Source organism: Rana temporaria, chromosome 1 (assembly GCF_905171775.1).
Source record: "Rana temporaria chromosome 1, aRanTem1.1, whole genome shotgun sequence".
NCBI lineage: Eukaryota > Metazoa > Chordata > Amphibia > Anura > Ranidae > Rana > Rana temporaria.
Window position 1 is genome coordinate 25,519,005 of NC_053489.1, and position 137,594 is coordinate 25,656,598.

General features: G+C 48.1%; 1 protein-coding gene across 1 annotated transcript; it reads right to left on the reverse strand.

The window, feature by feature from the left end:
* Nucleotides 1-37,272: 37,272 nt before the first annotated feature.
* On the reverse strand, nucleotides 37,273-105,764 carry LOC120925562 (valosin containing protein). The gene is made up of 17 exons (XM_040336031.1): nucleotides 105,591-105,764; nucleotides 83,521-83,632; nucleotides 81,111-81,283; nucleotides 71,544-71,686; nucleotides 70,496-70,626; nucleotides 69,212-69,343; nucleotides 67,201-67,303; nucleotides 66,356-66,489; nucleotides 58,622-58,757; nucleotides 51,580-51,692; nucleotides 50,792-50,956; nucleotides 48,939-49,061; nucleotides 47,636-47,848; nucleotides 47,225-47,533; nucleotides 44,080-44,235; nucleotides 39,916-40,070; nucleotides 37,273-38,085 (listed from the first exon to the last, which is right to left on the reverse strand). The coding sequence occupies exons 1-17, from the start codon at nucleotides 105,605-105,607 to the stop codon at nucleotides 37,983-37,985; spliced, it is 2,418 nt and encodes an 805-aa protein (XP_040191965.1). The 5' UTR covers nucleotides 105,608-105,764; the 3' UTR covers nucleotides 37,273-37,982.
* Between the last annotated feature and the right edge of the window lie 31,830 nt (nucleotides 105,765-137,594).

Consider the following 137,594-nt stretch of genomic DNA (forward strand, 5'->3'; position numbering starts at 1 on the left):
ATGACAAAGTGAATACAGAATTTTAGAAATGTCTGTGAATTTATCAAAAAGAAAAAATCACATGTACTTAAAGCGGAGTTCCACCCAAAAGTGGAACTTCCGCTTAATCCACTCCTCGCCCCCTTACATGCCACATTTGACATGTAATCTTTTTTGGGGGGGGGGGTGGGAGCTTCAGGAGGAGTGGGACTTCCTGTCCCACTTCCTCCTTTCGCCAAGGGGCTGCTAAGGCGAATAGTCATATCGCCTTTTGGCAGCCCCTCCCTGTAGGCGATCGCCTGGGACACGTGACAGGTCCCAAGCGATTGCCTGTCCAATCGGATAGAGCAGCGCCGCTCGCGCATGCGCAGTGGGTGCCCGGCCGTGAAGCCGAAAGCTGTCACGGCCGGGTGCCCACACTTAGAATGAAGACGCCGGCCGGAGAGGGGGGGGGAGAGGAGCGGAGCCCCGGCTGGCACCTCGCTGGAACGTGGAGCAGGTGAGTGTATGTTTATTAAAAGCCAGCAGCTACACTTTTTGTAGCTGCTGACTTTTAATAAACATTAAAAATGACTGGAACTCCCCTTTAAGTAATCAGACCCTTTACTCAGTACTTAGTTGGAGAACCTTTGGCAGCAATTACATCTTTAAGTCTATCAATATACACTTATTGCGTTTTTTTTTTTTTTTTTTACCAAAAATATGTAGAAGAATACGTATCGGCCTAAACTGAGGTAAAACATCGTTTTTTTTAGATATGGGGATATTTATTATAGCAAAAAGTAAAAAAAATATATATTTTTTCAAAATTGTCGCTCTTTTTTTGTTTATAGCGCAAAAAATAAAAATCGCAGAGGTGATCAAATACCACCGAAAGAAAGCTCTATTTGTGGGGAAAAAAGAACATCAGTTTTGTTTGGGGGCCACGTCGCATGACCGCGCAATTGTCAGTTAAAGCGACACAGTGCCCAATCCCAAAAAATGGCCCGGTCATTGGGCAGCCAAATCCTCCGGGGCTGAAGTGGTTAAGACACTACTGTGTTGTCTTTGCTGTGTTCTTAGGACCGTTGTCATGTTGGAAGGTGAACCTTTGGCCCAGTTTGAGGTCCAAGAGCGCTGTGGAACAGGTTTTTATTGAGGGTATCTCTGTATGTTGCTCCATTCAGCTTTCCATTAACCCTGACTAGTCTCCCAGTCCCTGCTGCTGCTGCTGAAAAACACCTCCACAGCATGATGCTGCCACCACCATGCTTCACTGTTGGGATGGTATTGGCCAGTTGATGAGCGGTGCCTGGTTTCCTCCAGACATAACATTTAGAAACGAGGCCAAACAATTCAATCTTGATTTCATCAGACCAGATAATCTTGTTACTCACAGTCTGATGCCCCATACACACGATTGGATTTTCCGCTCAAGTTTGGCTTGCATATACACAGTCACATAAAAGTTCTCTGACCGTCAAGAAAGTGGTGACGTACAACACTACGACGAGCCGAGAAAATCATTTTATTTTTTTAAGGTATCTGCTCGATCAGTGACGTCAGACGCCGAGCGGGGGATACAAGAGGCCGGAATCTCTAACGTGCCATCTGCTGGAGTGACCATGCGATGTGTGTACATGGCAGTGGCGGTTCGTCCATAGAGGGCGCTGGAGCGCTGCCCCCTCTGGCTCCGCACCGCCACTGACTAATAACATTGATTCATGCATTGCATGAATCTATGTTATTGTTGCCGCTGCCGCTGGTCTATTCAGATGGCCGGACATAGAGCGCCGGCCACCTGAATAACGGCAGCTGGTTGGCTGTACGGAAGTGCCTATCAGAGCCAGTGGCTCTGATAGGCTTTCCGAGTACAGCCCTCAGGCTGTAGTTGGCTTCCGAATGCTTATCCTCGGGACGTACCGGCGGTGCGTTCCTTGGATAAGACTGACAGGCGTCTCAGCCAATCAGGTTCACCAGTTCTGGCTATCGGTAACCTGATTGGCTGAAGCGAAGCGTCATCGAGGGCGGGAGAAGACATCGAGGGACGTGGATGGCTGACTCCAATAAAGGTAAGTGCCGGGCGGGGGGGGGGGGAGAATTTTTTCAGGGCACAGCAGCGACGAAGGGCACAGTGACATCAATGGGAACAGTGGCGACAATGGGGACAATTGGCACAGCGGCATGAATGGGCACAGTGGCGACAATTTGGCACAGTGGGGACAATGTGGCACAGTGGGGACAATTTGGCACAGTGGGGACAATTAAAGGACACAGTGACATCAATGGGCACAGTGGCGACAATTTAAGGGCACAGTGGTGACAATTTAAGGGCACAGTGGTGACAATTGGCACAGTGGCGACAATTGATGGCACAGTGGCTGTGTTTGATGGCATGACACAGTGGCTGCGTTTGATGGCATGGCACAGTGGTGACAATTGATGGAACAGTGGCTGCGTTTGATGGCATGGCACAGTGGCTGCGTTTGATGGCATGGCACAGTGGTGACAATTGATGGAACAGTGGCTGCGTTTGATGGCATGGCACAGTGGCTGCGTTTGATGGCATGGCACAGTGGCTGCGTTTGATGTTCGGGACTTTAAATCCTGTGGCAGAGGATCCCTGACCATCCATTCTGTGTTCTTAGACGGTCTGTGGCAGAGACTGTTTCTATGCTGTCCGTGCGTCATTCCGGCTGCTAGGCCATGTGAGAGGGGCTGATCCAGGTGAGCAATACCCACCCAGGATTGAGTGACGAATATTAGAACTTTGAATACTTTTTGTGCATTCTGTACCGCGTATATGAACCTTCCCCTCCTCTCTATTTCCTTCACAAGTTCTATGCAACAAAAATAAAGCCTACAGTTGAAGGTTTTACATCTTGTGTGGACATTGCAATTTCTACAGACTTCCTCCCCTGGACAATGAACTTAGAGGTAGTGTGCAAAACCCAAATCTAAACCAGCAGCTCCTACGGGGGTAGTGCTACAGTATATTAATTGGGGATGTGGGCATCCTCTCCTGTGCTTCAAATCAGCAGCATTTGGTGCAGAATATTTTTTTCCCTTGTTTTCCTCCTCTAAAACCTAGGTGCGTCTTATGGAGCGAAAAATGCGGTAAATACTGTAAAATAATAAACAAAATTTTACAATGCATGGTTTTCTGAGTTAGAACATTGCAACCCCATCCCTGTGCTGCATGTATGTAAATGGAACCTTGTGGCATGTTGTTGGTACTGCGGTTTAGAGCCGGTTCACACAGGTCCGACTTGGGATCCGACTTCAGGTCGCCCCAGGTCGCCTCAAGTCACGCTGCATGAAGAAATCAATATAAGTGAATGGGAGCCGTCTTAGGCCTTGTACACACGGTCGGACCAAACCGATGAGAATGGTCCGACGGACCGTTTTCATCAGTTCACCGCTAAAGTGGCCTGATGGTCTGATGTGCGTACACACCGTCATTCCAAAAACCGATCGGGTCAGAACGCGGTGACGTCAAACACACGACGTGCTGAATAAAACAAAGTTCAATGCTTCCAAGCATGCGTCGACTTGATTCTGAGCATGCGCGGGTTTTGAACCGATGCTTTCTGTACTAACCATCGGTTTGGACCGATCAGGCAGCGGTCCATCGGTTCGGTTTTGAAGCATGTTTTAAAATTTTGGACTGAAGGAAAACAGACCGATGGGCTATACACAAATTTTAAATAAAACAAATTTTAAATAAAACACCGGCATGGGTTCCCCTCCAGGAGCATACCAGGCCCTTAGGTCTGGTATGGATTTTAAGGGGAACCCCTAGGCCCCGTACACACGAGAGGATCGATCCGCTGAAATGTATCCGCGGACCGGTTTCAGCGGATAGATCCCCTGGTGTGTACAACACAGCGGATATTTATCCGCGGATTTTTTTCCCCGGGGATGGATTTCCAGCGGATCAAAATTTCTTAGCATGCTAAGAAATCTATCCGCTGGAATCCAGTCCAGCGGATTGATCCGCTGGTCTGTACAGACACAGCGGATCAATCCGTCCGATTACATCCCTCGCATGCGTCGTAATGATTCGACGCATGCGTGGAATTCCTTATATTACAGCGTCGCGCACGTCATCATCGCGGTGACGGCGCGACACGTCACTGCGGAGGGAATTCCGCGGGGATTTTGATCTCATGGTTAGTACAACCATGAGATCAAAATCCGCCAGAGGATTTATCCGCGGAAACGGTCCGGACCGTTTCCGCGGATCGATCCTCTCGTGTGTACTAGGCCCTACGCCGAAAAAACAGCGTGGCCCCCCCTCAAATCCATACCAGACCCTTATCCGAGCATGCAGACTGGCCGGTCAGAAAAGGGGGTGGGGATGAGTGAGCGCCCCCCCCCCCCTCCTGAACCGCACTAGGCGGCATGCCCTCAACATGGGGGAGTGGGTGCTTTGGGCCATGTTGATGGGGACAAGGGCCTCTTCCCGACAACCCTAGCCGTTGGTTGTCGGGGTCTGAAGACATGGGGCTTATCGGAATCTGGGAGTCCCCTTTAATAAGGGGGCCCCCAGATCCCGGCCCCCCCCACCCTATGTGAATGAGTATGGGGTACATCGTACCCCAACCCATTCACCTGGGGGAAGAAAAATGTCAATAAAAATACACTACACAGGTTTTTAAAGTAATTTATTAGGCAGCTCCCGGGGTCTTCTTCCGACTTCTCCCTTCTGCCGGGCACCACCGCTGTCTTCTTCCAGCTCTTTTACCAGCGGAGGCCCGGTCTTCTCCCTTCTTCTGACTTTGGGGGGTCGTCTTCCGACTTCGGGGGAAACAAACCTAACAATGTAGCTGAAACTCAAAGTGAAATACACACAAAAATCACAATAGATAAAGAAATAAGCTGCATTCTTAAAGTGACATGTTAACCAAATATGTGAACACAGAACAAAAAATGTATAAATAAGAAGTGATTGAAAATGTTAAGGAAGTCCCAAACAGTGAAACATGTGACTTATGTAAAGAGGAGTTCCACCCAAAAATGGAACTTCCTCTTAACCGACTCCTCGTCCCCTTACATGCCACATTTGGCATGTCATTTTTTTGGGGGGGGGAGTGGGGGCTTCAGGAGAAGGGGACTTCCTGTCCCACTTCCTCCTTCCGCCGAGGGGCTGCAAAGGCGATTAAGCTTAATCGCCTTTTGGCAGCCCCTCCCTGTAGGCGAGCGCCTAGGACACATCAGGTCCCAGGCGATCGCCTGTCCAATCAAACAGCGCAGCGCCGCTCGCGCATGCGCAGTGGGTGCCCGGCCGTGAAGCCGAAAGCTGTCACGGCCGGGTGCCCACAGTGACAATGAAGACGCCGGCCGGGGAGGGGGGGAGAGGAGCGGACCCCCGGCTGGCGCGTCGCTGGAACGCTGGAACAGGTAAGTGTCAGTTTATTAAAAGCCAGCAGCTACACTTTTTGTAGCTGCTGACTTTTAATAAACTTAAAAAATGGGTGGAAAACCCCTTAAAGTCCCCCAATAATTATTGAAGATTCTGATGGTTCCTTCAATGAAGGACGGATCAGCAGCCAAAGGTTCAGTGAAAATCTTGTGACTTTATAATGTGAACACAGTGAATCCACCGCCACGTAAAGTGCACGCTTACCAGCTGCACAAGTTTAGACATTTGTGGCTAATTCCCAGCCAGGGCTTTTTCCTCCAAAGGCTGCAGATGTTGGTCTGGTCAAATGGCGTAGTGAGATGTTTTGGTCAGGAACGTAATTGGTGGTACAGCTTTTGGACCCATACATGGTTCAAGTAGTGATGAGACCAAGGCAGCTCGGTCACGTCTAGTCAGTCAGTCGCAGAGGGGGTAAGTGTCTAAACGTGTGCAGCTGGTAAGCGTGCACTTTGCGTGGTGGTGGATTCAGCATGAAAGGAGCCAGACATGTTGCTGGGTGGAGCTCCACATTAACTACATGAACAATCTTTCTGTACAGCAAAGAAACAGTGGGAAAATACTACATACATAAAGTAACAAAGCTGTCCTGTGCATATAATATATCTGCTAGATTGATGACTCCCCAGCACTATGTCCCCTCTACGCTCTATATATATCCCCCCCCCCCAGCACTCTGACCGCTCTACACCCCAGAAATCCCCCCCCAGCACTCTGACCCCTCTACATCCCTGAAATCCCCCCCAGCACTCTGACCCCTCTACACACCAGAAATCCCTCCCAGCACTCTGACCCCTCTACACCCCAGATATCCCCCCAGCACTCTGACCCCTTCTATACCCCAGATATCCCCCCCCAGCACTCTGACCCCTCTACACCCCAGATATCCCCCCCAGCACTCTGACCCCTCTACACCCCAGATATTCCCCCCAGCACTCTGACCCCTCTACACCCCAGATATTCCCCCCAGCACTCTGACCCCCTCTACACCCCAGATATTCCCCCCAGCACTCTGACCCCCTCTACACCCCAGATCCCCAGCACTCTGACCCCTCTACACCCCAGATATCTCCCCAGCAATCTGACCCATCTACACCCCATATATCCCCCCCAGCAATCTGACCCATCTACATCCCAGATATCCCCCAGCACTCTGACCCCTCTACACCCCAGATATCCCCCCAGCAATCTGACCCCTCTACACCCCAGATATCCCCCCAGCACTCTGACCCCTCTACACCCCAGATATCCCCCCAGCACTCTGACCACTCTACACCCCAGATATCCCCCAGCACTCTGACCCATCTACACCCCAGATATCCCCCCAGCAATCTGACCCCTCTACACCCCAGATATCCCCCCCAGCACTCTGACCCCTCTACACCCCAGATATTCCCCCCAGCACTCTGACCCCTCTACACCCCAGATATTCCCCCCAGCACTCTGACCCCCTCTACACCCCAGATATCCCCCCAGCGCTCTGACCTCTCTACACCCCAGATCCCCAGCACTCTGACCCCTCTACACCCCAGATATCTCCCCAGCAATCTGACCCATCTACACCCCATATATCCCCCCCAGCAATCTGACCCATCTACATCCCAGATATCCCCCAGCACTCTGACCCCTCTACACCCCAGATATCCCCCCAGCAATCTGACCCCTCTACACCCCAGATATCCCCCCAGCACCCTGACCCCTCTACATCCCAGATTTCTCCCCAGCACTCTGACCCCTCTACATCCCAGATATCCCCCTAGCCAGTGGCGGCTGGTGCTCAAAATTTTTGGGGGGGCGCAAACGGAAAAAAAATTGCAGCCTCACTGTGCCCATCACATGCAGCCACTGTGCCATCAAACACAGCCACTGTGCCATGCCACCAAATGCAGTCACTGTGCCATCAATTGTCACCACTGTGCCATGCCATCAAACACAGCAACTGTGCCATCAATTGTCACCACTGTGCCATGCCATCAAACAGCAACTGTGCCATCAATTGTCACCACTGTGCCATGCCATCAAACGCAGCCACTGTGCCATCAATTGTCACCACTGTGCCATGCAACACAGCAACTGTGCCATCAATTGTCACCACTGTGCCATGCCACCAAATGCAGTCACTGTGCCATCAATTGTCACCACTGTGCCATGGCATCAAATAGCAACTGCGCCATGCCATCAAACGCAGTCACTGTGCCATGCCATCAAACGCAGCCACTGTTCCATCAATTGTCACCACTGTGCCATGCCATCAAACGCCGCCACTGTGCCCCTCAATTGTCGCCACTGTGCCCCATGCCACTGTGCCCATTGTCACCACTGTGCCCCATGATGCCACTGTGCCCATTGTCACCACTGTGCCCCATGATGCCACTGTGCCCATTGTCACCACTGTGCCCCATGATGCCACTGTGCCCATTGTCACCACTGTGCCCCATGATGCCACTGTGCCCATTGTCACTCACCACTGTGCCCCATGATGCCACTGTGCCAATTGTCATCTCTGTGCCCTTTGTCACCACTGTGCCCCATGATGCCACTGTGCCCATTGTCACTCACCACTGTGCCCCATGATGCCACTGTGCCAATTGTCACCTCTGTGCCCTTTGTCAACACTGTGCCCCATGATGTCACTGTGCCCCTTTCCCTGTAAAAATCACTTACCTGAGGATTCCATGTCCTCCCTCGATGTCTTCTGCCGCTGTGGTGAAGCTTCAGCCAATCAGGTTCCTGATAACCAGAATCCGGGAACCTGATTGGCTGAAACGGCTGTTTGTCTTATGCAAGGAGCGCAGATTGCCTGCGCTCCGAGTATAGACATCCGAGAGCTGGAGAAAAGCCTATCAGAGCCGCTGGCTTTGATAGGCAGTTCCCCTCAGCCACCCAGCTGCCGCTATTCGGGTAACCGGCGTCCCACGTCCGGTTATATGAATAGACCAGGCAGCTGGCAACCAACCAATAACATACATTCGTGCATTTATGCGAGAGGGGGTGGCGCTGCAGCGCCCTCTATAGACGGCCGCCAGAACTGCGGTTAAAATGTCAAAATGACATTTTAGCCGAATAAAAGTTCTTAAAGGGCCCGTTTTTTTTTTTTTGTGACTGTGGGAGGGGGGCGGCGCCCGTGCGTCCCTATGGACGGGCCGCCACTGCCCCTAGCACTCTGACCCATCTACACCCCAGATATCTCCCCAGCACTCTGACCCACCTACACCCCAGATATCCCCCTAGCACTCTGACCCCTCTACACCCCAGATATCCTCCCTGCACTGTAACCATATACTATAAGATACCCCTTGTGACCCCCCCACTACATCCCTGATACCCCCTACACTGTGGCCTCTCTACACCTGTGATACCTCTAGCACTATAGCCACTCAAGCATTGCTACCCCCCTATACACCCCATATCTGCTCTAAGCATTGTTTTCCCCCATACACCCTTGAAATCCCCAGCACCATTATTCCATCCATGTAGTACCCCCTTTTCCAGTGGAGATACAGTGCATGTAGACTTTTGGCTTTGTACCCACCTCCAGCACTGGACTCACCTATACCAATCAAGCAGGCAGAAGGAGGGGCGGAGGAGATAGCATCCCTCCGGGCATTCCAAGCCTTTCGGTGCAAAGAGTGCTGGACAGCTGGGCTCACCACGACACCATCCACAATGCTACTTCCGCAGGTGGGCTCTCAGTGCTGCCGACTCAGCAGCTTCCACTCCAGCTCCTACCCCGCAGCCTTTGAGTCCCCAAGCATTCAAGCTGCATGGGACGAGGTCAGAGCATCACTGGCGCTCCGGCCCTGCCCCTTCCTGCTGGCTGTGAAATAGGTATCGGTTCTGCACAGCACGGCGCACAGCTGCCAGCCTCCCCTGGGTATCTATCACTCTCAGTGCCATCATGGGGCCCCCTATTTCGGGGCAGCATGGGCTTAAGGACCAGCTGCTTTGGGGAAAGTGCAGGCCCCCTCCATGCAGCTGGGGCCCCTGGGCAGAGCCCAGGTGTGCCCTCATTAAGACAGCCCTGCTAGAGCCTGCAACTAAAAATAAAATAAAATGCAATGGCAGCTCCCACAATTCTATCGATATGAGTATTATATAAATATTAAGTGCGGTGCTATAAGTGTATCAAAATACAATATCAGTAATAACATCCGATATATAACATAAATAGCAAATAATGATGACTAAATAAATGTGTGAAGACCAGATATCACAAATAGTGTGATACTGGAAGAATAAAACACTGAATGTAAAAATAGTCCATAAACAAACAAATATGTGACTCTCCAAGCGCTGGCACGGACTGACGAATAACTACCGTATTTATCGGGGTGTATAACGCGCCGGCGTATAACGCGCACCGCAAGCTTAGAAAGGTAAAAAAGGAAAAAAAGAAAACTTAAATTTTTGCCCTGCGTCCATTGGCGGGCTTGTCCGGCGTCCGTCTGCGGCCTTGTGCGTGGTCCGTCCAGCCTTGTGGGTGTCCGTCTGCGGCTTCCTTGCGCAGGGTCCATCTGCGGCTTTGGAGGTGTCCATCTGCGGCCTCCATCCAGGTGTCCATCTCCGTCCAGCGTGTCCCTAAGTCCATCCGCACCTTTCCCGGGGTTGCAGCGGTGTTTGTTTTTTGGATTTGGCGCGAGCCGAGAGGAGCAGGATTTCCTGCGTGTTCGGCTCCTCTCGTGTGGCTGCGGGCGTGGCCTAGCCGAGTGCACAGTAGACTTGGCTCTAGGCTGCGGCGGGCCGAGCGTGGCCGAGAATAGCCGAGTGCGTAGTAACCTCGGCTCAGAGACAGCGGGATCGGCGTATATCGCGCACCCACGATTTTCCCCTGATTTTAAGGTATACGCCGATAAATACGGTAGTTGTCAGCAGGGATCATGAAGGCATCAAACATAAAGGTAGGGTAATCTTACCATGTGTAGTGGACCCCAGCTGCTTACAGCAGTGAGTCTAAAACGCTTAGTGGCCTCTTAGGACCTAGGTCGCAACAAGGACTCCCCAGATGTTGGTGCGTTTCTCGATCCTTCAGATGGAATGAAACCAGGAACACCAGGAACCAAACAAATGGGCCTTCAGATGCAGGAACAGAGGGAACACATAGTTCCAGCTGACTCAGAAACGAAAAAAGAGAGAGTGCTCCAATGGTGCAGGTCAAAAACAAACCATGACAGGTTTTATTTAAAAGGTCATAAAAAATGACAAAATATTTGAAGATAAAAAGTGATCACATGAATAAAAGCAGTATGGGGTGCTATAATGAGTATTATACCCTTTAAAAAAAAGCCAGTCGGATATTTTAAATGTTTTATTCAGCACAATATACAAGTAGGTAGATTCAGGTAGGGGCGCGCAAATCTAAGACGGCGTAGCCTAGCGTGTTTACACTACGCCACCTTAAGTAAGAGAGGCAAGTACTGTATTCTCAAAGTACTTGCCTCCTTACTTAGGGCGGCGTAGCGTAAATGCGGCGGGCGTAAGGGCGCCTAATTCAAATGTGTTGGAGGGGGGCATGTTTGATGGTAATGAGGCTTGACCTCACGTTTTTTACGTTTTCTTTTTAACTGCGCATGCGCCGGGCGCCTACATTTCCCAGTGTGCATTGCGGCTACGTACGCCGCACGGGCCTATTGATTTCGACGTGGACGTAAACGACGTAAATCCCGATTCGCGGGCGACTTACGCAAACGACGTAAAAAATTCGAATCTCGCGGCGGGAACGGCGGCCATACTTTAAAATTGTTATTCCACCTAATAGGTGGAATAACTTTAGGCATGCTAATGCCTTATGGCATTAAGGCTGGACGGACCCCACGCAAGGCCGCAGACGGACGCCGGACAAGGCCGCCGATGGACGCAGGGCAAAAATGTAAGTTTTCTTTTTTTCCCTTTCTAAGCTTGGGAAGCGCGTTATACACCCCGATAAATACGGTAGTTATTCGTCAGTCCGTGCCAGCGCTTGGAGAGTCACATATTTGTTTGTTTATGGGCGTACGTTCGTGAATCGGCGTATCCCCTCATTTACATATTCTACGTCGACCGCAATGGAAGCGCCACCTAGCGGCCATCGGAAATATTGCAATCTGAGATAGGACGGCGCAAGCCGTCGTATCTTAGATATGTTTAAGCGTATCTCTGTTTGGGCATACACTTAAACATAGGTCGGCGTAGATTCTGAGTCATCTACTGATAAGCCGGCCTAACTCTACCTGAATCTACCTAAAGGTATCTGCTTGCCATTACCTTTCACTTTGTTACATGGGACTTAACTTTTTTGGTAAGCCTCACCCACCATCACACACCTTGTCCAATAAGTGCTATTAATATCTAGACATGGGTATGGCAGTTGGGTATGGCAGTTGGGCAGCGCAAAGAAAACAGGGGTTCGATCTCTAGTAAAGCATACCTAAATCAGAGAGGCACACTGTTGAAGGTTAATGGAAGGCACCTTCAGTAACATGATCTCAGACGGGGCTTTTAGTTTGAAATTGTCTGACAGGTTTGCTGAAGCCTATGACGGGAAATACAAAAACGACAGTTAACGATCTCTTACGGGAAATGTTAGCTGCCGGACTATTTCTGGCATCAGCAATATATGAGCCAGTATGAAGCCTATGCTATGTTCACGGCCAGGGATGCAAAGTATCAAAGCTAACCGGATCAGCATTATAGCCTGCCAGCTACCATTTTGATGAGGTCAACATAACTAGAGCCTATAAATTAATGTGGTAATGCACACCACTGATGTATATCAGCCTGGGATGTGTCAGGGAAGATATTGATTGGGTAGGGGCCTTCAAAAGCATATTTACACCCAAATACTGTGTTAGCAATTCCCAACTTTAGCCAAGTAACCTGAACCAATAACACCTATCCAAAACATCAGGACCCTATGGGATCGGATTATGAAAATCCAACAAAAGGTGGTTTCACACCTTCCATATAGGGTGACCACGTGTCCCAGGTTGCCCGGGACAGTCCTGCATTTTGCAGGTCTGTCCCAGGTCCCGGGCACCTTCATTCCAGGACAATACAGTGTCCCGGAATGAAGCTGACACAGCCACCCCCCCCCTCTATCTGTTGCCCCCAAAAAAGGCCACCACATCGCCGCTTTACTCACTGACAGCACTTGTCCTGACCAGGAATGTCTGGAGAGGCACAATCCCCGCCCCCTGCTTGTGATTGGAGAAATCATAAATTCCACCTCTTGTGTCCAATCACAGCATGGCAGTGTAAAGCCAGCATTGGAACAAGGTAAAATGGGTCTCAGCCAGTCAGGACAAGTGCTGTCAATGAGTAAAGTGGCAATGCGGCTGCCTTTTTGGGGGCGTGATCAGTTGTTCTGGGTAGAGCGCGCATCCGCTGCCCCAGCTGTGCTGTCATTCATTACAGCAAAAGCTGATTTTTGGGAAGGGGGTCCCTGAATGGCCGTTTGGGAATGTGGTCACCCTACTTCCATACTGTTCTTGGACAATCAAACTGCTTCCTCGAAACATGCTATGGAGACTTGGAGAAGGTGGGTGAGTTATCCGTGTGGAAATAAATGTTGGGGTGTATTCCTGACAATCATTAGGACCCGAAGAAGCTGCTTGGCAGTAAAATACCTTCACCGTTACAGAACATATGCAATTGAATCCGACTCCCAGTGGCGGCTGGTGCTCAAATTTTTTTGGGGGGGGCACAAACAAAAAAAAAAAAACAATTGCAGCCTCACTGTGCCCATCAAACGCAGCCACTGTGCCATCAATTGTCGCCACTGTGCCCATCATTTGTCACCACTGTGCCATGCCATCAAACACAGCCACTGTGCCATCAATTGTCGCCACTGTGCCATCAATTGTCGCCACTGTGCCCATTAATTGTCACCACTGTGTCATCAATTGTCACCACTGCGCCCATTGTCGCCACTGTGCCCATCAATTGTCGCCACTGTGCCCATCAATTGTCGCCACTGTATCAATTGTCGCCACTGTATCATCAATTGTAGCCACTGTGTCATCAATTGTCGCCACTGTGCCCATTAATTGTCACCACTGTGTCATCAATTGTCACCACTGTGCCCATTGTCACTGTGTCATCAATTGTCACCACTGAGCCATCAATTGCCGACACTGTGCCCATCAATTGTCGCCACTATGCCCATCAATTGTCGCCACTATGCCCATCAATTGTCGCCACTGTGCCCATCAATTGTCGCCACTGTGCCCATCAATTGTCGCCACTGTGCCCATCAATTGCCGCCACTGTGTCATCAATTGTCACCACTGTGCCCATTGTCACCGTGTCATCAATTGTCACCACTGAGCCATCAATTGCCGACACTGTGCCCATCCGTTGCTAACACTATGCCCATCAATTGTCGACACTGTGCCCATCAATTGTCGCCACTGTGCCATCAAACGCAGCCACTGTGCCATCAATTGTCACCATTGTGCCATCAATTGTCACCATTGTGCCATGCCAAACGCACCCACTATGCCATCAATTGTCGCCACTGTGCCCTGTAACATGCTGCCAGATTGCCCCCCCCCCGCCACTTACCTTTCTGGGGTCAGCCATCCTCCTTCCACCGTCCCTCGATGTCTTCTCCCGCCCTTGATGACGCTTCAGCCAATCAGGTTACCGGTAACCAGAACCAGTGAACCTGATTGGCTGAGACACCCGTTAGGCCCCGTACACACGACCGGATCTGTCCGCTGGGATTTATCTGCGGATCAGTTCCAGCGGACAGATCCGGTCGTGTGTAGGCCCGAGCGGATATTTGTCCAGCCGACGGTTTTCCAGCGGATAAAAATTTCTTAGCATGCTAAGAAATCTATCCGCTGGAAACCTGTCCTTCGGACTTATCCGGTTGTCTGTACAGACTCACCGGATAAGTCCGTCCGATCCCCATCCCTCGCATGCGTCGAAATGATTTGACGCATGCGTGGAAGTATTTACCTTCCAGGGTCGTGCACGTCGCCGCGTCATCGTCGCGGCCACGTCACTGCGGATGTTTTTACGCGGGGATTTTGATCTGATGGTGTGTACAACCATCAGATCAAAATCCGCCAGCGGACATATCCGATGGAAACGGTCCGGCGGATCGTTTTCATCGGATATCCGCTCGTCTGTACAGGGCCTTAGTGTTAACCAGGGAATACACCCCCTGTGCGTCCCCTGGTTAACTATTTGGAAGCCGCTGGCTCTGATAGGCACTTCCAAAGCCAACCAGCTGCCGTTATTCAGATGGCTGGTGCTCACCAGAGGGCCTTCCATCTGAATAGTGGGTGACAATACATGGATTCATGCAATGCATGAATCTATGCATTGTATTCAGTGGCGGTGCAGGAGCAAGAGGGGGCTTCGCTCCTGCGCCCTCTATGGGCGCACCGCCACTGCCGACTACTACTAGTTATACCATTTCCCTGGATCATTTTTTTTAGGCAGGTTTCTGTGCTTAGACCTGATGTGGATGAGGAAAGAAAGGTCCTGCAGACACGTGATGACATTTTGCACAATATACTATTTGGGATACCTATTCCTTGGCATCACTAACCAGGCTAAGGATCATGGTGGTGGGTCCAACGTCACTAGAAGGTCCCACAAACTTTGGGAGCAAGCTTATTTATGGGAATTTGTTGAAGGCCACTAAGTATTGATTTACAATGCCGAGAATATATCTTTTATTTTTTTAGGGTTCCTATACAGAGCAGAAGTATACAATGCCTGAGCATCATGCAGTCTAGCACAAGTGGTATAAGGCCCTTTTTGTCTCGGCTCCTCTGCACCTTGTCTCTGCCATGGCCAAGTGAGGGGATCTCCATGGAGTACTCACAAAGTTAAAGTTTAGAGGGCAATTATCAGTCAACAGAATAAAACCACTGCAACCTAGGCGCTGACCGATGTCCTTTTGCTGCGTCTCCGGAAAAGCAGGCAGATGGGTGTTCAGTCGACATGCTTCTTGTGTGTGCAGAAGACATATTGCAACTATGTCACCACCCAAGCAGCAATCCTCTTGCGAGTGGAGTCCTCGTCTGTGTTGATGGACAACGTGGAGATCACTATCAAGACCTTGAAGGAGTTTGGTTGGCTTCTAAACTACCAGAAGTCTGTCCTGCTCCCATCCAGGAAAATGGATCATCTGACTCTGGATTGAGCCCTGACCAGAGTGTTTCTTCCTCTGGACAAACTCCAGAAGTTGCATGCTGCGATTCATCTGTTGCTGTCCCACGAGTGGTCTTCACTCTGGACTTGCATGCGTGTGCTGGGACTGATCGGGTCTACCTTCAAGGCAGTCCCATACGAAGTCCCTCCAGAAGGAGATCCTTGTAAAATGTGACAAGTGTCAACAGTCTTTGGACAATCAGATTCGGCTGAGCCGGGAAACCAGGGGCTCCCTGGTCTGGTGGCTTTGCTCTCCAACTCTTCGACATGGCAAGTCTTTTCTTCCCTTGTATTGGGCTGAGCTTCACGCAGGGTTGTTGGCTCTCTCCGCCGTACACATTTCAGATGTGGAAAATTGGCAGGCGGCCTCTCTCAGGCGTTGGACCAAGTGGAGTGGTCCTTTCATCTCGATGCGTTTCATCAGATATGTCTGTGGTGGAGCTCCCCCAATGTAAACCTGTTGGCATCTCGGTATAACCTTGCCAGACCTGGTACGCCATCCTAGTGCGATTGATTGCCAGTCTTTTGGCAGGTGCCTTTCAGGGAGGACCTGCTGTCCCAAGGGCGGATGTTCTATCCTGCTTTACAAATCGCTGGCTTTGAGGGCCTGGCTGTTAAAAGCCAGGTGCTGAAGAATAGAGGTTTGCCTGGGTCGGTGATTCAAACTATGCTGAAGGTTAGGAAGTCTACCTCTAGAAAATATACGATTGTATGCGGAAAGCGTACATTTTGTGGCGCAAGTCGATTGTGTCCACCCTCGTTCCTTTACGGTAACTCGGATTTAGATCTTCCTTCAACAGGGTGTGGAGCAGAAGTTGGCCTCGAGTACCATCAAGGGCCAGGTGTCTGCTTTGGCGGTACACCAGTAGAGCAGACAGCCCCAAGATAATTCATTTGATAATTAACTGTATTGTCGTCATATAAAAGAACAATGGCTCACCGCAGAGCATTCATTTTGAACTCAGTCTCAAAAAAATAGGCCTTGTCCTTAAAGGGGTTGTAAAGACAAAAATATTTTCCTCTTAAATTAAAGTCTGACAGTAGCGGATAAAGTAAAAAGTAATGTTTTGCATTATAACTAGTTTGATACCTGTTGAAATTGAGCTGTTTTATTCACCTCCATCACTCCTGAATCGTTCTCACTGACTTCCTGGTTTGCGGTGTGTATTCATTCTTGCTACATCACAGCCTAATGGGAACTACAGTTCCCATTAGGCTTACCCTCCATACCTGTGAGGGATAAGAGAGCATACTCACGCAGGGCTGTAGTCATAGGGAGGGGGTGAGCACATTTTGCTTTCCACCATGCAAAACAGCTCAGATGTTGGTGGAAAGCAAGAAGAGGAGAGACAGGAAATGGCATTTTCAAACCTGGATTACTGTATTTTGGAGGTCAAAAGGAAAAACGAGGCAAGTGATATTTAAATGCTCTAGCTTACAGCAATCAATTGATCTAATAAAAAACGAACCGTTAGTGTTCCTTTAAGTGGTTAAACACATTCAATTTTAGTCAACAAAAATGTACTGGAGATTTAGTTGACTAAAACAAATAGCAGAAGTCTGAAATGCCATTTTAAGACTAAAACTAAATCCAAATTTGCTGCCAAAATTAAACACTGTTCATCAGTGTGGTCTCCCCAATTAAGTTGCCTTTATACAGAAGCTACGTGTCATCTTGAGTAACCATCGGCCTTCTTTGTGTGTTTTTTCATTTCTGCCGATTTCATTGGTCTACACAAATTCTCTGTTATGTAACCCAACAGATCAATCTATTTAGCATAGATGTGGCACATACCGCGTTTCCCAAAAAGTAAGACCTACCCTGAAAATAAGACCTACCTTGGTTTTCCAGGAGGGCTGCAATATAAGCCCTACCCCAAAAAAAAGGATTTTTGTACTCACCGTAAAATCCATTTCTCTGAGTTCATAGACGGACACAGCCTTCATTGACCTTAGGGTTATGCTTCTTCCTACCAGGAGATTTAGGCAGAATTCTACAGCACTTAAGGTGTTAAAAACTTTCCTTCATGCTGCTCCTCCCAGGGGGCGTGGCTCCCCCAGGCATAACCCACACCCTGCTTTAGCAGCCTCAGTTCGTAACAAGCAGTACAAACAAAGGAGGGGTGGGTGCTGTGTCCGTCTATGAACTCAGAGAAATGGATTTTACGGTGAGTACAAAAATCCTTTTTTCTCTTTCGTTCATAGACGGACACAGCCTTCATTGACCTTAGGGACGTCCCCAAGCAGTGTCAAAAAAATTCGAGGGGTGGGAAAAATAACACAGCAAAAACAGGTTACACCCCAAACAAAAACCGGAGTTACTCAACGGAGGAACTCCAACCTTAAACTGCCGCCTGTAACACCCTGCGGCCAATGGAGGCATCCGAAGATGCACTCACATCCACCTTATAAAACTTGAAAAAGCGTGGACCGACGACCAGGTCGCAGCCTTACACACCAGTAACACAGAGGCTTGGTGTCGGAAAGCCCAAGAGGCCCCGATCGCCCTGGTCGAATGCGCCATGACCCGAAAGGGGGGCGCCCGCCCTTCAGGGCATAGGCCTGAAGCACAATCCGTCGGATCCACCTGGAAATGGTGGCCGACGAAACTGCCAGGCCCTTACTGGGACCGGACACAGACACGAACAGCGAGTCCGACATCCGGAACGGAGCTGTCGCCGACAAGTAAACTCGAAGGGCCCGAACCACATCCAAAGAATGTAAAGTGGCCTCCTTCGGGTTCTTCGGCTGAGGACACAAGGATGGAAGAACAATGTCCACATCCAAGTGAAAAGCCGAAACGACCTTAGGGAGAAAAACGGCTGCGGCCGCAGCACCACCTCATCCTTACGGATGACCAAGCAGGGAGCCTTGCAAGACAAGGCCACCAGAACAGACAGACACCCGTCTGATCGAGGTAATTGCTACCAGAAATAAAATCACCTTTTGTGACAATAAAACAAAAAACCTCCCGAATGTCCTCAAAGGGAGCATCCCGAAGCACTGAAAGGACTAAATTCAAGTCCCATGGGGGTAATGGAGGGCGCACCGGAGGGGCCACCTGCCAGACCCCCTGACCCAACGCACGCACCCAGGAGTGCTATGCCAAGGGTCGCTGCAAGTAAAAAACAGCCAGAGCAGAAATCTGGCTCCTAACCGTACGTAAGGCGAGAGCCTGAACCACTCCCTGCTGCAAAGACAGCAGAATCCTGTACACAACGCATGTACGAGAGTGCCAGTTCATCTCCCCACACACAGAGAAGTAGGCCTTCCATGTATGAGGAAAAAACCTACGTGAGGTAGACCTCCGTGCAGGCAGCACGGTAGAGACCACCGAGCCCAATAGGCCTCGGTCCTTAAGCCCCTGGCTCTCAACAGCCACGCCGCTAAGGCCGGTGGCTGTGAAACAGGGTGGAAGATTGGACCCTGTAACAGAAAATCAATTCCCAGGGGAAGACGCTAGGGGGCGTCTGCCAGCAGACGCACCTGGTCCGCGTACCAGAAGCGACGCGGCCAATCTGGGGCAATCAGGACCGATAGAATCCCTACAGCTTCTACTCTGCGCAGCAGGCGAGGAAGAAGCTTCCGAGGAGGGAAGGTGTAAAGTAGGCGACAGCGACCCCAAGGAGCCACCAACGCGCCTGACGGGTCCTTAAACCTGGCCACGAACCGTGGCACCTACCGATATAGAGACGGGACGCTAGAAGGTCCACGTCCGGAGTGCCCCACTTTCGGCACAGACCCCGAAACACCTGCGGGTGGAGAGACCACTCTCCTTGGCCCAGTGCAGTGCGACTTAGGTAGTCGGCTAGCCAATTCCGTATTCCCGGAATGTACCCGGCCGATAGAGCCGGAACGGACCCTTCGGCCCACCGAAGGGATGCGCGCGACCCCCGTCGCTGCAACAGAACTCCGTGTGCCTCCCTGATGATCAACCTACGCCACGGACGTGGTGTTATCGGACAGGATCCTGACCGGTCGGCCCTGTAGATCCAGAGACCACCTGGTAAGGCAAAGCTTGATTGCTCGGAGCTCCAGAACGTTGATCAGTAGGCAGGACTCCACCTGAGTCCAGTGCCCCTGGGCTGACTGGGTGCCCCAAGCGCCCCTCCCCAACCGGAGAGGCTGGCATCCGTCGTGACCACTGTCCAGTGGCCTGCAGAAAAATGACTTTCCGGCCCGAAGCACCGGAAACGCCAGCCACCATACCAGGGGAGACATGATCAGATGACTCAACTGAATCTGGTAATCCAGAGATGACGGAAGCTAGTCCCATCGTGACAGCAGTTCCCTCCGTAGTACCCTGGCGTGGAATTGGGCATACGGAACCGCCTCGAAAGAGGCTACCAACTGACCCAGAACCTTCCTGCAGAATCGCAGAGATGACCGCTTCTGGGTCGGCAACTGCTGCACAGCAGATAGCAGAGTCTGAAGTTTTTCCGCTAGGAGAAAAACACTCCCGCCCCGGAGGAATCCAGGACCAGTCTCAGGTATCCCTGAGACGGAATCAACCCTGATTTCAGGACAATCCAGAAACCAGCCGAACACTCGGAGAGCCTGACACGTGATAGACACGGCTCCACCAATGCAGAGCTCGAAGAAGCTCGTAGGAGAATGTCGTCCAGACATCCCATGATAACAAACCCCCGCTGTCACAGCCGGGCCAGTATCGGTACGAGCACCTTGGCGAAAACCCGCCGAATGGGAAGGACACCATTGAAAATGGTCCCCCCCGACCGCAAAGCACAGAATCTCTGGTGGTTTGAGGATATGCAGGTACACGTTCATGACATCCAAGGATGCCAGAAAAACCTGACAAAACAAAACGAGGGACTTGAGGCCCAGGATCGACCGGGCCCCATCCTCCATGGGGACACAAACAGAATGGAGTAAAACCCCGAGACCGTTCCAACGAGGGAACTGGCACAATCACTCCCCTGACCAGAAGATCCTGGACAGCCCCTGACGGAGTCAACCGGCGAACCGGAGGAGGCCAGAAGCCGGAGGGAAAAAACCTGTTTGGCAGACAAGAGAGAAACTCAATCTTGTACCCCAAGGAAAACACTTCGCAATGCGAAGCCAGTCTCCCACCCGAGACACGGGCGGGAGCAGACCTTCAGGCGGAAGCAGGTATGTCCGCAGACTTGTTAGGCATGCGGTATCCGGTGCGCTGCTACCCCGCAGCGGGGATTCAAGCACCATGTAGACCTACCCCCACCGCACAGGGCGAGCGAAAAAAACGCTCGGAGGTAGGCAAGGAGGGTCCTTGCACAGGGCGAGGTCCCTAGCCCTTCCCAAACCGTGGGAACAGCATGCGCTTACCACCTGTGGCATCCTCAATGATGCCAGTCAGGGAAGACCCAAAAGGACCGTTCACCCTTAACGGTGATCACCAAGGCCACCTTAGAGGTCCTTCTTCCAGCTCCTGCAGCAGGAGCTTCGCCCTTTTAGTCGGGGCCTGCCAGGGCCCCGGCCAGAGCCGGCCTCACCGCCGAACCCACCACCGTGAATAGGGAGCGGGCCACGGCCTCCACTCTCCTATCAGCGGGATCCTGAAATGCAGGAGCCCCTTCCACAGGCAATGTGGTGGCCTTGCGCAGTCTGGACACAGGGGGGTCCACTGGCGGAGGAGAGACCTACTTTTTTTTTTTTTTTAAAAGCCCCCCTCAAGGGGGTAACGGGTTGCAAAGTTTTTTGACAAACTTTTTGCGGTGCATCCCATTCCTTGTATAACATATAGTCCAAATAAGGAACACAAGGAAACACTTCAGCGATGCGTGGTAGTCTGCTGGTACTGACACGGAGGTGTCTCCGCCACATCCTCAATTTTTAGAGCCTCACGCACCGCAGAAACAAGAGCTCCAACAAATTCTTGCCAGCAACTGACTGCAGCAGAGTCATCCTCACTATCCATAAGGGTTAAAACCCGCAGCCTCTGACATAACAGAACCAGAAAAAAACAGCGATTCTGTGTCATCCCCAGAAGCAGGCTTCAGGGAGGGGGCGCTTTTTTACCCCCCATCCGGGCACTAGCTGCTTCAAACCTGGCAAGAAACCCAGGACAGCCAACATAACAGATGTGGCAGGGGGAGGGGCGTTAAGGGTTAACTCAGGCATAGCTTGAGTTCCATAGTGTCAGCGCTGAGTCACCCACCCTGCAAGGCAGGACAAAAAAAAACCCCACTGGTCACCTCCTTGCTGCTATTGCAGAGCATGGGGGCCCCCGGTATTCACCACCCCACCCAGCTGCAGAGGGAGCTGAAAAAACCTCAGGTGTGCTCTGATGTGCTGACTGTGATGTGTATTCACCTCATGGAAGATTCACAGCACTAAAACTGTAACAGCACTAAAACTGACCAGAGGCTGTGCCGAGTCATCTCAGGGAAGAATCACATCGTTACCAAGGAGATTTCCAAGATGGCCGCTGTCTGAGGTAAAAATTACCTCATAGAACACAGCAGCACTGACTGCTTTGTTACCTCAGAAAAGAATCACAGCGTTACCAAGGAGATTTCCAAGACGGCCGCTGTCTGAGGTAAAAATTACCTCATAGAACACAGCAGCACTGACTGCTTTGTCTGTTACCTCAGAAAAGAATCACAGCGTTACCAAGGAGATTTCCAAGACGGCCGCTGTCTGAGGTAAAAATTACCTCATAGAACACAGCAGCCCTGACTGCTTTGTCTGTTACCTCAGAAAAGAATCACAGCGTTACCAAGGAGATTTCCAAGACGGCCGCTGTCTGAGGTAAAAATTACCTCATAGAACACAGCAGCACACAGCAGCACCCCCCAGAGTAACAACACAGTCCCCCTAACAACACACGGGCCCCGGTGGTAACAAAGAAAACCCAGGAGGCCCCCCTTCACAGCCACTACCCAGTCAGGGGAAGGAGGGAGAGGAAGGGGAGAGAGGAAAGCAGGGCGGACCCTCAGTCGACCTCCCCAGGGAAACCACCAGCCAGACCACTTACCTGAGTAAGGGGCCACTACTTACCTGTCCTGCGACTACCCGGCTGGAGGTATCCCAGACAGAACCAACGTCCGTAAACGGCATGGCTGTCGGCCAGACACACTGTGACAAAGCCATAGAGACCGGTCATATGTGTGCCCTAGAACCAAAGTTCCCCGGCTGCCCCTGGAGCAATGGGGCCTGTCGTGGACGTCCCAAAGCTGAGCTGAGGGCCGGCACACGCTCGAAGGCCGAACATGGGGGGACTACAAGAGTCGAGGACCCAGCCTGTCACCCAGTCGGCTGTTGATAGAAGAATCGCAGGATTCAAAAATGCAGGAACAAAATAATAAAAAAAAGCGAGAAAAATCGCCAGAAAAAAACTCCAGAGTCCAGGAACTCCAGAGATAGCCTTGACCTCCTGTCGTTAGGCAGAAAACAAACTGAGGCTGCTAAAGCAGGGTGTGGGTTATGCCTGGGGGAGCCACGCCCCCTGGGAGGAGCAGCATGAAGGAAAGTTTTTAACACCTTAAGTGCTGTAGAATTCTGCCTAAATCTCCTGGTAGGAAGAAGCATAACCCTAAGGTCAATGAAGGCTGTGTCCGTCTATGAACGAAAGAGAAATAAGACCTAGATTCAAGTGGTTGTCTCCTGCTCTCTGTCAGCAGGGGTTCTCGACCCCCCCTCCCTCTGCAATGCTCGGCTTGTGGAAGACAGCTCAGGCAGGCTATGGAAGCCCAGAGCGGCACTCAGATCTCCTCCTCCTGCCTGTCAGTGGTGCATATCCGCCCCCCTTCCTCTGCAATGCTTGGCGAAGAGAGCTCAAACGGGCTACGGAAGCCCAGAGCGGCACTCAGATCTCCTTCTCCTGTCAGTGGGGGATGTCAGCCCCCCTCCATCTGTAAAGTTTGGCTTGTGGAAGAGAGCTCAGGCAGGCTATGGAAGCCAGGAGCAGCACTATAAGGTACCTGACACAATACATTTTACTTTACACAGGGGATACCTGTCAGGCAGAGAGGGGTAGAGAAGACCACAAAATAGTAAGCCCTACCCTGAAAATAAGCCCTACTGTGTTTTTGGTTGCCAAAATTAATAAGACCCGGGTTTATTTTTTGGAAAACACGGTATCAATCCTTGTATTTCATTCTGTAACGCATTGCTACGGAGTGGTTTCCACACTTTTTCTCATTACATTGACAAAACTTTTAATAGGAACAAATGAACAAGAAAGGAAATTGTTTCTTTCTGTTGATGTAAGACAACAGTTGACTGTTTATCATTTGAAATAATCTGCTTCTCTCGGTAAGAAAGGGACTAACAAATCCTCTGGAGAATCCTCAAAGGATCAGAAACATTGGGCACCTCGGCATCAAGATTCTGCTGTGGAAGGTGGCAGAGGATATTTCAAGTCCTTGGGATCAATGGGAGGAACAATTTGCTCCATCAGAGTCACACCTCTGCTTTTAGAAAGGAAGAAGGAATGAGCACTCAAAAGACAAAACTGGGAAGTCAATAGGTGCCGATGTCGCAGGCAAAGGAAACTTGGATGTGCAGAAGAGGCACAAAACATTTACTTGCAAGCTTAGTATTTTTGTTTTCCAAAAATATGTAGAAGAATACATATCGACCTAAACGGAAAATAATCGTTTTTTTTTAGATTTTTGGGGGATATAGCAAAAAGTAAAAAATAGCTTTTTTTTCAAAATGTTCTCTTTTTTGTTTTTAGCGCAAAAAAAAAAAAAACACAGGAGGTGATCAAATACCACAAAAGAAAGCTCTATTTGTGGAAAAAAAAAAACACATCAATTTTGTTTGGGTACAACGTCGCACAATCCTCAGTAATGCGGTGCCAAATCGCAAAAAGTGCTTTGGTCAGGAGGGGGGTAAATACTTCCGGGGCTGAAGTGGTTAAGGAACAAGAGCTACCCCACTGCTCCCGATATAGCCGAATTGCCTGGTGTACCTTATTCCCTTCACTTGCCGTATGGACTGTCGTTTAGTATGCTTTTTTGGATTCAAATAAAGGCAATTTTATTGGAGTGCGGGGATTCAGACATCACTTCTTTACTCCACAATGCTTCTGATGTACGTATGACCAGCTGAGCTTGAAATGCACCAGAGGGAATACAGAAGATAGCCAAGTGACCACGGTCACCATAGCCCTGTGACAGTGTCTGCTGCGGCACTCTGGAGTCGATTTACTAAAGGCAAATCCACTTTGCACTGCAAGTGCAGTCGCTTTAGATCCGAGGGGGAGGGCTCTGAAATGAGAGGGGAGGGCTCTGAAATGAGAGGGGGGGGAGGGCTCTGAAATGAGGGGGGGAGGGCTCTGAAATGAGGGGGGGAGGGCTCTGAAATGAGGGGGGAAGCTCTGCTGGTTTTACCATCCAATATCATGTACAAGCAAAAAATAGGATTTTTGTACTCACCGTAAAATCCATTTCTCTGAGTTCATAGACGGACACAGCCTTCATTGACATTAGCGTTATGCTTCTTCCTACCAGGAGAGTTAAGGCAGAATTTAACAGCACTTAAAGTGCTAAAACCTTTCCTTCGCGCCGCTCCTCCCAGGGGGCGTGGCTCCCCCAGGCATAACCCACACCCTGCTCTAGGAGCCTCAGTCCGTAACAAGCAGTACAAACAAAGGAGGGGTGGGTGCTGTGTCCGTCTATGAACTCAGAGAAATGGATTTTACGGTGAGTACAAAAATCCTATTTTCTCTTCCGTTCATAGACGGACACAGCCTTCATTGACATTAGGGACGTCCCCAAGCAGTGTCAAAAAATTTGAGGGGTGGGAAAGTAACACAGCAAACCAGGTTACACCCCAAACAAAAACCGGAGTTGCTCAACAGAGAAACTCCAAACATAAACTGCCGCCTGTAACACCTGCGGCTGAGGAAGGCATCAAAAAACAGCGTGGATTGACGACCAGGATGCATCCTAACACCGCTGTAACACAGAGGCATGATGCCGGAAAGCCCAAGAGGCCCCGATCGTCCTGGTCAAATGCGCCATTAACCCGAAAGGGGGCGCACGCCCCTTCAGGGCATAGGCCTGAAGCACAATCCGTCGGAACCACCTAGGAACGGTGGTCGACGAGACTGCCAGGCCCTCTTGTAGGGCCAGCCACCGACACGAACAGTGAGCCCGACTTCCGGAACGGAACCGTAACATATAAGTACACTCGTAGGGCCCGAACCACATCCAGAGGATGAAAAGTGGCCTCCTCTTGGCATTTCGGCCGAGGACGCAAGGATGGAAGAACAATGTCCACATCCAAGTGAAATGGAGGGTGCACCGGAGGGGCCACCTGCCAGACCCCCTGACCCAACGTACGCACCCAGGAGTGCGATGCCAAGGGTCGCTGCAAGTAAAAACAGCCAGAGCAGAAATCTGGCTCCTAACCGTACGTAAGGCGAGAGCCTGAACCACTCCCTGCTGCAAAGACAGCAGAATCCTGAACACAACGCATGTACGAGAGTGCCACACACAGAGAAGTAGGCCTTCCATGTATGAGGGAAAAAAAAACCTACGTGAGGTAGACTTGTGCAGGCAGCACGGTAGAGACCACCGAGCCCAATAGGCCTTGGTCCTTAAGCCCCTGGCTCTCAACAGCCACGCCGCTAAGGCCGGTGGCTGTGAAACAGGGTGGAAGATCGGACCCTGTAACAGAAAATCAATTTCCAGGGGAAGACGCTAGGAGGCGTCTGCCACAAGACGCATCAGTTCCGCGTACCAGAAGCGACGCGGCCAATCAGGACTGATGGAATCCCTACAGCTTCCACTCTGCGCAGCAGACGAGGAAGAAGCTTCCGAGGAGGGAAGGTGTAAAGTAGGCGACAGTGACCCCAAGGAGCCACCAAAGCGCCTGACGCGTCCGCCCACGGGTCCTTAAACCTGGCCACGAACCGTGGCACCTACCGATAGAGACGGGACGCTAGAAGGTCCACGTCCGGAGTGCCCCACTTTCGGCACAGACCCCGAAACACCTGCGGGTGGAGAGACCACTCTCCTTGGCCCAGTGCAGTGCGACTTAGGTAGTCGGCTAGCCAATTGCGTATTCCCGGAATGTACCCGGCCGATAGAGCCGAAACAGACCCTTCGGCCCACTGAAAGGATGTGCGCGACCCCCGTCGCTGCAACAGAACTCAGTGTGCCTCCCTGATGATCAACCTATGCCACGGCCGTGGTGTTATCGGACAGGATCCTGACCGGTCGGCCCTGTAGATCCAGGGACCACCTGGCAAGGCAAAGCTTGATTGCTCGGAGCTCCAGAACGTTGATCAGTAGGCAGGACTCCACATGAGTCCAGTGCCCCTGGGCTGACTGGGTGCCCCAAGCGCCCCTCCCCAACCGGAGAGGCTGGCATCCGTCATGACCACTGTCCAGTGGCCTGCAGAAAATGACTTTCCGGCCCGAAGCACCGAAAACGCCAGCCACCACACCAGGGGAGACATGATCAGATGACTCAATTGAATCTGGTAATCCAGAGATGACGGAAGCTAGTCCCATCGTGACAGCAGTTCCCTCCGTAGTACCCTGGCGTGGAATTGGGCATACGGAACCGCCTCGAAAGAGGCTACCAACTGACCCAGAACCTTCCTGCAGAATCGCAGAGATGACCGCTTCTGGGTCGGCAACTGCTGCACAGCAGATAGGAGAAAAACACTCCCGCCCCGGCGGAATCCAGGACTAGTCCCAGGTATTCCAGTCCCCGAGACGGAATCAACCCTGATTTCAGGACAATCCAGAAACCAGCCGAACACTCGGAAAGCCTGACACGTGATAGACACGGCTCCACCAATGCAGAGCTCGAAGAAGCTTGTAGGAGAATGTCGTCCAGACATCCCATGATAACAAACCCCCGCTGTTACAGCCGGGCCAGTATCGGGACGAGCACCTTGGCAAAAACCCGCCGAATGGGAAGGACACCAATTGAAAATGGTCCCCCCCGACCTCAAAGCACAGAATCTCCGGTGGTTTGAGGATATGCAGGTACACGTTCATGACATCCAAGGATGCCAGAAAATCCCCCTGATGGAGTGCCGCTATTACCAAGCGAAGCGACACCACCTAAACGTTTGCACCTTGACAAAACAAACGAGGGACTTGAGGCCCAGGATTGACCGGGCCCCATTCTCCGTGGGGACACAAACAGAATGGAGTAAAACCCAGAGACCGTTCCAACGAGGGAACTGGCACAATCACTCTCCTGACCAGAAGATCCTGGACAGCCCCTGACAGAGCCAACCGGCGAACCAAAGGAGGCCAGAGGCAAAAAACCTGTTTGGCAGACAAGAGAAACTCAATCTTATACCCCAAGGAAAACACTTCGCAATGCGAAGCCAGTCTCCCACCCGAGACACGGGCGGGAGCAGACCTTCAGGCGGAAGCAGGTATGTCCCCAGACTTGTTAGGCATGCGGTATCAGGTGCGCTGCTACCCCGCAGCGGGGATTCAAGCACCATGTAGACCTACCCCCACCGCACAGGGCGGGCGAAAAAACGCTCGGAGGTAGGAAAGGAGGGTCCTTGCACAGGGCGAGGTCCCTAGCCCTTCCCAGACTGTGGGAACAGCATGCGCTTACCACCCGTGGCATCCTCAATGATGCCATTCAGGGAAGTCCCAAAAGGACCGTTCCCCCCTGAACGGCCATCACCAAGGCCACCTTAGAGGACTCGTCCGCAGACCAGCTCTTCAGCCACACAAGGCGGCGCAGAACCACTGCATAGACGGAAGCCCCGGATCGTATCCATGGCCGCCTCGCAGAGAAATTTCTGACCCTGAACCAATTGTTCAGCCAGGTCCCTAGAGGATTCGGAAGCCCCTTCTTCCAGCTTCTGCAGCAGGAGCTTCGCCCTTTTAGTCGGGGCCTGACCAGGGCCCCGGCCAGAGCCGGCCTCACCGCCGAACCAACCACCGTGAATAGGGAGCGGGCCACGGCCTCCACTCTCCTATCAGCGGGATCCTGAAATGGAGCCCCTTCCACAGGCAACGTGGTGGCCTTGCGCAGTCTGGACACAGGGGGGTCCACTGGCGGAGGAGAGACCTACTTTTTTTTTTTAAAGCCCCCCTCAAGGGGGTAATGGGTTGCAAAGTTTTTTTGACAAACTTTTTGCGGTGCATCCCATTCCTTGTATAACATATAGTCCAAATAAGGAACACAAGGAAACACTTCAGCGATGCGTGGTAGTCTGCTGGTACTGACACGGAGGTGTCTCCTCCACATCCTCAACTTTTAGAGTCTCACGCACCGCAGAAACAAGAGCTCCAACAAATTCTTACCAGCAACTGACTGCAGCAGAGTCATCCTCACTATCCATAAGGGTTAAACCCGCAGCCACTGACATAACAGAACCAGAAAAAACAGCGATTCTGTGTCAGACATCCCCAGAAGCAGGCGCTTTTTACCCCCCATCCGGGCACTAGCGGCTTCAAACCTGGCAAGAAACCCAGGACAGCCAACATAACAGACGTGACAGGGGCGTTAAGGCATAGCTTGAAACTCAGGCATAGCTTGAGAGGGAGACCTGGCTCATGTTCCATAGTGTCAGAGCTGAGTCACCCACCCTGCAAGACAGGACAAAAAAAAAAAAAACACTGGTCACCTCCTTGCTGCTATTGCAGAGCATGGGGGCCCCTGGTATTCACCACCCCACCCAGCTGCAGAGAGAGCTGAAAACCTGAGGTGTGCTCTGATGTGCCTGTCACCTCAAGGAAGAATCACAGCGTTTCACAGCACTAAAACTGTTACAAGAGACCAGAGGCTGTGCTGTGTCTGACACCTCAGGGAAGAATCACAGCGTTACCAAGGAGATTTCCAACATGGCCGCCGTCTGAGGTAAAAATTACCTCATAGAACACAGCAGCACCCCCCAGAGTAACAACACAGTCCCCCAACAACACACGGGCCCCGGTGGTAACAAATAAAACCCAGGAGGCCCCCCTTCACAGCCACTACCCAGTCAAGGGAAGGAGGAAGGGGAGAGGAAAGCAGGGCGGACCCTCAGTCGACCTCCCCAGGGAAAACACCAGCCAGACCACTTACCTGAGTACCCGTCCTGCGACTACCTGGCTGGAGGTATCCCAGACAGAACCAATGTCCGTAAACGGCATGGCTGTAGGCCAGACACACTGTGACAAAGCCATAGAGACCGGTCATATGTGTGCCCTAGAACCGAAGTTCCCCGGCTGCCCCTGGAGCAACGGGGCCTGTCGTGGACGTCCCAAAGCTGAGCTAAGGGCCGGCACACGCTCGATGGCCGAACATGGGGGGACTACAAGAGTCGAGGACCCAGCCTGTCACCCAGTCGGCTGTTGATAGAAGAATCACAGGATTAAATAATGCAGGAAAATAATAAAAGCGAGAAAAATCGCAAGAAAAAAAACTCCAGGGTACAGGGACTCCAGAAGCGCCTGACTCCTCTCTTGTCGTTAGGCAGAAAAAGACTGAGGCTCCTAGAGCAGGGTGTGGGTTATGCCTGGGGGAGCCACGCCCCCTGGGAGGAGCGGCACGAAGGAAGGGTTTTAATACTTTAAGTGCTGTTAAATTCTGCCTAAACTCTCCTGGTAGGAAGAAGCATAACCCTAATGTCAATGAAGGCTGTGTCCGTCTATGAACGGAAGAGAAAAAAGGATTTTTGTACTCACCGTAAAATCCATTTCTCTGAGTTCATAGACGGACACAGCCTTCATTGACCTTAGGGTTATGCTTCTTCCTACCAGGAGATTTAGGCAGAATTCTACAGCACTTAAGGTGTTAAAAACTTTCCTTCATGCTGCTCCTCCCAGGGGGCGTGGCTCCCCCAGGCATAACCCACACCCTGCTTTAGCAGCCTCAGTTCGTAACAAGCAGTACAAACAAAGGAGGGGTGGGTGCTGTGTCCGTCTATGAACTCAGAGAAATGGATTTTACGGTGAGTACAAAAATCCTTTTTTCTCTTTCGTTCATAGACGGACACAGCCTTCATTGACCTTAGGGACGTCCCCAAGCAGTGTCAAAAAAATTCGAGGGGTGGGAAAAATAACACAGCAAAAACAGGTTACACCCCAAACAAAAACCGGAGTTACTCAACGGAGGAACTCCAACCTTAAACTGCCGCCTGTAACACCCTGCGGCCAATGGAGGCATCCGAAGATGCAATCACATCCACCATATAAAACTTTGAAAAAGCGTGGACCGACGACCAGGTCGCAGCCTTACACACCAGTAACACAGAGGCTTGGTGTCGGAAAGCCCAAGAGGCCCCGATCGCCCTGGTCGAATGCGCCATGACCCGAAAGGGGGGCGCCCGCCCTTCAGGGCATAGGCCTGAAGCACAATCAGTCGGATCCACCTGGAAATGGTGGCCGACGAAACTGCCAGGCCCTTACTGGGACCGGACACAGACACGAACAGCGAGTCCGACATCCGGAACGGAGCTGTCGCCGACAAGTAAACTCGAAGGGCCCGAACCACATCCAAAGAATGTAAAGTGGCCTCCTTCGGGTTCTTCGGCTGAGGACACAAGGATGGAAGAACAATGTCCACATCCAAGTGAAAAGCCGAAACGACCTTAGGGAGAAAAACGGCTGCGGCCGCAGCACCACCTCATCCTTACGGATGACCAAGCAGGGAGCCTTGCAAGACAAGGCCACCAGAACAGACAGACACCCGTCTGATCGAGGTAATTGCTACCAGAAATAAAATCACCTTTTGTGACAATAAACAAAAAACCTCCCGAATGTCCTCAAAGGGAGCATCCTGAAGCACTGAAAGGACTAAATTCAAGTCCCATGGGGGTAATGGAGGGCGCACCGGAGGGGCCACCTGCCAGACCCCCTGACCCAACGCACGCACCCAGGAGTGCTATGCCAAGGGTCGCTGCAAGTAAAAAACAGCCAGAACAGAAAACTGGCTCCTAACCGTACGTAAGGCGAGAGCCTGAACCACTCCCTGCTGCAAAGACAGCAGAATCCTGTACACAATGCATGTACGAGAGTGCCAGTTCATCTCCCCACACACAGAGAAGTAGGCCTTCCATGTATGAGGAAAAAACCTACGTGAGGTAGACCTCCGTGCAGGCAGCACGGTAGAGACCACCGAGCCCAATAGGCCTCGGTCCTTAAGCCCCTGGCTCTCAACAGCCACGCCGCTAAGGCCGGTGGCTGTGAAACAGGGTGGAAGATTGGACCCTGTAACAGAAAATCAATTCCCAGGGGAAGACGCTAGGGGGCGTCTGCCAGCAGACGCACCTGGTCCGCGTACCAGAAGCGACGCGGCCAATCTGGGGCAATCAGGACCGATAGAATCCCTACAGCTTCTACTCTGCGCAGCAGGCGAGGAAGAAGCTTCCGAGGAGGGAAGGTGTAAAGTAGGCGACAGCGACCCCAAGGAGCCACCAACGCGCCTGACGCGTCCGCCCACGGGTCCTTAAACCTGGCCACGAACCGTGGCACCTACCGATATAGAGACGGGACGCTAGAAGGTCCACGTCCGGAGTGCCCCACTTTCGGCACAGACCCCGAAACACCTGCGGGTGGAGAGACCACTCTCCTTGGCCCAGTGCAGTGCGACTTAGGTAGTCGGCTAGCCAATTCCGTATTCCCGGAATGTACCCGGCCGATAGAGCCGGAACGGACCCTTCGGCCCACCGAAAGGATGCGCGCGACCTCCGTCGCTGCAACAGAACTCCGTGTGCCTCCCTGATGATCAACCTACGCCACGGACGTGGTGTTATCGGACAGGATCCTGACCGGTCGGCCCTGTAGATCCAGGGACCACCTGGTAAGGCAAAGCTTGATTGCTCGGAGCTCCAGAACGTTGATCAGTAGGCAGGACTCCACCTGAGTCCAGTGCCCCTGGGCTGACTGGGTGCCCCAAGCGCCCCTCCCCAACCGGAGAGGCTGGCATCCGTCGTGACCACTGTCCAGTGGCCTGCAGAAAAATGACTTTCCGGCCCGAAGCACCGGAAACGCCAGCCACCATACCAGGGGAGACATAATCAGATGACTCAACTGAATCTGGTAATCCAGAGATGACGGAAGCTAGTCCCATCGTGACAGCAGTTCCCTCCGTAGTACCCTGGCGTGGAATTGGGCATACGGAACCGCCTCGAAAGAGGCTACCAACTGACCCAGAACCTTCCTGCAGAATCGCAGAGATGACCGCTTCTGGGTCGGCAACTGCTGCACAGCAGATAGCAGAGTCTGAAGTTTTTCCGCTAGGAGAAAAACACTCCCGCCCCGGAGGAATCCAGGACCAGTCTCAGGTATCCCTGAGACGGAATCAACCCTGATTTCAGGACAATCCAGAAACCAGCCGAACACTCGGAGAGCCTGACACGTGATAGACACGGCTCCACCAATGCAGAGCTCGAAGAAGCTCGTAGGAGAATGTCGTCCAGACATCCCATGATAACAAACCCCCGCTGTCACAGCCGGGCCAGTATCGGTACGAGCACCTTGGCGAAAACCCACCGAATGGGAAGGACACCATTGAAAATGGTCCCCCCCGACCGCAAAGCACAGAATCTCTGGTGGTTTGAGGATATGCAGGTACACGTTCATGACATCCAAGGATGCCAGAAAAACCTGACAAAACAAAACGAGGGACTTGAGGCCCAGGATCGACCGGGCCCCATCCTCCATGGGGACACAAACAGAATGGAGTAAAACCCCGAGACCGTTCCAACGAGGGAACTGGCACAATCACTCCCCTGACCAGAAGATCCTGGACAGCCCCTGACGGAGTCAACCGGCGAACCGGAGGAGGCCAGAAGCCGGAGGGAAAAAACCTGTTTGGCAGACAAGAGAGAAACTCAATCTTGTACCCCAAGGAAAACACTTCGCAATGCGAAGCCAGTCTCCCACCCGAGACACGGGCGGGAGCAGACCTTCAGGCGGAAGCAGGTATGTCCGCAGACTTGTTAGGCATGCGGTATCCGGTGCGCTGCTACCCCGCAGCGGGGATTCAAGCACCATGTAGACCTACCCCCACCGCACAGGGCGAGCGAAAAAACGCTCGGAGGTAGGCAAGGAGGGTCCTTGCACAGGGCGAGGTCCCTAGCCCTTCCCAAACCGTGGGAACAGCATGCGCTTACCACCTGTGGCATCCTCAATGATGCCAGTCAGGGAAGACCCAAAAGGACCGTTCACCCTTAACGGTGATCACCAAGGCCACCTTAGAGGTCCTTCTTCCAGCTCCTGCAGCAGGAGCTTCGCCCTTTTAGTCGGGGCCTGCCAGGGCCCCGGCCAGAGCCGGCCTCACCGCCGAACCCACCACCGTGAATAGGGAGCGGGCCACGGCCTCCACTCTCCTATCAGCGGGATCCTGAAATGCAGGAGCCCCTTCCACAGGCAATGTGGTGGCCTTGCGCAGTCTGGACACAGGGGGGTCCACTGGCGGAGGAGAGACCTACTTTTTTTTTTTTTTTTTTTTAAAGCCCCCCTCAAGGGGGTAACGGGTTGCAAAGTTTTTTGACAAACTTTTTGCGGTGCATCCCATTCCTTGTATAACATATAGTCCAAATAAGGAACACAAGGAAACACTTCAGCGATGCGTGGTAGTCTGCTGGTACTGACACGGAGGTGTTTCCGCCACATCCTCAATTTTTAGAGCCTCACGCACCGCAGAAACAAGAGCTCCAACAAATTCTTGCCAGCAACTGACTGCAGCAGAGTCATCCTCACTATCCATAAGGGTTAAAACCCGCAGCCTCTGACATAACAGAACCAGAAAAAAACAGCGATTCTGTGTCATCCCCAGAAGCAGGCTTCAGGGAGGGGGCGCTTTTTTACCCCCCATCCGGGCACTAGCTGCTTCAAACCTGGCAAGAAACCCAGGACAGCCAACATAACAGATGTGGCAGGGGGAGGGGCGTTAAGGGTTAACTCAGGCATAGCTTGAGTTCCATAGTGTCAGCGCTGAGTCACCCACCCTGCAAGGCAGGACAAAAAAACCCCACTGGTCACCTCCTTGCTGCTATTGCAGAGCATGGGGGCCCCCGGTATTCACCACCCCACCCAGCTGCAGAGGGAGCTGAAAAACCTCAGGTGTGCTCTGATGTGCTGAGTATTCACCTCATGGAAGATTCACAGCACTAAAACTGTAACAGCACTAAAACTGACCAGAGGCTGTGCCGAGTCATCTCAGGGAAGAATCACATCGTTACCAAGGAGATTTCCAAGACGGCCGCTGTCTGAGGTAAAAATTACCTCATAGAACACAGCAGCCCTGACTGCTTTGTCTGTTACCTCAGAAAAGAATCACAGCGTTACCAAGGAGATTTCCAAGACGGCCGCTGTCTGAGGTAAAAATTACCTCATAGAACACAGCAGCACACAGCAGCACCCCCCAGAGTAACAACACAGTCCCCCTAACAACACACGGGCCCCGGTGGTAACAAAGAAAACCCAGGAGGCCCCCCTTCACAGCCACTACCCAGTCAGGGGAAGGAGGGAGAGGAAGGGGAGAGAGGAAAGCAGGGCGGACCCTCAGTCGACCTCCCCAGGGAAACCACCAGCCAGACCACTTACCTGAGTAAGGGGCCACTACTTACCTGTCCTGCGACTACCTGACTGGAGGTATCCCAGACAGAACCAACGTCCGTAAACGGCATGGCTGTCGGCCAGACACACTGTGACAAGGCCATAGAGACCGGTCATATGTGTGCCCTAGAACCGAAGTTCCCCGGCCGCCCCTGGAGCAATGGGGCCTGTCGTGGACGTCCCAAAGCTGAGCTGAGGGCCGGCACACGCTCGAAGGCCGAACATGGGGGGACTACAAGAGTCGAGGACCCAGCCTGTCACCCAGTCGGCTGTTGATAGAAGAATCGCAGGATTCAAAAATGCAGGAACAAAATAAAAAAAAAAGCGAGAAAAATCGCCAGAAAAAAACTCCAGAGTCCAGGAACTCCAGAGATAGCCTTGACCTCCTGTCGTTAGGCAGAAAACAAACTGAGGCTGCTAAAGCAGGGTGTGGGTTATGCCTGGGGGAGCCACGCCCCCTGGGAGGAGCAGCATGAAGGAAAGTTTTTAACACCTTAAGTGCTGTAGAATTCTGCCTAAATCTCCTGGTAGGAAGAAGCATAACCCTAAGGTCAATGAAGGCTGTGTCCGTCTATGAACGAAAGAGAAATACTGTTTTTAATTTTCCTTGCATGTCCCCCTCTACTACAGCGACTGCACTTCCAAGTGCACTTGCAGTGCAAAGTGGATTTGCCTTTAGAAAATAAACCCCTCTATGTCACAAAGGAAGAAAGAGAAGTCTTGCAACTACCCTAAAAAGAGAAATCATGGTAAGAAGAAAGCTTGATGCACTCCTTTTTGTGCTGCATCATCAAGGTCCCGGCTGAAGAAGGCAATGGGAATAATTAAATAGCAGTACAGTTATAAAAAGTGCCCAGCAACCAGAACACAATACATCCCCAGAAGTAATAAAAAGGTGGGACCCCCACATATGCCGAAAAACACAACCCCAAAAAATAAAATCCCCAAAACAGCCAAAGACCTTCATTATCACTTAACGTGGGTCATCATTCTGCTAAGGACACCAAGCAAAAATTGTGTGCAAGGTGGGAAAGATCCCACTGGCCCCGACTCCTGATAGGGCAGGCATGTCCAAAGTCCGGCCCGCAACGAATTCCCAAGCGCCGGGGGCCACAAAAGAAATACATGCTGGCTGCCTTGGAGGCGGGACGAGCGCTGTGCATACAGGAGTACTTCCTGTTTACATGGTGACCTGTGTAAAAGGAAGTCCCGTCTTCTGTGCTGCCATTGGACGACTGTTCTGTCCATCACAGGAGGCGGGACTTTCGATTAAAGAGGCTGCCGATAAAACAGGAAATTCTCCTGTATGTCTGTCGGCGCTCGTCCTGCCCCCTCCAATGCTGCAGATGAATGAATCAGGCGGCAACGGTGGTGCTCCCATTCAGGGCAACGGTGGTGCTCCCATTCAGGGCAACGGTGGTGCTCCCATTCAGGGCAACGGTGGTGCTCCCATTCAGGGCAACGGTGGTGCTCCCATTCAGGGCAACGGGGGTGCTCCCATTCAGGGCAACGGGGGTGCTCCCATTCAGGGCAACGGGGGTGCTCCCATTCAGGGCAACGGGGGTGCTCCCATTCAGGGCAACGGGGGTGCTCCCATTCAGGGCAACGGGGGTGCTCCCATTCAGGGCAACGGGGGTGCTCCCATTCAGGGCAACGGGGGTGCTCCCATTCAGGGCAACGGGGGTGCTCCCATTCAGGGCAACGGGGGTGCTCCCATTCTGGCACTTGTGATGCTGTATTGATGGGCAGTGACCCTTATTTTGATTCACAGTTCTTTATTTAAAATCGAAGTTTTTAAAGTGAAGGTGAGTGTTATACGCCAATAAATACGGTATATCCAAATAACACGTCTGAGCTCATCTCTTCACCACACACAGCCACAAAGGCAAGAGAATTCTTGTTGTGCCGTGTATTAGTTGCTCGAACAAACACACTTTTAATGGTTCATAGAATGTCAGGCAAAATGGTTGTCCCTCACGCATGTTCGCTTCATCAAATCTGGCCCTCTTTGAAAAAAGTTTGGACACCCCTGCCATAGAGCAAAGGTCCCAGATTCCTTACAGCATCAGTTTGAGATGCTTCTGAGATCACTCAAAATTCACTGATGGTTGCATTAAACCTGCAGCTGACCTCCTGACCTGTTTCCGGCCGGTTTTGTATTCCCTTAAAAACTTGTATGAAAATGCAAAACCTTTTTCGAAGCAAACAATCTCCAGGATATAGGGCCCAACATTGACTACCCCCAAAGTCACAAACTATGCTGGTTCCTTACAAAAAATGTCCCTTTAATGTTTTCTTAGATCAAAAGAAAAGGTATTACACAGTAGATACCTGCACAGTTGGTGAACACCATGTTTGTCACTTTTAAAGCTAGAGTACAGAAATAAAAAGGAGAGCCATCAGAATCAGTGAACAGTCAGTTTATTCACGTTAGACGTCAACCTGCGTTTTTTTTTTTTTAATTCAATAACATCAATATTTAAAGTGAATCTTTCATCAGATTCACACCATGGATTGTTTGCTATAAAACACAGTGATGCAGTATATATAAAGGAAAGAAGGATATTCTATAACCCAGACAGCCTAGTAAGCAGCTTTCTGCCTGCAGTGTTGTGCGTCCTGGTTGGGAGCCTATCCTGCGGCCCTGTCCACTCACAGGCCGGAAGAGGCAAACCTGGAGACAGCTTAGTGTATACACAGCTCTGGGGGAAGAAAGCCACCTGCATTGCCATTATTTAATTAGGGTTTTATGTGTTACAGCAAATAATTCACTGTGTGAATCTAATGAAAGGTTCCCTTCAGAGCAGTGACAGAAGTTGAGCCTTTATCCAGAGACCTGGCACCCCTCTTCTCAAAAACAAAAAAAGCAGGAGTGGGGTGCGCAGCTATTCCGTTCTGAGTAATGAAAAACAGAGTGTCCATTCAACTAGGAATTTCTTTGCTGTACAGTTGGGACGGCATTGGGGGGAGGGGTCCATCTAGCCATACAGATCGTCCTCTTCTTCAGCAAAGTGGTTTCCCCCAGCGCTGCCTCCAGCTCCTTGGCTTGGACCGGTTCCTCCCTGATTTCCGGAGGGGAATCTGGAAGAGAAAGAACATTGCGCTGCATTTAGAAAACATCAACATACTAGCAGAGTATTGGCAAATTAAACCTAGATCACAATGATAGTCTTACAACAAACTTGACCTAAAGTCCAACTACAACTTACTAAATCGTTTAAAATTTGAGTCAGGCATAAAAAAAAAAAAAAGCATGAGCCGCTAGACTACCTCCAGAGCCGTCCCTCAGCGATCCAGTCTAGTGCCTGTTCTCTTCTGGGATGAATAATTCCCAGGAGTCATTCAACTTACCAGTATCAGTGCATCCACAAGGGCGCACGGACGTCGCTCCCTCTGTGCAGCAACCCCCTCTATCACCAATAAATAGATTCAGGTGTATAGCATGAATCAATGGCTGCCACTGCCACCCCCTCATCAGACGCCCAGACCCTTTTTGGGCACCTGAATTACAGCAGCGTGGTGTTTTTGAAGCACCCGATTAGAGCCATAGGCTCCAACAGGCGTCAAAAAAGTTCACCCAGATGTGATAGAGAAGCGAATGACTATTTGCTTTCCTAACACTGAACAGTCTCTCTGACAATCTGTTACTCGTCACCTGATGATGGGAGGTGCAGACATGGAGGAGCATGGAGGACGGGCACAGTGAGGCTGCAATTGATGTTTAAGCACCAGCCGCCACTGCTCATTACACCGACCTGAAAGTGGTTGTAAAGCCATTGTGAGATATTGCTACAATCTCCCGTTACATTAAATTATGTGCCCAGTGTATGCGTTTAAAAAAATAAATAAATAAGCTGCTGTATATCTTATTTCAGAGCGCCCCTCCTGTGACCACCCCCTGTTCCCTCTTCCAATCAGACAGCTACAGCAGGAGGGGCATAAAATGCACCGCTGACGTCACCCAGGAGAAGATCGGCGGGCGGTCACGTGAGCAGCGCTCTGAGTCTTTTAAATACACATACACTGGGGTACATCATTTAATGTAACATAGGGGACTGTAGCAATAAGACCAAGTTATGATGGCAGCAGGAGGGTCGAGGAGCAGATCGGGGCCGACAGGCAGGGAGGGGGGAGGACGACAGAGGAGAGACTGCGGATGAGGGAGGCACCTAAAACTGACCACAGTGGTCTGTTTACAGGGTGAGGGCAGCACCTGGCAGGATCAGCAAAGTATTTTATTATACAATGGTCCAAATTACACAGCACAAGCAATGTGCGGTTATTCTTGCTTTAAAGGAACGGGACCATTTTTTTTTTATAGGGCTACAATCACTTTAAAGCGGTAGTAAACCGCTGGGTGATTACTTTTTTCTGACCTGCAAGGTAAAGCCATAAGGTGTTAGTATGCATCGTGATGCGCCGTCACCGCCTGGAGGCTGCTTCCATGTTCACGCGTCTTCCTTCTGGGTCAGTGGACTCTGGCTGTGTGACTGGCTGGAGCCGCGATAATGTCACTCCTGTGCATGCAAGGGGGAGCAGCCATTTACGACACAGGATTCTGAAGGAACGGCCCGGATGGCGGCTTCTTCACAGAGCATGCGCCGAGTATATCCTAAATCATGCACGTTAAGGAGATATTTACAGTACCTATAGATGAGCCTTATTATAGGCTGACCTATAGGTACAAGTCAGAGAATCAGGCCATAGATTATGCAATTTTCTTTCCTTCCACCATGGAATTGCTTGAATCCCCCATGCATGCTGCATAGCACTTTTATAACAGTGTTAGGCAAAGTCTATACACCCCACCAGGCTGTTATTGGTACGCCAACAACCCTCCACGTATCATTGGAAAATTGGCATTGAAAAAAAAAAAAAAAAAAACTCCAACTCTTAAAACCATTAGCATACCTGAAACTTCCAAAGCCGCGGCTTTGCTGCAAAGTCTGTGCAAACATTTCATATTTTCTGATGTCGTTATCGCTGACGGAACGGCGAGCAAAGCGCATAGCTTCCTCAAAGTGATCCCGGCGGATTTCAGGTACAGGGTCATCCTCTTCCACCTCCTGCATTAGAGAAATATAATTGTCAGAACAAAACAAAAAACACTACAGAAGAGCTGCACGATTAACCGTAAAAATAAATATCATCTTCTAGATTCAACCCCCCTCATGATCTTAATTCTGCATTTCCACGATTCTAAGGAAACAGTGCAGAGTAGTTCTCTGTTCAGAGGAGTCCAAAAAAAAAAAGGCAAATGTTTATCAACATTGGTCAGTGCTAAGAGATCCAATGTAAAAAATAGGGTAATCTGCATTTTGAAGAAGAAGAAGAAGAAGAAGAAAAAAAAAAGTGCAGATAAATACCAAAAATAAAATTCATGCAATTAAGTATGAAAAATAGTACTACAGCGCTAATTAAATATTTAAAAAAATGCCATTAACAAAATAACCAAATAATAAACGCAGCAATAAAATGATGTAAGTCAAATAAATAGTGCAGAAAATTATGTATAATATATTGCGCTGAGTATTAACTAAGATAATGTGAAAACCCCAAAGTATACGTGATTCAATATATACAAGACCCACAAACAAAAGGAAAAAAGACAATTAGTCCAGTGGATACACCAGAGTTTCTTCCGTGCACAACACCCTGTGTAATGATTGAGAGATGTTTGATCTAATCACACTATGCAGACTTCTGTTTCATATGTGCAGCACTTCCTCCACACTGATACAGCTCATAGAAGAAACAAGAGAAAAATCTTCATAGCGCAAATGGCATGAACAAATATAAGTAGAAAATTTCAGACTAGGTCTCACTCACGAATCCGCCGAGTTAAAACAGCATTTAGGATAACCTAGCACCAATCCTTCAAATTTAGCCGCTCAGCGTCTCTGATGAGCTCTCCTCATTCGGGTCTGCGATCCGTCCCGCTCGTAACTTCTCCCCCACGCGTTACGTCACTAGACACGTGACTTAATCATGGGTAACTGCTAGCCAGGTCTCGGCTGATGTTATTTATAGTCAGCGAGATACACAGGCACCAACGGGATATGCAGTAATGGAGTGTTTCATCTTACATCATCGCAGGCTCATAAGGATTGGTAATATATTCATATGTATAATTTTAATACAAGTACAATTAAAATGAGTACAATTATTTAAAATTATTATTATTTAAATAATTTTATAATTATTTATAATTATGTGTATGTTTGAGTCGACTTCCTCTCTGATTTTAAATTTTGAATTTTAAATTTTAAATTTTAAATTTAAATCAATTTATTTTAACATGTTTTAAATATATATTCTATGTTTATATATATATATTTATATAATTTTATTATATATGGTAAATATGGTACTGATAAGTTACTGGAGTTCCCCTTTACCATTTTCTATTACAAGTGTTGTATTACTAATGTCCTGTGGGGGTTGTTTCATACCCACAGTTGTCCATATAAATGGATAATGGGTTGGAGGTTATAGTGCTGTACCATTTGTAACCACTGGAGGCTGCTATGTTGAGACATATCCCCAGTGGTTGAATAATAATGATTGTTTTCAAATAATAATAATTTTAAATAATTGTACTCATTTTAATTGTACTTGTATTAAAATTATACATATGAATATATTACCAATCCTTATGAGCCTGCGATGATGTAAGATGAAACACTCCATTACTGCATATCCCGTTGGTGCCTGTGTATCTCGCTGACTATAAATAACATCAGCCGAGACCTGGCTAGCAGTTACCCATGATTAAGTCACGTGTCTAGTGACGTAACGCGTGGGGGAGAAGTTACGAGCGGGACGGATCGCAGACCCGAATGAGGAGAGCTCATCAGAGACGCTGAGCGGCTAAATTTGAAGGATTGGTGCTAGGTTATCCTAAATGCTGTTTTAACTCGGCGGATTCGTGAGTGAGACCTAGTCTGAAATTTTCTACTTATATTTGTTCATGCCATTTGCGCTATGAAGATTTTTCTCTTGTTTCTTCTATGAGCTGTATCAGTGTGGAGGAAGTGCTGCACATATGAAACAGAAGTCTGCATAGTGTGATTAGATCAAACATCTCTCAATCATTACACAGGGTGTTGTGCACGGAAGAAACTCTGGTGTATCCACTGGACTAATTGTCTTTTTTCCCTTTTGTTTGTGGGTCTTGTATATATTGAATCACGTATACTTTGGGGTTTTCACATTATCTTAGTTAATACTCAGCGCAATATATTATACATAATTTTCATGCAATTAAGTAACCACTTCCCGCCGGGAGGGTGTACATGGACGTCTGCCCGTTTCAGTGGTTATAACTGGGTAATGCCAGCATAAGACTCGGTTTACACCTATGCAGTTTGCTTTTGATCCATTTCTGCAGTGCCTTTTGCATTTTTTATGGCCAATTAGTTGTTGGGCAAAATAAAAAAACTGAAATCGTGTCAAAAACGCACTACATGCTTTTCTGCACCTTCTCCATTGAACCAAAAAAAAGCACTGTTGTGTGTTGAAAAAAGTAACTGACCCTTTCCAAATATGCAGTGGCTGAAAGGATAGATGCGACGGTGTACCAGAGGAAACCATGTTAAAGGGGTTTGTAAAGGTTCATGTTTTTTCACCTTAATGCATTCTATGCATTAAGGTGAAAAAACATCCGACGCTTACAAGCGGCCAACCCCCCCCATTTACTTACCTGATCCCTCGAAAGTCCCGCGCCGTGAACGTTGGCTTCTTTGCTCATTCATTGGTTGATAGCAGCGTAGCCATTGGCTCCCGCTGCCGTCAATCAAATTAATGGCGCGGGGCCAAGTGTGACAGTTGGCGGCTATATCCGCCGGCTGCATCACGGGAGCGTGTCGGCAAGAACTAACCCTCATGGGAGAGCACTCCCATGAAGGGGGTTAGTTTTTGCGGCGAGGAGCCAAGACAGCTGCCGAGGGACCCCAGAAGATGAGGATCGGGGCCACTCTGTGCAAAACGAGCTGCACAGTGGGGGCAATTGTGATATGTTTGTTATTTTTTTTTAAACGGGAACTTTAGTGACACCCTTTAAATCAGTGGTTCTCAACCTGGGGGGTCGAATGACGATTTGCCAGGGGTCACTGAATCCTGGACTGTTGCTGAAGCCCGCACCGGTCTCCCAGACTTTCTGCAGCCGCCCAGCAGGGCTGTCTTTGAAGCTTGTGACCGCTCACTCAGCCTCTTTCCAGTTGCCCATTCAGTTCACGGCATGGCTGGAGTGCAGAAACTAGAGGTCAGCTGACTGGTAAGGAATGTGAAGTGGGAGGGGCTGGAGGAGACCCCATCTCCTGATTTTGGCATAGGTGTCACTGCTGCAAGACTGATTAGAGTTGCCGTTAAAAGTCCCCACTACAATTCTCAGATCAGCAGATGACCTTGATCAAGAGCACCCAAGTTGGCCGATCAAAACTCCCCCCAGCACTGCCACTAATCCATCCCACCCCCCCCCCCCAGCACTGACACTCATCCCATACCACCACCCCCCACCAAGGAGTAAGAAGGAATAAAGATGCAGAATACATGGAAGGGAGGGGAAAAGAGGGGAAGGAACAAAGAAAAAGGGAGAGAAAGAATAAGAGAACAAGAAAGATGGCTAGATAGCGGGACAGGGGAGAAAAAAAAAAAAAAAAAAAATAAAAGGATAGAGAGAGATAAAAGGGAAATAAAAGAACAAAGTGGTACATTCTAAAATGTACCATAAAGGGGTTTTAATACTGTACGAGTGGAAGGGACTCGGGGAGCGCAGTGCACATTTTGGAAAGACTCAGACTGTCTGCAGGTTTAAACACCCTTACCAGCTAACTTTAAACCCACCACCTGCAGGACAAACAAAACCAAGGCTTGCAAAGACTTTTCATTAGATGCCATGTACTGTAATAGGTGGGGTGCGAGTTTAAATCTCAACTCAAAGTACACCCCATGCCACTTTGTTTGTATAGGTAGTAGAAATCTCAGTAATTGGCAGTCAAAAGCTCAGCTTGCTATACATAGGGGCCCCCCAACTAGAGTCATGTTCTTCTGCACTGTAAGGCAACTACTGCATACCATGGCTGAAGGGTTTGTCTGTCTCTCCCGCTCTCTCCTGATCTCATTCTCAATGGATTCACGGATTGCCAGTTTGCAGGCCCGCTGACAGATCTCAGTCAGATCAGCACCAGAAAAACCATTGGTCATCTTGGCCAGGAAATCCACGTCCACATCCTACAAAATAAACACAGAAAAGAGGATTTCAATAATCAATGTGATCAAGATCAAAAGTAAGATCCAGAGCATAAATATGTTTTATCATAATTTTTTTTAGGGCCAACGTCGACAGGCTTTTCTCTCTTTACAAGTCCAACAATGCCGAAACAGCTTGAAGCATTCAAAATAAAAAAGGTCAGGAGGTGGTCATCTACAGGTCAAACGCACCAATCAATGAATTCTGAATGACCTCAGACGATTCAAGCGGATGTCAAAAGCATGCTACATTTGCCCATTGACAGAAGCACTTAGTACTGCAGGAATGCAGGAGAAAGCTAAGCAGGTCATGATTCTTTCCCATGCAATGACTGCATATGCAATTCTCCAAATACTTACATTCTTTTAGAGCCGCTTGGATCCTACAACCAGGCTGCACATCCAGCCTCTCCGGTCAAAAATTTGATTAATGTCCCCTCAAAATCCTAAGCCTCATCGAACAGTTATTTAATAACCATCAAATGTCAGAACTTAAAAGCGGAGCGCCAGCCTCTAAAGTGAAAATTAAAGTCAGCATCTACAAAAACTGTGGCTGCTGACTTTTAATAAACAGCCACTCACCTGTTAGTGCTCACCCCAGCCATGTTCTCCACGTGTCCTCCCTTGCCGGCATTTTCACTATGGGCACCTAGCTGTGACAGCTTGCGGGTGCCCACTGCGTTCTTTGGTCCCAAAATCATCTGGGACTGTCATGGGTCCCCAAAGACTTCGGCGGAGCTGGGAAGGATGCCTTAAACCTTCCCCCTTTTGGGCGGAGCGCGGGCTTTAAGTGGTAAAGGCTCAGGCATTTGACAGCTGACTGTTGGAGGGACGCGTTATGGTTTTAATGCTAATAATTTTTAGGTTTGTGTGCCATTTGCAGTACCCAAACCTGCCATCTGTGCCACCAGCCTAGACCAGTGTCTAACCAGTCCATGAGCTAATCAACCATTCCTATAATGATCATATTCACAAACAAAACTGTACTACATATTTAATAAGGCAGACATCAGGTGAGTAATCCCGATTCTGGTAGCTCATCAGCAACAGGACCATTGGTAGGGTTGCCACCTGTCCAGGATTCACCCAGACAGTTCGGGTTTTGAATCGTGTCAGGGTTTCAGTCCGCCTTAAACCAGGACACAGGACCAGGCTGTGGCTCCCCAAGTAACAAAGATAGTCCTACACAAATCTTTTGCCGTCCGGGAGGCTGCAGGAAGCTGTTTGGAGGCAGGTTTAACTGAAGGATGGGGTAACGTCAGCAAGAGAAATTCGGCCACACCCACTGTGTGCCAAGGTGCGCTCTGTGTGCTACATTATTACTCTCCTTTTTTCGATCAGCTCCGACCTGATCAGACCCTTCATTTAGGCCCCCTGCACACGAGGGCATCGGCGGTAAAGCGCCGCTATTTTTAGCGGCGCTTTAACGCCAATTTCACGGCGCTATTTGGCCGCTTTACCCCACGGGGGGAAGGATAACGGTGCCACCATTTTTAGCGGCGCTTTACCGTCAATATCGTGGCGCTATTTGGCCGCTATCAGTGCGTTTTACCCCACACTAGCGGCCGCTTTGCAGGCAGTATAGCCTCGGTGTCCCATGGGCAGGAGCGGTATTACACACTGCTCCAAATATGAGGCTAAGCAGGACTTTTTTTCACCATCCTGCTAGCACACCTCTCTAGTGTGATAGCCCTTGGCTGTTTAGGATTGGTTTGCAATGGCGCTCCAGTGTGAAAGGGGTTTTACCTCTATGGAGCGGCGGATGTCAGCGATGACATGTCCGCTGACATCCACCGATATCCGATCCTTGAAATCCAGATGGATGGAGACCCCATTTTCCATCTGTCTGGAGGATTGGATTGAATAAAAATAGACAGGCTGTCCATTATCATCCGATCTCCCCATAGAAGAGAGCAGGACTCTGACAGGTCAGTCTCTGCACAGTGAGCGGAGACGGACCTGTCATCTGCCTGCTCAGCAGGGATCAACATAGCGATCCCCCGATGATCAAAGAGGAGTCCGTCAGGCGGACCGCCCGTGTGAAAAGGCCCTCAAGAGATCAATTTTGTTTTCCCTAAAGAGGCTCTCCCATGACGGTCAGGCATATCATCACTGATCCTTGTCAGCAAGAAACATTGTGTAGCTTTCAAGGTTGGTGGGGAAGCGACACCAATTGTGATAACCGATTACATCCCTTTGCTGAATGTGATGCTGGCGATCTGTCATCAGTCATGGAATTAACTATTTCACATAAAAATGTGCTAAGCAGCTCCTACAGCAAAGTAACTAGTACTCTTTGGGAAACAATACACAAACTCAAATACTGCTTCAAAAAGTGACATAATTTAGCACAGCGCCTTTCATGCACTATACAAATAAAACAGTAACTGGACTCTTAACGGATGCACTTCTGTTCCAATCCTCTAAAAATACTACATTAATGGCAGATCTCAATACTTTAGGTCACTGACCCAAAGTTGGATCAGGAAAAACTCCTGATATACACACACACACTTGTTTCAGGTCAGTGAGCCAAAGCATTGAAGCCACTGGATAAATATAAAATCCAGAGCCCTAGCATGTTTCAAAAGAAAAATTCAGCAAAAGGGACTATATATTTTCTCAGTATTGGTTTACTTTAAAGCGGAATTAAGAACCTAATGAAAAAATACTGAACAGGCAGGTTCTGATTGCAAAAGAGACATGCAAGGTCTCTGCTTCAAAAAAATAAAACTTAGCTGCCTGTTCACAGCAACCTGTATAATGTACACTGAGCTTCTCATGTGTGAAATCACCCCAAGCTGGCCAATTAAGGTGGTCACTGATCGGCGCCCAGGAGGTGCCAAGACCAGCCGGGGACCTTAGAACTTTAAAGCAGAAGCAAGATCGGCGTTAAAGTTCTATGCATCATTCACACACATACATACATAATATATGAATTTATTTTTAGGGGTTTGGAGGGGTGACCTGCCTTGGCAACAGGAGACTTCCTTAGGTTGGCCTTTAGGATGGAAATGCGGGACTTCTCATCAGGTAGTGGAATGTAGATGAGCTGATCCAGACGGCCAGGACGCAGGATGGCGGGGTCAATGATGTCAGGTCTGTTTGTGGCTCCAATGATGAAGACGTTCTTTTTGGTGGACATTCCATCCATCTCAGTCAAGATCTGGTTGATGACTCTGTCAGCAGCTCCACCACCATCACCGACATTCCCACCACGGGCCTTGGCGATGGAGTCCAGTTCATCAAAGAAGAGGACACATGGAGCGGCCTGTCTAGCCTGCAGAAGGAAAAAGCAAAAATGTACTCCTTATAAACAAACTGATGCAGTGCTCAGCAGCCCAGAAACTTCAAGTAATTCCGTTCAAACAAAGGCTCTTACCTTATCAAAGATCTCTCTGACGTTGGCTTCAGATTCTCCAAACCACATGGTGAGCAGCTCAGGGCCCTTGATGGAGATAAAATTGGCCTGGCACTCATTGGCAATGGCCTTGGCTAACAAAGTCTTACCACACCCAGGTGGCCCATAGAAAAGAACACCTTTAGATGGCGTCATGCCGAACTTCAAAAATTTGTCTGGATGCTCCACAGGATACTGAAATCATACAGAACAAAACAAAGGTTATTTTATTTCTATAAATACCCAGCATTTTAAGGGAGGGTATGTAGTACAGTAAAACATATGCTGTCATCGCTTTTTACATTCTTGTCTGCGGTGGGCAAGCAAGGCAGTGGAAGAGTGAAGAGAAAATCAAAAACAAGTCCTGTGTGAGTTTCAGGTCTGCTTTGAGTGAAAACAGACTCCGGACTAAAGACACTCACTCTTCCTTGTTTACACAAAAATAGCTCAGACCCGACAAATGCTGAATCAGGCACTCAGCGCTGCAACATGGGAAAAACAGGAGGAAATCACATGCTCCCCTATACCCAGAAGCACCAGATTGAATTTTTCTCTGCCAGCCAAACAAGGAGGCAAGACAGTAAAACAAAGAACAAATATAAGCAACAAATGAAGGGGGGGGGGTGGCTTTGAAGTGAACCTGCGCTACTTTACACTAAACAGGTAAGTTCACATGATCAACAAATCAAGTTGAGCAAAACAAGACACCCCAGAAAAATGTTTGCCGTCTGATGGGCATGCTTTACAATTCTGGGTTGCACGCACATCTGATTGCAAGGGTATGCTTGGGCATGGATGGGGGTTGCATATCTCCTGTATTCAGCACTATGGGTACAATATCAGAATCACAGGAACCCCATTAACAGTATTTAACAGAAGAGATTTTGTTGGGATTTCTTTAACCAAGCTTAGTCCCATTAGGGCAGCGGTCATCAACCCTGTCCTCAGGGCCCACTAACAGGCCAGGTTTGCAAGATAACAAATACTTCACAGGTGATAATCATTTGCTGCTCAATGATATTGAGTATTCTAGTCTGCATCTCTCCAAGGCAATACATAAAATCTGGCCTGTTAGTGGGCCCTGAGGACAGGGTTGATGACCACTGCGTTAGGGTATAATCTTGATTTAAAAAAAAAAAAATGTTGGAGCATCAAACAGAGAATGCTAAAAGATACAAGAAGATTGATGTTCATCAAATCCAACCTTTCCTAGTTCCCCAACAGGTAAGAAACTTGCGGAGCTTGCTCCATCATAGATACGAGATATGTGTTCTGATAGACTCACCTGTACCAATTCCTGCAGCTCCCTCTTAACATCTTCTAAGCCACCAATATCCTCCCAGGTAACCTGTGGCACCTCCACCACTGTCTCACGCAGTGCTGATGGGTTACTCTGACTAAGTGCCCACTGTAAGGAAGGAACAAAAAAGACGTGTTATCCAGGAGATAATATTGTAAACAGACTGTTCATATGTACACAAGATAAAGGGATACTAAAAAGGCATTTTTTTTTTTTTTTAAATAACAAACAAGTCATACTTACCTGCTCTGTGCAGTGGGTTTGCATAGAGTAGCCCTAATCCTCCTTTTCTCGGATCCCCCGCTGGCACTCCTGGCCCCTCTCTTGCCTAGAACCCCCATAGCAAGCAGCTTGCTATTGGGGCTGACGAGCTGCTGCTGTGTCCATTTACATGCGAGGCGTGGCTCGACTTCGCCTCCACTCTCTCCTCATAGGCTCATTGGCTGCGATTGATACTCGCAGGAGCCAAGGGTTACTACTGCTGCTGCCTCAGCAAATGAGAAGGACCCCCGGGAAAGCAGAGGCTCTTATGCACATCGCTGGATTGGGATCGGGCAAGTTTTGGGGGGGGGGGGGGGTTTACCATGAAGGTAAAAAGCATTGGGCCTTTACAAACACTTTAATCTTGTAACACGAGAGATACCTTTCTGAATTTCAAATGAAAAATATTGTCCGAATCGATAGACAGGTTAGGCAATTTTGTGGACCTTCAAGGACAAATTTTTAAAGGTGTTAATTTTATAAGAGGGGTGTATGCCCCTAGCTAGTCAACGACCAGGAGACAACATTAACCACTTCGTTACCGGGCCTATTTTGGCACTTTTCTCCTTTATGTAAAAATCACAATTTTTTTGCTAGAAAATTAATCAGAACCCCCAAACATTATATATTTTTTAGCAGACACCCTAGGGAATAAAATGGCGGTCATTGCAACTTTTTTTCTCGCATGGTATTTGCGCAATAATTTTTCAAACGCCTTTTTTTTAGGGAAAAAAAACAGTTTCATGAATTAAAAAACAAAACAGTAAAGTTAGCCCAATTTTTTTGTATAATGTGAAAGACGATGTTACGCCGAGTAAATAGATACCTAACATGTCATGCTTTAAAATTGCGCGCACACATGGAATGGCGCCAAATTTCGGTACTTAAAAATCTCCATAGGCAACGCTTTAAATTATTTTACAGGTTACTATTTTTGAGTTACAGAGGAGGTCTAGTGCTAGAATTGTTGCACACGATCTAACGCACGCGATGATACCTCACATGTGGGGGTTTGAACGGTGTTTACATATGTGGGCGGGACTTGCATGCGCGTTCGCTTCTGCACGCGAGCGACTGGGACAGGGGCGTTTTAAATTTTTTTTTTTTTTTTTTACTTCATTTTTTTAATTTTCACACTTTTTTTGCCATTTTTTTTTTTTGATCACTTTTATTCCTATTACAAGGAATGTAAACATCCCTTGTAATAGGAATCAGTGCGACAGGTCCTCTTTATGGAGAGATGTGGGGTCAATAAGACCCCACATCTCTCCTACAGGCTTACAAGCATGAAAATCGGTGAAAAAAAACCCGATGGCACGGGAGAGCCCGGAGAAGCACCGGATGGCGGCGGGAGGGGGACGTCCCCTCCCGCTGCCTAGAAGAACGATCGAGCGGCAGAACCGCCGCTTTGATCATTCTTCTGGTGCACAGAATCGCCAGCTGAAGACGGCGATATCTGAATGATGCCTGCAGCTGCAGGCATCATTCAGATATCACCGCTCGAAGTGGAGGACGTCCTACGGATCTGAAGTGGTTAAAAGACCAATATTGAAAGAAATTAAAGGCATCAAACTTACCCTGAAGTCATCCATAGTGACAGCCAATGAATTCATCACTTCAGCATCTATGGTTTCATCTTCTAAGTCTATGAGGTCCATCTTCTTACGGATGGCCTGGAGAGCGGCTTCAGAGCACAGCGCAGCAAGATCAGCACCGACATGACCATGGGTCTCATTTGCTACCTGAAGAGAGAGGAACAGTGATTACAAAAGTGCACACTCCACACGATCAACAGCAAAATTACGTTTCAGTCAATAGTTAAATCCTCATGCCTTGCAGGTTCCACGCAATCGATTCTGCCCTTTTGTTTCTAAAAATCGCCATATGGACAGCAAAAAACGCAACCCAATAAAAGGCCTGTCCGCAGAAGACGTTTTACGTGCCCTTCTGCTTTGATGTGCATTAAAAAAATCTCTGAACACATGAATGTATTCATACACCTTTAAAAAGGTAACTAAACCCAACATTTTCCAAAAAAAAAAAAAAAAACCTCAAATGTTTAATGAATATAATAAATAGATATATTCTCTATCTATATACCTATCTATCCATCTATCTCAAAATATCCCCATATTTATGTTCCTGCTAGAGAGATGAAGGTGGTGCAATAGCAGCTACCTCAGTATGCATTTGATTTCCCATAGCACAGTAACACAATTATCCACAAATCTGTATAAATGTTTCAAAATCTACTATTGTGTGGACAGCTAAAGAGGGCACAATCCTCAGCAGATAGGAATGTTTAGTTCCCTTTTAAAACGTCTGTGGCCAAAACAGTAAAGAACTATTATATACTAAATCAAACCTGTTCTAGATCCACGTCTTCAGACAGCTTCATGTTTTTGGTGTGTATTTGAAGAATTTCCAGCCTTCCAGTAGCATCAGGAATTCCGATATCAACCTCTCTGTCAAAGCGCCCTAAAGCAGGAAACAAGAACCAATTGTTAATCTTTAAGGTTCCCAAGCAAAGATGGAACATAATAAAGGTGTAGATCGGTTCTGAAGTGAGCTGGATACCCGTGGTTACTCGCAATGTTAGAGTAAATGTCAAGAGGGATAAGGAGTCAGAATTCAACATATAAAGCAAAAAAAAGGATTTTTGTACTCACCGTAAAATCCATTTCTCTGAGTTCATAGACGGACACAGCATCCTTTGACCTTCGGGTTATGTTCTTCCTACCAGGAGATTTTAGGCAGAATTTCCACAGCACTCAAGGTGTTAAAACTTTCCCTCATGCCGCTCCTCCCAGGGGGCGTGGCTCCCCCAGGCATAACCCACACCCTGCTCCAGCAGCTTCAGTTCGTAACAAGCAGTACAAACCAAGGAGGGGTGGGTGCTGTGTCCGTCTATGAACTCAGAGAAATGGATTTTACGGTGAGTACAAAAATCCTTTTTTCTCTTTCGTTCATAGACGGACACAGCATCCTTTGACCTTCGGGACGTCCCCAAGCAGTGTCAAAAAAACGAGGGGTGGGAAAAATAACACAGCAAACAACAGGTTACACCCCAAACAAAACCGGAGTTACTCAACGGAGGAACTCCAACCTTAAACTGCCGCCTGTAACACCCTGCGGCCGAATGAGGCATCAGAAGATGCACTCACATCCACCTTATAAAACTTTGAGAAAGTGTGGACCGACGACCAGGTCGCAGCCTTACACACCTGTAACACAGAGGCTTGGTGTCGGAAAGCCCAGGAGGCTCCAATCGCCCTGGTCGAATGTGCCGTGACCCGAAAGGGAGGCGCCCGCCCCTTCAGGGCGTAGGCCTGAAGCACAACCTGTCGGATCCACCTAGAAATGGTGGCCGACGAGACTGCCAGGCCCTTACTGGGACCGGACACAGACACGAACAGCGAGTCCGACTTCCGGAACGGAGCTGTCGCCGACAAGTAAACTCGAAGGGCCCGAACCACATCTAGAGAATGTAAAACGGCTTCCTTCGGGTTCTTCGGCTGAGGACATAATGATGGAACAACAATGTCCTCGTTAATGTGAAAGGCCGAAACGACCTTCGGAAGAAAAGAAGGTCGCGGGCGCAGCACCGCCTTATCCTGATGGATGACCAAGTAGGGGGCCTTGCAAGACAAGGCCGCCAGTTCAGACACTCGTCTGATAGAGGTAATAGCTACCAGAAAGACCACCTTCTGCGACAAAGTCAGCAAGGGGATCTCCCGAATGTCCTCAAAGGGGGCACGCTGAAGCGCCGAGAGGACCAAGTTCAAGTCCCAAGAAGGTAGCGGAGGGCGCACCGGGGGGGCCACATGCCGGACCCCCTGCACAAACGTGCGAACCAAAGAGTGCGCTGCCACGGGACGCTGAAAATAAACAGCCAGAGCAGAAATCTGACTCTTGATCGTGCTCAAGGCAAGAGCCTGGTCCACTCCCCGCTGTAGGAACAGCAGGATCCGGGACACCACGTAAGTACGGGGGTGCCACTTCATCTCCTCACACATAGAGATGTATGCTTTCCATGTACGATGATAAATTTTTCGAGAAGTGGACTTCCGTGCACGCATCATGGTAGAGATTACCGGACCCGACAGGCCCCGGTCCTTCAGTACCTGGTTCTCAACAGCCACGCCGTTAAAGCCAGTGACCGTAAAGCAGGATGGAAGATCGGGCCCTGAGACAGGAGATCTTCCCTCAGAGGCAGGCGCCAGGGGGCGTCTGCCACCAGACGTACCAGGTCCGCGTACCAAGAGCGACGCGGCCAATCTGGGGCGATCAGGATCGTTGGAATCCCTTCGGCTTCCACCCTGCGCAGCAGGCGGGGTAGGAGCCTTAGAGGAGGGAAGGCGTAAATCAGGTGATATTGACCCCAGGGAGCCACTAACGCGTCTGACGCGTCAGCCCAGGGGTCCCTTGACCTGGCCACAAACCGTGGTACCTTCCGATTGAGACGGGACGCCAGAAGGTCCACGTCTGGAGTGCGACTTAGGAAGTCGGCTTGCCAATTCAGAACTCCCGGAATGTATACCGCTGACAGGGCCGGAACGGACCTTTCGGCCCACCGAAGTATGTGAGCGACCTCCGTCGCCGCTGCCGAGCTCCTTGTGCCGCCCTGATGATTGACGTACGCCACGGCCGTGGCGTTGTCGGACTGGATCCTGACAGGACGGCCCTGCAGCTCCAGGGACCACCTGACAAGGCACAGCTTGATCGCTCGGAGCTCCTGGATATTGATCGGCAGGCGGGACTCCTCCTGAGTCCAGCGCCCCTGGGCTGACTGGGTGCCCCAGACGCCCCCCCAGCCGAAGAGGCTGGCATCCGTCATGACCACTGTCCAGCGGCACGGAAGAAAAGACTTCCCGGACCGAAGCACCGGAGACGTCAGCCACCATGCCAGGGAAGACTTGGCCAGATGGCTCAACCGAATCTGACGATCCAGAGAAGATGGGACCCTGTCCCATCGTGACAGAACCTCCTTCTGTAGTACCCTGGTGTGGAATTGGGCATATGGAACCGCCTCGAAGGAGGCCACCATCAGACCCAGAACCCGCATGCAGAAGCGAAGAGACGACCACTTCTGGGTCGACAACTGTCTCACTGCAGATTGCAGGGTCCGCAGTTTTTCCGATGGGAGGAACACTTTTGCCTCCCCCGAATCCAAAACCAGCCCCAGGTGTTCCAGCCTCTGGGACGGAACCAACACTGATTTTTTGAGATTCAGAAGCCAACCGAACTCCTGCAGAGTCCGACACGTGATGGACACGTCCTCCTCTAACTCTGAGCTTGAAGAAGCTCTCAGGAGAAGGTCGTCCAGGTATCCCACGATAGCGATCCGTCGCTGCCTTAGCAAGGCCAGGATCGGGGCGAGCACCTTGGTGAACACCCGTGGTGCCGACGCCAGCCCGAACGGGAGGGCCACAAATTGATAGTGGTCCTCCCCGATCGCAAAACGCAGATATCTTTGGTGGCTTGTGCAAACGGGGACATGCAGGTATGCGTCCATGATGTCCAAGGACGCCATGAAGTCCCCCTGGTGGAGGGCCGCTATGATAGAACGGACCGACTCCATCCTGAATCGCTGCACCTTGACAAAGGAGTTGAGGGCCTTTAGGTCCAGGACAGGGCGAACCCCTCCCTTCTTGGGAACCACGAACAGATTGGAGTAGAACCCCCGAAACCGTTCCAGCGAGGGAACCGGCACAACCACCCCTCTGTCCAGAAGATCCTGGACAGCCCCGGATAGGGCTAGCCGCCGATCCTGAGGAAGCTGGAGGTTGGATGGAAAAAATCTGTTTGGGGGACAAGAGAGGAACTCTATCTTGTACCCCGAGGCGACCACCTCGCAAACCCAACGGTCGGTCAGAAGAGAGTTCCACCGATCCGCGAAGTCGTGAAGCCGTCCCCCCACCCGAGACCCGGGCGGGGGCAGACCTTCATGCGGAAGCAGGCTTGTCCGCAGGCTTGTTTGGTTTGTTAAACCAGGGGCGCTTACGCCCGGCAGCAGGGGCTTTTGCCCCTTGCGGACCTTTTCCAGCCGCGCTGGGCGCACGAAAAAACCGCTTAGGGGTAGTAAAAGTAGGACCTTGCTTGCGGCGAGGTTCCTTACCCTTCCCCGACTGAGGGAGCAAGGTGCTCTTACCTCCAGTGGCATCCTTAATGATGTCATCTAGGGATGCCCCAAAGAGCCGTCCGCCCTTAAAGGGCAAATCCACCAAGGCCTTTTTCGAGGACTGGTCAGCCGACCAGCACTTCAGCCATATAAGGCGGCGCAGAATCACTGCGTAGACAGAAGCCCTGGAAAGCAAAGGAATCGAATCCATAGCCGCCTCACAGAGAAACTTCTGACCCTGAATCAACTGCTCAGCCAGGTCCCTAGAGGACTCGGAAGCACCCTGGACCTCCAGATCCTGCAGCAGGAGCTTCGCCCTTTCAGTTAGCGTCTGAGCAACCAGGGCGCCGGCCAGAGCCGGCCTTACCGCCGAACCCACCACCGAGAACAGGGAGCGGGCCACGGCCTCCACTCTCCTATCAGCGGGGTCCTTGAAAGCAGGAGCCCCCTCCACAGGCAACGTAGTAGCCTTACTCAGTCTGGACACAGGAGGGTCCACCGACGGAGGAGTGACCCACTTTTTTAAAAAGTCCTCCTCCAGGGGGTAACGGGTAGCAAAGCTTTTAGGAACAGTAAAAGCCTTTTGCGGTGTATCCCATTCCTTATACAACAAATTGTCCAAATAAGGAACACAGGGGAATACCTTAGCGGTACGCGGTGGTTTGCGGAATCCAAAAGGGACTGACACCGCTGGTGTCTCCGCCACATCCTCTAAATGAAGAGTCTCACGTACCGCAGTAATAAGAGCTCCAACAAATTCCTTGTCAGCAGACTCCGCAGCAGAGTCATCCTCGCTGTCCATGTGGGTTAAGCCCGCATCCTCTGACATGACAGAACCAGAAGCAGCAACAGCGTTATCAGATTCTGCGTCAGAGATATCCCCAGAAACAGCCTCTGGGGGGGGGCGCTTTTTACCCCCCAACCGAGCACTGGCAGCTTCAAACCTGGTGAGAAAAGACTCCAGGACAGCCGACACCGATTCAACAGATGTGGCAGGGGGAGGGGCGCTAAGGGTTAATTCCGGCATTGTGAGGAATGAGGGGCCTGATTCAGGCTCCATATTGCAGCTGCCGTGTCACCCCCACTGCCAATGGCAGGAAAAAAGTCCCCCACAGGTCACCTCCCGGCCGCTAGAGCACAGTCTGGGGCCCCCCGAGACTCACCACCCCCCTGGTACAGCGCGGTCTGTGAAGGACAAGTGTGTGCTGAGGAGAAGCTGCAGCGCTGCGTCTGTCCCCTCAGATGATTCGCGGTCTTTTTTCCCCGCCGAAACGGCCACTAGAGGCCGAACTAGTGCTGAAAACGGCGCCGGCCACAAGAAAATGGCCGCCGAATAATACAAGCGCGGCTCCGGCAAAATGGCCGCCGTTGCGCAGTTTTAAAAAGACAGTGTACCCAAAAATGACAGTACACCAAAACAGCACACAGCACACATAAAAATGCCCAGAATGTCCACCACAGTCCCCTGCAGTGACACAGAACAGCCCCAGCCATACCCGAGTGAAAAAAATATGAGCCCCAGGAAAAAAAACCCCTGCACAGCCGTCACCCAAAGGGGGAAGGAGGGAGAGGAATAAGGGAGAGAGGAAAGCAGGGGAAAACCCTCAGTCGACCTCCCAAGGGAAAACATTCCAGCCAGACCACTTACCTGAGTAAGGGGCCACTACTTACCTGTCCTGCGACTACCCGGCTGGAGGTATCCCAGACAGAACCAACGTCCGCGAACGGCATGGCTGTCAGCCAGACACACTGTGACAAGGCCATAGAGACCGGTCATATGTGTGCCCTAGAACCGAAGTTCCCCGGCCGCCCCTGGAGCAAAGGGGCCTATCGTGGACGTCCCAAAGCGGAGCTGAGGGCCGGCACACGCTCGAAGGCCGAACCTGGGGGGACTACAAGGGTCGAGGACCCAGCCTGTCACCCAGTCGGCTGTTGATAGAAGAATCGCAGGATTCAAAAATAAAAATAGAATAAAAAAGCGAGGAAAAAACTCGCAAAATGCAAAAAAATTTGCAAGAAAAAACTCCAGAGTCCAGGACTCCAGAGAGAGCCTGACTCTCCTGACGGTTAGGCAGAAACAAACTGAAGCTGCTGGAGCAGGGTGTGGGTTATGCCTGGGGGAGCCACGCCCCCTGGGAGGAGCGGCATGAGGGAAAGTTTTAACACCTTGAGTGCTGTGGAAATTCTGCCTAAAATCTCCTGGTAGGAAGAACATAACCCGAAGGTCAAAGGATGCTGTGTCCGTCTATGAACGAAAGAGAAAGGGGCCCTAGCCTTGTTATGTTAGGTTCTAGGATGACAGATGTCCCACATAATATCAAATTCATCTTTATAGACTCTCATCGCATGCCGACCAGCTCACGTACATTTACTACGGCAGGTTGGCTCTCCTGCGCGAACCGACGTACCTGTACGTTGGTCTGTGCAAGGAGAATAGTGGGCACAAGCACGTGCCGATGCGGGTCCCACGGATTGTGTCTGCTGGCAACCTGAGATTGCGGTATACAGAGGCAGAATGGGGCACTGCCTATGTAAACTAGGCAATTCCCCATTCTGCCTAATGACATGTCAGAGATCTTCTGTTCCTAGTGATCGGGAACATCGATCTGTCATGCCCCAGTGAGCCCATTCCCCCTACAGTTGGAACACACCCAGGGAACACACTAAAACCCCTTGTTCATCCCCTAGTGTTAACCCCCTTCCATGCCAGTGCCATTTTTACAGCGCTGATCAATTAATGTTACTGTTCCCCAAAAAGTGTAATTTGATGTCAGATTTGTCCACAATGTTGCAGTCCCGCCAAAAATCCCAAAGCGCCTAGTAAAAAAAAAAAAAAAAAAAAAGTCCCTAAATCCCATAGTTTATAGCTGTGATAACTTTTGCGCAAACCAATATATTACGCCTATTGTAATTTTTTTTTTTTTTTACAAAAAAATACATATTAGCAAAATTAAAAATAAAAAAATAAGTTTTTCTTAAAAATTGTGATCACAGAGGTGATCAAACACCAAAAGAAATCCATTTGTAGGGAGAAAAAGAAAAAAAGTCAATTTTGTTTGGGTACAGAGCCGCACGCCCATGCAATCATCAGTTAAAGCAAATTAGTGCCGTATCGCAAAGAAATGGTCCAGTCATTAAGGGGGCAAATCCTTCCGGGCGGAATTGGTTAAAACAACACAGTCTGAGTGTCAAAGCTCTTGAACCATTACTTAAGTATATATAACCTTCCTAGTGAAGGGGTAAGATGTTCTCTTTTGACCAATTATCACTAGATAAATGAACTCACCGAAACGTCGAAGTGCTGGATCAATGCTGTTGGGTCGGTTGGTGGCAGCCATGACAATGACATGTGCTCTTTGTTTTAAACCATCCATAAGGGTTAGCAGCTGAGACACAATACGACGCTCCACCTCTCCATGGGTCTGCAAAGTGAGAAAAATTCATTATAGTGCATGTTTCATGTAAATACATATGAAGATAAAAACAAAATGTTAATTATGGAAATTAATTATTTTTTGAAATATGGTATTAGGCCCCTTTCACACAGGCGGACAAGTACGTCCGCTTTTTCATCCATCCGTGTGTGGATGAAAAAGGGACATACATTGGTCCCTATGAGATTGCGGGTGTCAGCAGATGAACTTCCTCTGACACCCGATCTCGCCTGCTTCTGCATTCCTCCAATTCTGCAGACGGAGGAAAACCCTATTTTTCCTTCCGTCTGCAAATCGGATGAACACGGACAGACAGTCCGTGTTGATCCGATCCCCCCATAGGGGAGAGCGGAGAAAAAAAGGATTTTTGTACTCACCGTAAAATCCATTTCTCTGAGTTCATAGACGGACACAGCCTTCATTGACCTTAGGGTTATGCTTCTTCCTACCAGGAGATTTAGGCAGAATTCTACAGCACTTAAGGTGTTAAAAACTTTCCTTCATGCTGCTCCTCCCAGGGGGCGTGGCTCCCCCAGGCATAACCCACACCCTGCTTTAGCAGCCTCAGTTCGTAACAAGCAGTACAAACAAAGGAGGGGTGGGTGCTGTGTCCGTCTATGAACTCAGAGAAATGGATTTTACGGTGAGTACAAAAATCCTTTTTTCTCTTTCGTTCATAGACGGACACAGCCTTCATTGACCTTAGGGACGTCCCCAAGCAGTGTCAAAAAAATTCGAGGGGTGGGAAAAATAACACAGCAAAAACAGGTTACACCCCAAACAAAAACCGGAGTTACTCAACGGAGGAACTCCAACCTTAAACTGCCTGTAACACCCTGCGGCCAATGGAGGCATCCGAAGATGCACTCACATCCACCATATAAAACTTTGAAAAAGCGTGGACCGACGACCAGGTCGCAGCCTTACACACCAGTAACACAGAGGCTTGGTGTCGGAAAGCCCAAGAGGCCCCGATCGCCCTGGTCGAATGCGCCATGACCCGAAAGGGGGGCGCCCGCCCTTCAGGGCATAGGCCTGAAGCACAATCCGTCGGATCCACCTGGAAATGGTGGCCGACGAAACTGCCAGGCCCTTACTGGGACCGGACACAGACACGAACAGCGAGTCCGACATCCGGAACGGAGCTGTCGCCGACAAGTAAACTCGAAGGGCCCGAACCACATCCAAAGAATGTAAAGTGGCCTCCTTCGGGTTCTTCGGCTGAGGACACAAGGATGGAAGAACAATGTCCACATCCAAGTGAAAAGCCGAAATGACCTTAGGGAGAAAAACGGCTGCGGCCGCAGCACCACCTCATCCTTACGGATGACCAAGCAGGGAGCCTTGCAAGACAAGGCCACCAGAACAGACAGACACCCGTCTGATCGAGGCAATTGCTACCAGAAATAAAATCACCTTTTGTGACAATAAAACAAAAAACCTCCCGAATGTCCTCAAAGGGAGCATCCCGAAGCACTGAAAGGACTAAATTCAAGTCCCATGGGGGTAATGGAGGGCGCACCGGAGGGGCCACCTGCCAGACCCCCTGACCCAACGCACGCACCCAGGAGTGCTATGCCAAGGGTCGCTGCAAGTAAAAAACAGCCAGAGCAGAAATCTGGCTCCTAACCGTACGTAAGGCGAGAGCCTGAACCACTCCCTGCTGCAAAGACAGCAGAATCCTGTACACAACGCATGTACGAGAGTGCCAGTTCATCTCCCCACACACAGAGAAGTAGGCCTTCCATGTATGAGGAAAAAACCTACGTGAGGTAGACCTCCGTGCAGGCAGCACGGTAGAGACCACCGAGCCCAATAGGCCTCGGTCCTTAAGCCCCTGGCTCTCAACAGCCACGCCGCTAAGGCCGGTGGCTGTGAAACAGGGTGGAAGATTGGACCCTGTAACAGAAAATCAATTCCCAGGGGAAGACGCTAGGGGGCGTCTGCCAGCAGACGCACCTGGTCCGCGTACCAGAAGCGACGCGGCCAATCTGGGGCAATCAGGACCGATAGAATCCCTACAGCTTCTACTCTGCGCAGCAGGCGAGGAAGAAGCTTCCGAGGAGGGAAGGTGTAAAGTAGGCGACAGCGACCCCAAGGAGCCACCAACGCGCCTGACGCGTCCGCCCACGGTCCTTAAACCTGGCCACGAACCGTGGCACCTACCGATATAGAGACGGGACGCTAGAAGGTCCACGTCCGGAGTGCCCCACTTTCGGCACAGACCCCGAAACACCTGCGGGTGGAGAGACCACTCTCCTTGGCCCAGTGCAGTGCGACTTAGGTAGTCGGCTAGCCAATTCCGTATTCCCGGAATCTACCCGGCCGATAGAGCCGGAACGGACCCTTCGGCCCACCGAAAGGATGCGCGCGACCCCCGTCGCTGCAACAGAACTCCGTGTGCCTCCCTGATGATCAACCTACGCCACGGACGTGGTGTTATCGGACAGGATCCTGACCGGTCGGCCCTGTAGATCCAGGGACCACCTGGTAAGGCAAAGCTTGATTGCTCGGAGCTCCAGAACGTTGATCAGTAGGCAGGACTCCACCTGAGTCCAGTGCCCCTGGGCTGACTGGGTGCCCCAAGCGCCCCTCCCCAACCGGAGAGGCTGGCATCCGTCGTGACCACTGTCCAGTGGCCTGCAGAAAAATTACTTTCCGGCCCGAAGCACCGGAAACGCCAGCCACCATACCAGGGGAGACATGATCAGATGACTCAACTGAATCTGGTAATCCAGAGATGACGGAAGCTAGTCCCATCGTGACAGCAGTTCCCTCCGTAGTACCCTGGCGTGGAATTGGGCATACGGAACCGCCTCGAAAGAGGCTACCAACTGACCCAGAACCTTCCTGCAGAATCGCAGAGATGACCGCTTCTGGGTCGGCAACTGCTGCACAGCAGATAGCAGAGTCTGAAGTTTTTCCGCTAGGAGAAAAACACTCCCGCCCCGGAGGAATCCAGGACCAGTCTCAGGTATCCCTGAGACGGAATCAACCCTGATTTCAGGACAATCCAGAAACCAGCCGAACACTCTGAGAGCCTGACACGTGATAGACACGGCTCCACCAATGCAGAGCTCGAAGAAGCTCATAGGAGAATGTCGTCCAGACATCCCATGATAACAAACCCCCGCTGTCACAGCCGGGCCAGTATCGGTACGAGCACCTTGGCGAAAACCCGCCGAATGGGAAGGACACCATTGAAAATGGTCCCCCCCGACCGCAAAGCACAGAATCTCTGGTGGTTTGAGGATATGCAGGTACACGTTCATGACATCCAAGGATGCCAGAAAAACCTGACAAAACAAAACGAGGGACTTGAGGCCCAGGATCGACCGGGCCCCATCCTCCATGGGGACACAAACAGAATGGAGTAAAACCCCGAGACCGTTCCAACGAGGGAACTGGCACAATCACTCCCCTGACCAGAAGATCCTGGACAGCCCCTGACGGAGTCAACCGGCGAACCGGAGGAGGCCAGAAGCCGGAGGGAAAAAACCTGTTTGGCAGACAAGAGAGAAACTCAATCTTGTACCCCAAGGAAAACACTTCGCAATGCGAAGCCAGTCTCCCACCCGAGACACGGGCGGGAGCAGACCTTCAGGCGGAAGCAGGTATGTCCGCAGACTTGTTAGGCATGCGGTATCCGGTGCGCTGCTACCCCGCAGCGGGGATTCAAGCACCATGTAGACCTACCCCCACCGCACAGGGCGAGCGAAAAAACGCTCGGAGGTAGGCAAGGAGGGTCCTTGCACAGGGCGAGGTCCCTAGCCCTTCCCAAACCGTGGGAACAGCATGCGCTTACCACCTGTGGCATCCTCAATGATGCCAGTCAGGGAAGACCCAAAAGGACCGTTCACCCTTAACGGTGATCACCAAGGCCACCTTAGAGGTCCTTCTTCCAGCTCCTGCAGCAGGAGCTTCGCCCTTTTAGTCGGGGCCTGCCAGGGCCCCGGCCAGAGCCGGCCTCACCGCCAAACCCACCACCGTGAATAGGGAGCGGGCCACGGCCTCCACTCTCCTATCAGCGGGATCCTGAAATGCAGGAGCCCCTTCCACAGGCAATGTGGTGGCCTTGCGCAGTCTGGACACAGGGGGGTCCACTGGCGGAGGAGAGACCTACTTTTTTTTTTTTTTTTTTTTTAAAGCCCCCCTCAAGGGGGTAACGGGTTGCAAAGTTTTTTGTCAAACTTTTTGCGGTGCATCCCATTCCTTGTATAACATAGTCCAAATAAGGAACACAAGGAAACACTTCAGCGATGCGTGGTAGTGTGCTGGTACTGACACGGAGGTGTCTCCGCCACATCCTCAATTTTTAGAGCCTCACGCACCGCAGAAACAAGAGCTCCAACAAATTCTTGCCAGCAACTGACTGCAGCAGAGTCATCCTCACTGTCCATAAGGGTTAAAACCCGCAGCCTCTGACATAACAGAACCAGAAAAAAACAGCGATTCTGTGTCATCCCCAGAAGCAGGCTTCAGGGAGGGGGCGCTTTTTTACCCCCCATCCGGGCACTAGCTGCTTCAAACCTGGCAAGAAACCCAGGACAGCCAACATAACAGATGTGGCAGGGGGAGGGGCATTAAGGGTTAACTCAGGCATAGCTTGAGTTCCATAGTGTCAGCGCTGAGTCACCCACCCTGCAAGGCAGGACAAAAAAACCCCACTGGTCACCTCCTTGCTGCTATTGCAGAGCATGGGGGGCCCCCGGTATTCACCACCCCACCCAGCTGCAGAGGGAGCTGAAAAACCTCAGGTGTGCTCTGATGTGCTGACTGTGATGTGTATTCACCTCATGGAAGATTCACAGCACTAAAACTGTAACAGCACTAAAACTGACCAGAGGCTGTGCCGAGTCATCTCAGGGAAGAATCACATCGTTACCAAGGAGATTTCCAAGACGGCCGCTGTCTGAGGTAAAAATTACCTCATAGAACACAGCAGCACTGACTGCTTTGTTACCTCAGAAAAGAATCACAGCGTTACCAAGGAGATTTCCAAGACGGCCGCTGTCTGAGGTAAAAATTACCTCATAGAACACAGCAGCACTGACTGCTTTGTCTGTTACCTCAGAAAAGAATCACAGCGTTACCAAGGAGATTTCCAAGACGGCCGCTGTCTGAGGTAAAAATTACCTCATAGAACACAGCAGCACTGACTGCTTTGTTACCTCAGAAAAGAATCACAGCGTTACCAAGGAGATTTCCAAGACGGCCGCTGTCTGAGGTAAAAATTACCTCATAGAACACAGCAGCACACAGCAGCACCCCCCAGAGTAACAACACAGTCCCCCTAACAACACACGGGCCCCGGTGGTAACAAAGAAAACCCAGGAGGCCCCCCTTCACAGCCACTACCCAGTCAGGGGAAGGAGGGAGAGGAAGGGGAGAGAGGAAAGCAGGGCGGACCCTCAGTCGACCTCCCCAGGGAAACCACCAGCCAGACCACTTACCTGAGTAAGGGGCCACTACTTACCTGTCCTGCGACTACCCGGCTGGAGGTATCCCAGACAGAACCAACGTCCGTAAACGGCATGGCTGTCGGCCAGACACACTGTGACAAGGCCATAGAGACCGGTCATATGTGCGCCCTAGAACCAAAGTCCCCCGGCCGCCCCTGGAGCAATGGGGCCTGTCGTGGACGTCCCAAAGCTGAGCTGAGGGCCGGCACACGCTCGAAGGCCGAACATGGGGGGACTACAAGGGTCGAGGACCCAGCCTGTCACCCAGTCGGCTGTTGATAGAAGAATCGCAGGATTCAAAAATGCAGGAACAAAATAATAAAAAAAAAGCGAGAAAAATCGCCAGAAAAAAACTCCAGAGTCCAGGAACTCCAGAGATAGCCTTGACCTCCTGTCGTTAGGCAGAAAACAAACTGAGGCTGCTAAAGCAGGGTGTGGGTTATGCCTGGGGGAGCCACGCCCCCTGGGAGGAGCAGCATGAAGGAAAGTTTTTAACACCTTAAGTGCTGTAGAATTCTGCCTAAATCTCCTGGTAGGAAGAAGCATAACCCTAAGGTCAATGAAGGCTGTGTCCGTCTATGAACGAAAGAGAAAGACAGGGCGGTCCCTGCACAGTGTGTGGGGACCGCCCTGTCGTCCCCTGGCTCAGCGGAGATCAACGGAGCAAAACCCCGCTGAGCAAGCGAGGTTCACGGGGCGGATCATTACTGATCTGCCCCGTGTGAAAGGACCCTAAAGCAACCTCCTGAAACATGATAAACACAGGACTCTATTCCTTCATGACCAGAGTTCTTGTAGGCTACAAAACTGTGCATATATGGAGAACACAGACTACAGCAAGGGAAGAGAATAGGAGATGCAGGCTATTGAAGAGGTAAATATAATTACTATTACAGGACACTGCATCTTTTATGTTAAACTGATAAGGACCATACCTGGCTAATGTCCCTGAAAGCCGGAAATCACTGAGGGAAGACACCACTACTTCAGCAATCTCCACTTGCTTCTGGGTATTGTGCTGAGCGGCCAGCCTGACACAGGGAACGCAGGAGGTCGACATCTTAGCAAGATTGTGACTGCTTTATATTTTCTGAATGGATGAAAAGGGTTCTCCGATTGGACAGGGTGGAGAGGTGGGGTGGTGACATCACAGCACAGCGTCTACTTCAGTGAACCAGCTTCCAGGTGCATTGGCCAGGATAGGATATATACATAGTTACATTGGTCCAAGCTGAGAGGCTGAGCCGGGTGCTGGTCCAGGGACCAGACTTCCATTATGGTGACACGGACCCTGGACCGACTTCTGTGGAGTCAGAGTGGACTTCAGCCGGCTCTCTGCTGAAAACGGGTCACAGAAGTGCAAAAACGAATTGCACTCCCGTGATCCATAGAAGTACAGCCAAACAAGCTTAGGCTATACTTATTTATCCCTTTGATCATCCCTGGTGTTAACCCCTTCCCTGCTAGTGTCATTAGTACAGTAACACTGCACATGTATAGCACTGATCACTGCATTAGTGTCACTGGTTCCCCAAATAAAAAAAGAGATGTCAAAAAGGTGTCAATTTGTCTACCACAATCCTGAAAAAAAAATCTGATCGCCGCCATTACTAGTATATAAAAACAGATTTTTGGGGGTTTACCAAAAATATGTAGCAGAATACATATTGGCCTAAATTGATGAAGACATTTTATTTGTTTTACATTTTTTTTATTGGATATGTTTTATAGCAGAAAAGAAATTTTTTTTTCCCGTTTTTTGTTTATGGAGCAAAAAATAAAAACCGCAGAAGTGGATCAAATACCACCAAAAAGCGGCATAAGGGGGGGGGGGGGGGGAGGGAGGAGACAATTTTAATGGTGTATAGCGGCGCACGACCATACAATTGTCAGTTCAAGTAACAAACGCAGTGCCGATTGCAAAAATGGCCTGGTCATTAAGGGGGCTGAAGTGGTTAAACATAAATCATGCAATAAAAATAAAAAAAACACACACCCCATTAAAAAGCTGTCTTAGAAGACATGCTATCATGCAAATTCAATACGGGGGATTAGAACTGAAGGAGTTCAAAAATAACGTGAGCCAGGTATACCCATAACAGAGGACTACTCCCAGAAACCCACCTTCTCTCTTTTGGGAGCAATGGCATCCAGTTCATCAATAAAGATAATGGCGGGGGCATTCTTCTCTGCTTCCTCGAAGGCTTTGCGCAGGTTGCTTTCAGACTCACCAGCCAATTTACTCATAATCTCAGGACCTAGGATGACCAAGCATGCACAAAATCATCATTAAATATATTCATCTGCTAAGGATAGAGCATTTTTCCCCATTTTCTCACCAGATCAGTAAAGAAAATTGGGCAAAAACAGAAAATATATATATAAAAAAAAGAAGTACTAGGCCTAAAATGCACCCCCCCTGTCTGATCAAATTTCACAGAATGCACAGCTTAAAGTCGAATCTGTGTGTGTGAGATATAGAAAATTATACACATACATACATACATACACACACAGCTTCTAATGCACACTGTGAAAGGCTCAGATTTTCCTATTCTAGGATTAGGTGCAGCTGGCTACCCAGCATGCACCTCCCGATTTCACGTATGTGTAGTGAAAACTAATCACGGCCCACTGTGTTAACAGGTTGCCATAGCGATGCAGGAGGAAGTTCCCACCCTGTTGCTATGGCAACCTGTCAATCAAACAATCCGGAATGAAGCATTGCACCATTTCCGGTTGTGAAATACCGCAATGCTAGCAGTGGGGGACGCCCATTGACTCCCGAGATTGACGACACTGCTATTCCAGGAACCAATGGGCAAGCGGAAAAATGATGTGCCTCGGCTAGGATGGACGGAAGTGCAACCTTTAGCCTCTCCAAATATTGGCAATAATTGTAAATTAGGCTTAATACTTGCTTTAAGCACTGCACAATAAACTTGTATGAAAAGGAAAACATTTCTCACCATTGATGAGGAAGAAGAAGGCGCCAGTTTCATTAGCTACAGCTCGAGCAATCAGGGTTTTTCCAGTTCCTGGGGGTCCGTACAGCAGGATACCACGTGGAGGCTGTATTGTACAAGAAAGAAATGGTAATGAAATAAGGCATTTCTCTTTGTAAATAGAAAATCACAGATCGATTCTTTGATGGTTCAGAGAGCACCAATAACTACACTGTGAGCGACAGCCATCTATATGCATGACAGTGTATGTCCGAATAAAAAAAGAAAAAAAAAGGAAAGAAAAACCACATTCAGTACATCATTGAAAGTGAACGTACATTTACCCATGTTATCTCTTTACCTCTTGCCACCCAGGCCAATTATGACACTTCTCTCCTACATGTAAAAATCTTTTTTTTGCTAGAAAAGTGTTCAGAAACCCCAAACATTTTTTTAAGCATAGACCCTATGGAATAAAATTGTGGTCGTTGCAACTTTTTAGGTCACGCAGTATTTTGTGAATTAAACAAAAACCACTACTAAAATTGTCCCGATTCTTTTGCATAACGTTAAAGATTATGTTTTTACGCTGCGTAAATAGATACCCAACAGGTCACACCTTAAAATTGTGCACACTCATGGAACGGCACCAAAACGTTGGTACTTAAATCCCCAAAGGTGACGCATTAAAAAATGTTTTTACAGGTTATCTGTTTAGAGTTACAGAGGAAGTCTTTGGCTAGAATTATTGCTCTTGTTTAAACATTCGTGATGATACCTCACGTGTGGTTTGAATGGCATTTACATATGCGGGTGCAACCTATGTATGCTCGGATGCTTTTTAAAAGATTTTTTTTATTTTTGTATTACTTTTATTTTTATATTTTGACACTTTCACTTTACTTTTTTTTTGTTATCACTTTTATTCCTGTTACAAGAAATGTAAACATCCCTTGGAATAGGGCGCGACAGGTCCTCTTTACAGCGAGATCTGGGGTCCATAAGTCTCCAGACCTCGCCTCTAGACGAGAAAGCCCAAAATAAAAAAATAAAAGAGAGAAGGATCTCTGCTTCCCACCTGAGGCAACGGCAGCCTTTAAAACTACGAGGCCAGACATGACGTCAAAAGTCACACCCGGCCTCCAAAGGTCAAAGATGACCGGGGACCATCTGGTCCTTGGTCAGCTCTATGGTAAGCGGCCAACGCCAGCCAATTTATTCTCAGGCTCGCTAAATCGCACAGGCGAGCCAGTAGACGCACTGGAGGATGGCGGGAAGGCAGGCTGTCCCCTCCCGCCGCCTGTAAATACAATCAAGTGTTTAAACAGCCACTATTATTGTTTTTATGGTGCAGGGAATCACCGGCAGAAAAAGATAATGATATCTGGATTATGCCTGTAGCTGCATCCATCATTCAGATATCGCCACTCAAAGTCTGTAACGTCATGACGTTGTTGAGCGGAAAGTGGTTAAGAAAAGATAACTTGAGCCTGCCAGAAATCCAGTAAGCTCTTACAGTTTCCTGTAGTGAGAGGACAATGTTGATGCACTAAAATCCCAAGGAATATTGTCAGTCCTGCCGGAACTAGAAAACCTTCCAAATCTCATCTTTATAACGGAAAGGTGTTCTGTAATTCAGCAGGCGAGAACTCAGGCAGGGCCGACAACCCTGCTTAGGATTTCAGTGACGCATAGCCAGTGTTGTTTCCTTACTAATGACATCGGGTGCTCAATGGATTTCCGGTAGTAAAGAGAACACACGTGGAAATGGACATGTACTGCAGAGATCTCTTATTTTGCCTATATATATATATATATATATATATATTCTATGTTTTTGTATTCTCTCAGCTCAATATAGCCATTCAGCAAGTGTTCCAGAGAACCCAAACAGGACACAACTAGAAAGAAATTTCAAATACATCACTGAATGTAGGAAACTCAAAATCTGCATGCTGGAAATGTCTATATTAAAAGTATACGGCAATACCTAAACTCGTAAAATCAACATTAATTGCACAACTTCGTGTATTACCTTCACGCCAATGGCCTTAAAGAGGGCAGGGTGCCTCAGCGGGAGCTCCACCATCTCCTTGATTTGTGCCAACTGTTTTCTGCAGCCTCCGATATCGTCATAACCCACTTCATTCAGAGACTCTTCCTCATCCTGTCAGAGCAAGCATTACCAAAATTACTGCACAGTGAGGATTAAAGGAGACTGCCATAAAAAAGGTTAAAATTATTGAGCGGAGTGTTTTTATTTTTTTGCTTAAAGTGGATGTAAACCATCACATACCCAAGTGAAGTGAACAGCCTAGAGCTGGGTGATTTTCTCAAAAAAAAAAAAAAAAAAAAAAAACACACACACTATTCAAATTTTATTTTTTTATGGACACCGTGCCGGTCCCGAGGAGCTGCGGGCAAGAGTTTTTAGGCGAGAGACCGCGGCTTCGGCCTAGTCCGCGGCCTCGCCTAAAAACTCTTGCCCACAGCTCCTCAGTGTCAGACCTGGTGAAAATAAATAAATAGGTTTGCTGAAAATCTGAAATCGATTTGACCTCTCAACTCGATTTTAGATTTAAATACATTTTTTCCCCAGCCCTAGAACAGCCTCAGATGATACACAGAGATAAATCCTCCTACATAAGTTTTACATGTATATCTGCTGCCTTCAGCTTTCTACACCCTTTCAGATGTGCAGATCTTGTTAAGAATCTTTCTTCAACTGCCAGTATAACAGAGGGGTAGGTGGGGAGACTGGACTTACACTGTGTAAGAGCTGATTGGAGGAAATGACACAGATACTTATATATATCTGCCGCTGTGTAATCCAGTCTGTTCGGCCATCCATTGTAAGACAGCCCTGCCTCCTCCTCGTCTGATAGGCGGAACACCGATACAGTTTCCCAGCATCATATCAGTGTTCCTCTACCACGGACGAGGAGGCGGTGGGTCTTTCCTACAACGGACGGCTGAACAGACTGGATTATACAGACGGACGGCTGAACAGACTGGATTATACAGAGGCAGACACACGCTGTTTTACTAATAAAAGGCACGACTGCATATGGGCATTGTTTACCCAGTAGCTGCTGCATTTTTCCACCCTAGGCTTACTCGAGTCAATGTTTTCCCATTTTTTTGTGGTAAAATTAGGTGTCTCGGCTTATATTTGGGTCGGCTTATACTCGAGTATATACGATATAGATATATAAAATATCTTCCATTGACAGCACTTGTCCTACCCTCTGCAGCATGGAGCACCTCTTAAAGTACACTTTGACTTGGCATCTTACAGAGGGTGGATAAGAACACTTACCTCACGTTTAATGGGTTCTCCTTCACAGTGGATCACAGTATCTGGAGCGACTATACAGTACGGACTGGGATCTGTCTCCACCACCTTAAACTCCACGGCACGCATCCCACCTCTGACCAGAAATATGTCACCTGCCATGCAAACAAACATACTTTAATGTGAATACGGTCAACTGTACACCTAGGCAATTTTATATAGTCACGTTTGCAGCCTACACATACAATTACTAGAATATATGTGTGTGTGTGTTTTCACATTTAAAATTTACTGCCATCATATTCACCCCCTACCTATGTGAGGTATGTGATGTAGCGCATTGGGCAGACGACAGGTCCTCTTCATACAAATGGGGGTTTGTTATCTAGTAGGGTTGTAGGTACATGGGGTGGCAGTACATTTCCAGTATCATTAAAGCTGATCACGTGAAAGTCGATCACCAGCTCAAAAAAAAATTCAATACCATTGAGCTTGTAATAATCCCTTGAATACCAGGACATTTATAAACATACCTTGGTAGACATGGATTTGAACTAGGGTTGTCCCGATACCACTAAGATTGAGTACAAGTACCGATACTTTTTCCAAGTACTCGCCGATGCCAATATTTTTTTTTATGTCATGTGACAGTTGCACTAATCAGCATGAACTGGGTCATGGACTCGACTCCCCTCCACTTTATTTCTATGTCAATAAGATTTATTGACCGCCTGAATTTTATACAATATCACGTTACAGCCGTTGATTCACCTGCTGCAAATGTATGGTGAATGTCACATTTATTGCTTTATGAATGTACCCCTCTAGTTTCACAAGCTCTCTAGAAAAGCAGTCTACACCAGTTGTCATCAACCCTGTCCTCAGAGCCCACTAACAGGCCAGGTTTTGTGTAATACCTTGGGGAGATGCAGACTCGAATACTGCAATCACTGAGCAGCAAATGATATCACCTGTGATGTATTTCAGTTATCTTGCAAACCTGGCCTGTTAGTGGGCCCTGAGGACAGGAGTTGATGACCACGGTCTACAGTGTTCTCCGGACAGAACATACCTTTTCTGATGGGCCTGTAGGCCTCAAGGAAGTAAGGCTTCAGATAGACCTCAAAGAGATTTCCTGTGATTCCTTCCACTGTGTCATCGAGAGGCAAGACATGGATCCGTTTACCATACTTCACATCTGGGCATGGCTGAATGCTGACAGGAAAAAATAAATAAAAAATCATTGAGCCATAACCAACACTGCAATATATAAAGTACAACACAAGAAATAGGACATAACGTGATGGCTGCTCAAAGATTTTCCCAAACCTATTAACCTGGAGACTAAGAATTTCACACATTTTATTCTAATCTCAACATGCATTTCACTGTAACCAACTATATTTCACTATCACTGCCAACGCCGTTTTCATTCGATCATTTTTGCCTTCCATAGTTACTCCCTTCAGTGTCACCTTTATATTTAGATCCAGTGATTACAGCCTAAGACCAGCACACTCCTCTGCCACAAACTAAAGTGTAATTCAATGCAAAACTAGTTTGTTTAGTTATAGTGTGGGGGGGAAATGTTAAAACAGCCGTAAAAAAAAAAAAAAAAAAAAAAAAGGATTTTTGTACTCACCGTAAAATCCATTTCTCTGAGTTCATAGACGGACACAGCATCCTTTGACCTTCGGGTTATGTTCTTCCTACCAGGAGATTTTAGGCAGAATTCTTACAGCACTTAAGGTGTTAAAACTTTCCTTCATGCCGCTCCTCCCAGGGGGCGTGGCTCCCCCAGGCATAACCCACACCCTGCTCCAGCAGCTTCAGTTCGTAACAAGCAGTACAAACCAAGGAGGGGTGGGTGCTGTGTCCGTCTATGAACTCAGAGAAATGGATTTTACGGTGAGTACAAAAATCCTTTTTTCTCTTTCGTTCATAGACGGACACAGCATCCTTTGACCTTCGGGACGTCCCCAAGCAGTGTCAAAAAACGAGGGGTGGGAAAAATAACACAGCAAACAGGTTACACCCCAAACAAAACCGGAGTTACTCAACGGAGGAACTCCAACCTTAAACTGCCGCCTGTAACACCCTGCGGCCGAATGAGGCATCAGAAGATGCACTCACATCCACCTTATAAAACTTTGAGAAAGTGTGGACCGACGACCAGGTCGCAGCCTTACACACCTGTAACACAGAGGCTTGGTGTCAGAAAGCCCAGGAGGCTCCAATCGCCCTGGTCGAATGCGCCGTGACCCGAAAGGGAGGCGCCCGCCCCTTCAGGGCGTAGGCCTGAAGCACAACCTGTCGGATCCACCTGGAAATGGTGGCCGACGAGACTGCCAGGCCCTTACTGGGACCGGACACAGACACGAACAGCGAGTCCGACTTCCGGAACGGAGCTGTCGCCGACAAGTAAACTCGAAGGGCCCGAACCACATCTAGAGAATGTAAAACGGCTTCCTTCGGGTTCTTCGGCTGAGGACATAATGATGCAACAACAATGTCCTCGTTAATGTGAAAGGCCGAAACGACCTTCGGAAGAAAAGAAGGTCGCGGGCGCAGCACCGCCTTATCCTGATGGATGACCAAGTAGGGGGCCTTGCAAGACAAGGCCGCCAGTTCAGACACTCGTCTGATAGAGGTAATAGCTACCAGAAAGACCACCTTCTGCGACAAAGTCAGCAAGGGGATCTCCCGAATGTCCTCAAAGGGGGCACGCTGAAGCGCCGAGAGGACCAAGTTCAAGTCCCAAGAAGGTAGCGGAGGGCGCACCGGGGGGGCCACATGCCGGACCCCCTGCACAAACGTGCGAACCAAAGAGTGCGCTGCCACGGGACGCTGAAAATAAACAGCCAGAGCAGAAATCTGACTCTTGATCGTGCTCAAGGCAAGAGCCTGGTCCACTCCCCGCTGTAGGAACAGCAGGATCCGGGACACCACGTAAGTACGGGGGTGCCACTTCATCTCCTCACACATAGAGATGTATGCTTTCCATGTACGATGATAAATTTTTCGAGAAGTGGACTTCCGTGCACGCATCATGGTAGAGATTACCGGGCCCGACAGGCCCCGGTCCTTCAGTACCTGGTTCTCAACAGCCACGCCGTTAAAGCCAGTGACCGTAAAGCAGGATGGAAGATCGGACCCTGAGACAGGAGATCTTCCCTCAGAGGCAGGCGCCAGGGGGCGTCTGCCACCAGACGTACCAGGTCCGCGTACCAAGAGCGACGCGGCCAATCTGGGGCGATCAGGATCGTTGGAATCCCTTCGGCTTCCACCCTGCGCAGCAGGCGGGGTAGGAGCCTTAGAGGAGGGAAGGCGTAAATCAGGTGATATTGACCCCAGGGAGCCACTAACGTGTCTGACGCGTCTGCCCACGGGTCCCTTGACCTGGCCACAAACCGTGGTACCTTCCGATTGAGACGGGACGCCAGAAGGTCCACGTCTGGAGTGCCCCATTTTTGGCACAGGATCTGAAAAACCTCCGGGTGGAGAGACCACTCCCCTTGATCCAGAGTCGTGCGACTTAGGAAGTCGGCTTGCCAATTCAGAACTCCCGGAATGTATACCGCTGACAGGGCCGGAACGGACCTTTCGGCCCACCGAAGTATGTGAGCGACCTCCGTCGCCGCGGCCGAGCTCCTTGTGCCGCCCTGATGATTGACGTACGCCACGGCCGTGGCGTTGTCGGACTGGATCCTGACAGGACGGCCCTGCAGCTCCAGGGACCACCTGACAAGGCACAGCTTGATCGCTCGGAGCTCCAGGATATTGATCGGCAGGCGGGACTCCTCCTGAGTCCAGCGCCCCTGGGCTGACTGGGTGCCCCAGACGCCCCCCCAGCCGAAGAGGCTGGCATCCGTCGTGACCACTGTCCAGCGGCACGGAAGAAAAGACTTCCCTGACCGAAGCACCGGAGACGTCAGCCACCATGCCAGGGAAGACTTGGCCAGATGGCTCAACCGAATCTGGCGATCCAGAGAAGATGGGACCCTGTCCCATCGTGACAGAACCTCCTTCTGTAGTACCCTGGTGTGGAATTGGGCATACGGAACCGCCTCGAAGGAGGCCACCATCAGACCCAGAACCCGCATGCAGAAGCGAAGAGACGACCACTTCTGGGTCGACAACTGTCTCACTGCAGATTGCAGTTTTTCCGATGGGAGGAACACTTTTGCCTCCCCCGAATCCAAAACCAGCCCCAGGTGTTCCAGCCTCTGGGACGGAACCAACACTGATTTTTTGAGATTCAGAAGCCAGCCGAACTCCTGCAGAGTCCGACACGTGATGGACACGTCCTCCTCTAACTCTGAGCTTGAAGAAGCTCTCAGGAGAAGGTCGTCCAGGTATCCCACGATAGCGATCCCTCGCTGCCTTAGCAAGGCCAGGATCGGGGCGAGCACCTTGGTGAACACCCGTGGTGCCGACGCCAGCCCGAACGGGAGGGCCACGAATTGATAGTGGTCCTCCCCGATCGCAAAACGCAGATATCTTTGGTGGCTTGTGCAAACGGGGACATGCAGGTATGCGTCCATGATGTCCAAGGACGCCATGAAGTCCCCCTGGTGGAGGGCCGCTATGATAGAACGGACCGACTCCATCCTGAATCGCTGCACCTTGACAAAGGAGTTGAGGGCCTTTAGGTCCAGGACAGGGCGAACCCCTCCCTTCTTGGGAACCACGAACAGATTGGAGTAGAACCCCTGAAACCGTTCCAGCGAGGGAACCGGCACAACCACCCCTCTGTCCAGAAGATCCTGGACAGCCCCGGATAGGGCTAGCCGCCGATCCTGAGGAAGCTGGAGGTTGGATGGAAAAAATCTGTTTGGGGGACAAGAGAGGAACTCTATCTTGTACCCCGAGGCGACCACCTCGCAAACCCAACGGTCGGTCAGAAGAGAGTTCCACCGATCCGCGAAGTCGTGAAGCCGTCCCCCCCACCCGAGACCCGGGCGGGGGCAGACCTTCATGCGGAAGCAGGCTTGTCCGCAGGCTTGTTTGGTTTGTTAAACCAGGGGCGCTTACGCCCGGCAGCAGGGGCTTTTGCCCCTTGCGGACCTTTTCCAGCCGCGCTAGGCGCACGAAAAAAACCGCTTAGGGGTAGTAAAAGTAGGACCTTGCTTGCGGCGAGGTTCCTTACCCTTCCCCGACTGAGGGAGCAAGGTGCTCTTACCTCCAGTGGCATCCTTAATGATGTCATCCAGGGATGCCCCAAAGAGCCGTCCGCCCTTAAAGGGCAAATCCACCAAGGCCTTTTTCGAGGACTGGTCAGCCGACCAGCACTTCAGCCATATAAGGCGGCGCAGAACCACTGCGTAGACAGAAGCCCTGGAAAGCAAAGGAATCGAATCCATAGCCGCCTCACAGAGAAACTTCTGACCCTGAATCAACTGCTCAGCCAGGTCCCTAGAGGACTCGGAAGCACCCTGGACCTCCAGATCCTGCAGCAGGAGCTTCGCCCTTTCAGTTAGCGTCTGAGCAACCAGGGCGCCGGCCAGAGCCGGCCTTACCGCCGAACCCACCACCGAGAACAGGGAGCGGGCCACGGCCTCCACTCTCCTATCGGCGGGGTCCTTGAAAGCAGGAGCCCCCTCCACAGGCAACGTAGTAGCCTTACTCAGTCTGGACACAGGAGGGTCCACCGACGGAGGAGTGACCCACTTTTTTAAAAAGTCCTCCTCCAGGGGGTAACGGGTAGCAAAGCTTTTAGGAACAGTAAAAGCCTTTTGCGGTGTATCCCATTCCTTATACAACAAATTGTCCAAATAAGGAACACAAGGGAATACCTTAGCGGTACGCGGTGGTTTGCGGAATCCAAAAGGACTGACACCGCTGGTGTCTCCGCCAAATCCTCTAAATGAAGAGCCTCACGTACCGCAGTTATAAGAGCTCCAACAAATTCCTTGTCAGCAGACTCCGCAGCAGAGTCATCCTCGCTGTCCATGTGGGTTAAGCCCGCATCCTCTGACATGACAGAACCAGAAGCAGCAACAGCGTTATCCGATTCTGCGTCAGAGATATCCCCAGAAACAGCCTCTGGGGGGGGGCGCTTTTTACCCCCCAACCGAGCACTGGCAGCTTCAAACCTGGTGAGAAAAGACTCCAGGACAGCCGACACCGATTCAACAGATGTGGCAGGGGGAGGGGCGCTAAGGGTTAATTCCGGCATTGTGAGGAATGAGGGGCCTGATTCAGGCTCCATATTGCAGCTGCTGTGTCACCCCCACTGCCAATGGCAGGAAAAAAGTCCCCCACAGGTCACCTCCCGGCCGCTAGAGCACAGTCTGGGGCCCCCTGAGACTCACCACCCCCCTGGTACAGCGCGGTCTGTGAAGGACAAGTGTGTGCTGAGGAGAAGCTGCAGCGCTGCGTCTGTCCCCTCAGATGATTCGCGGTCTTTTTTCCCCGCCGAAACGGCCACTAGAGGCCGAACTAGTGCTGAAAACGGCGCCGGCCACAAGAAAATGGCCGCCGAATAATACAAGCGCGGCTCCGGCAAAATGGCCGCCGTTGCGCAGTTTTAAAAAGACAGTGTACCCAAAAATGACAGTACACCAAAACAGCACACAGCACACACAAAAATGCCCAGAATGTCCACCACAGTCCCCTGCAGTGACACAGAACAGCCCCAGCCATACCCGAGTGAAAAAAATATGAGCCCCAGGGAAAAAACCCCCTGCACAGCCGTCACCCAAAGGGGGAAGGAGGGAGAGGAATAAGGGAGAGAGGAAAGCAGGGGAAAACCCTCAGTCGACCTCCCAAGGGAAAACATTCCAGCCAGACCACTTACCTGAGTAAGGGGCCACTACTTACCTGTCCTGCGACTACCCGGCTGGAGGTATCCCAGACAGAACCAACGTCCGCGAACGGCATGGCTGTCAGCCAGACACACTGTGACAAGGCCATAGAGACCGGTCATATGTGTGCCCTAGAACCGAAGTTCCCCGGCCGCCCCTGGAGCAATGGGGCCTGTCGTGGACGTCCCAAAGCGGAGCTGAGGGCCGGCACACGCTCGAAGGCCGAACCTGGGGGGACTACAAGGGTCGAGGACCCAGCCTGTCACCCAGTCGGCTGTTGATAGAAGAATCGCAGGATTCAAAAATAAAAATAGAATAAAAAAGCGAGAAAAAAACTCGCAAAATGCAAAAAAATTTGCAAGAAAAAACTCCAGAGTCCAGGACTCCAGAGAGAGCCTGACTCTCCTGACGGTTAGGCAGAAACAAACTGAAGCTGCTAGAGCAGAGTGGGGGTTATGCCTGGGGGAGCCACGCCCCCTGGGAGGAGCGGCATGAAGGAAAGTTTTAACACCTTAAGTGCTGTAAGAATTCTGCCTAAAATCTCCTGGTAGGAAGAACATAACCCGAAGGTCAAAGGATGCTGTGTCCGTCTATGAACGAAAGAGAAAAGGGATTTTTTCTTCACTTTTTGTCCTATGGGCAACGCAGGAAGTGAGGGAAATCGCAGGATGTTTTTATTGCCATCTTTGCCCTGTTAGGAAGATTTAATTTTACTTTCTGTCCCAAAATGCACCAAATAGTGAAAATTTCCCTCTTTTACAACCAGAGGTGTCCCCGTGAGAAGATTTGACCTTGTGTTCTGGTGAAGAAGCCAAAATGTTAGAGTTCTCCTTACATTCTCTTTTAGGGCCCCATTCACACCAGAACGCAGTGCGAGAAAGGAGTGTGCCATGTGATTTTTCCACACCGCATTCGAATCCCCTGCCCTTGCAACCTGCATGTTATGTTAATGGCACCCCAAACGCAGTTTGTGGGCACCAGATTACATAGTACCTCAGTATCGTGCAATATGGTGCAGTGTGTTTTAAAAGTTATGAATGCATAACCTTTTCCGTGTTCTGGTGCACAAATGACTGGGCTGCGAAATCGCACTGTGTGTGAATCGCATGGGAAGTATGTAGTCCAGTGCAATTACAATGTGAACCGGACACACACACAGAGAGAAGGAACCCCCTTAACAACTTCCTGCACGTTTATTGTAAAACAAACATGGTATAAATTAAAACCCACAATATAACAAACACTACAATCATGATCAATGATTGTGTTTTTCAAAAAAAATAAATAAAAATAAAAAATTTGCAAACATGTTATACTTACCTGTTCTGTGCAGTGGTATTGCACAGAGCAGCCCAGATCCTCTTCTTGGGTCCCCCCACTGGTGCGCTGGGCCCCTACCCCCTTGCCAAGTGCCCCCATAGCATGCTGCTTGCTATGGGGGCACTTGTGGGTGCTTGCTCCCAAGCCCCGCTCTATTCATCCATAAGACATAAGACACAGAGCACGGCTCAGCCCCACCTCACTGGCGCTGATTGACAGCAGTGGGAGCCAATGGCGCCTCCTGCTGCATCTCATCAACCATCAGGCTCATGTATTGGGGGAGGGAGTTGGAGCGGGGTTCAGTGTTGCGCCAATCACGTATGTTCTCTTGTCCGAGGATCAAAGTACGTTCGTGATTGGCGGAACACTGAACACAGTGTTTGCTGGGAAACTGAGCCAGAGGATGAGAGAACATCCGTGATCGGCAGAACTGTGTCAGCTGGGAAACGCCCATCACGGGACCAGGAGGAGACCGCGACTTTTAAAAACAATGAATGGACAACCGCAACATGTCAAGAATTTCAGGTACACCAACTCGGGCACAGTGAGGCGTGCAATTGGGTATTGTTGACCCTCTTTTCCGCTTACAGTAGCTGCTGCATTCTCACCCTAAGCTTATACTCAAGTCAATAAGTCTACCCTTTTTTTGTGGGGAAATTAAGTACCTCAGCTTATACTCAATTAGAGAATGTATGTAATTGGCACCCCAGATGTTTTGGAACTACATTTCCCATGATGCTCATGCACTCTGCAGTGTAGTTGAGCATCATGGGAAATATAGTTCCAAAACATCTGGGGTGCCAAGGTTCGCCATCACTGATCTAGATAGATCTCTATCCACACACCTTAAAACAGAGGACCCTGTCTTATGGACTTCTATGGACCAATTAGGGCTGCAACTAACGATTATTTTCATAATCAATTAGTTGTCCGATTAATCAGTTAAGATCATTTAACGAAAATAAATAAATAAAAGGAGGCAAGGAAAGGCTGCGGCTTCAGCCTAGCTTCAGAGTGGAGGCCATCTTGGTACACCCGACAACGGCGGCCTAGGTGAGATGTGGGGAGACGGAACGTGGACATTACAGTGGAGACTATATAGGATTATGATCCGAAAAATGATCCGATCCGTGACTCTGATCCGAGGAACGATCCGAACCGTGAATTTTTTGATCCATTGCACCCCTAATGTTTAGTAACGCAATGGAGTTAAAAAGACTAAAATTAGTACAAAAAGAGCAAATAATCGCTACTGTAAGGGGTTCATTTTTTACTGTGGGACAGTGAAAGTAATATTTACAGTATTTATTTGCTCTTTTTGTACTATACAAAGGGATCATTTTAGTTTTTTGCCGACATCTTACTGGCCGATTAATCAATTATGAAAATGATCATCGATTAATTTCATAATCGATTAGTTGTCGATCGATTAGTTGTTTTGGCCCTACAATCAATGAATTTCCACAGATACGAGCATCAAATCCTATAACCAAAAAATATAACTGGTGCCCATTCCTATAAAAGGTCTATTTATGCACAGCATTAAAACCAAATACATAGTACTTTTTTTTTTTTTTTTAGGATTACAGAATTTGATGACAGAATCTGGAGCAATTTATAAGTCTGTAAGGCGTGGCTCTTTTTTTGAAGTATAACTTTATATCAAACCAAAAAACATTTTACCTTTATGTACATTATATTCCAAGGGTAATGTAGACACAGAACAATCACACACACCTAGCAAACAAAAAAAAAAAGGGACCTGTATGCAGGTAGGTAATTCTAATCAGCAGACATATGCTGCCATGACCCCATATTGTATGCAGGTAGGTAATTCTAATCAGCAGACATAACTGCTCTTAATGCTGGAGCAGCGCCTGCACTGTGGAATGCAGAACACGGCATGGTCTCCACCCCATGCACATTGCCAAGCACAGACTGATCTTACATACCAATAAACCATCAGCTTTGACCTTTTAATCCTGTCTTGTCAAGCGAGGATGACAGATCAGACAAGGCAATGTAAGATCACTTCTAATATGAATAAACATTTATGGACAGTAAGCGCTTCCATTGGCGATATAGGACAGCTGGAGTTTTGAAGATAAAATATTAATGGATTATAGCACACTCGTTTTATATGCAAGACAGCAAACACCACAAACATCAATGTCAGACTGAGTCTAGAAGAAAGCGGCTCTGGTATTTTTTTTGCGCTACAAAAAAAAAAAAAAAAAAACTGTAAAGATTTAAAGCTGTGCATTTGATTTAGTTAGTTATGAGGCCGGACTTTTCCCGGCTTCAGAGCCGCGCTCCAGCAGCTGAAATCCCAACAGCCAGTGAGAGTTTCCTTATGAAGTCTAATCTCTCTGCACAGTAGAATGGCAGTTGGAAGGAACTTGCAAAGCTGCCGGAGAAAAGTTGGGTTTCCATTGTAAAGGGAAACTAAATATGAGATTCAGGTTCACCTAAACTTATTTCAAAAGTATAAAAAAAAAAAAAAAAAAAGTTACCTGATGACATCCCCAAGCCTGACGCGCAGATTATTACGGACCACCCTGTTCATCCGGATCTTCTCATCAGAGCAAGTGTCATCAGACAGGACGATGCACACAGCTTCTCGCCTTTTCTTTCCTTTCAGAAGGACCGTGTCGCCACGGAAAAGCTGCAGCTCATCCATCTTACCCTGCAACAAAAAAGACCATCCTTTAGCTCCTGAACACTTTTGGTGTGACAAGTAGCAGGCAAATGTGTGAATGGACACCATAGAATATGGCAATTCTTTTGTTGAACATACCGTGTTTCCCCGAAAATAAGACCGGGTCTTATATTAATTTTGACTACAAAAATCACACTAGGGCTTATTTTCAGGGGATGTCTTATTTCTTTACGGTATGTACAATAATCTACATTTATTCAAATACAGTTATGTCTTCATGACGATCTTAGAGTGGTTGTAACCCCCCCCCCCCCCAAAAAAAATCCTGATCCTTTAAAGCATGATAGCCAGCACAGTGACCCGCCGTAGCTCTTCTCCACTCTGAGCACTGCAGAGGAAGGGACCACTGACGTTGAAGAGGAGAAGATCTCCAGCCGGTCACGTGAGCGCCCAGCGGCACTGTAAGTAAGGTATTTTCCAAAACAAAGTTACAAAAAGGAGACACACTGCACATTATATAATCTTTTTACAAAACGGATTATGTTTTTACGATGACTTTAACTAGGGTTTATTTTCGGGGTAGGGCTTATATTGCAGCCATCCCCAAAAATAACGCTAGGTCTTATTTTCGGGGTAGGGCTTATTTTCGGGGAAACAGGCTTCAAATCATTCAGGTTTGAACCAAGGCATGTTGCTTGGTTTCTGCACCGAAAAAAATTATTTGTAGGGAGATCCCGCTTCCTGACATGGGACCCCCATATACCACTAGAGCAGTAGTTCTCAACTCCTGTCCTCAGGGCCCACTAACAGGCCAGGTTTGCAAAATAACTGAAATACATCACATGTGATATAATTTGCTGCTCAGCGATTGCAGTATTCTAGTCTTCATCTCCTCAAGGTAATACTTAAAATCTGGCCTTCGATGAAATAATGAATCAGGCTGGGCACCCCAGAAACATAGGAACATAAAAAGGGTCATCATACAGGCCATTCCAATGACTGAATTGTCACTCGGAGGGACTAGGGGTGTGTGTGTGTGGGGGTGTGTGTGTGTGTGTGTGTGTGTGTGTGTGTGTGTGTGTTGCAGCTCTTAAAAGGGGTTGTAAAGGTAGAATTTTTATTCCTAAATAGCTTCCTTTACCTTAGTGCAGTCCTCCTTCACTTACCTCATCCTTCCATTTTGCTTTTAAATGTCCTTATTTCTTCTGAGAAATCCTCACTTCCTGTTCTTCTGTCTGTAACTCCACACAGTAATGCAAGACTTTCTCTCTGGTGTGGAGAAAGCCTCTTGAGGGGGCAAGCAGGAGGGTCAGGACGCCAACTAACACACAGCTCCTTTCTCTATCTGCAAAGTAGAGAGTGTCCCGACACTCCTGGTCACCCCCTCCCCCCTCAAGAGGCTTTCTCCGCACCAGGGAGAAAGCCTCGCATTACTGTGTGGAGTTACAGACAGAAGAACAGGAAGTGAGAATTTCTCAGAAGAAATAAGGACATTTAAAAGCAAAATGGAAGGAAGAGGTAAGTGAAGGAAAACTGCACTAAGGTAAAGGAAGCTATTTAGGGAATTTTTTTTTTTTTTTTTTTACCTTTACCTTTACAACACCTTAAAGGGGTTGTAAAGGTTTGTGTTTTTTCACCTTAATGCATCCTATGCATTAAGGTGAAACACCTGGCAATCACCAGTCACACCCCCCCCCTTTTTACTTGCCCGAGCCAGTTCACCTGCTCTGCAAGTCCCCGGCGTCCTCTTCTTCACCGAGTCTCAGCATTGATTGGATAGATTGATAGCAGCGCAGCTCTATGAGCTCCCGTTGCTGTCAATCAAATCCAATGTTGCGGCCGCCGGTGCCGAGTCATACAGCCTGCGGTTATGGACGGCGAGTTTACGACACAGGAGCACGCCCGCAAGATAACCCCCTCGGGAGAGCGCTTCCCAGCAGGGGAGGAGTCACGAGAGGAGTCGCCGTGGGACCCCAGAACAGGAGGGGTCACTCTGTGCAAGACTAATTACACAGTGGGGTCAAGTATGACATGAGAGAGGAGATCCAAGTGTGTGTATAATATATACACACACACACATATATATATATATACACACACACACACACACACACACACACACACATACATACATACATACATACATACATACATACATATATATATATATATACACACACACACACACACACACACACACTATAAAACCACTTTAAAAGTACACCAGAAAAAAAAAAACACATTACAGAATAATCTACACTTACCTGGGACAGAGAGACTACACTGTTGTCTTCATTGATCGCTTCATCTACAATTAACCGATTGGGTCGGCTCTTCTGCTTCAGAATAGCTGTGGATAAATCATCCGCTTTGGGGCTGTGAAGACAAAACATGAAGGAATCGTTAGAAGTCCCATATGACATATTACTCTGATATAGAGTCAATCAATAGATACAACATAAAATGATCTAAAAATAAATTAAATGGAAAAAAAGCAAAACACGAATTAAAAAATAAAGTTTGTGGTTTTCATCTGACCGATTCCCCATCTCTGTTCCCCTTAGTATATATGACATTTTCCTTCTGTTACTACAAGTTGCATCAGTGTCACGTTCTCCCTTTGGCTTGTGTCCCTAACCAGCATTGTATAAAATGTATTTCTACCGCTTACTAAAAACCAGAACATTTTATTAGCATGTTTCCTACTGGGGATAATCTGCTTCTATGTTTTGCAGAGTGCTGCAGGGGTATAATGTGCCATCTGAGAAAGAGAAGGTCCATTAAAAAAAAAAATGAATAGGACGTATCCTATAGCCATATTGCAAATGGATGGTGGTATAAATAAAAACATCAATAGACAAAAAAATGTGATGGTGCGGAGAAGAGTCAAACAAACACTGCAATGGGAGGAGTCACAGATTTCTGTGCACACAGCAGGGTGGATATAAATCAAATGATTTTTTAATTTTTTTAAATAGCTTTAATTTTTATCAAATTTATTTGAATAAAATGCTTTTCGACCAAAAAATGAATCAAAAGATGGTTTTCTATTTAAGACATTAAGATTTTATTTTTTTCCAGCATGACATGGAGCTTAGTTATGTAGAATGACGCTGTATATTCTGCAATATTTACATTTTTGGTAAACTCAATTAACGCAGTGTTTCTCAATTCCAGTCCTCAGGCCCCCCCAACAGGTCAGGTTTTCAGGATTTCCATTATTTTGCACAGGTGATTTGATCAGTTTCACTGCCTAAGGCTGGGTTCACACTACTACACTACTTTCATCCTACTTTGCTCTGCTACATTGGTCCTACATTTATCCTACATTGGTCCTACATCCATCCTACTTTCATGAACAGGATACTACTTTGGTCCGACTTCAATGATATTCAATGGGCCTGAAGTAGGATCAATGTAGGAGCAAAAGTAGTACAGGGAGCATTTTCAAAGTTGGACCGACTTGTGTAGGACGCTACAAGACGCTCTCATAGGGAAACATTGAACACAGAGCAAAGTAGGATGAAAGTAGTGTAGTAGTGTGAACCCAGCCTTAGTAATCACCACAGCCGTTTCATCTGAGGGAAATCCTGAAAACCTGACCTGTTGGGGGGGCCTGAGGACTGGAATTGAGAAACACTGAATTAACCCAAGCTCTGCAAGCCTTCTTAAAGTGGAACTCCGGGAAATAAAGTGCATTTTAAATATGGCTGGTCCTTAGAATCTCTCGAATGCCTTTACGCCATGTCCAGATGGCAGGCGACGATACTAAAGATACTAAAAATGCTTATTTTATTATGCTGGATATTACTGTCAGCGCTCTTGGCCAGCAAAGAAACTGACAGTTTCAGTTCAGCGAGAGATCAAGTTCCATCTCTCTCCCCCTTAAGTCTACAGACGTAATCATTTACCAATGTTTACACTCCGGATCTTGTTGACAGAAAGATCCTGAGTAAGGCTCCTTTCACACTTGTGTGACTTGCCCTGCAAAGTCGAGTGAGAAGTCGTACCCCATCATTTCAAATGAGTATCGTTTTTCCACCTGTGCATCTTCAAGACACAGCGACTTCAAAGTAGTCCCTGCTTTGGAACGACCCGAGGATCATAGACCTCAAGATTGCACAGGCATTGCTTCAAGTCAGTCAAAACTGTGGTAAAAATCACATGACTTTCAAGTTGCACACGTGTGAAAGGAGCCTAAAACATTCTGTAAAGACCTTGTACAGGTGTGTTACATTCTTCATCCCTCTCTAGTTGCCAGTGTTGCAATACACACACACACACACACAGGTATACACATAAATTACTGCACTCAAAATACAAATTATTCTCATTTTACGTCTCTGTATTGATCTTTATGCAGTTGTGTGCATTGCTCCATAGAAAACAATGCACTGCGTCCAGGTCAGTAACATTTCAGCTTTTTTTTCTCCCATGTGAAGAGGTTTATCCTTGTACCCCAATACATTTATAAACAGCCTGGTATTCTTTCCATTGAATACAAGACATTTTATGATTGGATGAGCAGAGATTAGGGGCAGGTAAACCATGGGATGAGAAAGAGTGAGCATTCTATACATAAAGGTGAAAACCCTTCTGTGCTTCAGCTGCTTGAGAAATCTGGGCTAGGCACCACAAACGAGGGGCTGAAGTTTCATAGAAAAATACACTAAGGAGGCGGCTTATGGGCAGCGACCTCATCATAGCATTGTGCATAGACAAATGCATGCCCCTTACAGGCTGCCTGGCTAATCGCAGGAATCAACAAAGCACAGCGGCCAGTGCAGAGAGATAAAAGTGCAGTGCGTTACTTATAATTCTACTTCCTCCTCTCCTCTTCCTTTCTCTGTTGGGGTCCCCCAAGGTTCTGTTCTTGGACCTCTCCTATTTTCAATCTACACCTCCTCCCTGGGTCAGCTGATAGCCTCCCACGGCTTCCAATACCATCTCTACGCTGACGACACTCAAATTTATTTCTCTACCCCTCAACTCACTCCTTCATTTTCCTCACGTATCACTAATTTACTATCAGATATTTCACTTTGGATGTCGCACCACTTCCTCAAACTCAATCTATCTAAAACGGAACTTATAATTTTCCCTCCCCCACGTGCCTCTTCCCCCGATCTCTCTGTCAAAATTAATGGCACAACTATCAGCCCATCCCCACATGTCAAGGTCCTAGGAGTAGTCCTGGACTCTGAACTGTCCTTTAAACCTCACGTTCAATCACTGTCCAAATCTTGCCGCCTCAACCTTCGCAACATCTCCAAAATACGCCCCTTTCTAACCAATGACACCACAAAGCTCTTAATTCACTCCCTGATCATCTCTCGCCTTGATTACTGCAATTCCCTTCTCATTGGCTTACCTCTGCATACTCTATCCCCCTTTAGTCCATCATGAATGCTGCGGCCAGACTCATCCACCTTACCAAACGCTCTGTCTCTGCTACTCCCCTCTGTCAATCCCTCCACTGGCTTCCGCTCATCCAACGAATTAAATTCAAAATACTAACTACTACCTACAAAACCATCCACAACTCTGCCCCCATCTACATCACTGACCTAGTCTCTAAATACCAACCTAATCGTTCTCTTCGCTCTTCTCAAGACCTCCTACTCTCTAGCTCTCTCATCACCTGCTCCCATGCTCGTCTCCAGGACTTCTCCAGAGCCTCTCCAAGCCTATGGAACTCCTTACCCCAATCTATCCGCCTATCTCCTTCTCTACTAGCTTTTAGAGGATCCCTAAAAACCCTCCTCTTCAGAGAAGCCTATCCTACCCACACCTAACAACTGTATTTGCATTTGAGTCCATCTGATCATCCCCCACAGCTACTACACTTTGTCCCACCTGACCCTCCCTTCTAGATTGTAAGCTCTAACGAGCAGGGCCCTCTGATCCCTCCTGTATTGAATTGTATTGTGACTGTACTGTCTTCCCTGATGTAAAGCGCTGCGCAAACTGTTGGCGCTATATAAATCCTGTATAATAATAATAATAATAATAATAATAATAAAAGTGTTAGGGCTCTTTCACACAGGCGGCCCATTCAGGTCCGCCTGCCAGTTTTTTTTAGGTGGACCTGAACGGGCGCTCTGTGCTCCTCTATGGAGCCACGGATGTCAGCGGTGACATGCCCGCTGACATCCGACCCACCAAAGTGTGACGGAGGAAAAACCTACTTTTCCACCCATCTGGTGGATCGGATGAACATGGACAGACGGTCCGTGTTCATCCGATCCCCCCCCATAGGGGAGTGGAGAAAAGACAGGGTGGTCATCCGCCGGCTCAGCGGAGCGATCCCCGCTGAGCAAGCGGAGGATCACAGGGTGGATCATTACTGACCCGCCCCGTGTGAAAGGGGCCTTAGTGTACAATTTGTTGTGTACACAATCAAGAAGTGGGGACTGAATTATACAAATAGGTAGCCGAAGCAAGCTGTAGTAGAGTTGGCCGCTCACAAAGCCAGGGGCGAGCGTTAAACACACTCAGGAATGTGGGCACAGTGGGCGTGGAACAGTAAATGGGCGGGCAAAAGCCTAGGCGTAATTGCGACCTCACGCCTGGGATTTGCCGAGCCCCGTTTAAGTAAGATAGGATTGATCTATGTGGGCCTGTGTATGTAGTGATTTGGTGGGGAAAAATCTCTGAAGAAATGTTTTGTGTCTTCCCTTCACCATTCACAGACTTGGAATCCTTTGATTGGAGACACGATTCAACACCACTACTGCTTTCCCAAAACCTTTCTGGGCTGATGTACAAAAAAAAGCATAACCACAGAAAACGGTCCTGACTAATAAGACTCCAGCTGTCTTGTCTAGAGCAGGACAGGAAACAGATGTCCAACTAATCGGTATCAGCAACACAGCCGCTCTACCGAAATCAAAGCTTCCAACTCAGAGGTTTTGGTGATCTTTGCTTAATACAAGGCAGCTTTTAAATGTGCCCATGCATTGCATATTTGCTAAGGTATGTGTGTGTGTTGGGGGGGGGGGGGGGGGGGGGAGTGGGGTCCCTCTTCACACAACCGATTCCTTAAAGCCACTTCACTGCCTGAGCAGTCACAGCTCTCCAGTACAAAGCAGGGCGAGTAGTCCTGCATTGTACGGGAACATGGCGAGGGACAACCCACTAGAAGAGCCAGACAAATATGAACACTTTTTTTTTTTAAACAGCCCACAGTGAAAAATACCAATATAAATGAATCCTTACAGCCCCCCCTCCCCACTACAGAGCGAAGATCAGATCAGTGGGTGAACGGTATTGCATCCGGCTTTTATCCACAGGCCCTAATAGAGAAGTCATCTCCCTACAAGCTTGTCCATTAGGGTCCGAGGTAAAAGGGCGCTCCCAACAGTATTAAACCTAAAACCAAGAACCTCATATAGCAACCTATCGATCATTGGATATGATCGCAGCATTAGTTTTCTTCAGGTCTCCTATATTAGAGAGAGTCCCCACTCTGGATGAAGGTGCAATTTTGGATAGCAGCATTGTCAATCTGGAGGGCAGGGATGTACCGGAAGATTTAAATACACTAACAAATTAAAGCTGAACTTTCGCTAATACCTTTTAATCAGTTACAGCAATTTTTTTTTCCTTTTGGGATACAGGTTTTACATAAAACTGAGAACTGTAAGCACCTGTCAGTGGTAAATGGTTTGTCTAACCACAACTTTTACATTTGCAGGACAGCTTGTTCTGTTAAAAAACAGATCAGAGAAAAATAAAGGAAAGAAAACGTAGCAAACACCCCCCCCCCCCAAAAAAAAAAAACACAATAGCAGCCATCACATCTAAGAATTGGTAAGCTGCAATATAATAAAATATGTTAGCTTTTGGGTTTAAGCACTTGCTGTCCTCCCAGAACCCCACCCCCCTGCTTGCCCCCGGGGCACGCTTTGATCAATGCGTCTTTCCAGGGTTTGACAAAATCCGGGCGCCAGGTTGCAATTGCGAAATTAAATTGTGACCTGGCGCCCGCCGGTAATTGAGGCCGCAGCTTTGCGGCCTACAAGGCCGCGGCCTCAATTACCGGCCATCGCGGGCCCGCTGCGATCGCGTGGCGGAGGAGGGGGCGCACTGAGGCACAGGATCCTGTGTCTGTGCGCTCCGGACACGCGATTGCGGCTGGCCGGTAATTGAGGCCGCGGCCTTGTGAAGTCCCAGGTTTCCTTCTGTGACCCGGCACCATCTGGTGGTGGCCGTTGGCATTACAAGTAAAACAGCAGTTCTTAATGTGTGATTTTTCAGTTTTCACTGCCATCTCCTTCCCTCTAATTAGAACCCCCAAACATTATATATATTTATTCTAACACCCTAGAGAATAAAATGGCGATCGTTGCAATACTTTGTCACGCCGTATTTGCGTAGCGCTCTTACAAGCGCACTTTTTTTGGGGGAAAAATACACTTTATTAAATAAAAAAATAAGACAACCGTAAAGTTATCCCAATTTTTTTTAATATTGTGAAAGATAATGTTACGCCGAGTAAATTGATACCCAACATGTCACGCTTCAAAATTGCCGCTCGTGGAATGCCGACAAACTTTTACCTTAATATCTCCATAGGCGACATTTAAAAAATTCTACAGGTTGCATGTTTTGAGTTACAGAGGAGGTCTAGGGCTAGAATTATTGCTCTCGCTCTAACGATCACGGCTATACCTCACTTGTGTGGTTTGAACACCGTTTACATATGCGGGTGCTACTCACGTATGTGTTCACTTCTGCGCGCGAGCTCGTCGGGACGGGGTGCGTTCCTGGCTCCTAACTTTTAGCTGGCTCCTAGATTCCAAGCAAATTTGTCAAACCCTGTATCAGAATACCTACAAATTCCTTGTATTTGGAGCTTACATGACCAGCTTTAGGGGGCTCTCTGCGTAGACAGGACATGTAAAAAAAAAAAAAAAAATATATATATATATATATGATGAATGTATATTTTAGAACCTTCTGAGGGCTGCTACTGACCAGTGATGTTACTATAAAAATCCACTTTCTCAGTAAAGTCCAATAAAGGAAAGTGAAAGAGGAGAGCAAAACAAAAAATACAACTTCCAGATCAGCGATTATAAAGGGACTTTTTTCTTTCAGAAAATAACTTTGGGAATTTCCATCCCTTCAACATTGGCGAGGCCAAAGCGTGATACTCAGTGCCGTCCTGTAGCGTACTTGTCACTTTCTGCACCTATTTAACCCTTTATGGACCTTCTAAACTGCTTATCCTCACATAACAAGTAATTTATTCACATATGCTCTATTTTCTGTTTCTTGAACACTGGTTTAAGTATATACTGCCAGAGTCACAGAAAGGCACCAACATCTCTGCAACTTTAAAGCGGAGTTCTGGACGAAATAGGACTTAAAGCGGAGCTCCGCTGAAAAAAAAAAAAAAAAAAAAAAAAAAAATTATATATATATATATATATATATATATATATATATATATATATATATATATATATATATATATATATATATATATATATATATATATATATATATATATATATATATATATATATATATTGCAGCTGCTGACTTTTAATATTAGGACACTTACCTGTCCTGGAGTCCAGCGCTGTCCGCAGCAGAGGACAAGTGATCGCTCATCTCTCTGCTGCCCACCCCCCCAGCCATCCTCGGTGAGGGAACCAGGAAATGAAGCGCTCAGGCTTCACTGCCCAGTTCCCTACGGCACATGCGCGAGTCGCGCTACGCCTGCCGATTGGCTCCCGCTGTGTACTGGGAGCCGAGTGTTCCCAGAACACAACGGGGGGTGACGTCATGCCCGCAGTCTGCCCGAGACTGGGTGCAAATACCCGTCTTTAGACCGGTATCTGCACCCCCCTCCCCCTGATCAAATGCGACACCGGAGGGGGGAGGGTTCCGATCAGCGGGAGTTCCACTTTAGGGTGGAGCTCCGCTTTAAGATAAGAATACTCATGCCTCGTGCAATGTAACAGTATGCTGTAAACCAGGGGGTCTCAAACTGGCGGCCCTCCAGCGGTTGCGAAACTACACGTCCCACGAGGCATTGCAAGGCTGACCGTTACATGCATGACTCCCAAAGGCAGAGGAATGATGGGACTAGTAGTTCTGAAACAGCTGGAGGGCCACAGGTCGATCACCCATGCCCTAGGTGACACATGCTGAGCCTCCATGATTGAACTGAAATCCTATGAGAAAAAAAACAGACGGGACGGTCAGTCTGGGGAAGAAAGGGCGAGATGATGCTAGATGTCCTCCAGCCAGGATATGAGGATCTGACTTGCTGCAGCTTCTAATGCAGATTGTGAGAAGCTCTCACTCAGTCTGCAGTGAAATCAGAGCAGTTTCAGCACAGGAGAGGATCTGGTACAAGACTGAGCTAAAAAGTTAAACCAGCTGTATTGGATTCATCAGTAATAAAGATCCAATGGCCATTGTTATCACCGACAAGATTTATGCTCAGTTCTGATTTTTCCCTTTCAGGTATTGTGTATACAGAACTATTATCCATTGTTTTCTATAACAATTCTGGGACCAATACTATCATTTCTTATGGATTTGAAGCACTGCAGCCTCCAACAGCTCATAAAATGAAGACAATACAAAAATGGAGCCGGCCTATCAGAAGTGATCACACGCTGCACGGCCAGCACTGAAGAACTTGTGTCAGAAGAGCACTGCTACAATTCACTATGAATAAAAAGTGTCCAGAAAATGAAAAGCAACAGAAGCCGTCTTTCCAGCTGGGCCACCTGAAGAAACTCCACCCACATCATATCCATCCCACAGCCCCACCACATACATAAACACCAAACCAGGAGATGAAGAAAGAGAGAGAGTGGACACTACTAATAACAAATGTAAAAGTGATCACACATGTGAAATGAGCTCACTATCCTAACAATAGAATGATAAACACCAGCAATCTGTCCTGGTTCACACTGGTGTGATTTCAGATGCATGTCGAGTCGCACAGAACAGCATGACAAGGGGAAATCATTGTTTGATGGCGCCCAATCACATCAATGCAACACAACAGCATGGAGTGATTTGAAAAGGGGCCCTGTACTAATATGGTGCGATTTCAGTGCAATTTTGGATCTATTGAATGTGGAAAACCGCAACCAACTCGCACTGCATAATCAGATGGCAGTAGTGTAAACCCAGCCTCATACAAAACCCACAAAAAAAAAAAAACAATGTATCTAATGATTGGTAATACAAAATAAATGTCTTACCAAATATTAAAGTGATTCTAAAGGCAGGTGTTTTTTGTTTTTATCTTAAAAAGTGATTGCAAAGTCATGCCCCCCCCCTTCTTTTTTTTTTTTAAAGGGGTTTGTAAACCCTCAGCTCTTGAGTGGATTGATAGCAGTGCAGACATTGGCTCCCGCGGCGGTCAATCAAGTCCAATGATGTGGGCACCAGGGGGGCGGTGTCAAGTCCTGCTGTCTATGGATGCAGCAACAGGACACCGAAGCACGACCGCACAGGTGCTCTGAAGGAAAGCACTTCTGACGTGTCACTTGATGCGGGGGAGGAGCCAGGGGCGTGGCAGAGGTACCCCTCCGTGCTCGCCCCCTCCCTTGGACTACAGGAGAGTCAGGATGCTCTACATTGCAGATAGAGAAAGGAGCTGTGTGTTAGTGAGCATCCTGACTCTCCTGTAGTCCAAGGGAGGGGGCGAGCACGACACTCCACACCAGGAAGAAAGCCTCGCATTACTGTGTGGAGTTACAGACAGAAGAACAGGAAGTGAGGATTTCCCAGAAGAAATAAGGACATTGAAAAGCAAAATGGAAGGATGAGGTAAGGGAAGGAGGACTGCACTAAGGGAAAGGAAGCTATTTAGGGAAAACATTCAAAATAAAAGATTGTAACTTTACAACCCCATTAGGCCTCATTCACACAAGGCGGACTCCGTTGCTACGCCCGCTGAGCTGACGAATGACAAGCTCCTCTCTGCTCACTGAGTGGGGAGGGGCTTGTTGGGCACCGCCGTCTCCTATGGAGCGATCTGATGAAAACGGACAGCATGTCCATTTTCATCAGATCTTACCTGATCCGCCATGGACGGGTGGGGACGTGGCCCCCATACATCTGTTTTTAGCGGATCAGATGTCAGCGGCCATGTCTCCGCTGACATCCGACGCTCCATAGGGATGCGTGGAGCGGCCGTTCAGGTCTGCTGTCAAAACTGACAGGCGGACCTGAACGATCCGTCCCTGTGAATGGGGCCTTAATGCATACAAGCACATGACAAACTGCCCAGTGCTTTTTTCTTTTTTTATGCAGAATACTGTGTAACACACATAGGAAACACTGGATACATTGTATCTTTTCAGCAAGCACAGGGGTTGTTTTCTTTTACTGGTTTGCACACAGGGGTCTTTGCTTGGAACTCCAACAGCCGTAAACAATAGCAAAATTGTGTAAAGCCAGCAGGTGGATCCAGCCTGATTTTTTTCTTACACAAAGCCACAGGTTCTCATTGTGTAACATTACAACCTTGGGATCTGCATCCAAACAACCGCTGTCATCATTGCTTGATAAGGAGGACATTGGGGACCTGCACAGCATCTTTGTTTGACCCCCCCCCCCCGCCCAGTTAGCAAATGAGGAAGAAGAAAAGCTGGAATACTATTTGGTATCAGTGTGTAAACATTTACTTTGAAAGAATAAATCATCTCTAATGTATACCTGTGTGGCCTTCGCTAAAACTATTCGTTTAGTCCTTTAACATTTTAGAATGGGGTGTCTTTGAGTTCTGAAGAATTGTAAAGGTGCCGTGACTGGAAAGGGTTGAACAATGAAGACCCCATATGTGATCTCTGAGCAACACACACACCAATTATTGCTACACAGTACCCTGTGTGTGTGTGTGGTCTATGATTCAATTATATGAAGATAAATCAGATGGGGAACTGGAGGAGGGGCGGTGTACAACAGCTGGCAACCTATCACTAGACACCCCTTAAAGACTGTTGCCATTTTCAACTCATAGCGGCTCTTCAGTCATTTTTTCATCTTTACATCTATTAACCACTTAAAGCGGAGGTCCACACGTTTTTTTTTTTTTTTAAAGCCAAAAATGACAAAGTAAAGCTGGGTACACACAATTAGTTTAAAAAGCCGACCGCTATACTAACTATGCAAAGATCCCCCCACTGAGCTATTGTGTTCTGACAAAGGTACAGCCCCCACCGACCTCAGGTAAGAATTCTCTGATCAGCACTATCCACCATTGGCTGAGAGAGCTGATCAGGAGTCGGTCAGCTGCTGGTTTTCCAGATGCTCGTCTGACAGACCAATGGACACGGGTCAAATTTTTATCTTTTTTAAACCGGCAGAGGTCTCCCGACATTTGACCGGTCTGTACCAGGCTTAAAAAGCATACACTTGAAGGGTGGAAACCCCGATTTCATCAGGACTTGAACAATGTATGTCTGCACGGCAATATGAAGTAGAATTTATTACCAAAACTGGCACAACCACTCACTGACTGATTTGCCATAACATTGTATTTTTGTCCATGAAACTCTGGGATACATTGCCCAAGGCTCTGAAGAACAGAGTACTTTTTAGCCCATTAAAAGCATTGGCTGCCACTTGCTTTCTTGTGCCTTTTGCTTAAAAAATGAAAAACAATGATATGAAATTGTCTGTGGGGACAGACCTATACAGCGTACTTCCAAAAACACTCGACCTAGCAGTGTGCACTACCACCACACATTACAGGCAGTCCACACACAGCACAGGGATAACATTACAGGCAGTCAGTCCACACACAGCACAGGGATAACATTCCAGTCAGTCAGTCCACACACAGCACAGGGATAACATTACAGGCAGTCAGTCCACACACAGCACAGGGACAACATCACAGGCAGTCTCAGTCCACACACACAGCACAGGGATAACATTACAGGCAGTCAGTCCACACACAGCACAGGGATAACATTGCAGGCAGTCAGTCCACACACAGCACAGGGATAACATTGCAGGCAGTCAGTCCACACACAGCACAGGGATAACGTTACAGGCAGTCCACACACACAGCACAGGGATAACGTTCCAGGCAGTCAGTCCACACACAGCACAGGGATAACATTGCAGGCAGTCAGTCCACACACAGCACAGGGATAACATTGCAGGCAGTCAGTCCACACACAGCACAGGGATAACATTGCAGGCAGTCAGTCCACACACAGCACAGGGATAACATTCCAGGCAGTCCACACACAGCACAGGGATAACATTGCGGGCAGTCAGTCCACACACAGCACAGGGATAACATTACAGGCAGTCCACACACAGCACAGGGATAACATTGCAGGCAGTCAGTCCACACACAGCACAGGGATAACATTCCAGGCAGTCCACACACAGCACAGGGATAACATTGCGGGCAGTCAGTCCACACACAGCACAGGGATAACATTACAGGCAGTCCACACACAGCACAGGGATAACGTTACAGGCAGTCAGTCCACACACAGCACAGGGATAACATTCCAGGCAGTCCACACACACAGCACAGGGATAACGTTACAGGCAGTCAGTCCACACACAGCACAGGGATAACATTGCGGGCAGTCAGTCCACACACAGCACAGGGATAACATTACAGGCAGTCAGTCCACACACAGCACAGGGATAACATTACAGGCAGTCAGTCCACACACAGCACAGGGATAACATTACAGTCAGTCCACACACAGCACAGGGATAACATTACAGTCAGTCCACACACAGCACAGGGATAACATTATAGGCAGTCCACACACAGCACAGGGATAACATTACAGTCAGTCCACACACAGCACAGGGATAACATTACAGTCAGTCCACACACAGCACAGGGATAACATTACAGGCAGTCAGTCCACACACATCACAGGGATAACATTACAGACAGTCAGTCCACACACAGCACAGGGATAATGGCAGCTGGTGACAGTCAGCAGGTTTCTAGCTCCGGCTGACCCCTATGCTTTGTTCCTGCTCTTTCAGAGAGATTTGCAAGCCTCTGATGACCCCTCTATGCTGTCACACGAGGATATCATGGCAATGATGGGCTGTTCAACTTCAACTCTGACATGCTTTCTGAAAAAACGAAACTGAGTGCCGAGCAAACTCCCAGCCCAGAGGAGCGACAACATGACACCTTGCTCTGCAACATGAAGGGTGGGGCAGCTTTACAGTCAGTGACACCAAGGAAACAGACAATGGCTTTCGTGTACCCGACAACAGAACAGGTGTGCCGACACTGACCACACCCCCTGCGTCTGCGTTACTGCATTGTAAACTGATCTAACAGGCCCATCCCTATTGTAACTACCCTTCTATCAGGCCCCTTTCACACGGACGGCTGTTTTGCGGCAGTTAAAAGCATGTAAAATGTTTTCAAGGCTCCAGGCACTGCGATTAGCTGCATTCGTACATTGCGATTACATGCGGTTACATTCTGCTGCGCTAGTCATTCCCATAGCAACCCTTTTTATTTATTTTTTATTATGATGTGCTTTCTGGGGTTTCCTCACGCTGTTATCCGCAGTTGACAAAAAAAAAAAAAAAAAAAAGACTGCGATTACCTGCGGTTATGTGCATATAGCTGCGCTACATCGCACCTGGACGCATTCAATTCTATTTGCACCAAACCGCCTGTAACGAAATCGCAGGTAAACGATGTGTGTGAATGGGGCCATAGGAAAGCATTATGCTCTTTTAGCTGTGGTAGAAAAATAGAAAATCCGCAGCTAAAAGCACCATTCTAGTCGTCCGTGTGAAAGGGGCCTAAGAATATACAAGCAGATGAGCCCTCCCACCCCCTTTACTGAATTACACAATGTGAGCTTATATAGGGAAATTATGTAGCATAGAATACAGACTGCATTGAAGTCTAATAATAGCCACACAGTAGACTTTTGATCTCCATTTTCAAATGTTTTCTTTTATTTTCTCTTTATTGAACTTTTCTCCACTCATTTTGTTTATGTTTGAGAAATGTCTCTCTCAGGGACAAACTTTTTTTCAGTACAAGATTCTTTACATTTAAAATATTTGTGGTTAGATGGTTCTTTGTAATTCTCTACAACACTAATGTATTGTTTTTGACCATCTTAATGCTTGTATGATGGAAAAATTGTATTTTCCTTTCCATTTGAAAAACAAAAAACTATGGAAAAAAAGATTCACATGAAAATTCTTACTTTCGACAATTGACTTTGTAATGAATAGAATTTCCAGAATGAAAACCAGATTGGTGTTGTAAAATTAGTAGCAACAATTCTCTATCCTGCTATTGTCTTGTCATCGCGGCCTCAACTTTGCAGTTTGTTTTGCACTGAGTGGCCCTGATCCTCCTCTTCTGGGGTCCCATGGCGGCTCTTGCGGTTCCTCCCCGCATTAGATAAAAGCTCTCTCCTGAGGGTGTTACCTTGCTTTTGTCAGTGTCAAATTACACACAGGTGGACTCCATTTACTAATTAGTTAGGGGTATCTGAGTAAAGGGGGCTGAATACAAATGCACGCCACACTTTTTTAGATTTGTAAAAAAAAAAAAACATTTAACATTTTCCTTCCGCGTCACAATTATGACACTTTGTGTTGGTCTATCACATAAAATCCCAATAAAAATACATTTACCTTTTTGGTTGTAACATGAAAAAAATGTGGAAAATTTCAAGGGGGTATGAATACTTTAAAAAGGAGTTGTAAAGGAAAACATTTTTTTTGCCTAAAATGTCGTCTGCAATGAATACAGACAGAATAGTTTAATCATTCCTTTTAAAACCGCTTAAATTCTATCATCTAATCTACCTGTGGTTTCGAGTTTGGTTTTTCTTTTCATTTCCTGTATCTCAGCGCTTGGCGTCGCCGTAGTGCATTGAACTACATTTCCCAGTATCCTTTGCGCATGCGCAGTTTTAAAAAAACGGGCACAAGAGCTTGTTACAGTTTTTGAATAAACCGCCCACTATACCACCCAACAATTAATATTCATGCTTTGAAACCCACCCACCCAGCCATACAGAGCCATACAAGCCAGCAGCAACAAAGGGAGGAGGTGCTGTGGGGTTTTAGACACAAACTGCTCACACCTCCTTGAAGTCTCTGGATCACGTACAGAGCAAGCCTGACGCACTGCTGTAGTCCATAGGACGGGGGGCGAGCACGGTAGTGACCACAGAGAGAAAGCTCCCATGACTTTTTTCATCAGGAAACAGACAACCAGGAAGTGTCCAGAACAGAGAAGCATTACAGCAACATCAGAGCAAAAACGAACAATGGAGGACATGAAACCAGGACTGCAGTAAGGTAAAGGAAGCTATTTAGCTAAAAAAAAAAAAAAAAAAAAAATCCTTTAGTGACCCTTTAACCACTTCCCCACCGAGCCATAGTAAAATGACGTCGGTGGGGAACCTTTCGTCCTTCAGACTGGACGTCATATGACGTCCTGTCTTTTCCGGCCGCCGCATTCCTCGGGACCCGGTGCGCGTGCCCGCGATGTCCGCCGGGCACCCGCGATTCCCCGCAATCACGGCAGGACCATGGATCTGTGTGTGTAATGATGGGGAGTAAACACACAGATCCATGTCCTGTCAGCGGTGAGGAGACCGATGCGTGTTCCCAGTACAGAGGAACACACAATCGGTCTCCTCCCCTTGTGAGTCCCCCTAAGGCTGCTTTCACACTGAGGCGTGCAGCCACGGTGACGGGATAGCCGCGCTATTTGTAGCGCGGCTATACCGTCGTATTTACCGCGATATTCGGGTGCTAGCGGTGAGGTTTTAACCCCCGCTAGCGGCCGAAAAAGGGTTAATACCGCCGGTATTACCGCGCTTTCCCATTGATTTCAATGGGAAGGCGCGGTGAACACACCGCTCCTATACCGCAGTAAAGATGCGGCTAGCAGGACTTTTGGAGCGCTCCTGCTAGCGCACCGCTTCAATGTGAAAGCCTTCGGGCTTTCACATTGAACACTACGGGACAGGTTTTTTCATGCGGTATAGCAGCGCTATTTTTAGCGCTGTACCGCATGAAAAACGCCCCAGTGTGCAAGGGGCCTAACAGTTAGAACACACTTTAGGGAACATATTTAACCCCTTCAGCGCCCCCTAGTGTTAACCCCTTCTCTGCCAGTCACATTTACACAGTAATCAGTGCATTTTATAGCACTAATCGCTGTGTAAATGTGAAGGGCCCCAAAAATGTGTCAAAAGTGTCCGATATGTCCACCGCAATGTTGCAAAAAAAAAAACACACGCAGATCGCCGCCATTACTAGTAGTAAAAAAAAAAAAAAATTATTAAAATGCCATAATTCTATTTCCTATTTTGTAGACTCTGGAACTTTTGCGCAAACCCTTCAAATATTTAGAATACGTATCGTCTAAACTGAGGGGAAAAAACTTTTTTTTTCAAAATTATGATATTTATTAAATAAAAAAAAGTTAAAGATAGTGTTTTTTTTCAAAATTGCCGCTCTTTTGTTTATAGCGCAAAAAATTAAAAAAAGCCGAGGTGATCAAATACCACCAAAAGAAAGCTCTATTTGTGGGGAAAAAAAGGGTGACAATTTTGTTTGGGAGCCACGTCGCACGACCGCGCAATTGTCATTCAAATTGCGACAGCGCTGAAAACTAAAAATTGGTCTGGGCAGGAAGGGGGTGAAAATGCCCGGTATGGAAGTGGTTAAGGCACTGTATACCGATCATGGCGAGACCCCAGATACCACGTTCCTTGTATACAAGATAATCAATAAAGGGCTGCGATATTCAAAGTACAATTATGAACCAGGAAACACTCCATGGACAACAGTAGCCTGGTTGCTCAATATTTGCCCACGCTCTGGATTATACAAAAGGATTCCTGAAGATACAAAAGACACTGAGAAATATATATATATATATATATATATATATATATATATATATATATATATATATATATATATATATATATATATATATATATATATATATATATATATATATATATATATATATATATATATATATATATATATCCAACCACATACCAAGGACAAAGGATCACGTCATACTAAATAAAATATGAGCATCCCAACACCTTACCAAATGAAGACACATGTGTGATACAAGGAATACAAGCGAGTGTGAACTGGAAAGTACACCAAATAATATGGACACAAGGAGGAAATGTTAGAGGTGTATGGATGGGAAATTATAATAAAAAAACTAAAATAAGCACAAAGTGATAGCAATGTATGCAATGTGGATCCAGGTAGACAATGAACTGGAGTATTACATAATATACATGATCTAGGGGCCCCGTGATGCCAGTTACTATTGATGGGCATATGTGGAAACAATGTTACAAATGGGATTTAAATGTAGCGAATTACTTTATACAAGGGCACATGGAACCAGAGACGGACGTGTACAGTAACAGGAATCATGTTTTTTTTTTGCAGGGGGGAGACCGGCTTTTAATCGCAAAACCACACCAAAAACAAAACTAAAAGAAGCTTCTGCACCCCTCCGTGACCTGCATTCATGTGAATGGCCACGGCTGCGATTTCCATTGTCCTCCTTTGCTGTGAAATGACAGATGTAGGGGGGGAATCTGCACTGGTGTGAAAGGGTCTAAAGGTAAAACACTAAAAGCAAATTTTTTTTTATTTTTAATAAACAACAAAAAGCAATTCCAAAGGCACCAAATTACACACAGATGGAACGGCAGTAAAGAGCGGCCAAAGAAATCCAAAATTCTATGAATGGGACTCAGGAGTACAAAGGTGACAAATTATGTGTAACAGGATACTAAACTCTGAATGACAAGTATAGGGGAGGGGGGGGGGGGGGCAGGGGGAATCATGTGACCGGGATACAAGGACGAACGCTACCTGGCAGAAACAAGAGGTAGCCCAAAAGGAAGGATTGGGGGGGGGGGGACAAATGGAGTGGCCAATTCTACCCAATGGGGGTGGTATGTTGGGTGCCCAACTTTACCCAAAAGATGTGGTGGGCAACATGTAAGGGTGCCCAAGTCTACAAGGGTGGGATGGGACATGTGGGGTGCCCAATTCTACCCAAGGGGAACAGGGCAACAGGTAGGGTGCTCAATTCTACCGGGGGGGGGGGGGCGTGGGACACGCAGGGTGCCCAATTCCTTCTAAACCTGGGGACACGTAGGGTGCCCAATTCTACCCAAAGGGGGCACACATATGTAGGTGCCCAAATCTAACCAAAGAAGGGGGGGGGGGGGGAGTTGAAGCACGCATATAGGGTGCTCAATTCCATCCAAAGTGGGGGGCATGTGGGATCCCATTTCTACACAAACATAGGGACATGTAGGATGGCTAAACCTACCCCAAAAGGGACACAACCTGAGGGGCGGAGCCATGCGACATCACGCCTGAAAGCTGTGTAGAAGCCATTATAACACATCCTCTCCAGATGTCCATGCTTAAAGCGGAGTTCCACCCACAAATGGAACTTCTACTTTTCGGAATCCTCCGGTGTCACATTTGGCACCTTTCAGGGGGGAGCAGATACCCTAGGCCAGTGATGGCGAACCTTGGCACCCCAGATGTTTTGGAACTACATTTCCCATGATGCTCAACTACTCTGAAGAGTGCATGAGCATCATGGGAAATGTAGTTCCAAAACATCTGGGGTGCCAAGGTTGGCCATCACTGCTCTATGCAAAACACGTATTTTCTCCCACTTTCGGGCATAGATATCCACGGATATCTACACCACGTTTGGCGCCTCCTCCGCCCCCCCCCCACTGTCTTCTGGGAGACACAGAAGACAGCATGGACCATTCAGATTGTGCAGCCCGACCCGCGAATGCACAGTAGGGAACCAGAAAGTGAAGCCGTAAGGCTTCACTTCCCAATTCCCTTAACGAGGCTGGCGACGGCAGCACCCCAGAGCCAAGGGACAGATCGGCTTCGGGTGCCAAAATCGCGGGCACCCTGGACATTTGTAGCTGCTGACTTAATTAAAACAAATAAGGCAGAACTCCGGTTTAAGGCTGCAATGTACACGCAATCATTTCTGGCACAGGACTTGCAGTGCAACTTTGTGAAAAATATTACTTCATCTTTTACTGAATAAATGTTTATCAGAATGCATTACACTATGGAGGTGTGATTCTTATCCTGAGGCATTGTTTGGGGATCCCGTCTCACCTGCCCTTCGGAAGATTTGCTGCAATAATACAACACCCAGGTGTCTGGACCAGCTCTGGTTGACATTACCACTGTGGAGGCTGGAGGTGGCAAAGACTGGGGCTGGATACACAGAGGTGGGGCACATGAGATCTGGGGCACATTTGTCACATACAGTATCTATCCAATAGTAATGCAGGATATTTGTTTTATTGATGTGGACTTTTTGTTTTGTTTGATTTGCACGCCACATATGCATTTTATTTCTTTACATTATGATTCACAATTAAATGTTCATGCATTTATATGTGGATTATAAGAATAGGAAGTGCTACCAATGGGGATTCTGAAATAATTAATTGTGTAAAATCGTATCAGTGGTGCTGCACTTTACTTTTTGTTTAATAAGGAGGAAACAGAAGATCATCAGTAGAGAACAGAATGAATAATAAGTGGAACTTCACTCTCTCAATCAACATTGATTATTTGTAATCATTATGCTGCTAGCAGAAATGGATAGGAAAATAGATCATATATACTTTTCTTTTTTTGTATGTATTTTTTAGTTACTTCCCAATTTCCATGCCCAGACAAATGATGTCATACATCCCAGGGGTCTTCAGGAGAGGAGGGGGGAGTTCTCAGGTCAGCCCATACATGAGCCAAGGGCAGATGGATTCCAGGAAGTAAATGCTACATGAATCATCTGCCCTTTCTCAAGATGGCCACAGCCAGAAATGCTAGAAGGGTATTTTTCATGGAAAAATGGATGGATTTTGAATATTAAAAATAAATTCAGGCATGCGGTGCTCAGATGCAGAGTGGTTTCACTTTTAAGAGGAGAGCCTGTAGGATAAGGAAGATGAGACAACCTGTAAACAGAGAATGTGGCCAATAACAGCAGGAGGGAAGCCTTGATGAGACCACCAACATAAAAGGAGGACAAGGCCTGTAGTATAAGGAGCGGCTTGGAGGATGAGCCTGTAGAATAAGGGGGTCTGTAAAATGAGGAGGGGAGGGCCTGTAGTATGATGGGGAGGAGGGGGGAGGGCCTGTAGTATGATGGGGAGGCCTGTCGTACGAGAGGGAGGATGATGGGGGGGGGGGGCCCCTGTAGTATGAGGGGGTGGGCCTGTCGTATGAGGGGGGGGGGATGAGGGGGGAGGGCCTGTCGTATGAGAGGGGGAAGGATGATGAGGTGGGGGCCTGTCTCATGATGAGGGAGCCTGTCTCATGATGGGGAGGGAGGGGGCCTGTCTCATGATGGGGAGGGAGGATGAGGGAGGGGGCCTGTCGCGCGCGCATGATCAATGAGGGAGGGGGCCGTCGCATGATGAGGGAGGGAGGGGGCCGTCGCATGATGAGGGAGGGAGGGGGCCGTCGCATGATGAGGGAGGGAGGGGGCCGTCGCATGATGAGGGAGGGCGGGGGCCGTCGCATGATGAGGGAGGGAGGGGGCCGTCGCATGATGAGGGAGGGAGGGGGCCGTCGCATGATGAGGGAGGGAGGGGGCCGTCGCATGATGAGGGAGGGAGGGGGCCGTCGCATGATGAGGGAGGGAGGGGGCCGTCGCATGATGAGGGAGGGAGGGGGCCGTCGCATGATGAGGGAGGGAGGGGGCCGTCGCATGATGAGGGAGGGGGCCGTCGCATGATGAGGGAGGGGGCCGTCGCATGATGAGGGAGGGGGCCGTCGCATGATGAGGGAGGGGGCCGTCGCAGGATGAGGGAGGGGGCTGTCGCATGATGAGGGAGGGGGCCGTCGCATGATGAGGGAGGGGGCCGTCGCATGATGAGGGAGGGGGCCGTCGCATGATGAGGGAGGGGGCCGTCGCATGATGAGGGAGGGGGCCGTCGCATGATGAGGGAGGGGGCCGTCGCATGATGAGGGAGGGGGCCGTCGCATGATGAGGGAGGAGGATGAGGGAGGGGGCTGTCGCATGATGAGGGAGGGGGCTGTCGCATGATGAGGGAGGGGGCTGTCGCATGATGAGGGAGGGGGCTGTCGCATGATGAGGGAGGGGGCTGTCGCATGATGGGGAGGAGGATGAGGGAGGGGGCTGTCGCATGATGGGGAGGAGGATGAGGGAGGGGGCTGTCGCATGATGGGGAGGAGGCTGTCGCATGATGAGGAGGACGAGGGGGGGCTGTAGTATGATGAGGAGGACGAGGGAGGGGGCTGTAGTATGATGATCAGGGGGGGGCTGTAGTATGATGATCAGGGGGGGGGCTGTAGTATGATGATCAGGGGGGGGCTGTAGTATGATGATCAGGGGGGGGCTGTAGTATGATGATCAGGGGGGGGCTGTAGTATAAGGATGAGGGGGGGGCTGTAGTATAAGGATGAGGGGGGGCTGTAGTATAAGGATGAGGGGGGGGCTGTAGTACAATGAGGATGAAGGGGGGGGGCTGTAGTACAATGAGGGTGGGGCCTGCAGTATGACAGGGGAGGAGCCTGATGACAAGACCACCAACATAATAAGGATGATGAGGACTGTAGTATGATAGGACCACCGATAGTGGAATAAGGATGAGGAGGACTGTAGGATGGTGACGGGTCCTCAGTCATGACGGGTGACAGGGATTGAAGGATGATGAGACTAGAAACAAAAGGAAGAGGATGAGGCCTGTAGTGGGGGTGGGAGGAGGATGTAGTATGATGAGGCATGTAGTATGGATTGAGGGGGAGGAGAATGATGATGAGGCATGTAGTAGTAGGAGGATGATGCGGCCTGTAGTAAAAGGGGGGGGGGATAAGCATGTAGAATGGATATGGGGGGGGGGGGGTGATGAGGTCTGTAGTATTGATGGGGGGAGGAGGTAATAATGAGGATGAGGCCTGTAGTATGGATGGAGGGGGGGGGTAATAAGATGAGGCCCGTTGTATAGATATGGGGCATGTAGTATTGATTGGGGGGGTAATAATGAGGCCTTTAGTATGGATATTGGGGGGTAATAACGACGATGAGGCCTGTAGTATGGGGGAGGGGGGTGAGGCCTGCATGACACAGCAGGATGCGGCCGGCTCCCTCTATATCCGGGCCGCTCTCCTCCTCCTCCTCTCCCGGACATACGGCCCCCGTCACCCCGGCCTCCTCCTCTACCCATCTCCACCTCCCCGCTCTCTCAGGTACCCGCACCCCCGGCACTGCGGCCTACCGGCACCCCGCACTCACTCTGATCCGGAAGCCATGTTCAGTGTCCGGCCCAAGCCGCTGACCAGTCCCGGGAATGCCGCTCTTGCTGTATGCTCCGCCCCCTGTCTCCGGTACAAAAGCTCTCACTGCCCGCTCGGCGCCCGGTGTTTCCTCAACTGTGTGTGACTGACTGCGGCGAAAGGGGAGGAGCCTGCGCCACCAGCAAAGAGCTGCGTCATTCCGCGACACCGCGCCTGCGCAACTCGCGCCGTGGCCAATCGGCGTGCGCCAGGGAGGACCACGGGACCAGGAGCGGCCCCTCCCACTCCCCCCCCTCCCGGTGAACGTCTCCTATTGGTCCGGTTCCCGAGAGCTGCCTGGCAACTGACACAACGCGCCCGCTGACTGGCTGCCAATACGGAGTGGGCGGGGGCTAGGTCTAGACAGTGTCAGGGCGGAGAGGAGGGGAGAGCGGTGGTTGGCGAGAGTTATTATCTGGCCGCTTCTGATTGGACGGGAGGGCTGTCCGTCAGCGCAGCAGCCATAACTCAAAGTGATTAGTCATAGACATGTGTCATTGTGGTGTAATGAGCAGGCCTGTGTGGGGCCTAGTGTGTGACTACTACTACGGGGCCTGCACATGTCATACAGGGCCACACCAGAGGCAACGGGAGAGCGCAACCTTCCAGGGAAAGCACCGAAAATGTCCATGTGACCGCCTCGTACCATAGAAATATGCACTCCAGGAAGTGGAGAGAGAGAGAGAAATGCGAAAAGTGGACTAGAGCGCCACCTGCTGGCGATTTACGAGACTGCATCAAATAATATAATATAATATGCAATGATTTGATATCATAATAGTATGTTATAATACAAAATAACAGAAGATAATATAATATGATACACAATAATCTAACATGATAGAACATATTATAGGATGATACATAATAAGATATAAGGTATAACATTGTGTAAAGTATTATATCATTGTATTTTATAACATATCATATATATATTATTTGATAATAGTCATATTGACCTGACGTGACTTTTACATTTTTTTTCAGAGGGACCCTTCAACCACTTCGCATCCCGGCCAATTCTGACACTTCGCTCCTAAAAACATCATTTTCTTTTTTACTAGAAAATTACATAGGACCCCAAACATGATATATATTTTTTTATTTTTAGCAGAGACCCTGGAGCACAGGTGTCAAACACAAGGCCCGTGGGCCAAATCCGGCCCTCCAGGCCATTTCATGTGACCCTCACACCTCTTCTGCAGCTGCAGGAGCGAGAGAGAGAGAGAGAGAGACTTGTAAAGCGCAACACATGCGAACTGAATCGCCTCTGGGAGCTCCAGCCCTCCTCTGGTCCTAGGGTTGCCACCTGTCCAGGATTCACCCGGACAGTTCGGGTTTTGAATCATGTGTCCGGGTTTCAGTCCACCGGAAACCCGGACACATTATTCAGACCAGGCCAGGGGGGGGGGGGACTGACAACTCATGGGGCCCCCGGGCAAAATCAGATTATGGGGCCCCCGGGCAATAGGAGATTATGGGACCCCCAGGCAATAGATTATGGGGCCACACAGTATACACATACAGTATATACACATTATACATACACATACAGACACTGAAAAAGTACAGGAGAGGCAGGGCAGCTATAATCTTGGGATTTTTTTAAAAACACAGATTTTGACATACTGTCCCTGGTTTTACTGAGGCTGGCAACCCTGATGGGGCCCCCTAGTGGCATAGGGCCTTTGGGCAGTGCCCGAAGGGTCAGTCCGCCCCTGGACCAGGCTGTGGCTCCCCAGGTAACTGAGATAGTCATGCACAAATCTGTTTGGGGGCCATAATGAAAGGTCACAGCAATAGGCTGAACCAACATGGGCCGGGTCAAAGGGAGAGCTTGCTGTTCTTCCTGCTTTGTTTTATTCCACAGGTTGCTAGTGGTAGCTGCGCTATCCCTGGGCAGCAACAGCCATGGGATTGGTGGTCACAGCCAAGCAGCTGATTGGTCGTTTTGGGTGGTCGGATAGCCCGCGCAGAAGAAGCCAATAAAAGGACCGCGTGCGGCGGTCCCTCAGACCGTTCCTGACAGACAGCGACGAAGAGCTCCTGCACCATGAAGCGCCATTCTTTCAGTAGCCGTGAGGCCCTCTTATGTCAGCTGCTGGAGAAGGCGGAGTGCAGAGGCGTAGAGGAATGGCTGATGCGGTGCCTGAAGGAGGAGGGTGGCTCGGCCCCACCCGCATTCACTCCCCCTGTTTTGAAGAAAGGCTCGGCTGCGGTCGGGGGCGGTACAAGGCAGCAGCCAGGAAGAAAGAGGAAAGGTCAGAGTGCAGCTTCTGCTCCTCAGCTGGCAAGTCAGGAGAGAGCAGACAGTGCCTTATCACAGAGGGCATCTCGTCCGCGGGAGAGCAGCGCTACTCACCCTCCACCTGAGGAGGTGAGCGGGCAGACAGAGGTTTTTCCTGATGGTAAGGAATGTGGTGTTTCTTCTGTTACATAATTTTCAGTGCTAATTCATTCATTGTCTAATGTGTTACAACAATTTAAAGGGGCACATGTTAACCACTTAAAGGGGTTGTAAAGGTTCGTTTTTTTTATTTCTAAATGGGTTACGTTAAGCTAGTGCATTTTTGGTTCACTTACCTTTCCCTTTGATTTCCCTTCTAAATGTTTTTTTTCTTTGTCTAAAATTCTCACTTCCTGTTCCTTCTCAGTAAGGTGTTCTAAATGACTTTCCACCGCTCGGATGATGGTGGAAAGCTTACTGAGGAGAAACAGGACGTGAGAATTTTAGACAAAGAAAAAAAACATTTAGAAGGGAAATGGAAGGAAAAGGTAAGTGAACCAACAATCCACTAGCTTAAAGGAACCAATTTAGAAAATAAAAGACAAACCTTTACAACCCCTTTAAAGCGGAGCTCCACCCTAAAGTGGAACTCCCACTGATCGGAACCCTCCCCCCCTCCGGTGTCACATTTGACACCTTTCAGGGGGGAGGGGGGTGCAGATACCGGTCTAAAGACAGGTATTTGCACCCACTTCCAGGCACACAGTTTTGGGTTTACTGTGGGCAGAACGTCACCTCCTCCCCCCCCCCCCCCGTTGTGCTCTGGGAACACTCGGCTCCCAGAGCACAGTGGGAGCCAATCAGCGGCGCAGCGCAACTCACGCATGCGCCGTAGGGAACCGGGTAGTGAAGCCCGAGCGCTTCACTTCCCGGTTTCCTTACTGAGGATGGCGGGGGGAGCAGCAGAGTGACGAGCGATCTCTCATCCTCTGCTGTGGACGGCGCTGGACTCCAGGACAGGTAAGTGTCCTAATATTAAAAGTCCGCAGCTGCAGTATTTGTAGCTGCTGGCTTTTAATATTTTTTTTTTAGTGGCACATCAGCTTTAAGGACCTTGGCAGTTTTTCAGATTTGGCGTTTACAAGACTAAAACAGTTTTTTTTTGCTAGAAAATTACTTAAAACCCCCAAACATTATATATTTTTTTTCTAACACCCTAGAGAATAAAATGGCGGTCATTGCAATACTTTTTATCACACCGTATTTGCGCAGCGGTCTTACAAGCGCACTTTTTTTGGAAAAAATTCACTTTTTTTAATTAAAAAATAAGACAACAGTAAAGTTAGCCCTATTTTTTATATATTGTGAAAGATAATGTTACGCCGAGTAAAATGATACCCAACATGTCACGCTTCAAAATTGCGCCCGCTCGTGGAATGGCGTCAAACTTTTACCCTTAAAAATCTCCATAGGCGACGTTTAAAAAATTCTACAGGTTGCATCTTTTGAGTTACAGAGGAGGTCTAGTGCTAGAATTATTGCTCTCGCTCTAACGATCGCGGCGATACCTCACTTGTGTGGTTTGAACACCGTTTTCATATGCGGGCGCGACTCACGTATGTGTTCGCTTCTGCGCGCGGTGCTCGTCAGGACGGGGGCACTTTAAAAATATTTTTTTTTGTTTTTCTTATTTATTTTTATTTATTTTATAAATTTTTACACTAAAAAAAAAAAAAAAAAAAATGGATCACTTTTATTCCTATTACAAGGAATGTAAACATCCCTTGTAATAGAAACAAGCATGACAGGTCCTCTTAAATATGAGATCTGGGGTCAAAAAGACCTCACATCTTATATTTAGACTTAAATGCAAAAAAATAAAGAATTTTGGGCCAGATTCACATAGAATCGCGGCGGCGTAACGTATCCTAGATAAGTTACACCGCCGCAATTTTTCATCGCAAGTGCCTGATTCACCAAGCACTTGCGATGAAAACTACGCCCGTGGCCTCCGGCGCAAGGCGGGCCAATTCAAATGGGCGTGTGCCATTTAAATTACGCGCGCTCCCGCGCCGGACCTACTGCGCATGCTCCGTTTCCTAACTCCCGCCGTGCTTTGCGCGCCGTGACGTAATTTTTTTGAACGGCGACGCGCGTAGCGTACTTCCGTATTCCCGGACGGCTTACGCAAACGACGTTAAATTTTGAATTTCGACGCGGGAACGACGGCCATACTTTAGACAGCAATACACTTGCTGACTAAAGTTAGGGCACCAAAAAAAACGACTAACTTTACGACGGGAAACTTGACTACGGACGACGTAGCGAACGCAAAAAAAACTTCGTGGATTGGCCGTAACTACTAATTTGCATACCCGACGCTGGTTTACGACGCAAACTCCCCCCAGCGGCGGCCGCGGTACTGCATCCTAAGATCCGACAGTGTAAAACTATTACACCTGTCGGATCTTAGGGCTATCTATGGGGAACTGATTCTATGAATCAGTCGCATAGATAGAAACAGAGATTCGACGGCGTATCAGGAGAAACGCCGTCGTATCTCATTTGTGAATCTGGCCCTCAGTCATTTGAAAAAAATGACAACTAGAAAATATTGCTTTAAGATGCATGGGCGGAAGTGACGTTTTGACGTCACTTCTGCCCTGCTATGCTATGGGGAAGGGTTGGTGCCATCTTGCCCTCACTCGTATCCCAGCCGAGCAGGGGACAGGGTGCGGGAGAGCGGCGGAAGAGCGGTGGGTGGGGCCTCTCCCGGCGCCGAAAATGGTGATCTCGCGGCGAATCCGCCGCGGAGAACACCGTTATTGTTTACAGGACCGCTCACAGTAAAGATGGATATCTCGGTTGTGGCAGCAGCTGCTGCCGTTACCGAGATATCCATCTTTAAAGTACTGACGTATATGTACATGAGCGGGTCCTTAAGTGTTTAATGGTGTTGATAAGGTTACTGATATACAAGGTGCACGGGTGTCTGGTGCTAAACATACTTTACAATCCAGGAACGTTGATTGTGGTGAGTTTTTAGGGGCACAAGTTATTGGTGCAGAACAAAGCATTCAGCTGCAAGGTAACGCAGTGGGGGAATGTCAGAGGGCATAGATGACTGGTGCTGATTATATGTTTTATAATGCCACTGATGATATGAACGCATATGATATCAAAGATATGCATTATATGAATGATGTTGGTGCCATTTGGCAGGATTATAGTGCCCCTGCGTTGCAGGACACGGAGAAAGTGTTTACCCGCTCTAAAGGTATTGATCCTCCACAGGGCCGTTGCGACAGAACAGGCAAACCAAGCAATTGCTTGGGGCCCCAGAGCTGGCATGCTGGGCCCCCCTCCCTCGCAACTCGCTCGCTGCACGGGAGGAGGAAGGAGGATGAGGGAGGAGGGAGAACTAAGAAGCCATTTTCGGTAGCGGCCGAAACCCCCCACCCCCGCTTCTGAACTTGAAAAGACTCGGATGTCATTTCCGACAGCAGCACATCCCCAAGCTTCTCAACCCCGCCCTGTCGTTGTCCATTTTGCTTGGGGCCCCCAAAATCCTTCAAATGGCCCTGGTCCTCCAATATCTATTAACCCCACATTGCCCCTCAGACCTTCAGCTGTAACAGTCGGGGAATCTTCTTTTAAAGAACCCCTTCCTTGTGTTTTGTCTCCACTGGGCTTTCATTTGCCCAGGGCGGTTCAAGAGAAGATTTGGAGGGGTGAACTCTTTGATATGCTGTCATTATTGCTAGCTTCTAAAAAGTTCTTATCCAAAACTGATAGGCAATCGGGTGATAGGTCTGAGGAGGATAGGAGACAGGCTATTCCCAAGACTTTCCAGAACTCGCTGCAAGCGTTTTGCATCTATGCCGCAGTCATGGGTGAACGCTTCCCTGGGAAATGCTCTGGTTTGTTCCAGCACTTGGATATAATTGCAGAAGCATTTCGCTATTTTGGAGGATCTGCTTGGTTCACATATGACGAGAATTTTCGCCATAAATTGTCAGTCCACCCTGCACTACATTGGGGGTCTAAGGACGTGGGTCTGTGGCTTAATCTCATGTTACCAACAAAGCCTCAGTTTACTTCTCGGCCACAAGCCAATACTCAGAACACATTTCGCAAAGGCTTTTTCTTTGCTTTCAATGAAGGTCAGTGCAAATTTCTCACAAATTGCAGGTATAGGCACGAATGCTCCTACTGTAATGGTGCACATGCAGTCAGTAGGTGTTTTCGTAAATCAGCCGCAACCTCCTTTTCAGTCATTACCCAGGGACAATCATGGGAAAAGCACCGACTCCGGTGAGCCTAGCAAGAATGCGCCCATGGCTAGAGCGCTATCCAGATCGCAGGATGGCGGCTCTGTTAATTGAAGGGTTCAGAGATGGGTTTTTGGTTCCCTCTTTTCAAGGTCAGGGTTGCGCTATGGTTCAGAATAGGGTTGTCCCGATACCGATACTAGTATCGGTATCGGGACCGATTCCGAGTTTTTTCGGCGGTACTCAGACGCCGATACCCCCGCCCCGATACACAAATAGAATACTTGCCGCCGACCACCGCCACCGAAGCCGCGATTCGCCGCATCCCCGCTGCCGCCGACTGTGTAATACGGGCGGGAACATTACAGCTTTGAATAGCTGTAATGATTCGCACCACGCATAGACACTCCCCCTCGCTCGGGTGAACTGTCCAATCCCGAGCGAGGGGGAGTGTCTATACGCAGCGCGGCGCCAATCATTACAGCGATTCAAAGTTGTAATGTTCCCGGCGTATTACACAGTCGGCGGCAGCGGGGATGCAGGTAAGCGTGACATGGCTGGATGGGGGGTGACGCTGGCTGGATGGGGGGTGACGCTGGCTGGATGGGGTGTGACGCTGGCTGGATGGGGTGTGACGCTGGCTGGATGGGGGGGTGACGCTGGCTGGATGGGGGGTGACGCTGGCTGGATGGGGGGTGACGCTGGCTGCATGGGGGGTGACAATGGCTGGGGGAATAAATTGCTGGATGGGGGGTGACAATGGCTGCATGGGGGGAGACAATGGCTGGTTGGGGGGTGATGCTGGCTGGATGGGGGGTGATGCTGGCTGGATGGGGGGTGACAATGCTGGATGGGGGGTGACAATGGCTGGATGGGGGGGTGACAATGGCTGCATGGGGGGTGACAATGGCTGGGGGGAATACATTGCTGGATGGGGGGTGACAATGGCTGCATGGGGGGAGACAATGGCTGGTTGGGGGGTGATGCTGGCTGGATGGGGGGTGATGCTGGCTGGATGGGGGGTGACAATGGCTGGATGGGGGGTGACAATGGCTGCATGGGGGGGTGACAATGGCTGGGGGAATACATTGCTGGATGGGGGGGTGACAATGGCTGCATGGGGGGAGACATTGCTGCATGGGGGGAGACAATGGCTGGATGGGAGGATACATGGCTGCATGGGGGGAGACAATGGCTGCATGGGGGGTGACAATGGCTGGGGGAATACATTGCTGGATGGGGGGTGACAATGGCTGGATGGGGGGATACATTGCTGCATGGGGGAGACAATGGCTGGTTGGGGGGAGACACTGGCTGGATGGGGGGGTGACGCTGGCTGGATGGGGGGGTGACGCTGGCTGGATGGGGGGGTGACGCTGGCTGGATGGGGGGGGTGACGCTGGCTGGATGGGGGGTGACGCTGGCTGGATGGGGGGTGACGCTGGCTGGATGGGGGGTGACGCTGGCTGGATGGGGGGTGACAATGGCTGCATGGGGGGTGACAATGGCTGGGGGAATACATTGCTGGATGGGGGGTGACAATGGCTGGATGGGGGATACATGGCTGCATGGGGGGTGACAATGGCTGCATGGGGGGTGACAATGGCTGCATGGGGGAGACAATGGCTGCATGGGGGGGAGACAATGGCTGGATGGGGGGATACATGGCTGCATCTGTGGGGGGACATCGCTGCATTTGGGGACACATTTTAAAAAAAGTATCGGTATTCGGTATCGGCGACTACTTGAAAAAAAGTATCGGTACTTGTACTCAGTCCTAAAAAAGTGGTATCGGGACAACCCTAGTTCAGAATTTATCGGCCTATAGCCATGTTGTCACGATCCTTACCGTGCCAAGCAGACGGCGAGGCGTGGTCGTGCCCCAAGTGGCTCTGGGTGGTATTGAACCTGGGACCTCTCTGTTGCTGCTTCGGTTCTTTACCTCTGAGCCACTCCTCAGTTTGGGTTTCTGCTTGCTTTCCAGCTAAGGTGGTTCTGAATGATGTGCTGATCTCCTTGCAATCTGCACCTGTCTCTCCTGGTCCAGCTGAGGCAGGTTACCCAATCAACTAGGGTATAAAACACTGCCTCACTCTGAGGGAATTGTCAGTTCATTGTGATTGTCCTGTCATTGCCAAAGGTTCCTGTGTACCTGTATTCCTGTGCTTTGTTTCAGCTACAAGACTGACTCCGGCTTCTGACCCTGGCTATGTTTATCGTGTCTTCTGAATTCTGGAATCCCTGACCACGGCTTAACTTTGACCATCCTTTGGCAAATCCCTGTCAAGCCCCCGTGCACAGACTCACAGCCCAGGTAGCTTCTTACTTTGTTACTGTAGGCTGTGTGTATTTGTAAGGGTGAGCATACAAATCAACAATATGGACTCCAGCCAAGGTAAGCCCTTACATAATGAACTGACAATTCCCTCAGAGTGAGGCAGTGTTTTATACCCTAGTTGATTGGGTAACCTGCCTCAGCTGAACCAGGAGAGACAGGTGCAGATTGCAAGGAGCTCAGCATATCATTCAGAACCACCTTAGCTGGAAAGCAAGCAGAAACCCAAACTGAGGAGTGGCTCAGAGGTAAAGAACCGAAGCAGCAACAGAGAGGTCCCAGGTTTAATACCACCCAGAGCCACTTGGGGCACGACCACGCCTCGCCGTCTGCTTGGCACGGTAGGGACCGTGACACATGTGGATGTGGTTCATGAAAAAATATCTAAAGAACTGGCTGACGGTAGGATTGCGCGCCCCTTCCCTGTCCCTCCGTTTCCAAATTTTCGCCTGTCCCCACTAGGGATAGTTCCTAAAAAAGAAAGTGGTTGTTACAGGATGATGCACCATCTTTCCTATGCCCTGAACTCTTCGCTAAATGATGAAGTCTCTAATGTCATAGCCCCAGTGTGCTATGCTTCTTTTGACAAAGCTCTAATCATGTTAAGGCGGGTGGGTCAAGGTTCCTTGCTGGCTAAGGCCGACATCAAGTCAGCTTTTCACCTGCTACCGGTACACCCACAAGGTTTCAATTCTTTGAGTTTTCATTTTCTGGGGCAATTCTACTTCGGCAAATGTATGCCCATGGGGTTCTCTTTGTCATGTTTTTATTTCAAAGCCTTCTCCACTTTTCTGCATTGGGTTCTGTCCGAGAATGTTCCCCATGGGGCTGCTCTCCATTATCTGGACGATTTTTTATTTGCTGGTACAAAAGGGTCCTCTGAGTGTTTGGAGGCCTTACAGACATTCTTCAGTATTTGCGAAGTATTTGGTGTGCCTCTTGCACCTGAAAAAAACGTTCTTTCGTTCCACTTCTATCGAGTTTTTAGGAATAGTCATCGATTCTGAGCGCATGGAATTTAGATTACCGGAGCAGAAGTTACAGAAGATGAGATCTATGATCTCGTCATTCTTGTCTAGGAAGAAGGTTCTTTTGAGGGAAGCCCAGTCTCTCCTGGGGCTGTTTGCATTCGCAGCCAGAATCATTCCTATGACCAACCAGGGTGTTCTCACGCAGGTTCTCCCTTTCCATCAAGGTTATTAAGAACCCGCATGCTCCATGTCCTTATATCTAAAGGGATTCGAGAAGACATTAAGATCTGGGATGCTTTTTTTTGAGTAATTTTAATGATTCCACAGTTTGGCAACAAGACTTTATGGATAGCAGTCAGCTGGAACTTTTTACAGATGCTGCTGGTTCTTCAGGTTTCGGGGTCTTTCTGAACGGACAAAGGTGTGCTAGCAAATGGCCTAATGAATGGTTGCAGGAGGACATTTTACAGAATTTGGTCCTTCTGGAATTATTCCCAGTCATGGTTTCTGTGGTAGTTTGGAAAGAGGCCTTTATGAATAGGAGGATCCTGGTTCACAGTGATAACAAAGGCGTCTTTTTTACCGTTAATACATTATCTTCTAGATCTAAACCGGTGATAAAATTATTGCGCTTTCTGGTTTTACACTGCATGCGTTTTAACATTTGGTTGAAAGCTGAGCACATAGCTGGTCAGGGCCGCCATCAGGGGGGTACAGGCATTACACCTGTAAGGGGCCCGGAGGTCCCCAGGGGCCCGGATGGCAACCCCCTTTAAAAAAAAAAAAATAATAATTATTTTTTTTTTTTTTTTTTTTTATGGCAAATTTTTTTTTTTAGAGGTCCCCAGGGGCCCGGAGGCCCCGGATGGCAACCCCCCTTTTTTTATTTATTTTTTATAAAAAAAATATTTTTTATATATATTTTTATTTTATTTTTTAATAAAGAGCCATTTTTTTTAGAGGTCCGGAGGTCCCCATATATATATAATAATAATATTATTATTATTATTATTATTATTAAAGGGCCCAGAGGTCCCCAGGGCCCCGGATGGCAACCCCCTTTTTTTATAAAAAAAATATATTTTTTTTATATATATATTTTTTTGTCTTTATATATATATATATATATATATATATATATATATATATATATATATATATATATATATATATATATATATATATATATATATATATATATATATATATATATATTATTATTAAAGGGCTCAGAGGTCCCCATATATATATATATTTTTTTTATCATTTAAGGGGCCAGAGGTTTATTTTTTTCATTTTTATTAAAGGGCCCAGAGGTCCTGGATGGCAACCCCCCTTTTTTGCAATTTCTTTATATATATATATATATATATATATATATACACACACACACACACACACACATTTATATATATATATATATATATATATATATATATATATAATTAAAGGGCCCAGAGGTCCCCAGGGCCCCAGATGGCAACCCCCTTTTTAAAAAAAAATATATATATTTTTTTATATATATTTTTTATTTTTATTAAAGGGCCCAGAGGTCCCCGGATGGCTACCCCCCTATTTTTATATATTTTTTTTCTTTATTTCTTCGTTTTTGTGTAAAGCCCCCCCCCCCCGCTTCTCAATTTATGGCGGCAGCCCCCCCCCCCCCCCCGGTTCTCTGCTCCAGGGGGCCCATGCCTGAAGCTGTGTAAGGGGCCCCATAATTCCTGATGGCGGCCCTGTAGCTGGTATTCATAATAATATTGCTGACGCTTTGTCTCGTTCGCAGTTCAGGACGTTTTGGGACTTGGCTCCAGCAGCAGACCAACATGGGACCCCTTGCCCAGACTTCCTGTGGGGCTTAATATGGGACTGATACTTGATACAGAGTTCTTGAAATTACAGAGTAAGACTTTGTTGGATTATAGATTCTCCAGATGGTGTTCTTTCTGTCAGAATGTTGGTTCGGATCCTTTGAATGGCACTTCCTATGTATCATTAGCTTTCCTGTCTTCTCTTATTCAGTTACACCTTTAGTCCAGCTTCAGTGAGCAAGATTCTAGCTGGGGTTTCATTTTTTCTCAAGTTTGCAGGTCTTCCAGCTCTAACTTCCTTTTTTTCAAGTTACCAGGTTCTCAAAGGTTTTAGGAGGTCCAGACCTTCTAATGACAACAGGAGTCCCATCTCAGTCGCCTTGTTGGTGGATCTCCTTGGGTCTCTACATGAGGTATGTTCATCAGAGTTTGAGTCCCTTCTTTTTAGAGCTACCTTTTTAGTCGCTTTCTTTGGAGCCCTTAGGATTGGGGAATTTATGGCAGCAAATAAGCGTTCTTCATCTTTTCTTCTGTAGGTCTAAGTCCTTTCTGGTTGGTAAGGGTCAATGGTTCTCTTTGTTCAGTTCGTTGAATATGTCAATATGTCCTGTCTTTCAAGTCAAGAACTATATGTTGGTCAGGCCTGCATCTGTTGATTCCTTTTTTGTTCACAGGGATTTATCACCGCTAACTAGGTATCAATTTTTGGCTGTGTTGGCTGCTTGCTTGAAACGCTTGTACCTATCGGGTTTTCGCTTTTCTTGCAATTTGTTTATGATTGGGTCGGCCACCACAGCTGACTCTTTGGGTTTCTCAGAAGATAAGTTAAAAAATATTGGACGTTGGGGTAGTGCTAGATATAAGTTGTATGTTCGCCCTGAGCTTCTAATCTTGTAATTTTCTTTTTCAGATCACATCAGGACGGTTGTTTGGATAGTAGATCACTCATATGTGTTTTGGGCTGCCAAACATTCTGGATCAGATCCTACTCCACCAATTTAGGTCTGGATACATAGGCCCGGATTCACATACAGTGGCGCATATTTATGCCAACGTAGCGTATAGGGGTGCAACGGATCGGATCGATCCTCGGATCAGGAGTCACGGATCGGGTCATTTTCGGATCAGCAAAAAAAAAAAAAAATAAGACTAATCTTGTTACACCCAACGGAGTTTTAGATTCAGTTATTTTCAACACAAAATGGGGGTTATGTGCTTAAAGCGGAGTTCCGGCCACAATTTCACTTTTTAAATATAAATACCCCTGTAATACACAAGCTTAATGTATTCTAGTAAAGTTAGTCTGTAAACTAAGGTCCGTTTTGTTAGGTTGTTACAGCATTTAGACACTTTATAAAATAGAAATTGACTGGGGCCATCTTAAGTGTGAGCATCATGAAGCCAGACTGTATGACTTCCTGGATTTCAGCCTTGCAGATCTCGCACATGCTCAGTGCTGCACAAGCAGTGTAATAGGTTTCAGATCAGGTTTCAGCACCTGTACTGTCCAAGTCACATGATTCTTTGAGACTGGGGAGTGCACAGACTCCTGGAAAGTTACACCCACTACATTCCCAGGAGTCTGTGCGCTGTAGGTTAGGAAGCTTAAGCACCTAGGTGCAGGAAGTGGGAAGATTAACTATTCTGCCTAGCAACAACACTTTGAAGGCATCTAAAAAATAAAAAATAAATTCTTAAAGAACTAATGACATTTTTTTAAAACTACTGATGTAATGTTATATTTATGGGTGGAACTCCACTTTAAATACAGTATATGTAAATCTGACAGACTGTTTACATGTTAAATTTTAAAAGCCGCAGCAAACCTTACATGTTTGAAAATCAGAGGTGTTCTGTCACATTAGCAAACATGTAAGGTTTGCTGCGGCTTTTAAAATGTAACATGTAAACAGTATATACGTATATGAGATTTTATATAAATATACAGTTTTTTGTTTTTTTTTGCAAATTTGTAAACTTTTACATTTTTTTAATAAATTGCCCAAAACCTTTTATGGCTTCATTTCAAGCTCTATAACTGCTGGTACCCTCCTGGGCTACATCACTGACCTGTGCCATCCTTCCTATCCATCTGGTCTGTTTGCAGGAGAAGTTCAATCAGTGTGCAGGCAGATTGCATGGAGTGTGCGTCATCCCAGAAATTGGAATGTGCACAGCGGTGGTAGAGAGGCATGTACTATTGAAATATGCATTACCGGTTTGTGGCAGCATTTTGCTCCCTTGCACAGTCTATGAATCAGCCGGAGCTGTGGGTTCGGAATACATTTTTGGAGCTTATTTACTTAAATGGTAAACACATCAAAGACTTTATTCTAATCGTGTCTTAGAGAAGATCTAGAATGTCTTTTCAGCAAGAATGTATTTTACAGTGGAAGCCAAGGCACCGGAATGAAGACACAGGTCAGCAGAGATGGGACATGGCATTAAAAACCTTCCATGACAAAATAAATGATGAAGGTACCATAAAATCTTTTTCTAAAATCAGGTCACGTTACACACCGGCCTTCTTCATATTTCAGAAGATGCAGCCTAGGAGGAGGAATCCAGCTCAGTGGTGGTCAACTTATCTTATATTAGGGGCCTTAAGTGTTCTCCCTCCAGCTCCACACATTCATCCTGATTATTTTTCCCAGAGCGCCGCCAAGACAGCCAGCCAGCCAATCCGGGCAGCCTTCCAATCAGAGAGGGCGCTCATCACGCGGGCCAATCGGGTGCAGAGACGGGACATCCCATCCAACCAATCACAGTCGATCTGTGATTGGTTGGGGTGGAGCAAGATGGCCGCCGCTCCGGAGCTAGGCCGAAGCCGGGGACTTTCCTACGGCCGAGGCTCCGGAGCGCTCCGTGGATCGCGTGGTGTGCCGATCCGAACGGGGTGACCCGTTCGGATCACGGATCGGTGACGATCCGTTGCCCCCCTAGTAGCGTATCTCCTTTACGCTACGCCGACACAGCGCAGAGAGGCAAGCACTGTTTTCACAAAGCCAGTGCTGCCAAAACTGCACTGGGTTTCCTAGGCGTAAGCCGGCGTATGTGGAAGTGGGCGTGAGCCATGCAAATGAGGCGGGACCCCATGCAAATGATGGGCCGAGCGCCAGACAGATATGTATAACGAACGGCGCATGCGCCGTCCCGTGGACACATCCCAGTGCGCATGCTCAGAATCACGTCAGAACTACTCCCTAAGATACGACGGATCACTGCCTACGGCGTGAACGTAACCTACGCCCAGCCATATCCACGTCCAACGTAAACAACGTAAAATACGACGGCTTGAGTTCCCTGGTGCAGCCCTTTGCATGGATGCTGCTGAGTTACACCTCCTTTATGAGGCATAACTTTACGCCGGACGTACGTCTTACGCAAACCGCGTGTAGCATGCGCTGGGCTCACGTACGTTCGTGAATCGGCGTATCTCCCTCATTTCCATATTTAAATAGAAAATCAATGGGAGCGCCAAATACGTCCAGCGTAAATATGCGCCCACTCTACCCCGGTGTAGGCAAGTTACGTCGGTCGGATGAAGCCTATTTTCAGTCGTATCTAGTTTTGTGGGCACGGCGCACAGATACGACGGCGCATATTTGCACTTACGCGGCGTATCTCGAGATACGTCGGCGCAAGTGCTTTGTGAATCCGGGCCTAAGTCTTTTATAGTTGTATGGTCTGGTGTCAGGGGTTTGCGTTGGCGGAATTTTAAGGAGCACTTAATGTATTTGGCTGGCATATGGCCTCCCCCTCTAATTTTTAGTTTTTCATGCTGGTGCGAATGATCTGGGAAAATTGGGTACTTGGGAATTATTGTGCGAAATGAAGAGGGATTTGCATGCAATAAAGATGATGTTTCCAGCCTCGTTCTTGGCGTTTTCTGAGATGATCCCAAGGTTTTTGTGGTCTCCTCAGTGTGGCCTGTTCTATTTTGACAGGATTCGAAGGAGGCTTAACAGGACTATTCACAGATTTTTTTATTTCGTCTGGCGGTTTGTCATTTCGCCACTCGGAATTAGAAGGGTTTGTGCCAGGTTTGTTTCGTAAAGATAAGGTTAATTTATCGCCAATAGGCCTTGACATTTTCAATATGGGTCTACAGAACCTGATTGAATTAGCCACGGTGGTGGTGTGGGGGGGGGGGGGGGGCTCAGTGGCTCCGGCCAGTGGGGAGTAGTCGTCCCCACCATTTAATTCTTTGTTAAATATATTTTAGCCAAGATGGCTTATTTATTTTATTTAAATAATTCATGTTAACCCCTTATGGATAACACCGTGGCCATATAAATTCCAAGTTAAATAAATATGTGTTGTATTATGTTATTGTGTTGTCTCTTTATTTGGAGTACCTTTGTGCTAGCCCATGTGAAAGATGAAGTTACGCAGAGTAAATAGATGCACACGCTCGTGGAATGGCGCCAATCTTCGGTACCTAAAAATCCCCATAGGCGACACTTTAATTTTTTTTAATGGTTACATGTTTTGAGTTACAGAGGAGGTCTAGAACTAGAATTATTGCTCTCACTCTAACGTTCGCAGCGACACCTCACATATGTGGTTTGAACACTGTTTTCATATGTGGGCGGGACTTACGTATGCGTTCGCTTCTGCGTGCGAGCACACGAGGACAGGGGCATTTTATTTTTTATTGTTAATTTTACTTACAAATTTTTATTTTGACACTTAAAAAAAAAAAAAAGTTTGATCACTTTTATTCCTATTATAAGAAAAAGGAATGTAAACATCACTTGTAATAGAAATATGGCATGACAGGTCCTCTTTACAGTGAGTCCCGCATTTTGCAGGTCTGTCCTGGGCACCTTAATTCCAGGACAATAGTGTCCCAGAATGCAACTGACACAGCCAACCCCCCCCCCCCCCCCCCGGGCCAATCTGATGCCCCCAAAAAAGGCCGCCACATCACCGCTTTACTCACTGACAGTACTTGTCCTGGCCGGGAATGCCTAAAGGAGCACAGTCCTTGTCCCCTGCTTGTGATTGGAGAAATCATAAATCCCGTCTCTTGTGTCCAATCACTGTGCTGTGATTCGTTACAGGACGGGGCTGGACTGGGACAAAAATTTGGCCCTGGACTTCATCCAGACTGGCCCACTTTGACAGGTCTCTCCCATGGTGGCCGGACAACTCCCGCACCCCACCCCCCGGCCACCCAAGCCCCCTCTTTCCCCCTTCACTAGCCATTCTACTTTATTAGAGTAGAACGGCTGGTACTGGTACTTTTATAGGCAGTACCAGTGGGGAAGCTAGATATTATTTCACCCGGGGGAAAGAATCAGTTCGGTGCCCCCCCCCTTATGGGACAAGATTAGGTAGAAGTGAGAAACTCCCAGGCCATAACTGTTGAGTCAGCTTTCTGCCCCCTCCCCCATGCTCCTCTGTTGTCCCCCCTGCTTCTCTGCTCCACCCAGTTGAGCGCTGTGGGGAGGGAGAGGAGGTGAGCGCTGCGGGAAGGGAGAGACAAAGGAGCGGAGTGGGACGGCGGTCCACTGTCACTTAAGCCAGCCCACTGAGCCATCGGCCAACCGGGAAACTCCCTGTAGTCCCAATAGCCAGTCCATCCCTGTTACAGGACAAGCTGATTGTTGGGAAGGGGGGTGTCCCTGAATGGTAGTTTGGAAAAAAAATAAAAAAACAATCACGGCTTCCCAGCCGCAGCAGCGCTGTTTTTTTGAATGCAGAGGCCGGGCTTGACTTCATAACATCGCACCCGGCCTTCGACGATCATAGAGACTCTGGTGACCATCTGGCGGATCCGTTCTCCGACTCACCGATTGCAGCGGTGAGTCGGTAGAAGCACCGGAGGGCGGCGGGAGGTTAAATAATGGCCAGGTCTCGTGGAACCCAGCCAATAACTGTTGTAGATAATGCTCATGGTACTTTAGTGTGATCAGAAGAAAGTCTGAAATAAAATAATTAGAATGTGGCATGCTTGGAGTGTTTGACATGCACATTTTATAACACCTCAGTCTCTAACTCAAAATGCATGTAAAAAAAATGGTCATAAAATGGAAAAAATAAATAAAAATAACGGACAGATGAAAACCACCTTACATTGGTGGTCAGTAGAAGAAGGCATATAAAGGGCAGATCATGCAGAGGATATTATAAACAGGAGGGGGGGGGGGGGCAACCCTGCCTCGTACTATTATTTATATGTACCGCATCAGAGAGGGTGCCGTTTATTTTAAGTCGGGCCTGTGGTTTATGGTATAAAGCCAAATAGGGTGATTCAGTATTAGTAGATACGCCGACCTAACTCGGAATTTGCGCTGTCCTTAGTTTAAGTGTATTCTCAAACCGAGATACACTTAAACCTATCTAAGATACGACGGCTTGCGCCGTCCTATCTTAGGGTGCAATATTTAGGCTGACCACTAGGTGGCGTAGAATATGTAAATCACTAGATACGCCTATTCACGAACGTACGCCCGGCCGATGCAGTACAGATACACCGTTTACGTAACGCATTATCAGGCCTAAAGTTATTCCATCAAATAGCTGGAATAGTAATGTTAAGTATGGCCGCCGTTCCCGCGTCGAAATTTGAAAAATGTACGTATTTTGCGTAAGTCGTCCGTGAATAGGGTTTTACGTCCACGTCGAAATCAATAGGACCGTGCGGCGTACTTTGCCGCAATGCACACTGGGATATGTAGGCGGACGGCGCATGCGCCGTTCGTAAAATACGTCAATCACGTCAGGTCAAGCCCTATTTACATAAAACACGCCCCCTCAGCCGAATTTGAATTAGCCGCCCTTACGCCCGCCTGATTTACGCTACGCCGCCGTAACTTAGCAGGCAAGTACTTTGTTAGCTGGATTCAGAAAGGGCGTCCTAACTTTGCGGCGGCGTAGCGTATCGTGTTTACACTACGCCGCCGTAAGTTAGCGAGGCAAGTACATGATTCACAAAGTACTTGCCTGCTAAGTTACGGCGGCGTAGTGTAAATCGGGTGGGCGTAATGGCGCCTAATTCTAATTTAGCTGAGGGGGCGTGTTTTATGTTAATGGAGCTTGACCTGACGTGATTGACGTATTTTACGAACGGCGCATGCGCCGTCCGCCTACATATCCCAGTGTGCATTGCGGCAAAGTACGCCATACGGTCCTATTGATTTAGACGTGGACGTAAATGACGTAAAACCCTATTCACGGACGACGACGCTCGTATCTGAGCCTAATTTAAGCGTATCTGACTTCAGACTTAGGCTGGCGTATCTACTCATACGCCAGCCTAAGTCTCTCTGAATCTAGCTATGTGAATCATGTACTTGCCTCGCTAACTTACGGCGGCGTAGTGTAAATGCCATACGCTACGCCGCCGCAACTATGCGCTCGCCATCCTGAATCTAGCTAAAAATCCACAACATCATTGTGGGATCTCAGGCCTATGTGTCTACAGGTGGTAAACAGGTAGTCCCATGACACATGATCAAAGGCCTTCTCCACATCAGAAGACGAGCTTCCCGCCCCGGCATAAATCCCACCTGCTCGAGTCCAATAAGTGTGGGTAGAAAAGCCGTCATTGGGTAAAATTTTGGCCAGGATTTTTAGATCCAAATTCAATAGTGAAATTGTCCTGTAGCTAGCGCAGTCTGTGGGATCTTTAGCTGGTTTGGGAATTAAAGCTATGTGAGCCATCGTAAAGGCCTCCGGTATAGGACGAGGGTTTTTTTGGATGTTGAGGGCACGGAGAAAGGGCGTTTTTAGGATATCAGTATAGGTTTTGTAATAATGTTGCCATGTACCCATCAGGACCTGGGCTTTTACCGGGCTTGAGAGACTAAATTGCCAAAAGATGCTCATCTTCTGAAATAGGTGCCTATATTGACTCAACTTCAGAAGATGGTAGGGTGGGCATACCACTCTCATTAACCACTTCCCGCCCAAGGCGTCATATGATGTCCTGGACTTTCAGTAGGGAAATCTGAAAGATGCCTGCAGCTACTGTCTTCTTTCCCCGCTTCTTCTTCACCCATCTTTTTCTTTTCTGCATTCATTCTGGTTTCTTCCTCCATCTTCTTCCTCTGCTTCTTTCTTGGGTCTTCTCGTCCGCATCTTGCACCGGCTTCTTCTTCCCCGGACGACCCGCTTGCAATTGAAGTTCCCGCTGTGTGACGCTCCTGCTCTTCTGACAGTACTTTTATCACTGAGGACGCGGTATCATCCGGTGACCCCGCCCCCCTCTGACGCACATGTACTACACGGGACATCCCTATGGCTTTCCCCGTGGCGTCAGAGGGGGGCCACGTCCTCAGTGATAAAAGTACTGTCAGAAGAACAGGAGCGTCACACAGCGGGAACTTCAATTGCAAGCGGGTCGTCCGGGGAAGAAGAAGCCAGTGCAAGATGCGGACGAGAAGACCAAAGAAAGAAGCAGAGGAAGAAAAAGATGGAGGAAGAAACCCGAATGCACAAAAGAAGAAGTCGGTGCAAGATACGGACGAGAAGACCAAAGAAAGAAGCAGAGGAAGAAGAAGATGGAGGAAGAAACACAAATGAATGCAGAAAAGAAGAAGATGGGAGAAGAAGCGCGGAAAGAAGACATTAATAAAGGAATTGTCAAAAACCGGCTATTGTCTTTTTTTACATTTTTGGTGATATGGTAGAGGTACAATGTACCCCATTACCATTTCACACAGGGGGGGGCAGGGATCTGGGGGTCCCCTTTGTTAAAGGGGTCTTCCAGATTCCGATAAGCCCCCCCGCCTGCAGACCCCCACAACCACCGGCCAGGGTTGTGGGGATGAGGCCCTTGACCCCATCAACATGGGGACAAGGTGCTTTGGGGGGGACCCCAAAGCATCCTCCCCATGTTGAGGGCATGTGGCCTGGTACGGTTCAGGAGGGGGGGCCACTCTCTCATCCCCCCTCTTTTCCTGTGGCCGGCCAGGTTGTGTGCTCGGATAAGGGGTCTGGTGTGGATTTTTGGGGGAACTCCACGCCATTTTTTTTTTTAAATTTGGGGTGGAATTCCCCTTAAAATCCATACCAGACCTGAGGGGCCTGGTATGGATATTTGGGGGGAACCCCACGTCATTTTTTTTTTTTTTTTTGACGGCGGGGCTCCCCTTAATATCCATACCAAACCTGAAGGGCCTGGTAATTGGATTTGGGGGGGACCCCCACGTGCTGTTTTTTTTTTTAATGAATGAATTATTTCTGAATTGCCGGGAGTCGACAATTCATTATAGCCGCGAGTCATTTTTAAAGGACTTTTTTTCCGTCAGAATGTCATTTTGTGCAGGGACAGTTTTAACCACGGGAAACATGCGCTAATTTACAGGCATATTATACACCCCCCCCCCCCCCAAGGTACATTTAATAATGCACTTTAAGCATTATTAAATTCACTGCTCCCGTTTAAAAAAATAAAAAAGTGCATTGATACATGTCCCCTGGGGCAGGACTCAGGTCCCCAAACACTTTTTAGGACAAAAACTAGCATATTAACCTTTAACCACTTAAGACTCTGACCTTTAGGCAGCTAAATGACCCGGCCAGTGTTTGCGATTCGGCACTGCGTCGCTTTAACTGACAATTGCGCGGTCGTGCGACGTGGCTCCCAAACAAAATTGGCGTCCTTTTTTTCCCACAAATAGGGCTTTCTTTTGGTGGTATTTGATCACCTCTGCGGTTTTTATTTTTTGCGCTATAAACAAAAATAGAGCGACAATTTAAAAAAAATTCAATATTTTTTACTTTTTTCTACAATAAATATCCCCAAAAATATATAAAACATTTTTTTTTCCTCAGTTTAGGCCGCTACGTATTCTTCTACCTATTTTTGGTAAAAAAAAATCGCAATAAGCGTTTATCGACTGGTTTGCGCAACATTGATAGCGTTTACAAAAAAGGGGATAATTTTATTGCATTTTTATAATTTTTTTTACTACTAATAGTGGCGATCAGCGATTTTTTTCGTGACTGCGACATTATGGCGGACACTTCGGACAATTTTGACACATTTTTGGGACCATTGTCATTTTCACAGCAAAAAATGCATTTAAAATGCACTGATTACTGTGAAAATGACAGTTGCAGTTTGGGAGTTAACCACAAGGGGGCGCTGAAGGGGTTTTGTGTGACCTCATATGTGTTTCTAACTGTAGGGGGGTGTGGCTGTAGGTGTGACATCATCGATTGCGATTCCCTATAAAAGGGAACACATGATCGATGACGCCGCCACAGTGAAGAACGGGGAAGCTGTGTTTACATACGGCTCTCCCCGTTCTTCAGCTCCAGGGACCGATCGCGGGACTCCAGCGGCGATCGGGTCCACGAGTCCCGCGGCCACGGTCACGGAGCTTCAGACCGTGCACGACCCCACGGCTGGGCTTAAAGAGCCACGTACATGTACGTGGATGTGCCCAGCCATGCCATTCTGCCGAAGTATATCGTCAGTAGGGGGTCCTTAAGTGGTTAAAATTAACACTTTTGATTTCTCCCATTGACTTCTAAAGGGAGTTCGGCGGCTTTACATATTTATTACTGCATTGCGCCCACTGCTGCGCCGGTTCATACGCTCAATTAAGGATTCATCCGGCGCACCAATTAAGCTGTGAACCGGCGCAGCGCATTGTTTATAGTAAATCAGCACCAGAAACTATTACCCACATATTACAAGCATTACAGGTAATATACATAACGCTTGCATGAATGTTAAAAAAAATTCAATATTGTATAACACTTTCCTGTTATGAGCAAAGCTGCCTTGCAGACCTAGAATCTACTAATGCCTTCTGATGTAAATTGTATATCTTTCCAAAACAAATAATGGGGTTTCCTTTTGTGAACATTCTAAAGTTTTCAAACAATCATAATGACTTATTGTTCTCTGCAGACGAACTCAAAGACCCTGTGGAGGATGAAATTCCTGGTAGTGTCCATACCCCCTGCCAGTAAGTGTTCTAAAAATATGATCACAATACGAATAGATAGAAAGATAGATAGATAGAGAGAGCACAAGCGAGGGATAGATAGATAGATAGATAGATAGATAGATAGATAGATAGATAGATAGATAGATAGATAGATAGATAGACAGAGCACAAGCGAGGGGTAGATAGATAGATAGATAGATAGATAGATAGATAGAGCACGATGGATAGATAGATAGATAGATAGATAGATGGATAGATAGATAGATAGAGCACGAGGTATAGATAGATGGAGCACAAGGGATAGACAGATAGATAGATAGATAGATAGATAGATAGATAAACAGAGCACAAGGGATAGATAGATTGAAAGACAGACGGATAGATAGATAGAGCAAGAGAGATAGACAGATTGAATGACAGACAGATAGATAGATAGACAGAATGATAGAGCAAGAGAGATAGATAGATAGATAGATAGATAGATAGATATATTGACAGAGCAAGAGAGATAGATAGATAGATAGATAGATAGATAGATAGATAGACGATAGATAGATATACGATAGATAGATAGATAGATAGATAGATAGATAGATAGATAGATAGACGATAGATAGATAGATAGATAGATAGATAGATAGATAGATAGATAGATATACGATAGATAGATAGATAGATAGATAGATAGATAGATAGATAGATAGATAGATAGCTAGATAGATAGATAGAGCATGAGGTATAGATAGCTAGAGCACAAGGGATAGACAGATAGATAGATAGACAGAGCACGAGGGATAGATAGACAGAATGATAGATAGATAGAGCAAGAGAGATAGATAGATTGAAAGACAGCCAGATAGATAGATAGATAGGATAGATAGATTGACAGAGCACGAGGGATAGATAGACAGAGCACAACGAGGGATAGATAGACAGAGCACAACGAGGGGTAGATAGACAGAGCACAACGAGGGGTAGATAGATAGATAGAGCACGATGGATAGATAGATAGATGGATAGCTAGATAGATAGAGCACGAGGTATAGATAGCTAGAGCACAAGGGATAGATAGATAGAGCACAAGGGATAGACAGATAGATAGATAGACAGAGCACGAGGGATAGATAGATAGACAGAATGATAGATAGATAGAGCAAGAGAGATAGATAGATTGAAAGACAGCCAGATAGATAGATAGATAGGATAGATAGATTGACAGAGCACAACGAGGGGTAGATAGATAGAGCACGAGAGATAGATAGATAGATAGATAGATAGATAGATAGATAGATAGATAGAGCACGAGGGATAGATAGATAGGCCCAGATTCTCAAAGGACTATCTAGTATCTATGCGACTGATTCTTAGAATCAGTTACGCATAGATATTCATTAGATCCAACAGGCGTAAGTCTCTTACGCTGTCGGATCTAAACTGCATTATTTTTTTTGGACCGCTAGCTATTAGCTAGATATGCGAATTCCCGAACGTACGCGCGGCCAACGCGGTAAAGTTACGACGTTTATGTTAGGCTTTTCCCGGCGTATAGTTGCCCCTGCTATATGAGGCATAAGTGCAGCGTACCAATGTTAAGTATGGCTGTCGTTCCCGTGTCGAAATTTTAAAAAGTTTGCGTAAGTCGTCCGTGAATGGGGCTGGACAACATTTAAGTTCACGTCGAAACCAATGACGTCCTTGCGGCGTACTTTGGAGCAATGCACACTGGGAAATTCCACCTACGGCGCATGCGCCCTTCGGGAAAAACGTCAATCACGTCGGGTCACAGTAGATTTACATAAAACACGCCCCCTGATCCAAATTTAAATTAGGCGGGCTTACGCTGGCCGATTTACGCTACGCCGCAACTTGCAGAGCAAGTGCTTTGAGAATACAGCACTTGCCCGTGTTGCGGAGGCATAACGTAAAGAGGATACGTTATGCCCGCACAAAATTACACAGCTGGACGAGAATCTGGGCCTTTGTTTCAAATGTACTCCAGACAAATACTAATGGAATCAACTGATTGGTGAAAAGCCAACGTGGTGCCAATATTCAAAAAAGGGCACAGACAAATTCCTGAAAACTAGTCTTACATCAATAGTTTGTAAAGGGACTATATTCAAGAATTTGCTGATGAAATCAGTATCATTAGTATTAATCAGCATGGATTTATCAACCACTTCATCCACGGAGCATTTTGCTGGTCAAAGACCAGACCACTTTTTGCGATTCAGCATTGCGTCGCTTTAACTGACAACTGCGCGGTCGTGCGACGTGGCTTCCAAACAAAATTGATGTCCTTTTTCCCCCACAAATAGAGCTTTCTTTTGGTGTTATTTGATCACCTCTGCGGTTTTTATTTTTTGCGCTAAAAACACAAATAGAGCAACGATTTTGAAAAAAATATATATATTTTTGACTTTTTGCTATAATAAATATCCCCAAAAAAATATATAAATTTTTTTTTTTTCCTCAGTTTAGGCCGATACATATTCTTCTACATATCTTTGGTAAAAAAAAAAAAAAAAAAATCACAATGAGCGTTTATTGATCGGTTTGCACAAAAGTTATAGGGGCATATTCACGTAGATCGCCGCAAATTTGTGCGGGCGTAACGTATCTCATTTACGTTACGCCGCCGCAAGTTTTTCAGGCAAGTGCTTTATTCACAAAGCACTTGCCTGTAAAGTTGCGGCGGCGTAGTGTAAATCACCCGGCGGAATTCAAATTCGACGGGTAGGGGGCGTGTATCATTTAAATGAAGCGCGTCCTCGCGTCGAACGAACTGCGCATGCGCCGTCCGTCAAATATCCCAGTGTGCATTGCTCCAAATGACGTCGCAAGGACGTCATTGGTTTCGACGTGAACGTAAATGACATCCAGCCCCATTCACGGACGACTTACGCAAACTACGTAAATTTGTAAAATTTCGACGCGGGAACGACGCCCATACTTAACATTGGCTGCGCCTCATAGACCCAGGGGCAACTTTACGCCGGGAAAAGCCTAACGTAAACGTCGTAACTTTACTGCGTCGGCCGCGCGTATGTTCGGGAATTTGCGTATCTAGCTAATTTGCATACTCGACGCGGAAATCGACGGAAGCGCCACCTAGCGGGCAAAAAAAATTTTTTAAATTAAGTTTAGATCCGACGGCGTAAGAGACTTACGCCTGTCGGATCTAATGAATATCTATGCGTAACTGATTCTAAGAATCAGTCGCATAGATACGACGGCGCTACGCAGAGATACGACGGCGTATCTGGTGGTATCTCTTTTGAGAATCTGGGCCATAGCGTCTACAAAATAGGGGATAGTTTTTTGGCATTTTGGCGACGATCTGCGATTTTTTTATCGTGACTGGGACTTTATGGCGGACACATCGGACACTTTTGACACCTTTTTGGGACCATTGCCATTTTTAAAGCGACCAGTGCTATAAAAATGCACTGATTCCTGTGAAAATGGCACTGGCAGGGAAGGGGTTAAGTGTGTTCTAGGGTTGTATTCTAACTGTAGGTGGGGATGGGCTGTGTGTGACTTGACACTGATCACTGCTTCCGATTACAGGGAGCTGTGTACACTGTCTTGTCACTAGGAAGACTGGGGAAATGCTTGTTTACACAAGCATTTCCCCGTTCTTCCTCACCGTGACACGATCGCAGGTATACCCGTGGACATCGTGTCCGCGGGACCCACAGTCCGAGTCACCGGCGGCGCACGGTGACTTGTAAGGAGGAGAACCATTGAAGGATTCCAGAATGGAAAAAGATCTGGGTGTCCTTGTCCTAGTAGATGACAGGCTCAGCAATGGCATGCAATACCAAGCTGCAGCAAGCAAAGCTAGTAGAATATTAGCATGCATTATAAAGGGTATTTACTCGAGAGTTAAAAATATAATTCTACCACTTTACAAGACTCTGGTCCAGCCACATCTGGAGTATGCCATACAGTTCTGGTCACCAAAACTTAGCAAGGATGTGCTGAAAATGGAGAGAGTCCAGAGAAGGCCAACAAACATAATAAGCAGGCTGGAGGACCTCAATTACGAGGAAAGACTTATAGCTGGATTCAGGTAGGGCAGCGTAACTTTCAGGCGGCGTTGCGTATCGTATTTACGCTACGCCGCCTTAAAGCGGGGGTTCACCCGAAAAATTTTTTTTAACATTAGATTGAGGCTAATTATGGAAAGCACAATCGGGTGTTTTTTTTTAAAATCAATGCGGTACTTACCGTTTTAGAGATAGATGTTCTCCCGCCGCTTCCGGGTATGGTCTTCGGGACTGGGCGTTCCTATTAGATTGACAGCCTTCCGACCGTCGCATACAGCGCGTGCGGCTCTATACGGCGCCTGCGCACCGACGTTCAGCTACTTTCGGCAACTCGTGACGCGCTGTATGCGACGGACGGTTTTTCGGATGAACCCCCGCTTTAAGTCAGAGAGGCAAGTGCTGTATTCACAAAGAACTTGCCTCCTAAGTTACGGCGGCGTAGCGTAAATGGTCCGGCGTAAGCGCGCCTAATTCAAATTAGGAACAGGGGGGCGTGTTTTATGTAAATGACTTGTGACCCGACGTGATTGACGTTTTTTACGAACGGCACATGCGCCGTCCGTGTACATATCCCAGTGTGAATTGCTCCAAAGTACGCCGCAAGGACGTATTGGTTTCGACGTGAACGTAAATTACGTCCAGCCCCATTCACGGACGACTTACACAAACGACGTAAAATTTAGAAATTTCGACGCGGGAACGACGGCCATACTTAACATTGGCTAGGCCACCTAAGGGGCAGCTTTATCTTTACGCCGATGGGCAAGCGTACGTTCGTGAATTGGCGTATCTAGTCATTTGCATATTCTACGCCGAACTCAACGGAAGCGCCACCTAGCGGTCAGCGTAAATATTGCACCCTAAGATACGACGGCGCAGGCTGTCGTATCTTAGCTAGGTTTAAGTGTATCTCAGTTTGAGCATACACTAAAACTTACGACGGCTTAGATTCCGAGTTATGACGGCGTATCTACTGATACGCCGGCGTAACTCTTTGTGAATCCAGCTATTAGACTTATTCCCCCCGGAGAAGAGATACTTGAGAAGAGATACGAATGCAATATACAAATCTCTCAATGGTGATTGTAGCATAGGGAGGAAACGATTCCGCTCCAGAGGACACGCGGCAACTCAACGAAATTGGAGGAAAAGCGCTTCAACCTTAAACTGCGTAGAGGGTTCTTTATTGTCAGGGCGGTAAGGATGTGGAACTCTCTTCCACAATCAGTGGTGTGAGCAGGGAGTGTCAAAAGTTTCAATAATCTTAACCACTTCCGGGCCGCCATACGCCGGCTGTTTGAAGAGGGATATCTTTGTTATGGAAGCAGCTAGCTACCATTACCCAGGTGTCCTCCTCTTCAGCTGGTGGTCCGGTTTACAATAATAGTGGTCTCTGCGACGGATTCAATGCAAGATCACTTTTATCGGCAGCGGGAGATGGCCCCCCTCCCACCGCTCTCCCGTGCCCTCCGCCGCTTACCGGAGCCGTCGGCAGCAGCGGAGGCGATCAGGACCTCTTGCAGGCTGGGTATGGAGACGAGTGAGGGGGAAGATGACCCCCACCTGTCTCCATACCATAGCAGGGCGGAAGCGACGTCAAAACTTCACTTCCGCCCATAGCTCTTAAAGGGCCATTTTTTTGTGCATTTTTTTAAATGCCAATTTTTTTATTTGTATTATTGCATTTTACTGTAAATATGAGATGTGAGGTCTTTTTAACCCAGATATCATATTTAAGAGGACCTGTCCTGCTTTTTTTTCATTGCAAGGGAGGTCTACATTCCTTGTAATAGGAATAAAAGTGACACCATTTTTTTTTAAGGAGAGTGTAAAAACTAAAAGGTAAAATAATTAAGAAAAAAAGCGTGCAGAATCGAACGCATACGTGACTAGCGCCGGCATATGAAAACGGTGTTCAAACCACACATGTGAGGTATCGCCGTGATCGTTAGAGCGAGAGCAATAATTCTAGCCCTGGACCTCCTCCTTTTTTTAAACGTCTCCTATGGAATTTTTTTTTTTTTTAAGTGTATTTTGTGCGTGTACTCGAGAGAGGAGCCGGACTGCAGGAGTTGGGAGTAGGCAGGCCTCCCCCAGAGGCAATCTGCCACCTTTCTCCATGCCCCGGGTGGCAATGGCGGGTACGTGAGGGGGTCCTCCCACACAGCCCGCCCTACCTGCTCCGCTTTGAAGCCCAACGGGGCAGAGGGACTCCCTATAAGGGAGTGAGAGGATCTAGCCCGCTCAACCAGCCCCGTTAGTCCTTTGCCTCTCTTTTTAGAGACCGTGTGGTCAAAGTGCGTGCATGTTAACCCAATTTCAAGTGCGTGTAAGTGTGGTGGTTTTTGTGGGAGGGGGGGGGGGCATACTAAGCGCAGGCTTACCTCGCATAGCACACCCACCGGGGGCCGGGCTGAGACCACCAAACTCAATTCACATGTAGCCGAGACCGGAATCCGAACCCCTAGCTGCAGAGGTGAATGGCTTGTCAGCGCAGTGCCAATCGCGTTGAGCCACCGCAGCTCACGTCCTATGGAAATTTTTAAGGGTAAAAGTTTGTCGCCATTCCATGAGCGGGCTCAATTTTGAAGTGTGACATTTTGGGTATCGATTTACTCTGCGTACCATTATCTTTCACATAATGAAAAAAAATTGGGCTAACCTTACTGTTGTCTTATTTTTTAACTCAAAAAATACAATTTCCAAAAAAAGTGCGCTTGTAAGACCGCTGCGCAAATACGGTGTGACAGAAAGTATTGCAACGACCGTCATTTTATTCTCTAGGGTGTTATAACAAAAAATTATAATGTTTGGGGGTTCTAAGTAATTTTCGAGCAAAAAAAATACAGTTTTTGACTTGTAAACAACAAATCTCAGAAAGAGGCTCGGTCCTTAAAGTGGAGGTTCACCCTCAAAAAAAATTCTGACATCACATGGAGTCGAGCCATCCTGTGATTGACAGGCTTCCGAACGGCGCATACTGCGCGTCACAGGTTGCCGACAGAACCCGAACGTCGGTGCGCAGGCGCCGTATAGAGCCGCACCGACGTTCGTTTTTTTTTGGCAACCTGTGACGCGCAGTATGCGCCGTTCGGAAGCCTGTCAATCACAGGCAGTGCTTGGGAACGCCCACTCCCGCGGGATTGCCGTGAGGTGAAAATCGTGATAACGAGGTATGTGCTGAGAAAAAAAAAAAACACCGGCATTCTGTCGGTAGGATGGCTCGATAATGTCGCAGTCACAAAAAAAATCCAAAGCCATTAGTAGTAAAAAAAAATTATTAATAAAAATGCCATAAAGCTATTCCCTATTTTGTAAAGGCTATAAATTTTGCGCAAACCAATCGATATACGTTTATTTATTTATTTTTTATTGCTATTTTTTTTTTTTACCAAAAATAGGTAGAAGAATACTAGGGCTGTGGGAATTAACTATTAATTCATCGATTAATCTTTAATTTTTTTGATCGATCAAAATTATTTTGATTGGTACTCGCCTCTCCGCCGGCTTCAGGGAGTTCCGTCGAAGATCCGGTGACGTCACGGACACCGGCGGGGCTTGCCGTGTCCATCTGAAGGGCTCCTTTGCTGTGCCTTCATATCTGCATGCCGGCGGGACCTCACTATCTGCCACACGCAAGGGCTGTTACACTTCCCTCTATCAACCTGGGATTCTACAGCCATCCACTGGGAGTTGTGATTAGTGTTGAGCAGAACACGCCATATTCGATTTCGCGATATATCTCGAATATATATTCGAATATTCGAGATATATTCGCTAAATTCGAATATTCGTGATATTTTATCGAAATTAAATGATTGCGATTTTTCGCTATTGCGAATGCGAAAATAATTGCGAATTTTTGATAACTGCGGTAGGAGCACTCTGATTGGCTCAGAATATTCTTGATATTTTTTCGAAATTTCGCAAAATGCGAATGCGATATTGATGGCGAAATTTCAACAACAGCGCTAGGAGCACTCTGATTGGCTCAGAATATTCGTGATATTTTACAATACAAAATAATTGCGAATATTCGGCAAATGCGGAAGGAGCACTCTGATTGGCTCAGAATATTCTTGATATTTTATCGAAATTTCGCAAAATGCGAATGCGATATTTATTGCGCAATTTCGACAAATGCTGGAGGAGCGCTCTGATTGGCTCAGAATATTCGTGATATTTTTTCGAAATTTCGCAAAATGCGAATGCGATATTTATTGCGCAATTTCGACAAATGCTGTAGGAGCACTCTGATTGGCTCAGAATATTCGTGATATTTTACAATACAAAATAATTGCGAATATTCGGCAAATGCGGAAGGAGCACTCTCATTGGCTCAGAATATTCTTGATATTTTACAATACAAAATAATTGCGAATATTCGGCAAGTGCGGAAGGAGCACTCTGATTGGCTCAGAATATTCTTGATATTTTACAATAGAAAATAAAAAGTGTTTTGCATTGGTGGTGATTCTTTACTCTATCCATCTGTCACAGCCGTTTGTCAATCAAACACCTTGAAGATTGAACACGTTCATGCTGCATGCTTTGGACTTTTTTTCACTTCACATATCAAAGACATTTTTATGAAAGATTATTTTTCTATTATTGGGACTATATTTCTTTATATATTTGTTTCACTGTGTATTTCACAAGTTATTTGCGCTTGCTTATTTTATAATTTGCCCACATGTCTTGTCACTAGACATATTTTTTATTCTTGTAGAGCGACTCCATTTTCTGTCTTGTATTAATTTATGTTGTATAACATTTTTGAGTTGCTGCTGTATTCTCCCCTTTTTTTAAGGTATGCGCAATTTTTTCCTTCTTACAAAAAAAAATAATATCAAACATACAAATATTCATAACAGAAACATACACAAAGCCCCCCCCTTTTGCATCAGAGACAATCAGAGTTCTCCTACCACAGTTATCGAAAATTCGCAATCATTTTCGCATTCGCATTAGCGAAAATTCGCAATTTTTTTTTTTTATATTCGGCAACATAAAAGGATCGCCTCAGCTTAGCTACTCGGCCCAGGGTCTCTGATCATACCAGCAATGCTTTTAGACGTCGATAGGATGTGATCTGTTTTAAAAATAAAATTGAAAAAATGCGAATATTCGGAATTGCGAATATTCACCGCGAAATTCGAAATATATTGCGAATACTCGAATATGCCATATTCGAGCCGAATATTCGCAATACGAATATTCGTGAGCAACACTACATCTACATGCCGACGGACTGATGTTAACCCCTCCTCATCTGGATTCAGCAGTGGTATCGTTGTACCCAGGGCTTTTTTTCTCAGATAATAGGTGCAGGAACTCCCCCTTTCTGAGTCACCTCTCTTCCTTGCCCCTACCCACCTCCGAG

Bases quoted from the DNA above. Each gene is read 5' to 3' on its own strand.
- LOC120925562 (XM_040336031.1), bottom strand. The intron at 50,957-51,579 runs GTTTGATTTAGT...CTCTCTCTTCAG, and splicing joins AAGACGTGGATCTAGAACAG to GTAGCAAATGAGACCCATGG. The intron at 40,071-44,079 runs GTATGCAGTAGT...TCTCTAATGCAG, and splicing joins AGACAAACCCTTCAGCCATG to GAGGTGGAAGAGGATGACCC.